This window comes from Gorilla gorilla, chromosome 19 (genome assembly GCF_029281585.2).
Source record: "Gorilla gorilla gorilla isolate KB3781 chromosome 19, NHGRI_mGorGor1-v2.1_pri, whole genome shotgun sequence".
Lineage (NCBI taxonomy): Eukaryota > Metazoa > Chordata > Mammalia > Primates > Hominidae > Gorilla > Gorilla gorilla.
Genome location: NC_073243.2, coordinates 81968470 through 82112648, shown reverse-complemented (window position 1 = coordinate 82112648; position 144179 = coordinate 81968470). Strand labels below are relative to the sequence as shown.

The following is a 144179-nucleotide window of genomic DNA, read 5'->3' as shown; positions in this document are numbered from 1 at the left end:
TTTAACCCAAGGGACATGAAGTTGCGGGAGTGGCAGGTCTACTCTCACATTCTCTGTTCCCACTATCTTCTCCCCCTTCACTTCAAGCTCTTCTGTTGCTAGTGAGGGGGAAATTGGGGCAGACATCACTTTGTTCAGCTGGGCACATGACTGATGCTCTGTTGGAAGTTGAAGGCTTCTATGTGGCCAGTGCCCAGAGGCTGGTTCTCTTGGTCCAGGAGGAAGGGTGCATGTATGTTTCTTGGTGGGCTCTGTAGAAGCCTCTGTATATTCTGTGACTCAAATGTCCACTTTTGGTGCAATTTCACTTGTCTTGGGTACCAGAAGCTCCCATGGGGAGAGGAAGGAAAAGCCACAGAACCCCTCATTGGAGGATCTCAACCATTTCTTTAAATTATCCTTTCCTAGTTGTCTGCTTATATGGATTGGGGGAAAGGAGAGAAATGGGGTAGAGATAATGTGTTTGCAGAACTCTTTCATCCTTCTCTTAAGACACCAAGCAGATGTCTTGCCTCTAGTTGTATTCAGCTGTCTTTAGTATGTCGGGTGCTTAACATCCTTAGTTTGGGGTCCTAATTGCTAAATCCATTGCAATGGGAAAAGTCCTGCTCAATATCATATTATTTAAGTGTTTTGAGTTGGTTTCCTCAAAAGTAGATCCTGAGACAAGGAGTTTGAAAAGTGATTCCAGGAAACATAGTGGGTAAATGAGGCAAGGAGGGGAGGAGAACCAGTAAAGGGTGTATGGGGGAGAGCAATAGCACAGAGGACAATTGGGACCCAGTCCCTCTGGGAGCCCGTTGAAAGACTGTATAATGCAAGTCAGAATTATCCTATTACAGTGTCACAAGGGGAGAGAAAAGTCGACGATTTACTGACTCCCATTCTTCACTGGCTTTGGGTCTGGGGCATTCGCTCCCTGGCATTTCTGGCCTGACTCTCCTGTGGAGACAAGCAGAGGGTCTTCACATAGGGGGGCCATCAGTGAGCGTAGAAGGAACCACTGAAGCTCAGTGATTTCCAGGGTAAGCTGAGGGCCTGTGCCAGTGGACTGAGAGCATGTGCTACAGAAGGACAAAAGACAGGATGGCAGGGTCTTCTGTCAGGTTGTTTTCTCTTTCAAATTCACTTGGTGTTTCTTACTCTCAGCCCACTGGTTACAAGCATGGGCTCTGGAGTCAAAGTCTCTAAATCCTGGCCCTGTACTTGAGCCCATTAGCTCTGCGTGATCATGGGAAAATGACCGAACTTCTGTCATTTGTTCCTCATCTGTATCATGGGGGTAGTGACAGCACCTCCCTCTAAGGGTTAGTGTAAAGACTAGTCAGTGTAAAAAGCTAGGATTGTGCCTGGCATGTGGTGAGTACTCAATAAATATTAGCTGTGGTTATTATAGTGGACGGGGAAGCGTTATTGAACTAGAAGTTCTTGCCTTTTAGAAACTTTCATTTTATTTTATTTTATTTATTTTTTTAATTTTATTATTATTATACTTTTAAGTTTTAGGGTACATGTGCACAATGTGCAGGCTTGTTACATATGTATACATGTGCCATGTTGGTGTGCTGCACCCATCGACTCGTCATTTAGCATTAGGTATATCTCCCAATGCTATCCCTCCCCCCTCCCCGCACCCCACAACAGTCCCCGGTGTGTGATGTTCCCCTTCCTGTGTCCATGTGTTCTCATTGTTCAATTCCCACCTGTGAGTGAGAACATGCGGTGTTTGGTTTTTTGTCCTTGTGATAGTTTACTGAGAATGATGGTTTCCAGTTTCATCCACGTCCCTACAAAGGACATGAACTCATCATTTTTTATGGCTGCATAGTATTCCATGGTGTATATGTGCCACATTTTCTTAATCCAGTCTATCATTGTTGGACATTTGGGTTGGTTCCAAGTCTTTGCTATTGTGAATAGTGCCGCAGTAAACATACGTGTGCATGTGTCTTTATAGCAGCATGATTTATAATCCTTTGGGTATATAGCCAGTAATGGGATGGCTGGGTCAAATGGTATTTCTAGTTCTAGATTCCTGAGGAAATCGCCACACTGACTTCCACAATGGTTGAACTAGTTTACAATCCCACCAACAGTGCAAAAATGTTCCTATTTCTCCACATCCTCTCCAGCACCTGTTGTTTCCTGACTTTTTAATGATCGCCATTCTAACTGGTATGAGATGGCATCTCATTGTGGTTTTGATTTGCATTTCTCTGATGGCCAGTGATGATGAGCATTTTTTCATGTGTTTTTTGGGTGCATAAATGTCTTCTTTTGAGAAGTGTCTGTTCATATCCTTCACCCACTTTTTGATGGGGTTGTTTGTTTTTTTCTTGTAAATTTGTTTGAGTTCATTGTAGGTTCTGGATATTAGCCCTTTGTCGGATGCAAAAATTTTCTCCCATTCTGTAGGTTGCCTATTCACTCTGATGGTGAAACTTTTATTTTAAAAATAGCAATTATATTCTAGATTGGGTTCTCAACCTTTTGTTCTGCTTTTTTACTGTTCACATTCAAAAGTGACAGTTCTCATTCACTAAACATTGTTAAACGCATGTCCTTCCCCACTCCCTCCTGCAACCCTTTCCCTCTAGAATCCTTGTTTGCCTTCCATTGTCTTACCAGCCCTGTTTGTCTCCAGCAAGGATAAAGCATGAGGGAACACTTCAAATTGTGTGTTAAATATTGTTGGAAATAGCATGTACAGGTAGTAATGTCATAGTGTGACAGAGTGATAATCTCTTCTTGGTTATGTCCTCAAGCACCAATTCAATTTGGCTCAACTCAAAATATTCATTGAGCACCTGCTGTTCTCCATGATCTGTCTTAGGCATTTGGGACATAACAGAGACAAAGAACAGAAAAAAAATGCCTGCAATGTTTTGTTAACCTTAGCCCCTTTAGATGGAACAAATGAATTTTAAAAATTGTAATCATCCTTCTGATAGGGTGAGATGAGGGATGCTCCACCTTGCTTTTCACTGGTACTCACTATGTACAACTCACATGATTAAGTGCCTAGGTAAGGAACCTTGAGTACTTGACAGAATAAATTGAAGCGATTCCAGGCCATTGAGTGAAGGCTCAGTTTGAAAATGTTTAGCTTGCAGATCAATAACTCATGAGAAAGAAACAGCTTTGAAAAAGTTACAGTCTGTGATCTATGAGGGCATTGTGCCCTGGGAGGACTTAATGGACATGTAGGAGGTATGTTGGGTTATTCTGACTGGGAAGACTTCACAGGATTCTTTAAGTAGCTCTGCTGGGCCTCTCTGGGCTTCTAGAACCATCATGTTCAAATGGGAGCCATGTACCTATAATGAATACGTACGTAATGTTTTAAAAGACATGTGAAATGGACTCTTGGTTATTGGTAATATATTTTAATTTTGGAACAGATATATGCTGGTTTGGTCTAAAACACAAAATTCTTTCCAGGAGAATGCGTTGTAATGGGCTGTAGCTATTGATTCAATAAATATTGATCCCTACTGTGTCAGAATATATATTCTGTCTCTATATACTTATAGACATATATGTATATGTATGAATCTGTATATAGAGAGAATACATAAAAAATTGGTGGTAGATACTTAATACAGTGAATTTACTAAACATGCAGCACATACTGTTTACGTTGCTTCTATGATAGTCATTTCTGCCTTGTGTATTCTTACCTTGTAGAGTTACATCATTCTTCTTGTTTGGATTTGGGTTCCCCATCTAGTCTCTGAGCTTTCCTGGGTTGGACTGTATAGTCCTGCTGGCTGTGCCTCTCCCCACTCTACCCCTTAGCAGTAATTAGCAGAGAGCTACTACTAAGCATCAAACGGGGCAGACATTTAGCTGAGAGCAGTTACAGTTCTCTAAAAGCCACTGCCTGTTCTGCAATTTTCTAAGGTAGTGTGTTGACACGATGGGAAATTGATAGAAAGACGTTAGAAGAAAGTATAATATGTTATAAGGCAGTCAGTGCTTCCTAAACTTTAACGTGTCTGCAGATCACCTGAGGATCTTGTTAAAGGGCAGATTCTGCCTCACTGGGTCTCGGTCAGGGCCCGTGAATCTGCATGTAACAAGTTCCCCAGTGAAGCCACGGACTAAACTCGGCAGGAGCAAGGGTATGTATAAGGGCAGCATCGGAAATCAGACCTTTCAAAGGTAAAGAACTCAGGACGCACCCCTGCCCCAACCCCGGCTGCCCACCCCAAGCTGGGCCACCTGGGATGGCACCTGGCTGGCCCCTGAGTACTATGTGCGGGACCCACAAGGGCCCGGCCCCTCTCCCTTCCCCCATTGCCCCAGAACCTGCCGGCTGAGCCTGAGTCGGAGCGCAGCCAGGTGAGGTGGGACGTCTCCACCCGCTCCCCCTGAGACCTGGCAGACCGGTTTTACCTGTCCTGGTCCGGAGGAGGCTCCCGACTCCACTGCAGACAATCCCTCCTCCTCCTCCCCGCCGCCGTTCTAGTCGACTACTCTCTTCGTTTTGCTACCTGACACTCCCAAAGCCGCAGAAAGCAAATCTCCAGCACAGCAGCTGGTCGAGCACGGGCTCCAGCGACGTGTGTGAAACTGTTCAACCCAAAACACAAACACCAGCCACTGACATGTTTTAAGAAACGCTACAGTTGGATGACTGCGGAACCAAAACAGACCAAATGGGAGGCAAGAAGGGAAAGCAATTGGCCCAGTTCGGTTGTAGCAGCGGCTCGTGTTACACTCCCTTTGCCAGTTAGCGTCGTGGGCGTTTGTTGCTGTGTTAATTACAGTTCCTCCCGGAGTCGGAGGCGAGAACAGCCCTTGTGGAACAGTTTCAAGTGGAACGTTCCACCAGGAAGGAAACAACTGCCTTCCTCCCCAGCTGGGGAGGGATTCCGCCAGCCGCACTCGGGCAGCCCTGCGGTGCGCGCGGACACCTGCGAGCCGGGCACCCTCGCGCCCCTGCAGCGCGGCTGGAACGGGGACGCCGGGCTGGGGGCCGTGCCCAGGGGCCAGCTGCCGGGACGAAATAAAGCCTTGTTGGCTCCCCCTGAGGGACATGCCTGGCACAGCAGGCGGAGCGCACTTTTCAGTTTTCCTGTTTTCTCTAGAGTTCCTGGGAGCTAGCTCCCGGGAAGCAGCGGGCACGGGAGGAAGATTGTTTTATCTTCGGATGGGCGGGATGAGAATGGGCGCCAGGGATTCAGAACCAATCAGGGACAAACTTGAGACGGCGCAGCAGGGTGGAAAGTCCATGGTTGGACTTGATCCGGTTCCATATCCTACCTCTGCCTCTGATCAAGTGTGTGACTTTGGGCAAGTTGTTCCCAAGTTGCCCAAAGTCGTTCCACTTTTCTGAGAACCGTAGTCTCACGCCTACCTCAAAAGATAGGGAAGAGGTCATACACCTATGTGGCATTGGCTACGTTACCGGGACCCTTCTAAACATATGATCCTCGCAACAACTTTATAAAGAAGTACTTTTTAAATTGCCATTTCACTGGATCCGTTCTGGGTGATAGTTAGTCGTCATCAGAAATGTGATACTGTGGACGGAAGCATCAGGTTGTCCTCCCCCAGTAACAGTGATCTGTATCTCAGGAGGCTCCCTGTGGTGGGGAGTCTGGTGTCCAGAGCAGGGCTTGTGGGAGAAGGAGATGGAAGGGCTGAGTCCTAGAGATGTTAATGAATGTGCCCACGGTCACACAAACTGATGAGTGGTAGGGCCAGGATTGGAAACAAAGTGGTCTAGTTCCAAAGTCCATGCTGTAAGCACAGCACTAAACTGCACGTTAAATGATAATGTGTATGTAAAGCACCTGAAGAATAGCAGGGAGGTTGGTGGTTTTTATTGTTTCCATTATTACAGACACATAAACATCAAACTAATCCGAACTAGCAAGGAAAGTGGCAGAGCTGTGAGGGTCCAGGTGATTAAGGAAAATCCATCAAAGATAGCTGGACAGGAAATGAGAAACAGGAATGTGGATCTCAGCTCTAACTCCATCAATGTAGTCATGCCACCATGCAAGGTGTATCCACAGCCTAGACGTGGTTAAAGATCCTAGAAAATCAATTAGGCCAAGCCACAGGGTGAGGATGGCTCAGCAAGAAGGGTATGAGTCTGAGTCTACACCAGTCTCCTGTTACCAACCTGTTCTCTATCAGCTACTTAGTCCAAAAATTCTGAACTGTTAGTTTTTCTACTATTTCAAAAAATACATTTGTCTGCCATGTTATTTGGGCTTCTTAAGAGTAAAATTCTTGGAATCAACTCAAAAACTGCAATCTAAAAACCATGGTGTGCACTAGAAACTGCCATTTATGCACACTTATGGGCTGGCACAGACACCTAAAATAATATATGGGAAGTGCTTCAGAATGAAAGCTCTGGGTAATGATATTTTAAAAGGATACCATACATGTTTTGATTGGAATGATAATCTTCCTGGGAGAATTTTGTCATGAATGTGTGACTTTTGCTCACAGTTTCATGTCCTTCTTGGTAAAGCTATTTTCAGAATAGCACAGGGACAGGGTAGAAAAGGATCAGCCCAGGAAACAGGTGAGAGTGGTACGGTTTCTGCCTATGAAGAATTGCCATGGAGGTGGAAGGCAGGTATTTGGGTTCTACAGAGAGCTGCCTACTGATTTTTCACCAGGGCAATGCCCATTCATCAGGATAATCCAGGGCTAGCTGTGAATTTTTGCACATGGAATTAGCTTCCTATTGCTGCTGTAACAGATGACCACAAATCTGGTGGCTTAAAACAACCAAATTTATCATCTTACACTTCAGTATGGTAGAAATCTGACAAAAATATGTCTCGCTGGGTGGTAATGAACGTGTCAGGCTGCAGGACTGTGCCCCTTTCTGCAGGATCCAGGGGCAAATCCATTTCCTTTCTTCTCCAGCTTCCAGAGGCTTCCAGATTCTTCGGCTTATGGACTCTTCCTCCATCTTTGAAGTCAGCAAGGCAGGGGCAGGCATTGCATCACTCCTGAGTCTCTCTTATGCTTCCCTCATCTTCTTTTAAGGACCCTTATGATTATGTTGGGCCCTCCCAGAGACTGCAATATAACCTCCCTATTTTAAGGTCCTCTGATTAGCAAACTTAATTCCATCTGCAACCTTAATTCCCCTGTGCAATGTAATGTAATAGATTCACAGGCTCTGAGAATCAGGATGTGGACATCTTTGGGGGCCATTGTTCTGCCTGCCACACACCCCAAATGCTCTGGTAACAGGGACAGCCTTAATTCACAAACATATGCTCACCACTTAGTCTCTGAAAGGCACTTACTCTGTGAAAGGTACTATTAGGAGGGGCTTCTGGGTCATGCAGACCTGTGTTTGAATCCTAGCTCTGTCATTTACTAGTTATGTCATTTTAGGAGAGTTATTTAGCCTTTCCAACCTACAATCTCCTCATCTGTATAATGGAGATAATAATAGTACTTACCTTATTGAATTGTTGTTTGCATTAAATGAAATAATGCTGGAAAACACTTAACACAGTGCCTGGCATGTGATCAATATTCAGTGAGTGTTTTGGTTATTATTAAGTATCACGGGTTTTGCATTGTGTCTGCCCTTGAGGAGCCTGGGGAGGAAGGCGTACTCACACACGTAGTTGCGGGGTAAGATGACACACAGAAATAGATATGAAAAAAATATAAGAAAAATATCACACTGAAGTGCTAAATGGGTAAGTCCTGTTGAGAGAAGTAGGAAAAGATATTTTTAACAATCAAGAAAGGTCAGGAATGGAGGAGGCACTATTGATGGGATGGGAACTAGAAGACAGGTTGAATTTAGAAAGGCAGAGGAGAATATGTCGGGCACATGAGCATCTACGTGGCATATTACAAGGAGGCCGTAAATAAGAAGATTTACTTCTTCTTTTGTGGAATGGAAGGTTTGTGTAGGGGTTTTGTTCATTCATTTGTTTCTACTTTTCCCCAGAATGTTTAGGGGAAGAGTAGGCTGTCAGACTAGAAGGGACCAGACTGATAGAGGCCTAGAATACTAGGTTGTATTGTTAAAAGTTTTTCCAGTAATAATGGGGAGACATGGAAGGTTTTAGAGCAGAGGTAGGTTCATATTAAAAGCAGTGTTTAGAAAGATTACTCCAGGAGTAGTAGATGTAGATGAATGGTGGTGAAAGAGCCTGGAGGCATGAGGACTGTTAGGAGATATTTTCAGTGGTCTGGATAATAATGACCAGAGGAGATGTAGTAACCATCAGCCTGGGGAAAGGAGATGGATCAAGAGACACAAGAAAGCAAGAGCAAGGGGCCTTGGTGATATTTTAGATTTGCAGGGAGAGGGAAGGAATGAAAAATTCCTGGAAGGTTAGTGATGACAATAATAGAAATCAGAAATGAGTTCTATTTGCATTTTCCTGTGTTTGTTTAAAATGTTGGCAGGACATACCGGTGGCGCGTGTCCAGTAGCCCATTGGAAACGTGGAACTGGAATACAAGGGAGCAGTCATAGTTGAATAATTAGGTTTGAAAGTCATCAGTGGAGAGGTGGCAGCTGTGACCCTTCATCTCTGCCCTGCAGCCTTCCATATGATCAAACTCCTGTGAGTGCCTGCACTGGTGGATTCCTAGCAGCGTCCCTCCTTTTTCATCCCATGTTTCCCATCCCACTCCTTCTTATGGGCTGACTTGTGTCCCAAGTTGAAATTCTATCTCTCAGTATCGCAGAATATGACTGTATTTGGAGATGGGGCCTTTAAAGAGGTGTTAATAATTAAGGTTAAATAATTAAGCCCTAATCCAATGTCACTGGTGTCCTTATAAGAAGAAGAAATTAGGACGAGGACACACACAGAGGAAAGGCCATATGAAGACACAGGGAGAACCTGGCCACCTGCAAGCCAAGGAGAGGGGCCTCAGAAGAGACCAACCCCATCTCAGGCTTCTAGCCTCTAGAATTGTGAGAGAGTAAGTTTCTGTTATTTACACCGCCCAGTCTATGGTATTTGTTAGGCAGCCCTAGCGAGCTAACACACTCCTCCAGGGACCTTTGCCCTTGGATCACCACCCCGTTTGAGCTGAGGGCACTCCATGCTGCCAGCTTATTCCATTGCTTACATTTTACCAGGTCTGTCTCCCAGCCCCTCATTATCTGGATCTGTTCTGGGTGGTAGTTAGTCGTCATCAGAAATGTGATACTGTGGACGGAAGCATAAGTTTATCCTCCCCCAATAACAGTGCTCTGTATCTCAGGAGGCTCCCTGTGGTAGGGACTCTGGTGTCCAGAGCAGGGCTTGTGGGAGAGGGAGGTGGTCAAAGATGCCTTTCTGAGCACCCGGCTCACAGCTGTTCGAGGACTGTTCTGCCACCTGTTCTTAAGACTGTCTCTGGCAGTGGATTCCTCCATGTGCCTCCCTCTGAAAGCATGCTCAGAACAGAAAGAAATGTGTTCCTCCTCATTAGCAACACAGAAAAAAAATGAGATTTTATTGCACTTATAATTCATGCTTCTCTCTCTCTCTTTGCATTTAGTAATGATTCTGAATTTCAGTTGGGTCCTGTTTTTCAGGACATAAAATAAAGTGCCATGAAGGTTGAAGACCAAGTCAGTGCTCAAAGTAGCCCTCACAAGAAACAAATAGAATGATGTGTTCTCACCACCACCCACAAAGAGCTTATCTGTGAAAGGGTGGAATAGCTAGTGCTTGGAAATCCCCCATTAGCTCAACCGGTCAGATTCCAAGTCTTATCTTTTATAGACTTCTGTGACAGTGAGATATTCAGACAGGGTCCGTGAACTTGGTGACTTCTGTGTTCCTTAGGACTGGCCTTTATGATGGATTGAGGCAGTTATTATCAGGAAGATACTGATGAACTGTTCTCCATCTTCACAGGAGACAGAATGAGAGCAAGTGGGTGGAAGATGTGGCAACAAGTCTTGTTAGAGCCTACTGGTAGGGGCCATTTTAGGATCTGACTAGGTTGTTCTGTAGCTCCCTCCTCTGGGAGCCTGCGGTACTACCCAGCGTTCCATTGTCAGTCCATTTACTATGCAGGTTATTTTTTTACGTGCCTGTTCCTTCCAATAGACTGGGAACTCCCAAAGGAAGTTCTCTATTTTTGTCTCTATCTTGTCTCTATCTTAGTCTTTCTGCCTCAGCATCTAGCTCGCATCAGGTGAGTCCGCAGTGGATGGGGAATGAATTCATCTTTGGGATAACTCACTGTCCCTTGAAAACTTTCTAGTATCCTGGAGATTGTGTGTATCAGAGAGAGAGAGAGAGGCTCATGAATAAACGACTCTTGGAAATGACTCTCTGATGGTTCTGTGCAAGATTTTCTTATTCTGGATATCGAAGAACTCTGTAAATACTGTAGTTGAATATCTATCATATGTCGATGATTTCGACATAATTATTGGCTGATTGACTAACAAAGGACTCGGAAACACAGGTAGTCGCCAGAGGGAGAAGTGTGGCATCTTCTCTAGAGATTTTTAGGGCAAGAGTTATATTTCTGAGATGGGATGTGGACAAAATGCTAAATGCATATTTTCCCTAGGACTTAAAGGGTGATTGGAACCATGCATGTAGGCTGAATGGATGAACGGACGGTAGAGCTGCCGTTTATTGACTTCTGCTATGTATCAGGGGCTTTGTACATGCTCATTTAATTCTCACATACGTATTTCTCGAGATGAATATTGTTTTACACCATTTTACAGATGGGGAAACTGAGGTGTAGAGAGGTTTATTTATTCATTTAGGCAACCATATTCATTAAGTTTGTGCTGTATGCTAGCCCAGCCTATATGCTAGGCTCTGGGGATACAAAAATGGCAAGACACATGTAGTCTTTGGCCACGTGGAGCTTACAATCTAGCAGGAAAGAGAAACATAAAAGAGGTAAGAGCGATAGTTTAATAGGGTGCTGCTAAAGGTTGTCCTCTTCCCATTAGGAGCACACAGTATAGTGATACACTGAGCAGCAGACAGACTATTACAATGCGCTTGTTTATAAGTGCACATCACAGCTACATTACAATGTAGCTTTACAATGTAGGGTTATAAATGTTCCGTAAGAGTAAGTATTTGGTGCTATAAGAGCACAGAGGAGACAGGCAGGGAGGCTCCTTGGAGGAAGTGACATTCACTGAGACCTGAAAGGTGAGTAGGTTGGATCAGTTTAAAAAAAAAAGGGGGGCAGGAAGTGTTCCAGGCAGAAGGAACAGAATGAGCAAGGTCCAGAGGTGAGAACTAGAATGGCCCCTGGAATATAGATATGGGGTGAGAAATGAGGCTGAAGAGGTAAGCAGGTGCCTGAACCTGTGGATTATAAAAAGCTTAGTTCAGAGGCTGTTTAGACTGGGTGCAGTGACTCACGCCTGTAATCACAGCACTTTGGGAGGCTGAGGCACAAGGATCACTTGAGCCCAGGAGTTTGAGACCAGCCTGGACAACATGGTGAAACGCCATCTCTCCAAAAAAAAAAAAAAAAAAAAAGAAAGAAAGAAAGAAAAAAAAAAATTAGCTGGGTGCGGTGGCACATGCCTGTGGTCCCAGCTACTTGGGCTGAGGTTGGCAGGATGGTTTGAGCCCAGGGGATTGAGGCTGCAGTGAGCTGTGTTTGCGCGACTGTACTCCAGCCTGGGTGACAGAGTGAGACCCTGTCTCAAAAAAATAAATAAGATAAAATAAAATAAAATAAAAAGCGTAGACTTGATCTCAAGGCAACCAGGAAGAGGATGAAGGTAGTGGTGAACAAAGTAGAAGGAGGTTAAATGACTTTTGCAAGGTCTCATAGCCAGAAAGTGGCACACCTGGAATTTGATCCGAGGTTCAGTCTAACACTAAAGCTCATCCCATGGCCACTGGCCTGTGCTACCAGGAACCATCCTAAGATGTGGAGAAGGAGAGGTGGAGGCTTACTCGCCTACTCACTTTTTCTGCCAATTCCTCCTGGACTTACTGTTTTCTATTGCCCTGGGCCTCCAGCAGCACTAGAAGAGGGCGTGTCCCCAGCCTCTTCTTCCTGGGTGGGAGATGCTGATGCCAAAGAGCAGTTTGTGACAGCACCCCTGCCTCCCGGCCACTCCCGCACCCTTTACCTGGGACTGACATTTCTGTTCACTGTAGATCTGTGCCAAGAAACTGCCTGGCTGCCTCCAAGTGGTGGGGGAGCTGCTGGCTCCACCTGGATCTGGGGGCCTTCTATCACCTTCCGGGAACAGGAAGCAGGTTACCATCTGGGAAGAGGAACAGGTGTTGGGTAGGGAAGAGAAGAGGCTCACGTTCTCTTCCCTGCCGTTTGTGTTCTTGCCGGGTGGATTCGAGGTGCATATGCTTGTGTTTTGTTTTGCATTGTTTTCCCGTATACCTCCTCAGCACAGGGCTGCCATCGTGCCAATGTTTAACTCAATCTATATGCCGTTATTTCATAGTTTGGAACCCCAAAATGTTAAAACTCTTTCATAGTAAACAAAACATTTTCAATAATTGCTCAAGAGAATTTGGAAAAATAAGCTTGTTTGTTCCATCTTTCTATTTTCAGTAGGATGGTTGTCTTTGTTCATATTTTTCTTTTCATATAATATAGTGGCTAAGGGTGCAGTCTCTCCCAGACTTCTGGAGTTCATATGCTGACTGTAGCACTTTCTAGCTGGGTGACACTGGGCATATTACTTAACATTTCTGTGCCTCTGTCTCCTTAATTGTGAGAAAGAGATGATAACAGTATCTATTTAATAATCATAGGATAAGTATAAGGATTAAATGAGTTGATAGAGGTAATGCCTGTAGAATGACGGCTGGCACTTAGTACGTGCTTCATAAGTGGCAGGCTACTGCTAGTATTCATGATTTATCATGGGTAATTTTTAATTTTAATTTTTTGAATTCTAGCTGTCAGTCCAAGTGGACTTTTAGAAAATGTTTTGAAGCGAGCAGCGGTGCTGCCCTTCAGCCTCAGCACTCCGTCCATGTGAAGTCCATCTCCATACAAGGAGATGAGTATGGTGGAGAGGGCTCCCCTGAGGATCAACGGAGGAAGATCCAATTCTGCTTTCTTCAAGTTTTTGGGGGTGTTCAGAAATATTTGCAAAGGACAGAATAATATCCTGTATGTTAGCATGTGTTATGTCAATCATCTCCAACAACCTTTTGGGGCAGCATAGTAGCCCACAGCCGCCTGATAAATTATTTTTTTAAATGCAGATAATGTATATCACATGAGCAAAAGTTCCAATTTTGCTAAGTCACAGGTTAGTGTACCTTTGGTGAGTGCTTCTACTGCTATGTGGCTGGCTTTCTTTTGCAACCAAGTGAACGCCTATTGTTTTGAAGTAAGTTTTCTTTTCGTGGTCAGTTCATTCTATAGCTCTGAACATGTAGGTGACTTTTATTTTCTTCTGAAACAGCTTTAACCAGAAGGTGCATGCACCAGTGGAAGGAGAAGGCTGCTTTTTGATTCTCCTAGACAGAGGCTGTGATAAGCAAGGTCTGGACAGTCTGTGCTGCCTGGGAATGTGCAGGTGACTATGGAGACAGCGTGGAGGGACAAGAATGGGCATATGGTCCTCATTGGCACAGCATAACAAAGTAATTAAAAATGTCTTAAAATGCAGAAACCCCCCAAACTGTAAAGTATATCATGGTAGATGTCAAATTAGCATTTTCTGTCTCTTTTTAACAATGCCATAATCTCATTAATCTACAGAAGGAACTAAATGCATGGACTCCAACCAGTTGGCTGGACATATGTTGCACATTGGACTGGCCATTTGGCTGGATCAGATTAAAGTGGAGAAATTGCATATTTTTTGGGCACTGAACATAAATCTGGGCCTGCTTATTACTTTTTGAGCTTCCTTTTTGGAGTGATAGATCTGTAAGTGCCAAAAATTCAGCACCAACTTGAGTTTATAAAAAAAAAAAAAGCTTATAAAGAAGCTCCACGGAGAAAAGGGACAAAGGATTGGAGATGGAGACCACATGTAAGGCTGGCTTCAGACCGCTGAGCTATATTTACTAGCAGCATTCACAAGGTCACACGTTTGAATTGTCAAATCTGCAGGATTGGCTCACTTACGGGCAAGGTGGATCCATTGATTAAATATTTTATTTTGAATGATATCATATACTATTAAACCTTTTAGCACAGTGCTATCTCTTAAAATTCTTTTCTTTGCAAATGTAAAAATTAAAAATCCAATTTTTTGAAAGCAAAATGAAGGTGTATTGTTTGAATGAATGCACACACTAATGTTTCCTGATTATTTGGTATGTGCTTAGAGCATTGTCCTAAACATTGGAGGAAAGCGAATTTGAATGTGACCCTGTAAGGTGCTTGTGGTTAGGGCAAGTTCACTACCAGCTCTAATACTGTCTAGAGGATGACATCTTTAGAAATGTGCAGAGTGCAAAGGGGGTTCAGAGAGGACCAGGTCATCTTTGTGTGTTTGTTTGGTGAGAGGAATGGGTGGAGTGAGGTGAGGAAAACCTTCATGAAGAAGGTAGCATTTGAAAAGATGAGGGTAGAATTCTCACAGGCAGAGATGGAAACAGGAGGGTGATTTGACATCTCTGGACTCAAGGGGGAAAGATAGGAAGTCACAGGGAGACATGTGAAGGAGACACTGGAGGATGAGTTTGCAAACGCGGATGTTGGGTACCATTTGGTGGACAGGAGTCAATGGCAGATCAAGGAGTATGAAGGGCTGTAGGAGCTACTGAAGGCTTCTAAGCAGAGGAATGACAAAAACCGGACCTGTGCTTTCAGGCAGATGATAAGGCATGGTGTAATGTATGACATGGGCTGGCGAGAACATCAGTTAGGAGACGATGATGGTAGACCTGGCAAGAGAGGATGAAGTCCTTATCTAAGGACAGGCTGTGAAAAACAGGGGTTGTACAGCCAGAGGGACTTTGGAAACAGAAGCCACAGGACCTGTTCACTGAGGATCAGGATCAGAGGAGCTAAAAAATGATAATTGTAAATAATAATAATCATTATGCATTTGTAGACAGGCCAGTTACTATAAAGTTATCTGATTGATAGAAAGCTCAATAAACAAATTTTGCTCTATCAAAGATGCCTTTTTAAAGGCAAAGTCTTTTAGTCCTTTGAACTAAGGTAAACTATGTCAGGAGCAGAATGGGTGTGGGCGAGATGGGGACCAGGGCTAATGTTCTGTTTTAAGTTGTCCAACACTGCACCCCAGAGGTTAGTCTCTCCTGTTAGCTCGTTAGATGTGGAAACCTGACATGAGGACCGGAAGCTGGAACTATCTCTCGGACTTAATAACGCTGCACCCATTTTTCCATGACAAGCCTTAATGTGCTCACAAAGTCTTAGCACCAATTTACATCATCAGTTTTCCAAGAACTTCTGCCAAGGTGGTAGATGGGATGAAGAAATGTGTTTGTAAGAATTTTAAGTACTGCAGTTCCAATAGCCCAGCAATATCTCTATATAGAATTGAAAAATTAAAGGATACTACTGCTGGTGGGTGTGTGCTCAAGGTGGTGGAGGAAGGGGGGCTTCCCGGTAGATAGGGTGCTCTTTTGATCTATGCCCTAAATCCAGGGTTCAAGTACCAGCAAGTCTCAGTCTTAGGGAAGATAGCCATTTGATTTCATCAATTCTTCTTTTCGTGGCAGTAGCATTTTCTAAATGGAAATGAGACCTCAGAGACTCTTGGCCTAGAAATGATGAATTAGAAATCTTTCTATGAAGACTTCTCTGCATTTAACTAAATAGGAATCTTTGGGGATTTAGCAGTATTTGGAGTAATAAACCCATTGCACAGAACAGTTAAATATTAATATGTGGACCTTAGCTTACATTTGTTATAATCATAATGAGATTCTAATGATATATGAAAACATTCAGAAATAATTAATTTGGAAGTAATATTTGCTAGCATTTTCTTTTCTTGACATTGTGACTCTGAGGCAGGCAAATATGAATTAAAATGTGTTTCCTGAGTTCAAGTGAAGGTATTAAATTAACACAAACCTTTTGGTTCTTTCTACTGGGGGAGAGACTGCCGAGGAGAAAGAGCCCTTTTTTTTTGAGACAGAGTCTCGTTGTCTTGCCCAGGCTGGAGTGCAGTGGCATGAACACGACTCACTACAGCCTCCAACTCCTGGGCTCAAGTGATCCTCCCAACCCAGCCTTCCAAGTAGCTGGGACTACATGCATGTGCCACCACACCAGGCTAATTTAAAAATGGTTTTTGTAGAGATGAGGTCTCAGTATGTTGCCCAGGCTGGTCTTGATCTCCTGGCCTCAAGCCACCCTCCCATCTTGGCTTCCCAAAGCACTGGGATTACAGGCATGAGCCACCGCGCCCAGCCTGAAACAACTTTTAAATTGTGCTCTATATAGAAAAAGTTACGTTGTTAGCAGAGTATGCTTCTGGTGCCCTGTCACTGCCTGCCTTGTTCATCCAGGTGTGGCTACCTGCTGGGTGCTTGACTCATGACTAATGACTATGTTGGAAGTACTCAACAAAGCAGTGAGATTTGTTCTCAGTCCTGTTGAATCTTTTAGAGATTTCCCCAGGAACTCCCTGATTCTTTGGGGACAAAAACAGCGTATGGAGAGTAGAGGAATTACAACATGTTATACATACCTTGGAACTTAACTTCACACTACCCGGTTCACACAGATCTGACCACTTCCTTGCAGGGAGAAATCTCCATTAATTATAGGGTAGTGAAGGTGTGTATGTGTGTGTGTGTGTGTGTGTGTGTGGTGTGTAACTAGTATATTTTCATGAAAAGTGATACGATTCCATTTCATGTTTTTTGGGTTTAATTGATTACAATAAACAATGGAGAGGCCTGGTGCAGTGGCTTATGCCTGTAATCCCAGCACTTTGGGAGGCCGAGGTGGGAGGATCACCTGAGGTCAGGAGTTTGAGATCAGCTTGGCCAAAATGGCAAAACCCTGTCTCTACTAAAAATACAAAAAAATTAGCCGAACATGGTGGTGTGCACCTGTAATCCCAGCTACTGGGGAAGCTGAGGCAGGAGAATCACTTGAATCCAGGAGGTGGAGGTTGCAGTGAGCTGAGATCAAGCCACTGCACTCCAGCCAGTGACAGTGTGAGACTCTGTTTTAAAAATAAACAAACAATGGAAATGTATCTTTTTTGATGCTGTGTTGAAGCTGTGGCTGTCTTCTTTAAAGGTCCTGCCTCTTTCCTGTAACAGGAGTATCATTTATTTAGTGACAGCTTGGAAAACTTTAATACCTGTGGGATATATATATATATATATATTTTTAAAGAACTGCCTTCATACATTCCCTCCCTATTAAAAGAAGAGAAACTTATGAACTCCTTTTGTAGATGAAGAAGTCTAATTAACTGAGGCATTACATTAGCTCATGACCATGGGGTCATGGTGACATAAGTGGCAGAAAGAACCCAGCCTGGGTGCTCTAGAGTGAGATCCAGATCTGGGTGCTGGCTTTGTGCCTTTCCTGCTGGAGTCACCTTTGGGCAGGTCTTCCAGGCCCCTGAGCCTCAGTTGGCTTGTATGTAAAATAGAGATACAATAGATAAGAAAGTCATGTAGAGACTTAGAACAGTGTCTGGTACCTAGTTAATGCTCAGTAAATATTAGTAGTCATTAACATCGTTATTATCAGTAACTGAAGTCTGCTCCAAGTGCCCATGCTTGGATGGAATCTCGCTGCCTCTGTTCAGGATGGGGGTGCTTGGTTGCTGATTTGAGTGACCTGCTTTAACTTCTAGCCTCATCCTTCCCTTCTTATTCCAGTCTCCTTCTACCTCCATGTGCCTTCAGTCTTTCGAAAGCTTGTTTTAACTGCCCATAGGTCAGAGCAACCTGTGCCGATATGCTTGGACTTAAAGAACAATTGCTGCCCTTCAGACAAAAGCTTCATTTGGAGAATTGTATAATGTTGAGCCAGAAGGATTACAGGCTTTGAAGCCACACAGACTGGGTTTGAATCTTAGTTTCACTCCTTATGCTCTAATGAAATTCCAGCCCAGGGAGCCCCATAGTATAGTGATTTCAGGCTAGAGTGCTGGGGTAAGACTGTGTCAAAATCTTTAATCCCTAGAAAAATTACTTAATCTTCCTAAGCCTCAGTTTCCTCATCTGTAAAATAAGGATACCGATTCACACCTCACAAGGTTGTTGTGAAGGCTGAAATGACAAAAGCCATGGAGCATTGTACCTGCCTTAAATGTTAGCTATTATTATCATCATAGGAACCTTGGCTCTGCCATATCGTAGCTGTTTGTGACCTTGGACAAGTTACTCAACCACCCCCCCAAGCCTCAGTTTCCTCATCTGGAAAATGGAGTTAATAATAATCCTTACCTCATAGGATTCCTATGAGTACTAAATGGTATTATATGTAGTGCTCAGATCAGAATTATTGCAAACACCCTGAAAATATTTGTTACTGTTACTACCATTACAGTCTGACCTTGGGAAAGTTATTTAACCTGGTCCTTGCTTAAGAAACTCAATTTTTTTTTACCTGTAAAATTGCAATAATTATAGCTGTCTCACAAAGATGGGATAAATAAATGTAATCATGTACATAAAGGACCTGATACATAGTGGGTATTTGGTGAAGGGGGCTGTTATTATTTCCACAAATTAGTCTTCCTGCAGGAGAGCCGTCACTGGCTAAGAGCCTTCATGGACAGCTTCATGCCTTTCATTTTCTGCCCAGGTTGAACCACATTCCCCACAGAACTGACATCTTTCCAGAGTGGATAATGTTCCAGGTATCACCATGCAACCCAACCCCTGCCTGGTTGCAGGCCTGTGTAATTGCTCTGCACACAGACCTCACTCCCAGGGCGTCAGTGGTGGCCTGGCCCGTGAGGCCTCTATATTTGATTTCTGGAGGTCAACAAACAAACACTTGAATTAAATAAGCATGTTAGTCATGGCAAGTTCAGGTTGCTGTAATTAGCTTCTGTCTGGCCTGCTGTAAGCAGCAGCAGGCCTGTGCTTCTTACTGCCTGTGTAGCCAGAAAACACTGGTCTCAGAGCTCTGAGGGTGCTGGAGCCGAAAGCACTTGACATTGATGCTTTAGGACAGATGCTGGTAAGGCCTCCTTCTGGTGTGGTGGTGGAGAGCGTAGGGCCCTTCATTTTTCAGGCTGTAGAGAGTTACTGAGCAAGCTATTAGGCTTGGCATTGGGGATACCAAGACAGGCTAGACACAGTCCCTGATAGCAAGGAACTATGATGGGGACAGGAACAGGGATGGATGCAGAGGCCAGGAAACCAACAATGATTACATCTCCCTGCTGGCTCCAGGACTGAAGCCACGTCAAGTTCAGACTGTTCTTTGGGGCTGGCTGGGGAAAGATATTCCCCTATAGATATGCCACACTGTTAGCACAATATGCTTCTGGTGCCCTATTACTGCATGCCCTTCTTCATCCAGGTGTGGCTACCTGTTGGACCCTCGACCAGTTCACCTGCAAGGTGCCCAGTGCCCCCTTTGGTCCTTCTCCCTGCACAGGCCCAGCTCCTCTCTTGCCTCAGAAATTCTGAGCTCCCTGGGCCTCATCTCAGCTCCCCTTTCTTTCCCTTTCCTGGGAAGGTATCACCTTTTAGGCTAAATGACACTCTCTGCATATCATTATCCTGCAATCTGCCAAACTGGTGATGCATTTAATCATCGTGATAATGATAATAATAATGATGATAACAATACCGTGCTTTGGTAAAGCCCTTTTGATCTTTCAGAGCAATTGTATCTACTCCCCCCTCCTTTTTTTTTCAGAATCTGCCACATATGCATATTCATCATCTTCACCGTGCATTCATTGAAAACCTATCATGTGTGTCATCCCTGCAGGTGCAAAGAAGCTTAACATACAATGTCCGCCCACCCATCATCTACCCTTCGAGGGCAAGCAGTGTGGAAAGTCAAAGTAACATGAGCTTTGTAACTCTCCCTGCTCACTACTAGTTCTGTGACCATTGGGATATTACTTAACCTCAGTTTCTGTGTCTGTCATGCGGGAATAATAATAGTACTTCTTTCTTAGCATCTTCATGTACAGGAATCCCACATATAATCCCATGAAATGTCAGCATTGAATTAGGCACCCAGAATGTTCTAGGGACTTTGTAACCATAATCTCTTACACCTTACCACAGCTCTGCCAGCTCTAACTGCTTCCATTGTACAGGTGGGGAAACTGAGGCACAGAGACCTTCTCCAGGTCACAAAACTATTATGTGGAAAAGCTGGGATTCAAATCCAAATCTGGTCTAGCTACTCTGTTCTTTGCAGTACAGCCTCACTGGAGCTTATTAAATGCAAAACCCAAAGGAGTGGTACAGACAGTGAGAACTAGAGAACTCAGAGAAACAAGTCCAAGAGATGAGGGCATGGTTATTCTGAAGATGTTCTCAGTTCACCCTATTTTTAATTTTATAAACTGCTACTTTTAAAAAGAAAACAACTTATGTATAGTATTCCCGAATAATATGCTTTTATATTAATGATTGCATGTGGTAAGACATTTTGCTTTCAGTCAGTGCTAATGTGAGGCATTTGTATTCAAAGTTTTGCTTAAATAAAAGGGGAGCATTTTATTTAAAAAGAAGCATTTCTGTGACAGCGAGGCCAAATACACTGTACGCGACTTTGTGACTCAGTTTTGCATTAGTGCCCTCTGGTGGTAAATCCTAGAAATCATTCATGTCTTTCAGAGTGTTAAGAAGAACTGAAGAGGAAAAAAACCTGAATTTACTCAAGATCTTTCTGACATTTCTTGCCAAAATATTAACCAGTAAATGTTGGAATCCTTTTTACCACATAAAATATCTTTATAAAGGTCTAAAACTGTAAGAAATAGGTGACTTTTAAACAAACATTGGCTAAAGGTGCCTTTAATCGTTTTGGGTGAGGAATATTTTGAAATCAAGTATTTTATGTTACGTGAATTAATGTCAAGGAAAGAAACATTACCTAAAGATTTTTCCTTGCTATCTTTTCCAAAGGGTCATTTTAGAGAATGGTGTATCTGAATAAACTTTTAATTTATTTGTGTCTTTTTCTCCATAAAATATGCTCAGCAAAAGAAAGGACATCTAAATTGGGGTTTGCTTGGAATTGTATGGAGACATTCTTGCAAAGTCTTTGGTTGAGGGCTGAATATCCCACTTTCCCTTGGATGTTCAGGAGTCTAAGAGTGGAGTTGAAAGTAAATCTTATGTTTCTGAGGAGATTATCATTGACATTTTCATATTTTCCCTCAGTTTCTCAAATGTGCCATCTAATTCTGCAGCCCACAGAGTATTCTGAATGATGTTCTCCCAAAAGGGCTTATCTGAGTAGGTGCTATGGGCCAGCCTGTTTCATCTTCATGACAATCCTTTGAGGTATGATTTTAGCCACATTTTTCTACAAGAAGGGGACTCTGAGAATTTAAGGTAACTTGCCATCCAGCTGTTCCGTGGCAGAATTGGGATTCAACCTCGAGTCTCTGACCTCACGGTTAAAGACCTTGACTTCTTGCTGTGGACGACTGCAAATGCTGGGTCACGTTCACGTTCAGCTTGAATCTCAAACAGAAACGATGAGATGGGCTGTGTTACGTTCCCTCAAGTGAGAGTCGCAGTGGGGCTAATGTGTTTGTGTGAATAAGGATTCTTCACTGACGTGTGGCAATATCACTCTACAAAGCCATGGGAAACAAAGCTCTGCTTTCCCCCTACGTTGGCACTGGTGGCCTGTACTTATGGCAGTGAGATTTGCATAGAGCCACATCTGTCCAGCCTGGCACAGAGCCCTTAAACAACAGGAGCCCGTCCTCTGGCACAAGTTCAGATTCCCAAGGAGACTGCCCTCATACCACTAGACCCAACCCAAACCTGCGCCTCACTAGGTATTGCCCTTGGCCCCTGACTTTTTTTTTTTTTTGTGACGGAGTCTCGCTCTGTCGCCCAGGCTGGAGTGCAGTGGCGTGATTTCGGCTCACTGCAAGCTCCGCCTCGCGGGTTCCCGCCATTCTCCTGCCTCAGCCTCTCCGAATAGCTGGGACTACAGGCGCCCTCCATCACTCCCGGCTAATTTTTTTTGGTATTTTTAATAGAGATGGGGTTTCACCGTGTTAGCCAGAATGGTCTCAATCTCCTGACCTCGTGATCCGCCCGCCTCATCCTCCCAAAGTGCTGGGATTACAGGCGTGAGCCACCGCCCCCGGCCAAGGCCCCTGACTTCTTACTCATTTGCTCATTATGTGCTAGCCTGTCCCTAAGATTTGGTACATTTTGCTACTTTTCTGATTAATGACGTTAGCTCCCAGTGGAAATTCAGCCTCCCTTACTTGGATAAAATACTTTGTAAAAAAATTTTGCGAAACCAATTTTTTCACTCACTGATACGCTGTTCTTAGGAGGGTAAGTAGACTCTGGAGGGCACTTTCTCAGGGAAGGGATGAGGGTCTCAGGCTCTGTGGGGAAGAAAGTCATGCAGAGGTGGCAGCTGCAGATGGCCTGATGGGTGGGAAATTTTGCCTCTTCTGGTTTCTGGTCACCCCAGCTTCTTGAAAGACTGAATTGAGGAGTGTGGGTGTTGGAGTGGGGTGAATGGGATAGGAATAGCTCTATGAGCAGCTGAAGCTACTCCGTTGGTACCATCAGGACCATACTGTTCTTTTCATTTGGAATCCTGAAAATGGTGCATATATAAAGACCTGGAGGGCTTAGCAGGTGTTGGGGAAACCACCACATTACTGATCCTTCAAGAGACCAAGACATAAAAATCGTGCCTCTTATTTCTGGCCTTTTGGCTACTGTTACTTCTGTGTCATCGTCTCTTATTACCCTCACTTCTAGCCACACCACTCTTATCACTGTTCCTTGGATGGGCCTCAGGGCCTTTGCACTGGCTGTTCTCTCAGCTTGGACCACTCTTCCTCAAGATAGCCACATGCCTCACTCCCTCACCTCCTGCACTCTGCTCAAAAGTCAACTTCGTAGGGAGTCCTAACTTGACCACCCTAATTTAAATTGCACTTCTGACTTCACTTACTTTGCTTTTTCTCTCCATAGTGATCACCTCTTAACATATTACAAAATTTTCTTAATTTTTTAATGTTTATTGCCTGTCTCCTGTTTCACCCTCCTTCTTGCATCCCTGAATGTTAACTCTGAGAATAGTGAGGTATTTTTTGTCCTTTTTGTTCAATAACAAACACTCGGTGCCTAGAATAATGCCTTACAGGAGTGCTTTATAAGCATTTGTTGAATGAATGAATGAACTAATGAATGAACTGTAATACAAGGGGCAAAGGATTTGGCATCCTTTGGTCATGGAATGCTGCTCAGATATGTACTATAGAAACCATTCTGAAGCATTTCAAAAGACATCCGGTTTCTCCTCTGTATACTGCAAAATCTTGGGCTTAGGTTCTGGCATTTAGTCTATGACAAATGATTGCTGGCAAAAGTTGAATGAAGCAGTTAAGAGTATGGGTTTGCAGTAAGATCCAGGTTCAAATTTACAGCTTTCCATGTACTACCTGTGTGACTTTGGTGAAATTATCTTCTCCAGGCCTTAGGGTGAAATGTATGTGAGAATGCATGAAGCCTGCCACGTGGTTAATATTAAGAGTGATAACTCATATTATCATTGATGGAGGTGAATGAAAGAAATGGAGTAACACGCTTTTAAAACACAGTTTCCCCTCCATTATCATTTCAACCACCTTAGATGAAAATATTGAGGGAAACATCCACAATTTCTAGTTAATTAAAAAACATCAGGAGGTCTTAGTAGATTCTAGATTTTTCCTTCAATGAAATGAGTTGTTAAATAAAAGGCCTCCATAAGTACAGGGTCTTGTCGTTGGGCTCTATCTTATGAGCGGTGGATCTGCCTCCCAGGAAGGTAGGCAGACACCAGTGAGGCATCTGGTGCTTGGGATGCAGCGAGTGGAGCCAAGCAGAGAATGATCAGATCCGTTTGCCTGGAATTTCTGTATTTGTTGCCCCAAACATCTGGAGCCAGGCTACCCAGTGCAGATGGAAAATAGCAAAATGCAAATTCCCTGGGTTCAGCTGAGGGAAGCCAAGGCAGACAGAGTATGAGAAGGCGGATGAAAGGTGAGCCAAAACAAAAGCCCTGGAGGGTGGTGGGGCAGCGTTTTATCTAGAGCCTATGGCCCCGGGTAAGGACAGGAGATGAGAGAAGGGACCTTAGAGCTACTTGGGCCACCTTCATGTTCGTACGCATCCCCCTCCTTAACAGCCTGAAAGGGAGCCTGCTGGGCTTACGGCAGCCTCCCTGTCCTCTTCCTGATGCCATGCCTGCTCCATTGCTTTGCTTCTTCTGGATCCTGTTTCGCCCTCTCCCTTAAGAAGGAGATCCTGAAATAGATCCTGAGTCAATGACTCAGGTGCAAGTGCTTTATTAAAGAAAGGCTCCCAGAAGAAATCTACTTGCACCCGAATCATTGACTCAGGATCTCCTTCTGGGAGAATCCAAGCCAAGCCAAGACAGACAACCCAACCAACTGAGCTGCTCACAGCTTCAACTGCTACAACCCTGGAAAGGATTCTGATTGGCTAGCTAAGGGTCACATGCCCAAATGGGCCTTTGATTGGCAGCTGTTGCTTCCTTCCTACTCCCTCCCACACACCCAGGAGCTCCAGCCTGTTATGGGATGGGCATCCTACCAGGCACCAAGGATGCTAAGGTAAGCAGTCCTTGCCCTCATAGGTTTACTTATACTTAGGGGGAGAGAACCGTTAGTCAAATCACCCCACATACAGATCTTTACACACTATGGAGAGTGCCGTGAAGGACAAGCACAGGGTGCAGTCAGTGGGAGGGGCCCGGAACAGGAAGTGCCATGCTGGCTGCTGCTGTGTGGAATGGGCTGTAGGGAGAGCAAGAGTGAAAGCCACAGCAGGGGAGCTGGTCAGAGATGGCAGTGGCTTTATTAGAGTGGTGGCCCTGGAGTTGGAGACAGGTGGGAAAAACTCAAGAGCCCTCTAAGGAACTGACCCATGGCAGTCCGTCGCCACCAAGTCCCTCTTACCACTCTAGGTTTAAAGAAACCCAAAAAACAAAACTACATTGCAACTGCACTGCTACACCAGGAAACCTAAGGGGGAACAAAAGAAAACTGAGTAGTGCCCTCTAGGCTGAAGATTTGACCTATTATTTACTAACCTTTCCCTCCCTCTTCCTTATTTTCAACAAACTCATCCATCTCCTGCCATCCATTTTGAATTCTTCTCTAAATAGAGAAAGCTTTCTTTCTCAGCTTCATTTAAATGTCCACCATGGTATTTACCCATATTTTCTTGATTTTTATTTCTTTTTGGGGCGGGTATCTAAAAGATAATCTGATCCCTGTTCCTGATTCTGTAGGTGACAGAGAGAAGTGGTTTTCTCATTTTTTTTGTGTGTGAAATTATTCGCACATGAGGAAAAGATAGCTCAAAAATAGAAGCTCTTTCATTATCTCTCCACAATGTAGTGTGGCCCCAAGTGACTATTTTGTGGAGACACGGTAATTTGGGGTGGCTAAGTCATTACCCCGAGGTGTGTCAGATGCTGCCAAGACCTCCTTCATTCATGTGGCCAAGATTGTGGGCTTCCTGGCTGGGGAGGCAGAGGCCCTGCTCTTCTCCTGCTAACCTTGGGGTCAGCGAGCCCTGATCCACACTTCCTCTGGGCAACATCAATGGGGCTGCTGAACATATTGAGCCAGACTTGTTTCCAAGAGATAGAAGGAACTAGAGCACTGGGGAAAGTCCCAAGTAACTCTAGCCCTCAGCCACCTGCTGTGGCTGAAGGTGAGGTCTCTGCAGCTTCAAGAATCCAACTGGCTGGTGCACATTGTTCTCATTGGCTAGATCATTCCTCCATGTAGCACTTCACTAAACTCATTAACAAATATTTACAAATGACGTTGCTTTTTGGGGTCATGTATATTTCAGTCTTCAGAATCCATCAGGCACTCAAATCCCTTGGCAGTTCTAGTTCTCTCCCCTAGACATGCTTCTGCCCCCTACTATTCAGTTCCTTTTATTTCTACCATTCGTTTTTATTTTCTATTTCATTTCTTCATTTTTTTAGAGACAAGGTCTCTGTCACCCAGGTCGGAGTGCAGTGGCATGATCATAGCTCACTGCAGCCTCAAACCCTTGGACTCAAGTGATCCTCCTGCCTCGGCCTCCTGAGTAGCTGAGACTACAGGTGTGTTCCACCACATCTGGCTAACTTTTGTATTTTTTGTCAAGATGGGGGTCTTGCTATGTTGCCCAGGCTGATTTCAAACTCCTGACCTCAAGCTGTCCTCCAGCCATGGCCTCCCAAAGTGCTGCCTACTATTATAGGCTACCATGCCTGGCCCTTATTTTTTTAAAAAAATGATCTTCCCCCTTCTATGTAATTCCTATTCTACCTGTATTATTCTTCTTTCCCTGTATTATGCTCATCCCTTGCTCTTTTTCTCCTCTCCCTTTCATTTTAACCACTCTTCCATCTCCTGCTACTGCATATGAATCAGATTTGCCCTCCAAATACCATGTGTATCACCATCAGTTCAGTGGCAGAGGCTGTTCTTGCGCTGGCTTAGAAGATGACAGTTCCCAAAGTATTCCCCATAGAGACTGATCGGTCTGACCCAGCTAATGCTACCAGTTAAAATAATCCTGGCTCAGGGCCCATGAGACTCACCAGTCCTTATGTGGTATTGGAAAGTGAAACTGATTTGGCAGCCTCATTAGATTATAATCAACTTGAATCTTCCCTTCTGGCTTCTCAGAGCGTCACATGTGTCCCCAGGAACAGCAGAGGGGAAAAACCACCTCTCCTCGCCCGCTTTCTCTATTTCTTCTAAGGTTCTTAGTTCAAATTAAATCTTTACTCTGTGAGAGCAGAGAATGACTCATTTGCCACCATGACTATCACCTTAAGTGGGCTTCTAATTTGTTTTAGAAGCTACTAGCGACCCCTAGGATAGCATCTACAATTTCAAGAGTGTAGTTTCAGAGTACTGACTGTATGCACCAATAGATGCTGGGCTGAGAAGTTGGGACCACATTCGGTAACAAGAGTGATAATAGCTACCAGTTCCTGGTTGCTTAGACACTTCTGTATTAGCTTGTTTAATCCTCGGATCAATCCTATGGGGTATTTACTATCTTATCTTATTTTAGGAGGTGGACGCTGAAGCACAGAGAGGTTAAGTAACTTGCCTAAAGTAACAGACTTAATAAGTGGCAGAACCAGGATTGGAGCTCCAGGAGACTGGCTCCAGAATCTGTGCTATTAATAGTTCCTTGCGTCGTAATCTGTAGGTTATGAGAACTACAGAAGGTTGGTACGTAAGCTTGGCACAAAGACAATGATACTTAGGGATAGTCATTTGGAAGGAGAGAGATAGAATAATTGATGGGAAAGTCAAGGAATCCAGTAACAGAGTCTCTGGTAATAATCTTGGTATGTGAATTAGGGTGGAATCTGCAAATGTGGAAAGCTATAGACATGAGAGATGACGTGAAGGAAACATTTGGACTAATCTGGGACATAGAGGGGGAGAGCATGGTGGGAGCGTTCCACCTGAGAGAATGGTGGGACCAGGGTCAGAAGGAGGGGTGACAGAAAGTGCCTCTGACTTGTGTGTAACCCTGAGATTTTAGGCTGATAAGGTTTCAAAGACTCTGGCTCCCCTACACTTCCTTACCCAACACTCTGTCCAGAAGGAGGGATGCTGCTGTGGATTAGTTACACTCCATGAGGCCAGCAGGCTTGAGGGCTAGAGGGTGGGGCTTTTGCTGGAAGAAGCAGGGAGGTTGGAAAGAAACACCCTGTATCCCTTGTCTTCTCCATGTGTACTTTCTTAGCATCTTCCTTTGCATATGCTAGATCATGGGACGTCTGGTCCAGGGCACCTCTGGGCCTGATTATCCCCCAACTTCCTTGGATGACCTTTTGGCTGGGGCAAGGGGAAGGAAGCGTGGAAAGGTATCTTAGGGGACACACATGCTCACATTTTCACACAACCTCATACTTCGTCTTCTGGAGAGAAAATAGCAAGATGAGCCCATCAGGAACATGGTGGGGGCTGGGAGTAATTAGCCAGGTAACAGGATATTTCACCTGCCTTCACTCTAGCTCTGGTGCTCAGAGGAAAAGGGGGCCTCCCGAGCTCCCCAGGGTGGGGCTAAAAGTTTGGGACTGAAACTCCAGCATGTGCTGACCATGCATTTTCCCTTAAGTCATGTCCTCCTCTGTGCCTGGAGCAGAGGTCATCAATGGGGTGAGATTTAGGAACCCAGAATCCACCTTTCTCAACCATGATAATATTTCTTTTGTCTACCCAAACTTAAATTCCCTTCTCTAGTTCTTTAGTGTCCTAATCTGCTTATGTTTTCTCATTTCAAAAAGATACTCAGCGGTGATAAATATCCTTGAAGTATTTGGTGCACAAAGCTAAAAGGAGCTATAAAAATAAAGACACCTCCTCCCTCAGGTATTTTGGTGCCGATAAAATGATGATATCTGAAGCCCTGGTTATGAAGAGCTCTTATTTCCGATAAACAAATAAAAACCAAGGGCTATATGAATATTAATAATTTAGAGATGCAGGTGGAGGTATTGCTATTCTTGAACAACATATGTTCATACTTCATCACTTTAATTAACAAAGTCCCTTTTCTTGTAATTTCAGCAGGAGGTATCCCAGGGTAAGAGAACAAGACCTGGATTTATGTGAATAGGATTTTTTATTTCATCACTGAATCCAAATAGCATTTTCCCAGTGTGAAAACAGATGGCAGAGACTTTATTTGTGGTCAAAAACATTATGTCTGAGAGTGAACCTTTCTTTGGCAGGCGGATTTGCATAAATTCAGGAAGTGATTTAAGACATGATATGTCTCCTAGAACCAAATCCATAGCAAGTACTTTTATTAACAAAATTTATACACTCAAACACAGTGACTCAGAGAAGCTAATTTTCATTTTGGCAAATCATGATTTTTTTTTTTTTTTTTTTTTGCTGTCAACTATATATGTGAAGATTAGAAGTATCTCACAAAACTGTCTGTGAGTCAGCATTTGCATGTTTCTCACGCCCTCGCTGAAGAATTTCTTCTGATTTGGTTTTTAAGACCTCTGTGTGTTTGACAGAAATTACTTGGGGGAAGTAATCAAATCTTGGCTTGCTGTTTACCTTAGTAGATACCAAATTATAATTTTGGTATCTTCAACAATGAAAAGTTTAAATAAGACACTGTCCTTAAATGATGTTTGAAACCATAAATTACTTTGCAAACATAAGGAGGTATTATTATTTATACAACATACAGCTTTTATACGAGGCCAAATTTCTCCTACATTCTCAATGGAAATTAGAAAATTAGGTTAACTCTTCCTTGCTTCCAGAGTAAAATTGGATAACCGTGGTTTTGGAACCAAAATGGGGTACCTGCTGGGAAGTTTCTGAGAGCCAAACACAGATGTGGAAAATAGCTGGAAGGCATGATGTGTTTACAGTGACTTACTGTCATAGTCTACTTTTGGGTCAATTTCCTTCTCATAGTCCATCAGTGAATTTTCTGGATTGTGATTTCTTGAATATTTCTTCTTCATTTCTTTTCACCTCCACCAATACATTGACAAATTCATATAATGAAGAAGGATTAGCTGACACAGTGCCAGAGCTGGGTGAGAGTTCTGAAGTGGACAAGGTAGAGGCGATGTGCACCAATGAAATCTTTGCTTGGCCACATAGGGCCTTGCAGGTCTCCATAGACCTAGGGAGTCTCAAGCTTTACTGTGACAAGAATCACTGGGTTAGCAGTTAATTGGCTTGTAAACAACAAAACCGAACAAAATTCTGAACTAATAATCAGGGATGGAGGCTAGGAATCTGTATTTTTCACAACATTCCAGGAAATTCAGATGCAGCTGGTTGAAGGGCCACAGTTTAGGAAACACTGCATAGAGTCCCAACTCCATGGCAACCTAGTGCTCAATAAAATTGATATCAGTTATTAAAGTCCCTACTTTTCATTGCATACAAATCAGGTAGTTCTATCTCAGCAAATGCAAATGAACACATGGATGTGGCATGTCCACTGCAGAAGGCTTAAATGTTTCTGATTCTTTCTTCTCCAAGGTTGGGAGATGCAAAGTGAGGGTAGATGGTCCCAGAGATGTGACATGGTCACTGTGACCAAAGAAAACAGTGTGAGAATGTATATCTAGGCTTTCAATACCCTGCACTTGAATTGTTTTTTCTGTGTTGACTTGTAAGTCAATAAGAAACAACTGGAATCAGCCAATTTGTAAATAAACACAGAATCAGGAAAAGTACAGAGGATGATGACATGAGGCAGCAGGGATCCAGCTCGTTGTGCAGGAGCAAGATAGAGTGACAACTCAAAAAGCTGTGAGTTATAATGCTCCAGGAGCTATGTGAGCACAAGAGGATTCTCAGACTCAAGATGCTATTGTGTGGCTTTAATAAATGTATTTAGGTCCTTACTATTCTGGGGGTCCACATGTAAAAGGTATGAATGGCGCACAGCATAGACAGCATAGAAATGTGTTTTGTGAGCTACAACACAAAGAAAATGGAGCTGTGGCTCTCAGAGCTTTTAGATGATTTGGCAAATGTTTCTTGTGCACTTACTGTGTGCTCAGCATTGAGCCCAGGGCTATGATAGGCATGACACATGTTCTGTGTTATACACCAGCCAGACAGCTGCCCTGTATTTCTCAGAGCCAAGCTGAAGCTGGCTTTCAGTTTCTCGGTGTAGCAGGCAGATATAAGCAGCTTTCTAGCGTTCTGGGCGTTCACGCTCTTTTAAGGGGCCAACTTTATCCCTCAACCTGGAGAGATTAAAATGCCAACTAATTGCTGCAGATCACTGATTTCTAGTTCAACACTTGAAAAAAATTACTGAAGACCATTGACACACTTGAGAGATGTGCCTAACCCCGCAAATGAATAGTGTGTGGGAGACAGCATCAGGGAAATGAGCCAGATGTGGGCTCTGGAGTCCCTAGACCTGATTTCAGAGTGTAATTTTTGTCACTTCTTGCCCCCTCTGAGCCATAGTTTTCTCCTCTCCAAAAGAGAGATCATTCTACTTACCTAATTAGGTTTACATTATCATTAATAAAATACAAATACATATGGCACAGTACTGGCCCATCATAGGGACTTAGGAAATAGAAAATGCTCCTTTCTGCTCCTTGTCCTCATATCCTGAGCCTTCCTAAAATATAATCTCATTTCTGGTTAAACCTCTAAGTCAAGCATATAGTACATTTTGGTTTACACGTTCCTAGAGGGCAAACTGCTTGGGGAGAAGCCCTGTGTCAGAGTTCACTGCAAACTGAGAAAATATTCGAGTTCTAAAAAACAGAACTCATCATCTTCCCAGGGGCTTGTCATAGCCCCTGAAGTCCTTCCAGGAAGCAGAGCCTGACACAAGGGTTTGTGTGCAAGTAGCTTATTTTCGGAAGTGATTTCAGGGAACTGGAGTAGGGGACTGGGAAGGGGGAAAGAAAGAAAGAAGGGAAATCAATACCTACAGAGTTGTGTGATCAAATTTGGTGGCAGTTGTGGGAAACTGGAGCCTGATCCTCCTGGGACTCTCTGACAGCCTTGAAGAATGAATCTCATGATTGCCTACTCAAGGGACACGATGGGGACAGGCATCCACAAGCTCCCATCCTTGGCTGGTCAAGGATCAACTCCAGGTGTTAACTCCCTCACACTGCCAGGTTCGCACAAGTGCTGGGTGATTCTCATAGATGTCCCAGGCCAGGCGTCTGAGAAGCCCCTGGCAATCATGCAGCAGAAGTGAGGTGTACTCAGGAAAACTGGAATAAAATGTGAGGTCCAGAGAACATGAAATGGACATAAGCCACATCCAGCACAGGGCTCTGTCAGCAGAAAAGTGAGCAAGTCTGCTTCTCCTTTCAAACCTTTTACAAAAGTAGCCACTGGAATATTCTTCAATTGCTTCCATGTGGCTTTGGGAAGCCTCACTGTTCTCTTGGTTTTCTGAACTCTAATTGCATGTACAGGCTCAGTAACTTGGCACTTCGTGACATATCTCTTCCTTGTCCTTCAATGTGTTTCTGTGTTTTAATTGTGTCCCACTTCCCCATGAAAGACATCAGTTTCTTTGGGTAGCTGGGGATGGAGTCTTTAAATTCCATTTTATCCTATCAACCCCTAACAGTGCTCTGCAAAAACCTGTTGACTTGAGCTCACTTGGTAGATGATAAATCCTTTCTCTCTATGCACAATTATCTTTTCAAAGGCCTGTGGAGTCTTCCTACTCCCTAACTACATTGAGACCCTCCCAATTAATGGGGCTTGGAAAGCAGTATTTTTAATGAGGGGCAGGGAGCAGGGAGCACAATGCCAGTGCCTCAGGGTGTTGTAAGATTTTCAGCAGCGATTCATTCTGCACTCTTTGTATTTGGTTTCATTCCGATTGCTTCACAGCCAGTAGCACTCAGAAGGGACATATATTTAGACTAAACTCTAAGCCTCTTATTGAAACTTTCTGTATATAATGAAACACAAATGTGCTGGTCCTTTCTCTGCCTAACCTTTTCCCTTTCTACTGAAGTCCTTGCCAGCTGTAGATACTGTATGGTTATGAGTGGTGACTAGGGCCTGCAATGGGTCAGCGGGGGACTAGTATTCACCAAATTCTTTTATTATTTATTTATTTATTTTATTTTATTTTTTTGAGACAAGGTCTCACTCTGTCGCCCAGGCTGGAGTGCAATGACATGATCTTGGCTCACTGCAACCTCCGCCTCCAGGATTCAAGCGATTCTTGTGCCTCAGCCTCCCAAGCAGCTGGGACTACAGGTGCCTGCCACCACGCCCAGCTAAATTTTTGTATTTTTAGTAGAGACGAGGTTTCACCGTGTTGGCTAGGCTGGTCTCGAATTCCTGACCTCAAGTGATCTGCCTGCCTCGGCCTCTCAAAGTTCTGGGATTACAGGCATGAGCCACCATGCCTGACCCCGAATTCTTTTAGATGACAGGGTATCCAGATTACCTTCATTCTTTCTTACTGTGAGCCTGGAGCCACTTATATGAGTTACTCCTGGCTGCCACATTCAGTGGGGCAGCTTGTGTACTGCACGACTCCCAGGAGGCGTTCACATCACAGTCAGTATGAATGTGCTTCCTGGAGGAGCGCAGTGAGTAAGTTGTGTAGCCACAAATAGTGACCCTATCTGAGGCCCCATCCCAGTTCTCCTGAATCAGAATCTCTAGCAGGAGCACCCAGGAATCTACATCTTCACAAATCTCACAGGTTCCTATTAACACTAAAGTTTGAAAATCACTGCTTAGAGATAGGTTTTGAGAAAAAGATGCATCAGAAGAAAAGAAATGTGGGAAATTATCTCAGCATCTATGCTGTCCCTGGATCCTTTGCTTTCCAGGCTTAAGTGTACACAATGGGTTTCATGGATAACTCAGTGAATCATTGCCATTCAGAGTGTGATGGCCCTGCTAGTGATCTGGTCATCTTTTCATCTCTTTCCAAGCAGGCCTCTCTTGTTTTATTTTCTGAGAGCTTTTATATTCAAAAATTTTAAGAGAGAAGTTCTATCAGGGCACTCCATATTGAATGGTGGCCCCCATTGGGTAGCATCTAAAGCAGAGTTATCTCCTTGGCAACTGGCCTTACTCATTTTCTGTTTACTTGTATGTGGCTCCCTTTGGCTTGGGTCCTCACCTTTAATTCAATGAACATTAGCTATGGCATCTTAAGAAAGGACTACCTATGATCGCTTTTCTCTGAAGGGAGCTATGGGCATGGTCAGCACACACCATCGCAGATACCATGTCCCATAATAATAAGAGCTAGTATGTGTTGCACCAGGCATTTTTTCTAAGTACCTCAAAAACAACTCTTTGTAATAGATGTTTTGTTATCCTCATTTTAGAGATTAAAAAATTGAGGCATGGCCGGGCGCAGTGGCTCATGCCTGTAATCCCAGCACTTTGCGAGGCTGAGATGGGCAGATCATGAGGTCAGGAGATCGAGACCATCCTGGCTAACATGGTGAAACCCCATCTCTACTAAAAATACAAAAAAATTAGCTGGGCGTGGTGGCGGGTGCCTGTAGTCCCAGCTACTCAGGAGGTTGAGGCAGGAGAATGGCGTGAACCTGGGAGGTGGAGGTTGCAGTGAGCTGAGATAGCGCCACTGCACTCCAGCCTGGGTGACAGAGTGAGACTCTGTCTCAAAAAAAAAAAAAAAAAAAAAAAAAAAATTGAGGCATAGAGCTTGACCAATAGTTGAGAAATGGTCCCACAACTGGAACCCATACAAGCTCCAAGCTGCTGTTATTTATGACCACTGGGGTCATGGCAAAAGATCAGTGTGTGGGGTGTGTGCGTGGGGGTGGGAGCAAAAGATTGTGTGCGTATGCATGCATGTGTGTGCATGTGTGTATGTGTGCTGGGGTAGGACAGGGATAAGAGGGAGAGTGCAAGGCACAATTTAGGTCAGAAAGGCAAGAACATGCGGAAGCCTTCATTGGTGCATGTTGGGGGAAGGAGTTGGGAGACAATGACGGGTGCCACAAAGCCTCAAGACAGAGCTGAGATTGCCTTGAGGGCCAGACAGGATTCTAGCAAGAGATTCTGGGGAGTTGTTCTTACTCCTTTGCTGACTTCTTATAAAGGATTAAAAATGGCATCTGACTGTCCATGGTTCCATTGAAAAATAATGCCACACTAAACACCTTCCTATGGAGCCATAACCTCTGTTCTAGCCAATACCCTCCATGGCCTGGTTCTAACTGATGGACAAGCCCTGAGAATTTAGGGTTAAACAGGAGTGGATATGAGTGTGTTTAAGGAAAGAAAATGGGGAGGGTTGTACTCACATTGCCAAGGAGCATAAAGTTTGCAATAGCAGTGGAGGACTGGAAGACTACCCTACCCTGAAGACCACGGTTAGGATCCAGGCCTAGAGCTGCTAATAAGCATACAATCCAGTCTCCACTAAAGATGGGGCAATTATTCCAGTAATTCAGGAGGGGAGCTGTTGAATTACTAAAATAATTACCTCCACTTTATTTCTTTTCTTTTTTGTATTTAGAGAGAGATTTGGTCGCTTCCTTCAATGTGTGCCACATCACCAGCCTTGTGCTGCCTCCTAAGTCCTTAGATTTTTTTGAGCAAGACACAATAGTCAGTGAAATATCCTTTACCTGGGCTTGTGAGGGCATTGGCAAGATCTCCTTGGGGATTCTGAAACTAAACTTTTTCACCTTCCTTAGCTAGTTTTCTTCAATCAATGGTTTAGAAACTAACAAGGGGCCAGGTGTGGTGGCTCACGTATTTAATCCCAGCACTTTTGTAGGCCAAGGCAGGCAGATCACCTGAGGTCAGGAATTCAAGACCAGCCTGGGCAACATGGTGGAACCCCATCTCTACTAAAAATACAAAAATTAGCTGGGCGTGGTGGCACATACCTGTAATCCCAGCTCCTAGGGAGGCCGAGGCAGGAGAACTGCTTGAACCTCAGGGGGTGGCGGTTGCAGTGAGCCAAGATTGCACCACTGCACTCCAGCCTGGGCGACAGAGTGAGACTCTGTCTCAAAAAAAAAAAAAAAAAAAAAAAAAAAAAGGAAAGAGAAGAAAAGAAAAGAAAGAAACTAACAAGGGCTACTTGGTTTAAGGAGAAGAAAATGGCTATTTAGTGTCTCATGTTATCCCCAAGTCACAATTGGTTTCTTGTTGACTAGAAATGATTTGGCATAGTCCTGACTGAAGGCAGGGGGATGAACAGGATGACCTTTGATCTCCCAAATTCTGAGCAGGCAGCTGGGCTGTGCAAGGTGTAGATTCTGCCCAATACTTGGCACACTGTGTGAATTGGATACTTAAATAATCCAAATAGATTTTGGTGCTCAGAGCAGACTTTGAAGGAGGGGGCCATAGTTCTCTGGGTCAGTTGTTCCTCTAGGAAATACTCACAAAGATGTTCTCTGTCTTAGGCTGAGTGATTACTCCAGAGACCTTAGGAGTTTCAAGACAGCCGAATGCAAGATAAGAAAGGGTATCTTGGAGAAGATAGACTGTTCATCCCCACTGGGACTCTTGGGTATAGCACATTATTGACTTCAAGGCAAGAGGCCATGAAAGTGCCTTTCCTTAAGACAGTAAACTCTCTGTTTTCTGAAGTGAATGGAAAAAAGGGATGTTTTTGTTCCCTACATCAGTTTCCAGAAATGAGTATATTGCACAGTGTACTTCAAACTGTGATGCTACCAAATATAATTTACTGTTACTTAGATGATTCGGAAGCCGCTCTGGGATCCTGTCAATAGTCAGAAAAAAAAGGCTTTCTTGTTATAACATATTCTAAACCAATCATGCAATCAATTGGAACTTACAATTTACATGTAACTGTCAAGGGATTATACCAGTCATGTGGGGAATATGAAGAGATATAAGCTGTGGACACATTGATTGCAAACAGAGTTACATCTACATGGGTTCTTTGTCAGAGCTTAAGACTAGAACTCAGTATTTGGCGCTTGTGATGGGTTTAGTAGATCTGCCCCCAGTGTCCACTTCACTTGCCTTCTAATATGCCTTCCTGCACTGCCGAGGCTGGAGAACCAAACACCACATTTCCTGCACACCCCCGCCCTCAGGATTCTGGATGTGATTTAAATCCAGCCATTATGTTGCACTGGTGCAAGGTGAGGAAGGCAAAAATGAGGTAGAGGCCATGCTTTTGCTGTGTCTGCTTTTTCTTTTGGAATTGCTTGTGGAGGCATTTGCATTTTCTATGGCAGTGTTAGCAGAAGTTTGTTCGTGTCAAGAGGTGAGTCACAGAGATCTCCTTCTGCAGGTGAGGATTAAAGCATGTCTGCTATGACGTGGAGACAGTTTCTGTCCATGAAAGCTTCCACACTATGGTGGCTTCCTGACTTTGGCAGTCTATGGTTTAGGACGTGGTGGTTTCCTAATCTTGGGTGACCCAAGAGCTTCCTTGTGACCCAATTCTACAACGTGACATTGGGAGCCATTTCTGAAATCTCAAACTTAGTCTGTTTTCTTGGCTCTCCCAATAATTCAGTGAGCTTTTTAATGCTCTATAATCCCTTCATGCTTAAACTTGCTAGAATGGCTTAAGTTCTCTGCAATAGGACCCTGACTATGACTGTTACTGGTGCCAGGAGGGTTACAGACAACATACTCTAAAGAAACTGGAAACCTGGATTTGTGTTTTCTGACCTGATTGGGTTTGAAAGGAACAATGATGAGGTTAGCATTAGAATATGGAATGCTTGCAGTGCTTGACATGCAGTGGCAAAATAGTTACTTAAAATATCACCCACTGGTCACTTGGAATGAAGTGCCCAGTGAAGACAAGGCTTTAGTGGACTGAGTGCCTGCCAATCATTATGGAGAAAATAAGGAAAACAAGGACTGTGGATTTGGATGGCTGTCTCTGCCTGCACTGGAGAGCTTTAAGAAAGAAAACTATATGCTAAGAATTTTAAAGTTTTTAGTATGAGGCATGATCTGAGGACCAAGGAGCTTCTATGACTTTCTAGAAGAATCATTTATTTCATGTAGCCACAGGGCTGATGCATTCTATCATCACATGCAGTTTGATCCTGTGGGCTGATGATAAAAGATGGTCTGAACTCACAGCATCACTAGGTCACTTACATGAAAGTTTGGGTATTGATTGGGAAGGGGTGAGACCCTAAGAAGTGAAATGGAGCCATTTGGGCGAGTTCAACTGAACCTGAGTATACAAGTCCTCCGAATTCCATCAAACTTCCCTTGTCAGTAGACACATCTTCTCCTCCTCTGTGTGATGAGGCTGGTCTATCCTTCCTTAGAGACTCTGGAATGGTCTTGCTGAAGTGGTTTCCATGCAAGGGGCTGCAAGATTTCTTCCTGTTCTCATCTCCCACCATTCATTGCTCTAGACTTATAATTAGAGTCAAACCCCAGCACACTCCAAAAGGACAATGCCTATCTTAAGAAGCAAAAGTTTACACACTCAAAGAACTGCAAGATTTTGCCCATTTTATATCAGCAAAAACCTGGGGAATAGGTGTGGGAGTGGATTAGAAGAATCTAGGCCACAGAGGAAGACGCAAACTTTCAAATCTGGCTTGATTTATTGGTATAAGTTCATTGTTCTCGTTGATAAAGATGAGAATGGTTGTAACTTGGTCTGTCTGATTGACTGGAAACAGGACCCCAAGGTGGCATACTTGCAAGGAAATTGAGGTGTCAGAAATTCATGATATAGCATAGGGGAAGAGATCCAAACATTTAGGAGGAAGAACTATTGGAATGGATATTTTGTGTATGACCCAGTCACTTGCCAAGGATGCTCTTTTCACCAAGGCATTGAGAACACAATTGTGAGAAACAAATTCTTGAAAAGTATTGCAGTGAAGTCGTCTGTAGGCCAGGAGTGAAGGTAGAAAATGCTGCTATTGAAATGGGCATTTTGATATTAAAGGGCGTGTTGAGATGCTGGAGTGGCAGAGGCCAAGTAGAAATTCCTGAATGCCAGAAGCAGGGTGGAAACAGCTACTGGCAACAGGATGGGAGTGGCAAGCTGACCTTTGTTGTAAGTTAACTGGTCATTGAGTTTCTAGGAATGAGTAGATGGCCAGTCTATCAGGATCAATTTAATAAAAAATACTGTAGATCTGGAAAACATAGGCCCAACCTCACCCAATTTCTAGACTAAGGAGTTTATAAACCTAGGGCCATTGAATGAAGAGGAAGCCAGGATCCTGAGATCCTGCTAAGAGAATGTACTGTAAATCTTCCTCCTAACCTTTCTCAAAGAAACTTGTAGCAATTTAACAACTCAACTGTGCATTGGGAAAAGGGAAAAACCGAGACTTTTGAGGGCTTATTGAATTCTAATTTTTATTAACATTAATCCCCTGAGACCAAACATATCATTGTGGTTCTCTAGAGGTTACGAGTAGAATTCTTTTCTGATTTTATCTCTCAGTGATGTGATCCTAGAGGGTTTGTGAAGTCATCTTGTGATTATTTTCTCAACTCCTGAATGCACAGTTGGAGTACACATTTCAGCACCTGGAGAATGGTTTTGGGGAGTAAAGGTTACTAACTGTCAAGGGTCCAGTGGAAGCTGCAACTACCTCACCTATCAAAATGGTAACACCACCCCCTCCTAGAAAAAATACAACAACCTCAAGGAAATAACAGAAAGGCAGGGATGACGATTCTTCTCGTATCTGTATTAAACTCACATATTTGGTCCTCACAGAAAAACTATGGGTCTTGGAGATTGACAGTAGATTACTGAAAACTTTCTCAGACAGTGGCTCCAATTTTGCTGTTTCACATGTCAGATTAATATATAGTTTCTGGAACCTGGTATGGAGCCATAAATTTGGCAAATACTATTTTTCCTGTTCTAGTTAGTACAGATACGAGAATCAGTTGTCTTTTACTTCACAGAGATGTAGTGCATTATCCCTATCTTATCTCTGAGCTGTGTCAGCTGTCAGGTTCTCAGTCACATTTTAGTTTGCAGGGACATTGATCATCACACCATGCTATAGAACATCATGCTGGTTCACTACATTAATGACATCATTCTATTGGGCCTGGTGAAAGAAGCAGCTTGTGCTCTTGGTAAGATGCATACATGACAGAGGATATTTAAAAAATCATAGGAACATAAGGACCCATCACCTCAGTAAAGTTGATAGAGGACCAGTGGCCTGGAGCATTTTGGGATACCCCATCCAAAGTGAAAGACTAGGGTGAAACCCCGTTTCTACTAAAAATACAAAAATTAGCTGGGCATGGTGGTGCGCACGTGTAGTCCCAGCTACTTGGGAGTCTGAGGCAGAAGAACTGCAGTAAACCGAGATTGCACCACTGCACTCCAGCCTGGTGACAGAGCGAGACTGCCCCCCCGCCAAAAAAACAAAAAACAAAAAACAAAAAACTAGTTCCTGCACCTTCCACTGTGAAAGAGGCACAAGCTTGGCAGATCTCTTTTGGCTTTTGGAGACATACCACATTTGGATGTGCTGCTAGGACCTATTTACTGAGCTACCTGTATGGCTACCAACTTGGAGTAGGGCCCAGAGTATTAAAAGGATTTTCACATGGTCCAGACTGCAGAGCAAGCAGTGCTACCACTTGGCCCTAATAACCCAGCTGATCTAATAGTGGCTGAAGTGTCTGTATCAGATGAGGATGGTGCATGGAACCTGTAGCAAGCCCCTCTAGGAGAATTACAGTGTGGTTCCTTGGGGTTGTGGAGCAAAGCTATGCCCTATTTGTCAGTTGACTATTCTCCCTTTGAGAAACAGTCCTGGTTTCCTTTTCATGAGCTGGGTGTTAGTTGATTAACTATGCTGTAAGAATAGGTCTTCTCATTCTTCATTTTTCACTGTTACATGGTCTTGAAGACACAGTGTATTGTCTGAGCCGGGAGGGGAGGCTCACGCTGTTAGGGCATCACCTGCTGCATCACCCTCTCCCTCAATCAACAACTATAGATTCCTCGGAGGGCCCAATGAATAAGTTATCTGAAAAAGAAAAAAAAATCGATCCTGGTTTGTGGATGCACTTGCGTGACATTCTTGTGTCAGTTGGAAGTCAACTGATGTAGCATTATAGCACCACTCAGTGGTGATCTTGAAGTGGGGGAAAGAAAACCTCTCAATGGGCAGAACTTGTCAATGTTGCTTGAACATAAAGATGTTCAGAGGTCCAGGTCAACACAGATTCATTGGTAATGGCTAATGGGCACTGGATTAGCTGGTAATCAGAAATTTGGAAGGCAAAAGATTGGAATATTGGTGTCAAGAAAGAGTGCAGAAGTCGTATGTGACTAGAACTTACAGGATGGGCACAGAATATAAGGATATGCATGACCTATATGTTTGTTCACAATAACCATGTATTGATGAGAAATTGCTGAAAAGTAAATTGGACACATTGACCTGTTTTGTGAATGTCTGTAAGCCTCTTTCCCCAGTCTGATGGGTTGTTTCCTCACAATTAGATTCAGGGGATGCACTTTTGGCAGGAATACCACCCAACCAATGTTGTGTTTTTCTCAATGGAAAACATCAGGATGCACATGATGCCAGTTTGTCTCATTGGATTGGAATTTGAGATTGCCATTGAACATTTTGGAGAAATTGTGTTGATGAACCAACAGGCAAAAGAGGGGTCACTACTCTGTCAGCAGGGTGATTAATCCCAATTATCAAGGGGAAATAGGATTGCTGTTATATAACAGGACTAAGAAAGAGTATTTTTGGAACCCAAGGGATCTTGTGGGGCACCTCAAACTAATGTCATGCCCACTGGTAAAAGTTACCTTATATAAGTATTATATATTTAATTTACATATTTAATATTAACTTTTAATGGAAGACTACTGAAATCTGGTATAATCAGGATTACCAGGGGCTCAGAGCCACTAGGAATCAAGATTTGGGTGACTCCACCAGACAAGTAGCCTGGCCCAGCTATGGGGCTGACTGAGACAAAAGTAACTTATAATGGGTTGTGGAGGAAAAAAATTATAAGTGCCAACTACAGCCTTGTGACAGTAACTAGAACTATCATAAACATCAATATTTTCTTCCTTTCTCTGTTATGTATATTTTTAATATATTGACCATTTTCCTGTTCTCCTTTCCCTCATCCTCACAATTTTATAAATGGCCTACTGATGTTGGTTAACTTTATGAGGTAATTTATATCTTACAGAATATCATATAAATGGGATTTATGGTGGGGTTGTGACTGAGCTAGAGAAGAAATGAGTATCACCCAAAGATAGATGCAGAGACTTAGAGGACTTTGGGTCTCTCCTTTTGAAGGGAAGTGAGTGCTTTTTTTTTTTTTTTTTTTGGTACAAGGGACAGTTAGGAACTTTGAATACAGGCAGAAAGTAAGCATGTATGTTGAAAAGCCAGAGGAACAGTCTATGGAATTTATTGTGGATTGGTGCTCAATATCCACTCAAGCTTTCTTCTAGAGAATTTTCTTCAACTACAAAAGTTAGAGAGTAAAAAAAATTATTTTTCCCAGACTCTCTTGCAGCTAAGGTTTTGAATGCCATTTAAGTTGAGCCAGTTAAACATATTTTTACAAGATCTGGACAGCAGAAGTGAGGTGGAGGCTGTACTTTTGCTGCTCTGGCTTTTTTTTTCTGGAAAGCACAGTCATGGAGGGATTTTTTTTTTTCAGCATTAACACAGATACCAGTGTCTGATAACTGAGTTGATGAGCGCTAAGAAGCTGGCCATGGGCATTCTTTCTGCTAGTGTGTGTCACGGCAGGCAGGTGTGACTTTCTGATATGGCAGCTTTTGCATTGTTGCAGCTTCCCCATTGTAGTGGGGGTAGTATGATTCCAGAGCCAGCTGCTTCCTGATCACACCACACAAGAGGTAGAAGCTCCAAGGTAACCATTTGTACCTTGTGGCTTTTGTTCCTGAAAGCATGGCTTGGAGGCTATTTCTTTAACTCTCTCAATGATTCAGTAAGCCATTTAATATCCTATAATAAATATTTTTCCTGCTTAAACTAGCTACAGTGGATTCAGTTCTTTGCAAGTAAACTCTGATCAATATAGAGCTTTCGGGACCCAATGTCCTGTGCCAACATTTTATATGAGAAACAAACAAGATTCAAGTACGGTTTCTCCACTGTCGATCATGGTTATGCCCTCATTGTTATGGAGAGAAATCTGTCAACAATTATATGTCAGTTTATATCTTTTATTGTTCTTTCATCAGCCTTTGATAGGAAACAGTTATGGCCTGAAGAGCATGAGACTAAAAACTGTCGAGACACTGAGGAGTTAATGACAGTGCTCAAACTCACCTGCACGTTAGAATTGTCAGGGGAGCTTTTAAAATTCCCAATTTTGGGGCAGTCTCCAGAACAATTAAGCCAGACTTTCTGGATATGGGCCCCAGGATTCAGTGTTTTGAAAGATTCCCAAGGGATTCCAATGTGCAGCCAAGGTTGGAGAACCACTGCCATCTGGGAAGAGAGAGGTGAACTCTCCAGTTATGTATGAGTTGCAATTCGGGAGAAATAGCATACTAGTAAGGTAGTAATTTACTATTTTACAGTGAGAAATTAGAAATTGGGCTAAAATCAGCACTGTGTTGGCAGAGCTGAGTACCTTTCTGGAGACTCTATGGGAGAATCTGTTTTCTTGCCTTTTCTGATTGCTAGAGGCTCCCTGCCATCATCAAAGCCAGCAAAGGCAGCAAAGGCTAGTTGAGTCTTTCTGGCAATGCCATCTCTCTGGTTCTGACTTTCCTGCCTCCTTCTTCCACTTTTAAGGACCCTGTCATTACATTGGGCCCACTGAGAAAACCCCAGATAATGTCCCATTTCAAAATCCGTTGATTACCAACTTAATTTCACTTGCACCTTGAATTCCCTCTGGCCATGTAACCTAACATATGCATATGTTCCAGGGGTTAGGATGTGGATATGTTTGGGGGGCCATTATTCTACTTATCCTGAGATAATGAAGGACAAGGACACTGGGGAAGAGGTACCCTAGTGGATTCCTCCCACACAGTTTTTTAATCAGAAGAGGCAATTGGAAGGTTCATAGCACTCAAAAATCATTATGCTATTAATTTAGATGTGATAGGAAGCCTGGTAAATTCATAGTTCTGTAAGAAGTAGGGTTAGCCAAGCCAGAATAGATTGCTAAGAAATTGGATAAATTTGTGATTTGTGCCTTGCCACGGTCACCTATTTGCAAAGTCATATTTTAATGATTAGAAACTTCTTTGCAGTCACCCGGATGCCTGGTTACAGATGATGGGAGAATGCAAACATGCAAACCTTCCAGTTTGCTGATCTGTAGCCTCATGGCAGGGACCAGGAGGGGCCTACAGCACATAGGTGGTCCTGCTAGCTAATTGTTTTTCTTTTTTAAAGAGTGATTCAATATTAACCATCCTAAATTGAAAATTATTCTTTTGGCAGACATCCTCCAAAATGGATTGCCTCATATCTAGTACCCGCCTGCTGCAGGCTTCTTCATCTAGTTCCTCTGGGGGCACGTTGTGCAGCTAATTCATCCAGGCAGATTCACTGGGAAGCTGTTGCTCATGAGGGTATTTCTGAGACTTTTTTTTGTGACCTTGCTGTATGACTGGTAAGACACAACTTAGTATTTTCCATGCCAAGAATATCAGAGCCATGACCCATGGTATAGAATGCCGCAAGCTTAGCCTTCATTTGTTGCCATGCTAGAGCAGACTCTGTTTCTCCAGGAAATTCCTGGTTTTGCTCATGGGAGACCCTGCAGATGCTCACTTTGCCACTTGCTGATCTGATCTCAGGAGCATCTGGATCTGCCTTAACCAGCATCTCAGGCTCCCTATGCACTGAGTTCTTGACTGGAAACTAGTAATCTGTATTTCCCTGGGGCCACACTAAAGGGGGATGAGGGGCGGAGTTAAGTTGCAATAACAAGACCAAAGTTGGGTATCTCTGGCTCACTGGCTGTCTCTGTCTAGACTCTCAGGCTTTTCAACCTCCCCTCTGTGTGCTCCACCCTGCAGTCCTCCTGATGATTCCAGAGGCTCCTGCTGTTTCCTTCTCTCCAATCCCCAGGTTGGCCTCCTGGGCCCTGGCTCCCAGGTTGCTGCTCAGGCTGCCTGGATACTTCTCTCTCCTGCTAAATTTCAGTCACAGTGGGCTTTTCTCAGTCTCAACTTTCTATTTTTATTTATTTTGCCCCTGTTGCTGCTGATTCTTTATTCTAACTTACAATAGTATTGTATGTGTTCTTGTTGAAAAGCTCTTCAAATTCTCCGTGGACCAATACAGGACACAAATAAGCAAACAAGAATATTAATGCTGATATCCCTCTCTACAGCAAAAGATTGGTGATGAGCGTCATCAATTTATTTTAATACAGCACATTGAAAGGGCAGGCATGGTGGTGCAGATTTCACTCATTTCACTATGGCAATCAAGGGAGGTCTTGGTTGCTGACCAGGAAAGGAAAGCTATACACAATCAGGCACACTTTCCAGATATTCCAGATAGGTAAATGGTCCATGAAACCATAAAACCAGAAATGAATCTCAGGGATGAAGAGTGGAAAAAAATCATCACCTGGGTCTTTCATTTTTGTAAAGAAAAGAAAATAAATAGAGCTAACTGCATTTCCACAGTTGGAAAATGTTTTCTGACATAGATAAAAAGCATAACAATTTTAGGTCAATTGGAGGCATTAACAATCAGATAAATGGTCATTTTGGATTATGCATCCAGGGTAGAAGTGATCCTGCTGGAAACTCGTGACACTTGTCTGTCTGATTGTTGGTCTCTCTTTTTCTTCTTCTCTTTCTCTCCCTCCTCACCTCTTACTGTGCATTCTTTCTCATATCTTTTCCTCCCTTTGCCTACTACTGGGTGGTGTTTCCATGTGGGCCCCACTGTTGTGCTAAGAATAGCACTAGCTGCTATTTATCAAGCCTTTACCACTTGCCAGGCACTGTGCAGAGCACCCTAGATACATTACCTCACTTATTCCGCCCAACAGCCCTCCAGGAGGATGGGCATATTTGTGTAATGAACCCGGTCTGACATGGTGTTTAATTGCTTTATTATGTTCTTTGTCAGCACTCCAAATAATAAAGTTTATTGGTATTCTCAACTTTTTCATGCTTGACTTAAAATATATTGTAGATATTATGTTGGCCACTTGAACTAGCAGGCAGATTATGGGGAATTGGAGTTATGCTTTATTATTATTATTATTATTATTATTATTATTATTATTTATCCTTTCCCTGAGCAGTAATTACTGGCGGTAATGAAAGTTCTGGGAGCTGTTGTTTCATATTGAAATTTAACTGCTTCCTTCCCCAAAGTAAAATTGATACTGGTGAGATGGAGCCAGGATGAGTAAGGGCATAAGATGTAGGAAGGTGTTAAGTTTTGAACTCAACTTCTCCTTATCGGCTCAATATTAAGCTTCATTTTCAATGCATAATTACATGAGAAAATGAAAGTGCCAAGTCTCTACACTGTACATTCCCCAGGCAAGAACTTCCAGGTTGTCTCTGGAAAATCCAGCCTTTTCAGTGGGAAATCAGGAGAGGAAGGTTGGTCAGTGGAGGCTGGGGTTTCTGTTTTGGTTTTTTCTTCCTCCTGGAGTGTACATTACCTCTACTTTGCTCACCGTCCTAGTGAACTCACCTGTGTACAGAGTTCTCCAGAATTCTTCTGCTTCCCAGGTAAAGCCCTGAAGATTGCTTTCAAAGTCAGAATCTTTGGGGCTCCTGGGACTGGCACATGGTTCACTGCCAGGCAGCCCAGTTTCCACATGGGGGCACGGAGCCAACTGGAGCGCACTGAGGGAGCACAGCCTTGCATCAGATGCTAATGATCTTTCATCACGTGCTCTGACAATGAGGCTAGAACAACTATAGTTGAAACTGATGCAACAGGATGGAAGGGGCTGGGAGCACTGGGAGTTAAGTTACCCTTGTGAAAGGGAAGACAGAAAGGAAGGTTAAAAACAATATCTTGAGGCACTGAATTTAAATTACCAGCTGCATATTTACCTGAGAACATCCCACTTTTTTCAGACGACCTTAAAGGGAGTATAATTAAGTAGAGGAAAGTGGTGAGGGATGTTAGAGATTCATCAGAATATTAACTTTTCCCAGTTGTAGTAACATGAACATGATCTCGACAGCAGTTTTGTTATTATTATTGTCATTAATTTTTGAAGGAAGGCTTCACTGTTTTTTCAAAAAACAAAACAAATTACTGGAGTGGGCTGAATAATAGCCCCTGAAGATACCAGATTCAAATCTCTGGAACCTGTAAATGTTATGACATACTGAAAAAGTGTCATTGCAGGTGTAATGAAGAATCTCCAGGTGGAGAAATGATCCTGAATTATCCAGTGGGCCCTACATGTCACCACATTGCGATCCTTCTAAGTAGGAAGCAGAAGATCTGACACATGCAGGAGAGGGGAAGGCAATGTGACCATGGAGGCAGAGAGGGGAGTGATGTGGCCACAAGCCAAGGATTGTCGGCAGCTGCCAGTGGCCGAAGGGGCAATGAACGGATTCTCCTTTGGAGCCTCTGGAGGGAGAATGGCCCTGCTAACACCTTGATTTTGGCCCAGTGATACTGATTTTGGACTTCTCCCCTCTAGAACTGTGAGGGAATACTTTTCTGTTGCTTTAAGCCATTGAATTTATGATGATTTGCTACAGCACCCACAGGAAACTAATGCATGGATCTAACTTGAACCTAGTGAGTTAGATTACTTCAGGGAAACAAAATAAATAGTTAACAGGGCTTGTCAGGGGGGTGGGAGTGAGATGAAAGTGTGAAGGCAACTTCTATGGTTTACTTTTATATTTCCCTATTTTTCAAATCTTTTGCAAGAAAATGAATTCATATACTATTTTAAAAAACATATAAAATATGAGCAAAAAGATTTATTGTATCTCTTTAAAATAATTTAGAACAACTAATGGCTGCAGAACCTTAAAGGGTTTTTCTAGCATGTTTCCAAGATACAGTCTTGATTATTTGAGATTGACATGAAGATGGCCCAGACTGTGCCACAACACAGCATTGACACCAAATGTTAGACTGTAATGGACCGTGTGAGTCTTACCCAGTATGGCCATTTTATTATCAAATATCTATTTATTTCAGATTTCAAACACGAATACAAGCTTCTCCTTTCTTTCCTTCCTTTCTCTTTTTCTCCTTTCTACAGCAAGTTCGGGACTGTGCTAGGTATGACCTGGGATAGAAAGAGCATATACTCAGCTTTTGCCTTCAAGAAAATTGGATATTGGCTTGGGAGATAAGATAAATGAAAAGGAAGCAGATGATCTGTTATAGAAGAGATAACACTGTAAGCCCAGATGTATGTGATTAAGTTCTAAAAGTGTAAACCAACAGGGAGTGCTGTGAGGTGTCACCATGGGCGCAGATTGCAGCAGATCTGACCATATAAGTGTAAATAAAACCCTATTGAATGCCCCCTCTCCCTCCCCAATTGTTCTGAGTGGTTGCTTCAAGATTTCTTCTCATTGTTCTCAAATTGTTACTGTGAGATTAACTGGCAAACATTTCTCCTTAACATAAGAAGTGTGAATGGAATCCCACCAAGTGATTTTGCCAATAGTTCCTATTCCTGCTGCAAACAGTGGTGTGCTCAGGCTTAAGCTGTAACATGTCCACACTCACCTGTCACTTGGGAATGCCTCTGTTGGAATGCAACATGCCCACTTATCACACAGCTGGCATGAGAGGCAGAGTGGAGTTTAACCAAGCATTCTGCCCCCAAAGTCTGCAGATGTAGCCAGTGCCTTCAGAAAAGGGAAGGGAAACTAACCCTGTTGAGTATCTACTATGTGCTAGGCATTCTGTTAAGCACTTTTACACACATCATTTAATCCTCGTGACAGTATTTAGAAATAGCTATCATTTCCCAGTTCTGTAGATGAGGAAGAAAAGGTAGGCTCAGAGAGGGTAGGTAAGTTGTCTAAGGTCACATAGCTGGTACACAGTAGTAGAGCTAGGGTGCAAACCCAAGATTTTCTGAGTCCAAAGCACATGCCTATTCCATCATTTCGGTAATAAGAATAAATGTCTTTCAAATGTAGTGGTGAGAGATGAATAAAAAGCCGTCCTTGGTGATCCTGGGGAGTCTACACCCTCTGCCTGCCTGGCTCCACATCAAGCTTGTGTTTGCCAGCACTTACACCCCTGCATTTCCCTCCAAGCCCTGTCATCTCCCTTGTGGAGTCCTCTCCTCCTCTCCTACCCCTTGGTCCCCTTTTTCACCCATCCTTCAGCCATTTAATGATCTCATCTTTAATTCCTGTTTATAACTCCATGAGCTCCTCGATCACTGTCTCCTGAGATGTCCTTTTTGTCACTGGAACTTGTATTAAAGTGGTTTTGTAATGGGTATTTCTGTTTCTTTTGTCCTACTCTGAATTTCCTGAGGGCAGGGACTACATCTCTTTTATTCTTCTATGTTTCCCTCAGGTTCTGTGGTTATGCATTGGCAATGAGCAATTCTTTCTTTTTTTTTTTTATACGGGATCTTGCTGTATTGCCCAGGCTGGTGTGCCTTGGCACAATCTTGGCTCACTGCAGCCTCCACCTCTTGGGTTCAAGTGATCCTCACCACTCAGTCTCTTGAGTAGCTGCTGGGACTACAGGCACGTGCTACCATGCCTGGCTAATTTTTTGTATTTTTTGGTAGAGACAGGGTTTCATCATGTTGGCCAGGCTATTCAAACTCGTGGGCTCCAGTGATTGGCCTGCCTCGGCTCCCAAAATGCTGGGATTACAGGCATGAACCACCATGCCTGGGCTAGCAATTATTTCTTGACTTGAATTACTTTCTGGTTGCTCACAGAAGTCTGCTGCAACCTTTTCTCCCCAGCTTATTCCTTTTGTGCCACTTCACTCCCAATTCCCACCCTTCACTATCCATGACTCTGTCCTGAGCTCAGAGATAACTCAGTGAATAAAACCTTCCACCATGATGGCAATGTTCTGTATCCACGCTGTCCAACGTGGTAGCCACTAGCCACATGTGGATTTTGAGCCCTTGAAACATGGCTAGTGTGACTGAAGAACCGACTTTTTAGTTGCATGTTAAATATAATCAACCAATTAATGTAAGTAATTTATTTAAATAATACAGGTAAATTAATTTACATTTTAATAGCTCCTGCCATATTGGATCACATAGCTGTCCAAACATGGAAAAAACAAGCTCCTCCATCTGAAGCCCAAACTTGAGTACAGGCTTTTGCAAAATTCTGCAGAAGTATATTCTTAAGTTTACAGAAATGAAGTCTGAAGGAAAGCTGTACAATTCATTTCCAAGCGCGTCGTGGCTCCCGTTTGTTCTCAAGTTCTCTTGAGCAAGTCATCATACAGTCAGTCTGTGGACTCATGTGTAGATACCACCTGTTGTCTATAGGGTGGCAGCTCCATTAAAATAACATTCACATCTATAGGGGAACATGGGGGAGATGCCTAAGTGGTCTGTTATTGAATTGCCCTAAAATCCCTCCAAAGACATTGAGACGCTAACTAGAAAAAATTCCTTCTTTTTTCCCCCTCTTCATTTCTGTCAAATTTAATTTTCTTGTTTTCTTTTCCTGAAACTCTAGTAGCTGTCAAGAATGTATTGCTGGAAGCCAAATCTGTCATTTTGTCTTCGGCAGTTGAAGAACTTTCATTTTTCTTTCTAGGAGTAATGCATTTCTACTTAGAGAACAGCTAAGTGAAAATGTACTCCTGAAACAAGATTTGTTCTGCAGGCTTCCTTGAATTTGTCAAAAAGACAAAAATCTTACCAGCTTCACTTTGTAATAATGCCCCAAAATTACTTGGAATCATCTTCCACCTACTTTTGTTATCTCTATTATTTAATATGTGTAGTAGGGAAGAAGAAAATGAACACATTTACAATTTAAGGTTCTGCTTATACATGTATTGTCAAAGCTAATTGTTTTAAACAAGGTGTTTTATCTTTGATTAAAGTGATCAATGCCTATAAGTATAAAAGAAATGATAGTAGAGTTTCATGGTCTTTTTCATAACACAGTCCCATACTTAACACTTTGATGTGCTGACACTGATAATGAAGATACAAGGCCTGACTTAAGCAATAGTTAGCCTTCAAAATAGAAAGGTGAATGGTACATTCATTTCTGAAATTCCTGAGGTTTTTCCTTGCTCTACTCAGTTAGACAGAGAAGCATTAAAAAAAAAAAAATCCCCATTGCAGAGAAGGAAACTGAGACCACCAGTCAATCAAAGGAAGGATTTTTACTTTCCCAAAACAACTGGGTATCAGCAATGTCAAATATTCAACATAACTTGTAAGCCCTCCTAGCACTACCTTCAAAGCACATAAGGCATCTCTTCAGGTCAGCCATTTGCTCCTGACACAGACCTGATGTCTACTGCTTGTGTGATTGATGTTAACAATGGATACTGAGAATTCCCCAAGAGAATTTTACTGTTTTCATTAAGTTGGTCAAGTAGAAAAGGTGAATACTATTGTCATCCCTGCCCTAACAATGTGATTAACATTTTATCTCTCTGGGTTCCTCTCCCCTCCTTACCCTTTATCCCTATCATGGGCAGACTCATATCATGATAATGTCATTGCTACACAGCTCAAGTTCACTGTTACCCAAGAGGGTCTCCTGGAGCTTACACATGACAGGCAATGGTATTAGAGGTGAAATATACAGAAGCAATGGCATTAGAAATATACAGAATGTATAAATAAATATACAGAAGCATTGGCATTAGAGATGAAATGTAAACTTTCCATAAACATTGTGAATGCCCGATTCAAGGAAAATATGTTCTGTCCGAATCGGAAACACCTTTTAGCTACAGCGGTTCTGAGGAAGGTACCTCTGCGAGGATGTTAAAAAATATGTAAAGGTGTATTTTTCATTGTCACAGCAACAAGGATGAAAAGGTGGAAAATGGGAAAGGGTGATGGGGATGGTAGAGGGGTGGGGACCTACCAGCATCTGGTGTCCAGGACTCGGGGATGTCAAATGCCTGCAATTCTCAGGGCATTCCCACCTTATGAATTGTCTCACCAAAAATGTCAGTAACACCTGTACTGGGAAAGAATGGAAGGGGAAGTGCGCAGCACTCAAATAGTTGCTAACAATGGTCATTTGAAATTCACCATTTTACATACATATATATATACAATTTAAATTTATATATATATACTTAAATTTATTTTTTTACTCTGTGCCAGGCACTGGGGTACAATGGTTTTTTTAAAAACCCACTTTTTGCCCTAAAGAAGCATATAGTTGGTGGGAGACAGACCACATTCTGCCATGATATCAGTAACCTGGGAGGCCAAGGGGAACAAAGAGGGGTCTGGAAAGGCTTCCTGAAACACCTGCTGCCTCCACTGAAGTAGGAGTTGGAGTCAACAAGGTGGGCTGAGTGGTTTGGGGTGCGAGGGGACAGTTGGGGTAGGGAGGTGATGTTTCCAGATGAGGACCAGCATGTGTAACTAAGGCCTGGAGTTATGAGAGCACAGTGCCATGGGGGGCAAGTTTGTTCTGTGGCTATTTCCTTCCAACAGAGGCGAGGACTGCAAATCAAGATGGAGAGGGAAGCAGGGGTTCAGTAATCAGAGACCCTGACACTCCGTGCAGGAATTTATACTTTATCCTGGAGCCATGAGAAGCCACTGCAGAGTTTAAATTAAGGGAATGACAAGAACCCATGTCAGGGATGGCACATTGAATTGAGAGCTCCCTTAGTGTCAGTATTATTGTCCCTTGCCTTTAGACACTGGACAGGAAATCTGCTGAGAGTCACCTGAGAGTCATTGAGGCCTTTCTATTGACCTCTCCTTGAAGCTGCACTACTGTGCAGCCACAAAGTCAGGACTGGCCTCACTAGCGTAGCCAGATCACTATCACTGTCATCAACCATCTGGCAAGGAAGTGCCTTCTACCAGCAGAGACTGCTCTGCCTTCGAGATCACAGGCTCACTGGGAGGCTGGAACTACGTAACTCCAGCATCCCCTCCAGGAGAAGGATGGTTAAGGCCAAAGACTACAGAATCCAACTATCCAAGTTGGAATTCCAATTTCACCATTTGTTGACTTCGTGACCTCGGGCGGATCATTTAACCTCAGTTTTTTTCATCTGTAGAATGAAGATAATGATACTAATGATCTCATAGCTTTTTGTAAAGATTAGATGAGATAATATATATAAGAACCCAGCACTTAATAATCACTCAGTAAGCATTAGCTATTATTACAACAGAAGGCAAAGAGTCAAATTCAGCTCAAAAGTTAAGAGTGTGCCTTCTGGAGCTACAGTGTTGGGTTTAAAAATTTAGTCCCAAGACTTGTGGCCTTAGGCAACCTGCTTAAACTCACCCCACCTCATTTTCTTCATCAATGAAACAGAGGGAAGATGATAGTCTTGACTTCAGAGGGCTGACATAGCTCGATTTTAACAGTGTACATCTCAGAACAACACCTGGCTCATAGTAAGCACTCCATAAATATTAGCTATTATTTCAATGGAGTAAGCCAGACAAAAAATGATAGAAAGGAAGTGGGACTCAAGACTTTGAAGGAATAGAGCATGCCTTAAATAAAATGACAGAAGGAAGAAGGGAATCAACATTTGGATGCTTAATAGGTATGTGGAACTTAACATCAAAGAAGTTGTTTTGAGAGTTAAATAAGATACCCCAATGCCCAATGTAGATTGTTTTCTTATCCCAATTTTGCAGCTGAGTCTTACAGAGTTTAGATAGTTTACCCGGGATCACGTGTTAGGCTGTGGACCCTGGCTGCATCCGACTCTAAATCCTTGATCTTTCCCTCCAGCTTGCTGAGTCCAGCTGCATGGAGAAGGTAGGTGGTCCAGGAGAGGAGGGGGACGAGGAATCAATTCTGCTGGAGTCGTCGGGGTTGGTGCCTGGTTCCCAGGTGCATACTTTTAAGTTCAAGATGCTGGGGTGCTGGCCTCTCAGTGACCACCAGATGTCAGTGCTAACAAGAGATTCCTCTACTTGGTTGTTTCCAGAGCTAGGTGCCAGGGCACGCTTATTCATTTGGAAAGCAGCACCAGCAGGTACTGTCTAAGAGAAGCTTAACTTGGTCTTGGTGCCCATCTTCACATTCATCAGTGTGGGGTGATTTTGGAAGGCTAGGTCAGAAGAACATATATTACAGAACCCAGAACTGAATTTGGAAATGTGTGGTGGTAGAACACTTGGCTCTTTAATATGAAAGTCCACAGCATCACTTCCTAAGAAACAGTTTGTATTTGGAAGATAAAAGCTCCTTGAAGGTGATCAGTTCTGGAAACAGCAAGGCAGTCAAACTCTTGAATTCAAGGGGTGGAAAAATTATTGATTGGTGATGGATTATTGATCAGAAAAAGCTTGGAACTGTGGCTTTACACTTATTAATCATGAAATGGAAGTTACTCAAGTTACAAGCCTATACACACATGCGCACAATTATAATAAAAATTTCCTGAAACAATACTTTAATACATGTGATATTTTCTGTTCTATTCTGCTCTATTCTTTCACTAAAAAATACTAATTGGGACCCTCTAAACTGACAACCTACAGTTTGAAAAACACTGGCCTAGGCCGGGTGCAGTGGCTCACGCCTCTAATCCTAGCACTTTGGGAGGCCGAGGCGGGTGGATCACGAGGTCAGGAGATCGAGACCATCCTGGCTAACACGGTGAAACCCCGCCTCTACTAAAAATACAAAAAAATTAGCCGGGCGTGGTGGCGGGCGCCTGTAGTCCCAGCTACTCGGGAGGCTGAGGCAGGAGAATGGTGTGAACCCAGGAGGCAGAGGTTGCAGTGAGCCAAGAGAGTGCCACTGCACTCCAGCCTGAGCGACAGAGCAGTACTCCGTCTCAAAGAAAAAAAAAAAAAGAGAAACACTGGCCTAGGAGATATTACCACAGTATGTTTCAGATGAAGTTCTTGGTTTGCAGTGCTTGACCAGACATAATTTCCATGGTTAAAACAGTCTAAGGGGAAAAACACCTGCTTTGGATTTGGAGAGAGACTCAAATTGGGATTTTTACCTGGAGTAAGCTACTTATTTTCTGAACCTCAACATTTTCATGTGTAAAATGAAGAGAATTATGTCTATTCACAGGATCATTGTGAGGTACCTGCTACACAACAGCCTTCCTTCCTCCCTCCTTCCCTCCCTCCCTTTTTTCATTCCTTCCTTCCTGTCTCTCACTCTCTTTTTTAGAGACAAGGTCTCGCTTTGTGGTCCAGGTTGGAGTACAATGTCACGATCATAGCTCACTGTGGCTTCAAACTCCTTGGCTCAGGCAGTCCTCCTGCCTTGGCCTCCCGAGTTGCTGGGATTATAGGTGTGAGCCACCGTGCCCAGCCCAGGCTATATATGCCTTTCCCTTCTGTACTTGAAGGTTTTTATATTATATGTGCTAAGAGAACTTTACAATTTCACTAAAGGAGGGCATTTCTAATGTGGAAGGGGGATTAAGTTCTAAAACCAGCAACTGGGAATCTTTAAGAATAGAGTAATCCTGCTTGTGTAGTTCAGCCACATCGATGCTCAAAAGCAGCGTGCTGGATGAACTGCCTCGCAGAGGTGTGGGGAGAGAAAGATACATCAGTTTACGGTGTTGCTTTCCCTGGGATGCCTCTATCTGACCCTCTGACCCTCTAAGCATGACTTATTTCTGGTAGGGCCCTCTTCTTGGCTTGCAGACAGCTGCCTTCTCACTGTGTCCTCACATGGCCTTTGCTTGGTGTGTGCTTGTGGAAAGAGATCTCTCTCTCTCTCCTTGTACTTGGAAAGCCACCAATCCTATTGGATTTGGACCCCATCTTTGTGACCTCATTTAACCCTAATTACCTCGTATAAGCCCCATCTCCAAATATAGTCACATTGGGGGTTAGGGCTTTGAGATATGAATGTTGGTGAAGGGTGGGAGAACACAAGTCAGTCCATAGCACCCTATATTACACAGATATTAAAATGTACCTCCCTGGAGGGAGGGGCTTTATCAACATTGCCCATTACAGTAGGCATCCCATAAATACCTGCTAAATAAATGAAAAGAGGAATTGTGTTTTCTCTGTACATTCTAGTGTTAATGCGGGCACATTTATGACCCCATTATAATAACACCCGAAGCAAGCACCTTTTATCAAGCACGAATATATGTCAGTGACTTCACCTTTCTTTCTGATCTAATCCTCAACAATCCTGGAAATTAGGAATGATTTTCATCATGATAGGAATCAGAGGAGGCAAGGAGAGGTTAAGAAACTTGCCCAAGGTCACACAGCTCATAGGCAAAGCCAGGATTAGCATCCTGCTCTGTCACCTCTGACGTCCGTTTCTTTTTAGAGTCTAGACCAGTGGTTCTCAAACTTGGGTGTGCATCAGAATCCCCTGGTCGGCTTGTTAAGACAGATGGCTGGGCCGGGCAAGGTGGCATGCACCTGTAGTCCCAGCTACTTGGGAGGCTTTAGCAGGACGATCACTTGAGCCCCAGGACTTCCAGGCTGTAGTGCGCTATGATTGTGCCGGCAAATAACTACTGCACTTCAGCCAGGGCAGCACAGCAAGATCCATCTCTAAAAACTCCCCCAAACCAAAAAACAGATTGCTGGGGTCTACCCTCTGAGTTTATGATTCAGTAGGTCTAGGGTGGTGTCTGAGAATTTGTATTTCTAAGTTCCCAGGGAATGCTGATACTGGTTGTGGGACCACACTTTCAGAATCAGTGCTGTGGCCACAGAGCATGAGTTCCTTTTTCCTTCAGCCATCGGAACTGTTTCCTGGCTCTCCAGCCTTCCTTGAGCCCCTCAGGGAGGAGTTTGCTGTAAGCGCTCCTGTTTGCACGTTGTCTGGTCTGGGCTGCTCTGGGCCAACGGGGCCTAGAGAAAGGTCTTGGCCGCAGGGTGGCAGCAGCGGCCCAGGCACAGAAAGTTTGTCCCCGCGCTCAGGACAACTAATAAGCGCACCATCAACTGGGTTCCCACCGGGCCAGGGCCGGCTGGCTCTCCGTCCCCGCTTGGCAGGGCAGGGAGGAGGCCAGTGGGAGGGGGTCTGGCAGAAGGGGAGGTCTCTGGCACACGAAGGGGCGGTTTTGTTCTCTGGTAGACTCTGGGAGAGGAAGCTGGGTGGTCTCCTCAGAACATCGGATTGTGCCCTTCACAAAACCGCCACGCAGCGAGGGGCCGCTGGGAGAGCCCGCGGGACAAAAGGCCGCTGCGGAGGCGAGCAGGGGTTGCCGGGCCGCCCCGGGCGCAGAGGCCCGGGCCCCTCCGTGAAGAGGCCTGGCAGTGTCTCATGATGCCGGTTTCCAGGGGTGACGACCTCCGCAAAGCGTCCCCCCCGGGCAATGTAGGTCTGTGGCCTCCTCGGGGAGTTCCTTCCAGCTCACAGCAGGTCCAGATGGCGCCGGGAGCCACTCTCCCTTCCTCCAGCGTCACCCCGTGCCTCTTCCTCCCTACTGAGCCAGTGTTGTTCTGAACATCTTAAGAATCTCCCTGAGTGCCAGGAACTGTGCTGAGAATTTGATATCTAGTTATTATCTATTTAATTCTCATTACACCATAATAAAGAAGGTATTATGATACTCATTTACTATGGGGAAGTTGAAGTTTAACCTATCATATGCTAAGGGCAGTTGACCATTTAACTAAGCGTTTTAACTCTAGCATCCCCTCCAATACACAGACACTTGATATGAAAGTTGGTTTGGAGACGGTAGGTTTCATGCAATCCCCACATCTACAGATGAGGATGCTGAGGTGCAGGGAATGGACCAGCCAGGGTCTCTGAACTGCTTAAGAATTCAGGTGTAACAAGTGTGGATTCAACCCATCCCCGTGTAGAAGTTTGAGTTCAACACCACTCTGAAGCGGAAGGCCTTTAAGTTTTAGGAAGCATAAAGCTATTTTTAGTCTAGCCATGTGAGTTTTCTAACATGCCTGCTGACTTTCTCATGTTTGTTTTCCACTTCTTTAGCTAACAGCTCCTCATGGGCTTAAATGAAAGAAAGCCTCACTGAGGCACTGGAGTGCCAAGGGCAGGGGAATTTGGTTATAGCGTTCAGAGGTTTGTGTTGCCGACAAAAATCTTTGCGTGCTGAGTTCTCCCCAGGGCAGGCCAGTCATCAGTTCATTGTGCAGGGCTGAGCTGACTTCCAAATGGTCTTTATTTTCCCCTGTGACAGCTATGTCTGGAAGCTCCTGGCTGGCTGCTTCCAGGACTTATGATCCTCTGAAGCTAAAGAGTTGGAAAAGAAATAAAAAAGTTGTCATCTGACACCATCTTCTAGGACACTCACTACCATCTTTACATGATTTTGCATATGTCATTATTGGAAAGAGTTTATGATTTGATTTTGTTCCCCTTGTGCGGTGTCAGTTGGGTCCTGTTTTTTCATATCCTTCAGACTTGGCTTAAAAAGGGGGTTTTTTTGGGAATGATTCCCATTCATGGAGGCTGGAGTTCCCTGAAGAGACTGAAAAATGCCTCATTCTCAACTTTACAGAGACTGGAAAATAATCAACTTTGAATAGCACAATATGAAAAAAAATGGGTGCTTTTCTAATAGGTGCCCCCCAAATGAAAAAAGTGTGTCCGTCTTTGGAGAACAATATGTGAACCTCAAAATTTTCAGCCCTGTAATGGATTACAGAAAATATTTTATGTTGGGGCAGTGGGGAGGGTAGAAGTAAGGAGTGAGAGAAGGAAAGAAGAAAATAGGAGACGGAAGAAAACAAAAGCAGATGTCAGTCTTAAATATCTCAACTATGGATAACTGAGGTATTGCTTAATTTATTCAAGACAGTTTTGTGAAATCCTAAAGGTGATTCATCAAGCTTTTTAACTATGGCCACAAGATTTACAAGCACATAATAAGTGATAATGTCACCAGAACAATTAATAGTAGGAAATGTTAGATCTAAATTGCTTTTTAAAGCATGTTTTTGCTTTCAGAGAAAAATTCAAAATGGGGGTGATTATTTTATAATGAAGATCCCCCACTCCAAGCAACCTCTTTCACCTATAATATCAGCTTCATTGAAGCAAATACAAATTGTTCTGAGTTCCACATTTCAAGTGTCTAGAGGGTTGCCAGATTAACACATAAAATTACAGGATGCCCCATGCAGTATTTTGCATACTTATACCACCACATTATTTGTTATTTAATGCTCATACTAAAACATTGTTATTTACCCGAAATTCAAATTTAACTGTGTGTCTTGTATTTTATCTGACAACCCTACTTATATGTGGAATTCAGCATGCTGTGAATGTTTCAAAATTGAAGGTTGAGACAGCAGTTTTGTGGGCACGATGAGGCATGACCTGCAGGAAAACGTTACCATGCCACCTTCTGAGTACCTGTCTGTAGCTGCAAAACATGTAAGTGACAGAATAGGGAGATGAGAATCCGGAAGAGGAGATGGGAGAGAAGAGAGATGAGGCACAAGGGAGACAAAACAGGATACCCAGAAAGGAAGGGGGTCCTCTGGGGAGGCTATTGAAGAAGCAGGGTGAACAGAGGGAAAAGTGACATGGGGGCACTGAGGAATTTTAAACCTGACTTGATGGCTTTCACAGATTGCTCCCTCTAGGCACTGCAGACTTGGAATTCGATGTTACCCAAGTGAGATCTCTAAGAGGAAATGCCCCAGCTCCCTTTAGAGCTCCCCGCGGAAGCGGCCCAAGGTGAGCCCCGGACTCCCCCTGGTGGCCACTATGAGGCTCGCTCCCCGGACGCCGCCTCGCGGATCTCGTAGATTTCTCATCTCCCGCTTTCCCTCTAGGACGCTGCCCATCACTTCCCTAGCTCTCCCTTCCTTCTTATTGTCAGCGTATTCATTCGGAGCCCTCCCTCGGCGTGACACGTCCCGACTGCTTTGGCCCCAGGACGCGGCCACACAGAGCCGGCCATTGTTGCTCCAGTTCTGGGACCACCCGGGTGGGAGAAGGGGAAGCGCGGCCGCTGCGGAGGCCGCTCGACTGACGGCAGCCTGGGGTCGGGGCCCGCGGCCACCCGGAAGGAGGGCGTGCGCCCGGCCCTGCCCGGCCCGCAGGCAGCCACAGCCCCGCAGCCCCTGCGGCGGGGATCCAGCCTTCCCGCCACGCTTCCTCCAGGCCCGTTCAGCTAACAGAACTCACACTTCTGTTTTCAACACGGTGTAGATGAGTCAAGGATTTTACTTTTTTTTTCTATGCCTTTACTTACAGGTATAGTGAGGTAAAGTGAGATTTTTTCTCTCGAAAAGGAGAATTTTGCTTGGGTGGGACAGTGGTGGTACCAGGATGAATGTGGATACAGGAGGACATAGACCCCTAACTTCTGAGGGTAGAATTTAAACATTTTGTTAAATGTAATGACTTATAAGAAACATTTTTAAAAACGTCAGCCAGAGGCTGGGTGCAGCGGCTCACTCCTGTAATCCCAGCACTTTGGGAGGCTGAGGCAGAAGGATCGCTTGAGGCCAGGAGTTTGAGACCAGCCTGAGCAACATAGCGAGATCCTGTCTCTACAAAAAATAAAAATAAAAATTAGCCTGGGCGTGGTGGTGTGAGCCTATGGTCCTAGATACTCGGGAGGCTGAGGATCGCTTGAGCCCAGGAGTTCGAGGTTGCAGTGAGCCGTAATCACAGAGTGAGACCCTGTATCTTTAAAAAAAAAAAAAAATGTGAACCTGAATATTTTTCATAGTTCCATTTGTGAGCACATGTGTGACTACCACATGTAGGGATCTAAGGCCCGCTTCTCCACCCTCTTTGTCGTACTCTGGCTGAGAGGCACTTCCCTTAACCATAAGGGCCTTTCCACAGACCTCCCACAGGCGGATGACCTGCTTCTTATGTCTGCATTGTGGAGGTGGCCAAAACCCAGCGTGGGCTGCAGAAGGGAAGAAAATGGTCCCGGCAGAAGGGAGCACTTCCTAGCAGTGGATTGATTTTATGTGACGTTATGCCCCCAGAACGTCTCACAGGGGGCAAATATTGATCTGCTCAGGGTGGCCAGGCTTGGTTCCCTCAGTTTGTGAGCAGCCTTTCTTTTCCCAAACTGGTCATGTAAATACCATATATGCCTTCACAAAAGTTAGGATGTATGGTTCAAACATAGCGATTTGTAATTTTTTTTTTTTTTTAGTCGTAAGATCCGTTAGAGAAACCGATTGAAATTAAGAATTTTACCCCCAGAAAAAGGCAAATGCATAAAACTTTCCCCACAACTTCAAGGGCGATGAACCTATTGAACTCTCATGTGGATGACCTAGGGGTCCATGGATCCTATTTAAGAGCCTTTCCTCTAGGTGGCTGCCACCTGCTGGTAGAGAGGGTTAGATTATAGGCTCCAGACAGTACTTCAGTCTGGAGATTTCATGATATTGCCTGCCAATTCTTTACTAAAAAGCATGATGAAAAGTAGTCATCCGTAAGCTGTTCTTAATGAATAGAGCACTAGCACAATGGCTGTTTCTGGAAATCCCTTGAGATCTTAGTTAGATCTTTTCACAAATGGTGGTAATAATCACAGAGATAAATGTACCTAATTTGGAGGTCAGACAGGAAGTTACTTTTTTGGAAGGGCCCGTGGTGGTATCACACTTTTCTAATTCCGACATGGAAATGATCCAATTCATCTGAGAAATTTGAATCTGACATGGACAAGGAAGTACGGCCTGCTACAGCAAAGTGCTCTGCTCACCTCCTCCTCCTGTTTCCAGCTCCAGTTCTTGGAGTTGAGCAGGACAGCATGTCCTTACTTATTTTCTTGTGGCTGGCTCACCCAGCTGGCTCTGCCAAGATTTTACCTTGCTGCACGGGATCCTTCCAGAGACTGCCCTGAGCTTATTGTTATATTTCCATGAATGGAAAATGTATTTTTCTTTGAGGAGAAGAATAACAACAACGTGCAAAGATGTTAATGTAAAACTATTTTTTTCTTTATTGAAAATACATCTACAAAGTAATGCTTCCCAGTCCACACTGAGTACATGTGTATGCAGAGCCTGTGATGGCTTGGCGAGAGGATGGGCTCCCCACAGGACCTTTCCATAAGAAATGGTTAGTATATTAAAAAACACATATTGTGTAACAGAATTAAGTTGATATGATTAAGTCTTTGCTCTACTAGTGTCTTAAGAGGACAGTCACGTACTTTAACATTTGTAGTGTATTTCCGAAATAGAGCCTCGACATTAAATGGTTACTGCACCACAGCCTAATGTTAACTTTTATACACAGAATGCTTGGGGTCTATATAAAAATATCTCTAATTGTATATCAGAGGATCTATGTCTAGATTTTTCAGTTTGTTAGCATAATTAAGTCCATTCTTCACCATTTTCAGCCAGAAACTCAAACACAGCTGCTACTGCCTGACAGCTCCCACTCAGCGTCTTTGACTGGATATTCCTTAGGGGGTAAAAATTAATCCCTAAACCTGGGAGCTGCCTTGCCTGAAACTAATGCCCCTGCTGTTTTTTCTCATAACCTCATTGACAGTTTCTTCATACTGATTCATCTTCTACCATTTCTCTTATGGACACAAACAAAACAAAAGCAAACCCCACTCCAGCTGAAAGTTTTGAATGATTTGATAAGTGGGATTCCAAAACAAATAAATATTTTGTTTCCCTCATTCTAAGGACTTTTGATTAAAGAAAAACACTTTCAAATAAGAAATACCCACTCAACTCATGGACTTCTATTAGAGAGCTCATTCATTTGACTTCTTTCAAATATATAAGTCATCTTATGTTTTGGTAAGCAGACTTCATGGGGGAATGATTTTGGACTCGAGAAAAAGTGTTTCAGGTGAAAAAAAAAGCCAGAAAAATGAACCTCTTCTTTTTTATTCTTCCTTAAAGAAGACCTGTACTCTTGGTGTTTTCAAATCCTTTGTTTGTAATGTTGCCTGTGCTCAACTCTTTCCTGGCTCTTTAGTGTTCCACAGTGTGACCACAAGCACCCTTGCTAGCTGCTAGTCTTCTCATCTGTTTTCGAAGTCTATCATCAGTTGAGGAGTGGCAGGAGACATTCTTCCCAGAGTAGGAAAGAAGGGAATACTTCCCCCATTCGGATGAACTGGACAAAGAGTTTGATGAATAATCCCACTCCTGGAATGGCCTCCTGCCTGGCGACTTGCATAACCTGCACTTTGCTCACAGGACCTGGTGACCACCACACACAGCCATCCTGTCCTTAGTTAGAAATGTTCACTCCCATTGAAGTGTCTTTTCTGAAGGCCTCGTGCTCCATGGATGGTACAGGGTGTTCTGAGGGGAAACAGAGGGCAGGTGCTTTCATGACATCACAGGATGTCTGGGCTGGAAGAGACCATGAAGACTTCTAGGGAAGTCCCTCATTTTATAGATGAGGACACTGAGGCCTAGAGGTGAGATGGGACTTACTCAAGGCCACATGGAAACTTTGCCTTCTGTCTGTCCTCACAGCTGTGCTAGATGTATATGTGCACCTAGCTACTAATGAAATAGGTATACCAGTCAGAACAGAAAGGGATAAAATCTTGCTGTCCAACTGATAACCGGTTGTAATTCAAGTTGTTAACATTTTGAAACTAAAACTGAATTGTATTCTGAAAGATTTTTAAATTTCAAAAGTTGATTTTAAAATGTTTTTAGCCTACTATTTGTCTCTTTAACTTATATAAAAAATCACATTTATAGGATTGTGTGCCACATAAACTTGTAAGATCTGATCAACACTATTTGTGATCTTGGTACCTTATTAGGTAAGACTAACATGAAATGATTTAAAAATTTCAATTGTGGGATGAAAATTGTACACTTTGGCCACCCAAAATCCTCCCTTGTGTTTTGGAGGACTACTTTCCAGTCTTATCAGAAGGGAGGAAAGGGAAGATAACGGGCTTGCTGGAGCGAATGAGCTGTAATGAGATGGAAAGATTTTATAATGGTTTTTAACACCTGGTGCTCAAGAAAGTGTTTCTTTATGTTAGTCTACATCTTGGTTTCACTGTCGATGGGTTTCTCAGTTTCATTGTCCTGTGCAATCAGTTGATATGGTTTCTTCATTTCATTCTCTTCAATCACTGAGTTACCCATTTCAACATCTCTGTTCTTCAGTTCATGTCGTGACAAGTGCTCCACAATCCCAGCTCCCAGGGAGTCTCCCAGTACGTTGGTGGTGGTCCGGAGGCGATCCCTGCAGGCAGGGTGGGGAGGAGGGAAAAACGAGGCTCCCGTGAGCATCACAAGATTTCAACTTACATTAGGAACTGGCCAGCGAAGCACCTCTTAACATTCAGTTCGCCGTATCTACCAACTGCAAGATTACGTAATAGACACATAATATTCATAATAGTAGCTATTAAAGGTTATAAGGCCATATAGATGATGAATGTTCAGTTATTAGTTTGACTGAAGTGAGAGTCCCAACAGTGGGGAATGAGCCTTCTCTTTAAGCCATTCTCATAATTATACTAAGATGTCATTTGTCCCTCTCAGTCTCATTTTCTCATGAATGTATAGTGGAGTTTTGCAAAGACTACATGATGTGTGATGTCACAACTCACTGAAGCAGTTGTGAAACTGCAGAAACAGGAAACTCCAACTGTCTTGTATTAAGCCAGACATTAAGGAAACTTGCAAAACATAAAATAGTACCATTCTTTTCACTAAATATTGGGGTCGAGGCCGGGCACCGTGGCTCACACCTGTAATCCCAGCACGTTGGGAGGCCAAGGCAGGTGGATCACCTGAGGTCCGGAGTTCGAGACCAGCCTGGCCAACATGGTGAAACCTGTCTCTACTAAAAATACAAAAATTAGCCAGGCGTGGTGGCAGGCGCCTCTAATCCCAGCTACTCAGGAGGCTGAGGCAGGAGAATCACTTGAACCCAGGAGGCGGAGGTTGCAGTGATCCAACACTGTGCCATTGCACTGTAGCCTGGGCAACAGGAATGGAACTCCATCTCAAAACAAGTAAATAAATAAAATAAATTTTGGGGTCGAAATGGTTATTTTTTGCAAAAAAATGCTATTTATGTTAGCATATATAACCTTTTTGTTTAAAGATGATAATAAATTCATTCCATTAATTTATTTTATGAATTATTGTCACCTTTAAATAAAACATGTAATAAATTAAAAAGTGGAAATTTATAAGTGTGTCTAATATGATAAATATGAATAGATACAACCCATATAGATCAAATGCTGTTTCAGTTCTCAATAATTTTGAAGTGTAAAGATCAAAGACTGTGGAGAACTGTAGCTTTATATGAGAGTGCTCATGTTAACTGATGCTGACTGTGGGCCAGACAGTAGGCTGCATGCTTTCTAGGCATCATTGCACTGAATCTTGCAGTACCCCTAGGAGGTAGAGGACACGGGCACCCTCACTTTACAGAGGTAGAAACTAGGGTGGTTGGGTAATCTGCCCGGTCTCACACAAGGTCAGGACACAAACACAGGTCCAAGTAACTGGGGAGTGAATCCTCTCGCCCAATCTGGGGTTTCACGCACACTGTCAAGCTCTTTTCATGTTGCAGTTCTAGTGAACATATGTTGTGTTAACTCCAGCACGTACTCTGTTCTAGGCTTTGCTTTGGGCATCCTGGGGAAAGATTTTCAAAAGTGGAAGGAAATTTTTAAGAGAAAAGGCACAGAGAATGCCAGCTGGAAGAGCGACGGAAGGGGGCGAAGGGATGGGCCTGTAGAGGTTAGAGTTTGAGAATGTGGAGGGCACATTTCTTGTATCTTTCCCTAGATCCGAAACTCAATTCCACTTAATGACACTAGCTCTCTTCCCAGTGTTGGCATAGCTCAGCCTCACCCTGTTGGGCTAGGATGGGAAAATCATTCCCACTGGAATGGGAAGCACACAGAGGCAGGGCCTAAGCTGGCATGTGGGGCCTGCAGCTTTGTTCCAGCTGCTGTGGTGTCATGTTGTGCAACTCAGAAACAGCCTTGCTGATTTATGTTGCCTTTGCAGACAGTGGGTTTCCTAATTCCTGAATGGCTTTATGGAGTGAGATGTGTGGCAGCCAGATGTGCCCCTTAGGCTGACAGGGGAGTGAGTGCACATGGCATCTGGGGCTCGGTCTCCAGATAAGGACCAGGGGTCAGACAATAAGGACAATTTAACTATGGGCCGAGAGGCCCCTCTCCTCAGAGTTCTTTCTGTAGATGTGCCAGGCTGCCTGGTGCCCTAGAGTGACAGAGGGGGACCCTGTGACAGTGAGCTGGAATGCAGGCCAAGCATACTCACAGGAACCAGTCCACCGCGATGATGAGCGTGATGTCGTCAGTGGGCAGGCCGACAGATGTCAGCACAATGACCATAGTGACCAGGCCCGCCTGAGGAATTCCAGCTGCCCCAATACTGGCAGCTGTGGCTGTGATGCTGTTAACAGAAGTACCAGAACAGAAAACACTTTTACAAAGCTCCCCACGTAGAGCATATACGCTGCAAGATACGCACGGTGCCAATGCCTGACTTGCCATGTAACACAAGAGGACGCGCTTCAGAAAAAACGTAAATGAGATTTTTTTTTTTTTTTTTGAAACAGTATCTCACTCTGTTGCCCAGGCTGGAGTGCAGTGGTGCAAACTAGGCTCACTGAAACCTCTTCCTCCTGGGTTCAAGTGATTCTCGTGCCTTAGTCTCCTGAGTAGCTGGGAATACAGGTGCATGCCCCCACACTCGACTAATTTTCGTGTTTTTAGTAGAGCAGGATTTCACCATGTTAGTCAGGTTAGTCTCGAACTCTTGACCTCAAGTGATCCACCCACCTTGGCCTCCCAAAGTGCTGGGATTACCGGCATGAGCCATCATGCCCGGCCCATAAATGAGATTAAAAAAAAAAAATTGAACTAATCATCATGCTAACTAATATTTATCATGTGCTTACTATGTGTCTTCTGATATACTAAGCATGGTTTATCTCATTTGGTCCTCGTACAATGACCCTTGTGAAGTTGGACCTATTATTCTAGTCGTTTTTAAATAAACTGGCAGCTATACACTTTTTAACATCGCTGAAAGTATTTTGTAAGGCAAAGTCTAAAATGCTGTAGAGTTACAATAATAATTTGTTTCTAATAATTCCCCTATCCAAGTGGAGGGTTGTAAAGTTACTGAACATTCATGATTAATGTTGTCAAAAGAATCACATTTGGTTTCTTAGTTTGGTTTGCTTAGTTAATTCAAAAGCAAAATGATTTATGAACAAAGTTTTATAGTATTAGAAATACTTTTTATGAAGGCAGTGTAGACCTGGCTTGCAAAGCAAATGTTTTATAAATAGTAAAGTATTATCTGGTTATAAGTGGTATTAATAAAGTATTAAGTCTGTCACAGAAAGTATTCATGGTCCCCATACTGGTCCCCTTCTAAGATACTGGGACTTTTAGCTGGTATATGGCTCCCCAGAATGAAGACTACACTTCCCAACCTCCCTTGAAGCTTAGATTAAGTTCTGGCCAGTCAGACATGCATGGAGGTGACTGAGCAACTTGCAGGGTATACCATTTCCCCACTTCCCACTGGCTAAAATCTGGGGGTGGTGAGTCATCTTGGACCACTTGGATAATGATAATACCCTAGAGACTTAGTCTCTTATACCACAGAACACCTATCAATCAGCCTTGAAGGCTTTGTGGAGCAGAGCTGTGCTGCATGAAAGAGAAATATATTTCTATCTTGCTTGTCACTGTTACTGTTATTTTTAACTCTGCCACCTTTTTTTTTTAATAACCCAGAGCCTTTCAATCAATATGCCAAAGTATAGGTTACAGGTGAGCTGAGATAATGATCTCCTAAGTCCCATTATAACTACTTTGGGCCTGAGGTTCCCAGAACCCCCAGGTCAGTCATTGACCTCTGGCCCTGATCAGCCTTTTCCTTTTTACTCCAATGCATCCTACTACAACTATTATCATTTTCTGCTAACACAAAACATATACACAGAGTCTAACAACTTATTTCTAAATAAACATAACAACAAATGTGTGGTGACTGATTAGATGAAAAGAAACTAAGACACCAAATGTAGGCCATAAATGTGGATTTGAACTTGGTCTGGAAGTAAAAGCTGTAAAAGACATGTTTTGGGGGACAACTGTGGAAATTTGAATATAGATTGGATATTCTGGAAGTATGTTTAAGATTCTTACTATTGTGGTTATGTAGAAAAATATCCTTATTCTTAGGAGATGCATGCTGAATTATGTACAGGTGAAATGTCATAATGGCAGAGAAAGACAGAGAAAGAAGAAGCAAAAATGGCAAAACGTTTGCAATTTTTCCATCTGGTAGAGGATGGTTGCTATAATATTGTTTCAATTTCCCTATATGTAGGGCATTTCACAACAAAATGTTGAGTGATAAAAATCCCCCCAAATCTGACTTATTTTGCTCTCCAAAATGTATTTTTAATAACAATTTAAAAAAAAACCCCACAACAATGAAGAGCAGAGGCTGATCTGGATAGTGAGGCTTAAAGTGTCCCGTTGCCATTAGACTCATGGGTCCCTTGTGCAAAATAACTTTTAATAAGCAAAAAGGAGGGATTATATTTGCATATGCACATGCGTATGCCTGGCGTATCTCTGGAAGGATGCAGAAGAAACTTGCAGGTAACACTGGTTGCCTCTGCAGAAGGAAACTAAGAGATGGGGGGAAGGTATGGAAAGGAAAATAACTTTTCACTGAACACCTCAAATATAATAGTTAAAAAAAATTCTCCACAAAAATCAGATTCTTGAACTACTTGTCAGTGTGGTCTGTCATCTATCTTACACTGTCTAAAAATTCACCCAAGAGAAAAAGTTCATCTAACTTTTTATTTTCTAGTAGTATCTATACAAGCTAACATATTTTAATGCTTTTAAAAATTGAAGTATAATCTAACACTTTTAAAAAGGAGAAATATCCATACTATGTATTTTACAGACATTAAAAAGAGTGAAGTAGACATATTTATTGGTCTATTAATAAGCAAACCAATCAAAGGCAAACACATATGTATAGTATAATTTCACTAACTACAAAAAAGAAGTGTGTGCATGTCTATGCATAGGAAAAGTCTTTCCAAACCAAACATGAACAATGGTCACTTACAGAAGGATGTGGAGCGATGTGATGGCAGGCAAGTTTCCCTTTTTACTTTATACATATTTATATTTTTTGAACCTTGTTATTAATGAGTGTATACATCTATAATCTAAAAAAACCAATTAAAATACCTACATATAGAATGATTACCCCAAATCCCCACCTCTTGATTATGTGGGATCCCCTTCCCAACCCTGGTCATCCTCTTGTCTTTTAAAGGCATTCTTTTTTTTTTTTTTGAGATGGAGTCTTGCTGTGTCCCCCAGGCTGGAGTGCAGTGGCATGATCTCAGCTCCCTGCAATCTCTGCCTGCGGGTTCAAGCAATTCTCCTGCTTCAGCCTCCCAAGTAGCTGGGACCACAGGCCCGTGCCACCAGGCCTGGCTAATTTTTGTATTTTTAGTGGAGACAGGGTTTCACTATGTTGCCAGGCTAGTCTTGAACTCCTGGCCTCAGGAGATCCACCCGCCTTGGCCTCCCAAAGTGTTAGGATTACAGGCGTGAGCCACCATGCCCAGCCTTAAAGTCATTCTTAAGAAAGGATGTATAGAACTCTTTCCTTGTACCTGATTGTAATAATTTGTCCGAAGTTCAGTTCAAAGTTGTTAACTTGAGCAATGAAAATGGCAGCCAAAGCCTCATAGAGGGCAGTCCCATCCATGTTAATGGTGGCTCCTACGGGAAGCACAAATCTGGTGACGCGCTTGTCCACGCCATTGTTCTCTTCCAGGCACTTGAAGGTGATGGGTAGGGTGGCAGAACTGAGAACAGTGAAATAGGGCACATCAGCTGAGTGTCCTGGTAGTTCTGACTGTCTGTGCGTTTGGTCTTTGGGACAGACAGTTCCTTCCTCTCCCATGTTCTAACTTAAAGGGAACTAAGTCAGCAATTGTATAAATAGGGGAGCGGGTTAAGAACAGTGTGGTCCCCTCACGGGGTCATTTGGCAGATCTCCTGCTTCTGGGTTCCTCTGTGAGACATCACTTGTGATCATGCCCTCATCACGACAGCCTGTGCCAAGTCACTCTGCCTCTTCTCCCTCAGGCGAATGTCAACTAAAGAGAGATGAAGTGAGTGGGAAAGGATAGTTGATTTCCAATTTGTCCCCACAAAAAATATGTAGCCAGGCATTCCCTGAATCCCAAACAGGTGTGATTGACATCAGAAGTGAGAAAGCTAACTCATCATTCTTGGAAGTTTAAAACTCAGAATAAAATGGCTTCTCCTACACCCTACTTGAGGGGCCCTGGTTCAAGGTAACATTTCAGACTCATTTTCCACACATGCATACGTACCTTGAAGAGGTCCCCAGAGCGGTGATGAGTGCTTGCAGCAACCCTCCAATAAAAACCCAAGGGTTTTTCCGTGTTACCAAGAAGTAGAGGAGTGGCAGGACGATGACTGCGTGAATGAGTAAGCCAACAATGACAGTGACGGTGTACATGGCAAGCTGCCCCCCAATCACACCCATGTCTTCCATCTCCACAATCTTCCCAGCAATCAGGAAGAGAATACCCACGGGGGCATACCTGGGGAGAAGCAACACCAGCACGGTTGGAGTCTGGTTTCCACCAAGCTAGTCCACAGAAATTTCCAAGTGATAAGAAAAAGGGAAAAGAGAGTTGACTGCCAAACTTTCCTGCCCAGGATACCATTAGGACTTACAGAAACTGTGGACTTCTTTTTTTTCTTTTGTAAATATAAATTTCCCCTGATTCTTGCAGAATCGGGCTTTCCCCTCACTGAGAATTGCTCTAGGACACAATGTTTTTCTCTTAAACCCGGGGGAAAAGGCAGATACAGAGCTTTTGATACCCACCTCTGTCTTCCTAGCCAGCCCTCCTTTCACTACACGGGGGTCACTTTTCTGGTCCTCAGATGCCACTCACTCCCTCTGCCTCCTGCTCCCTTGCTAAGTGTCCTGAACAGCCGGAATCCACTGTACCAATATCCAGACTTTTGGCAGCATTTTCCACATCAGAGCCTAATTCCCAAGTTAAAGCAAGAGGCACACGATGCTACACCAGTGTCTCAGGTTTGCAGTCAGTTCTCTTATTCAAGGGCCACTTTTATTATTGCCTTTCCATATCTTCATACCACTTACAAGATTACTTAGTATTATTCTTCAGATCACCTTTTTTACTTAAGTAAATTTACTTTAAGAGAAAATTCTATGTTATAGTACAAATGGAAATCTAGTACCACTTGCCATAAATAGAAGATGTCCATAAAATAAATTCATTATTAAACTTAATAATGTGCATGTATGTACTACTGCAATCAGGTTATAGGTGTTCTAATGAAGTCATTATCCCCACAGGCTGCTACTGCCATTTATGAGCTTTCCTCCTGCAGACAATAAACTGAGACTCAAAATGATTTCTACATGTTGAAATAACCTAGAGTTTGCTTAAAGGCCTCGCTGCCTGGATTTCCCTTCTGTTTGTTTCATATGTGCAGCAAACTACAACCAAACTCACATTACCAAACACAGAGAAGCCAATCACACTTAAGAAGAAGGGTCTCCTGGGAACTATGGAGGACTTGTTTCAAATCGAAAAATACAATGCTTCTTTCAAAAGTCCTTTAAGAACCCAGGCCAGGAAATCATAGGAATACCTGTTTTCAGAAATATAATAACTCAGCGTTGAATGTGCAGGCGAATGTACAGCTAGACAAGCTGCACATGAGGTTCATTCAGTGGCCTTGAATGGGCTTCTTTCATAAAAGAGGCGAAAGGTGGAGGCATTTAATAATATGAAGATAAATGTCCACTTTCATTCCTGCCAGGATTTCAAAGGAGCCTTCCAAGTGGGGGCTCCTGTGGAGACCACATTCTGATCTGTCTTTGTGCCCAAGTTCATATCCATCTTGTACAAATTCCTGAAAAATGGATTTCTCTGGGCTTTATTGGCATTAAAGACAAGGGCATTTTTAATCATGTTGGTGACTGAGTGCTTTTCTTAGGAATGGATGCTTTCCTGCCTCAGGTGCCACAGAGGAGACTGGATTAAAAATAAAGAATGAAAGAGAGGCAACCTCCACACAAAGCCTAAGTCAATCAAAGCGTTCTCTCCCCGTTGGGTAAAGTTTACTTTCCAAGGTCAATGTTCCTCTTGGATTTATAGTCTCTTCCTTTGTCTCCTGCTGTCAACTTTATTAAAGCAAATTTTGTTATAAATTGTGGCTTGGCATTTTGTAATACTTCCTGTGAATCCTTTAGATATTGCAGCAGAACTGCCATTTACATTTCTTTCTTAGGGCTGAAACAGATGAGGAGCCCTCAGTTTTCCTGATGGCCTAGGGGGCCTCTCCGTTTGCTTTTCCCTTTACTGGAAACACCCTTCTTCTGGCACTTTGGTATGACTGCTTCCTCTGTTCATTCAGGTCTTAAAAAAGTACGTCACCTCCTCAGAGGCCTTTCTGCACCATCCAAGGCAAACTTTGTGCCTTCTCCTAGTTACCTGCAATTTTATTTTATTTTTCCACAGCACCTGTGACTAAAGCATATGGTTGATTGATTTGTTTGTTTATTGCCTGTCTCCCTTAAAACAGTGTAAGATCTGGAATATCCTTGTATGTTTTCTTTATTGCTATATCCACAGTGCCTGGCACTATATGCTTAGCATATAGTAAACACTCAATAATTATGTCTTAAATGAAAAACTAGATAAAAAATGGAGAAATGAGGAATGAGATTCCATCAGCACTGGGGTAAAAGGAGGTGACAGCTTTTGAAAACAAGGAAGCAAACTTATTAGAAGATGCTTGCAGATAGGTTCAAGGCCTCTAGAGGCCCAGAGATTCATTGATTTTCCTGGGCTTACCAGAGTGAGATAACTGCAATTGGCCATCCTGCCTCGTGGCACCTTCCTCAGTACAGAACACATGTTGATGGCAATAACCATCTCATATATAACATATACAGAAAATGGAAATACATACCACATTATTACTGCTACCAGTCTCATGATGGCTTCGTTAAGAGAATCAAAGAACTCTCTCAGGGCCTGCCCCTGTTCCTTCATGTTTCCAATCACAAAACCGAAGCACATGGAGAAGACAACTAGACCCAGGGCATTGACTCCATTCACAGATCCTGGAACTGGGACCAGCTCCTCTGTGATTCGGGTAAGAGTCTCCATGGCCTCAGACACATTGTTTATCACAGCAACCACAAGCGTTTCGTTGGCCTGGATGGGCACTTTAAAGCTTCTCTTCTCATAGTTGGTTTTAAACTTAAAAATAAAAAGCACAATGAGGATTAAAGGTGATTTTTATTTTTTTCTTTATATTTTCCTATTGTCAAATTTTCTAAAATGATTACTGTTACTCTGTTACTTTGTATTCAGAGATGAGTGTTAAAGAAAGTCTCTCTCTCTCTTTAATCTGTGGCAAACCCCTACTAGTTTCTCAACATAGACAGACAGAAACACATACTGAAATACATACAAATCATGACACACACACACACACATACACACACTCAAATACATAACAAATGATAACAGGAAAGAGATATCCAGCTAAAGATGCTGGACTAAACACATGCATGTGCTTTTGCTTTCTTCTGAAACCCTAATAAAATGACTATAATGGGATTTTTTTAAAACCATAAACCCAAATATTCACAATAGTCCTTTTCCTTTCTGTGGGGATCATGCTATGGTATAATAGATAAATCACCTGGTATCCTTTCTCTCATATTCTACAGCTGTGAAACAAGAACAGCTGTGCTGGTTCTACCTCACAGTGTTGTTGTGATAATCAAATTAAACAGAATATAGGAGAACATCTCGCGAATTTTAAAGTATTGTACTAATTGCTGCTAATGGTGCTCAATGACAAAGCCCTTCAGGTATTAGACCTGTTTAGAGATTTCAGTGGGTATTACAAATTAAAAATCCCTAAACAAGCTGTTTCCAAGCCATTCTTGATGTTATTAGTTCTTAAGAATAGGTGCCTGATCGCACCACTGCACTCCAGCCTGGGCAACGGCGAGACTCCGTCTCAAAAAAAAAAAAAAAAAGAATAGGTGCCTGATTAATAGTTGGTGATGACAACTCATCTTCTCCAAGTCTATAGTGGGGTTTCTCTTCTAACTCAAGAGATGGTCTTTTTCCCATCATCTATTCAGTTTCTGCATACATGCCCCATCAGGAGATGCTGGCCACATGAAACAAGTAAGCTCATCCCTCTGTGATTTTAATGAGAATAGAATTCCTGATCTTGATGGCGATTGTAGGGAAAGCACCAGTGAGAGTAATAATGGTGAGTGATGGTGAGTGAATCTAGAGTCTAGGGGAAGAAAGTGCTGCTCTATATGAAGTGCTTGGTCATTTCTTTACCAAGGGTTAATGGAAAACTTTCTTATCCACTGGGAAACAACTACTCCCAAACAAAGTCATGGCCAGCTGTCAATACTATGGACACATTCATCAACAGTTAGTAGCACTGGTAATTTCAAGCAACAAAAAAATTGGCCCCATTCATCTATTCCAACCAACTCTCAAATTTCTTTATTCCATTGGGTCCTTATGCATTTTATGGATTGTCCAGGGTAGATTTTCAATCCTGATCAGCCTTTCTTATGCCTCTAACTCATTCCCCTTAGACTCTGTTTGCAGCATGCTCAGAAACTGCAACCTTGTTTGCATCCTGGTCTAAGCCAACTAGACCTGGGGAGAAACATTTTCTTTCCCTTCAAAATCCTGTAAATGCAAATCCAAATCAAACACAATCAATCTGTACAAGTCAGCACTTTTTCCATCTGAAGGATCTGGAAATCAGCATTTTTGATATCACACAGGGCCAGCTGACTTACTGGAATCGTCAGCCCCATGGTGCTAGAGTTGGCTGGTTGGATTGAAAGGCGCTTATTATTTATAGTTATAGTTGTTTTTGAACAAAGAAAGTTAGATTTTGGCCTCAGGCTTATTTTTTTTTTTAAAGAAAGAATTTGGTTTGAATGTTTCAATGTGTGCATGCATTACATATTAAAAACAGTCTTAAAAATTATTACAAGGGGAAAAAAACAAAGGGAGACTTATATGTGTAAAATCCAGTCTTCTACTAGGTTGGGGTTTTGTTTGGTTTGTTTTACAGATCCTAAGCAGAAGCGTTAGGGAATTACAACAGGAGTGAATTGACACCATCTGGAGAAATGTTTGGGAAATATTATTTAACCCAGAGTGTCTGTTTCCCTTGTAATATTTTAGGCAACAAAGCTCTTATATTCAAGTGAGGTTAAAGTGAGCTTTATTGATTATTAGTGATTAAAGTGAGCTTTATTAGATCTTCTAATGGTAAAAGGTATTTGTATCTGCAACACAGAACCAAGAGTTGCTTGTATATGAGCTAAAAGGAGCTGGACCTCAGTATAGCCTCCAGGTCGGTGTCTCATCGCCCTGAATATTCCTTTCTTGGAAGCAGAATGGAGTAGCAGAAAGCAGACAGAATTTGGAGTCAACACAATGAATTTGAATTCTGAGTCTTCCCACTTACTACTTGTGAGAATTTGTGCATGATACATAATTGCTTTGAGTCTTATAGTTGAGCTGCCCCATTAGTGAAATGAAGACAATGATATTTATAGTATTTATGTGAGGACTAAAAATAATGTTAGTGCTTGGCATATAGCAGGATTTCCATGAATGATGATGCCATTCCTTTCTGCTTTGGCTCTCCTTTAGAGTCCATTAGGTGCTTGGTAGACTTGAAAAAAAAACAGTCCATTGATATTTAAATCAAACCCAGAAATCTAAATAATCTCTCTAATCTTCTTTAAGGCAAGTTATAAATATATTTTATATTGGTGTTTGTTTGGTTGGTGGGCTTTTGCCAGTGGGGAGTTGGGTGATAGGAAGGGGGGGTCTTTTGATTAGCCTTCTTAACACTAGCAGACTCAATGAGATATTTGTATGCAAGACACACTGTGTCTGACAACTACTAAGCTTTCAATACAAGGTAAGAACCATCCTTTCCCCCCAAAATTCCTAGAAAACACTAGTGTTTTTAACCTGGTTGACAAGAGAAGTGTTTCTTATAGCAGAGAAATGAGCAGGGAAAAGAGGGTCCCACTTGGTTTGGTATAGAAAAGAGGAATTTAAAAGGCAAGTTAATGTCTGTAGAGTGTTTACCTGTTTAAAGCAGGCTTCTACCAGATTTGGAGGGAACATGTTCCTGCAAAGAAAGTAATAGTCACTTGCAAAATTTTCCAAGTAATAAGTTTGCTCCTTAAATTCTGTTTCATTGTGTGTAAGGTAAAGATTGCATTGAACCAAGCAACAAATGGAAAAACAAAAATGTTAGTGGATTTTACAGCTTGAAAAGGAATATATGGTCCTCCCTAAGTGTGGCCCATGTAGTTCATATTTTCAGGGGAGTCCAAACTTGACTCATTTATCCTCTTGTCAGCCAATGGGGTTCTTCATTCAGCCATTATATTATTAAAAACCCTGCTACTAGGAATAATCAAAGTAAGACTGGAAATGACTTTTATCATTAGCTTTCTGGCTAGCTAAGGTATTGTTTAGCAGTGGTCATTTTGGTTATTGTGCCATGTGTCTAGGAACCAAATGTTCTGAATCAAAAGCCATGGTCAGCCTATGGAATTTTGTTCTCCAGAAAAGCCTCCCAAAGGCGTTCTGGGGAATGGGGTTTTGGCACTGAATAGCTAAAGCTTCTGCAACTCTTTGGTAGCCAATGGAGAGATGACCTGCAAAATTTGAACTTGAAGCCCATGTGGCAGGACTTGTTACTTCTTCAGAGACTTTGTCAAAGCACTGTTTGTGTTTGTAGGGGGTAGAGTGAGGGACAACACTCTGGCTGGGAAGTCTGTCATCAGCTGTGTGACACTGGCCAAGTCATGGCACCCATTTATGTCTCATTTGACTCATCTCTTAAAGAGGAGATTGGATTAAACTATCATTAGAGCTCCAAGATGAAAGACTATGGGAGAAGGAGAGATGATCCAGCAGTTATCACAGGCTCAAGAATCCAGCAGTTGCACGTTATCAAAGTTATATTTTAGTATTATAAATGCTTGTCCCTTTCTTCCTACTAGACCATCCTGTTTTCTTTTCCTTCCTATCTATGCTCTATGAGGTTGTTGCTATCAACCTTGATAGAAATATGCATTCAGGAGATTCCAGGATAAATGTTCAAACCAAGTGATTGGTTGTAGGCAGGATACATTTTTCCCTGGAGCAAGGCAGGGCAGAAACACAGTCTTCTGATAGATCAACCAGACTGGGGATGACAAGATTCCAATTCTTCAAACAAGGAAGAAAAATTACAGGGAAAGAAAATGTAATATAATAAAATACTTCTAATCTAAACTATCTGAGGGTAAAGTTCATGCAGAAATGGTGAAAAGCCTTAATTAATTGTATGAACTAAATAAAAACATAGCTATTGAATGTCAACTTGGTATGAAATAGTGTTAGAGGGTGGCTTGATACCTGCAGATCATTGTGATTAACTCCCTGAAAAAGGACTTTAAGAAGAGGCCCCTTGGGTAGTGTTTACATACATAGAGATGGTGCAAAGTCACCCATGGTGGGAATTGAGAGGTGCTGCTGAAGGTACCCTCTGCTCCCCAAATCTCTCTTGGCTTTACCTGCCACAGCCCCATTCCTTGAGATGGCATAGAGGAATTTCCTTCAGATGATCAGTGGGGAATGGGCCCTTTAGACAGGTATCTGTAATTGGCAACCCAATCACTCTGCAGGTAAGTTAGCTGAAAAGCTGGGAGGAAAGAGCTAGTCTTTGGGAAGACAGGCTGGGAGGGACTAAACAGTGGGGGAATGCTGAGCAGATGGGGGATCTAGAGCCTATGCTGAGATATCTTTCCTTTGTCATTCTAGATTCACTCTCCATTCTGTCTATGCCCTGGGATCCTGGCCTCTATGGACCACAACACATGGGTTCTCTTGCCCTCTGGCTTCCTACTCCTATTAGGTTTGTCTAGTGACATGCACTGACAGATCACAGGGCAGAGGGAGTCTATATTCTCCCAGAGCTCTCTTTGACAGATTTTGTGGCAGCTCCCTTCCTCCATTTAGGGCTCCTGAGGCCCTTCCCTCCCGAGGTTATAGCTCTTTCTGGGTTCCAGTAACACCTCCTTTCCTTTGCTCCTTCATAGCTAAGGGTGTTAACAAAATAGTTTCTTACTGTTAGGGCTTTGAGGCCTTACCATCGTTTGTAGGTTCCTTTAAGACTGCCCGCACCTTGGCAAACCTTCTTCAAGGTTCCTTTAGAGTATGTGGTATGCTTCCTGCCAGGACCTGACTGAGCAAGGGCAGGTGTGTAGGGGAGAGGAAGCAGGAAGGTGCTGGGATTGGATTTTGGCTTACTTCACAGTTCTACATAAGGCTGACTCTATTACCAAGTCTGCTTCAAGTAGTAGATAAAACTCATTTGTAATCAATGTATGGTTTGTATGTAAAACAATGCTAAAGAAGCCATCTTTATTCTTTTATTACAGACCTGCCAAATTCTTTCTCCATAAACATTATGAAAGGAAAACCTTGGGACAGGTTTGACAAGATGATCTCTAAAGTCCCTCTGGAATCAAATTGTGTATAATGCGTTGTGGTTTGACAAGATGATCTCTAAAGTCCCTCTGGAACCAAATTGTGTATAATGCGTTGTGCATAGTGGGCAATGATACTGATCACAAGTTCAAAATCAGAAGGGTCCAAAGAATAGGGCATACTTGAATAAAAATTAGCCTTAAAGAACAGCACTTAAGAAAAATAGGTTAAGAATTATTAAAATTCCAAGGTGAGCTGCATAGTTGAGAGAGGTCAGTGACCAGATTCTGAATCCGAAAAGCAAGGCTCTCAAAATCCATATCCTCTCCTTGCTCTTTTCGCCTCTCTCATACAAGATCAGAAAATGGATCCTTTCTTCAATTTCTATAAGAAAGAAGTAAAGATATATGACCTTCATTTCAAGCCTGGCAAGGCTGGTTCAGTCACACACCCTTTCCAGGGTTTGATTAGCTTCCCAGTAAGAGGATCTGGATGGCGAAAATACACCCCAAAGGACGGGCTTGCAAGGACATACCTGATCAAGTCCAGGAAGGCATCTGCAGCTGTCACTTGTACAATTTTGCCTTCTCTGTGCATGTTTTCCTTTGTGCCCTTCCCAGGATGGATGATGATGACAATGATTATGCCAATCACCACAGCAATGATGGTGGTAGTCATATAATAGACTACAGCTCGCATTCCCATCTTCCCTGATGCCTTACTATCTAGCGCCGCCATTCCTGGTGGAGGCAAACAGAAGATTTTCAGGAAGTCAGTCCAGGGAATTCTCCAGTGGAAAACAATGGGAACAGCATTTCCTTTATACTCCCCTACCCTCATCCCACCCAGCAATGGGATTTTGTACATGTTGTGAGAACCTGGCCCCAAATCTCACAAGGTGAAGGGAAAAGCCTGAGGCTAGAATGGTGAGGCATCAGCGGTGTCAGGGAACATGCAGTCACTCATTTTCTGCCCCAAGAGTTTATTTCACATGGCCAAATCAATACTGTTCTCTAATGGTCCAAAAGTGCAATCAGATTGTTTCCTAGGTTACTACTAGTTGGGGAAGCTATGAGTGTGAGTAGTGCGTGTGTGAGTGTGCCTGTGTGCATGTGTGTGTAAATAAATACTTAAAACATTTTTCTGGCAGGATAATCTAAGTTTACCTCAAGTTCAAGCACTCTGGTGATTCACACACAGATTAACTGCCATTAAATTCTTTCAAAAGAATTATTTTATATATGTATTTGGGATTCTTTTTTGATGTCTTAATGTACAATTTAAGCTATTATTCTGATCACCTGCTGATCTATCTTCAATTTGCATTTAAAGTAGACTTTGGCTTATAAGGTTCTCAAATAGTTTCTCTGCTATTATTTCATCTCATCCAATCAAAGAATTTTTAAAAATTATCATGGCACAGTTCTCATTCTTGTACCCTGTCTTCCTCTACTTTGTCCCACAGGTCTGAGATGCCTCATCTCATGCTAAATATCCCTCTCTCCCTCATTTTCAGAACATCTTCAAAGTCTGCCTCAGGCAAGGTGTCATCCTAGAGAAAAAAGGAGGCATGACTTTTAAGGTTTTCCTAAAGGCTGTAGCTAATGGAACACAGTTCAATGCTTTTTGGGCTGAAAAACTATTGGAAAAGACAAAAAACTCTCAAAAGATTAAATTATCTATATTAATATGAGCTCTTCTGTTTTATTAGCTGTATCTTCACTTTTCTTCATTCTTTATCCTCCCCAATCCCACTAAAATCCAATTATAGTGTAATCCAATTATAGTTAATTGAGTTTTTTTTTTTTTTTTACAATTTAAAATGGTGTTTCCATAAATGTATTAAAAGGTTATACTGTATTTCAATGACGAGTATCAGATTCTAATGGTGGTTTAATATTCAGGTAGTGGCCCTGTTCACATGAACATATTTAGAGTTTGTGTGAACTCTAAATATTTGCATATTTAGAAGGTAAAGTACGATTAAAATGGTGTCTACGATTGCCAGATAACTGGTTGGGTTTGCTCAAAAATCTTAATACAAAGGTAATTAGCTTAAGTGGAAATTGAAGCCATGACCTTCAATTTATAATTTCATTTGTATTTGAATCGTATCACTTATAATTTTCATTATAAGCCCTTAGTATTTCATATGTTCTTATTTTTAACAACCTATAATGCAGATTATAAAGCAGTTAAGTAACAGTCTAAAGGATTTAACACCAAGTGGAATGGAGTGGGAACTTGAACTCGGGTCTTATGTAACTAGGTTCAGTGTACTTTCTGCCTCTGAGAAAACCAACTGCAGCTCCCACAGATAAGGAGGCCAGCTTTGGCTTTGATGCCATGCACTTAGCCCCTTTTATCCTTGGCCACTTTCTCGAAACCCGGGGCTAAGTATTCATTTGTTAGGATGGCACCACTTCAACACTTCAACTATGTTAAAAATGGGCTAATCTGTTCCCAACCGAAGTATCCCATCCCCCCGCAGTTTCATTCTCAGGTCTCAATCACATCTCAAAATATCTTGGCTTGGCTGTGCTCAAAATGATTTCTCTCAGAAGGGGCCCACTCTCTTTCCCATGAGTGCCTGAACTTGTCACCACCAAAGCCTGCAATTCTTCCGGCTCTCTCCCTGTGGAACCGGCGAGTAGTGTAAGCACAATACGCCGGATATCTCTGGGTACCAGGGAGTACCAGGCGGCAGTATTTTCTTCCTCCGAGATGCTTTTTTCCCTCTCGCCTTCTATTTTGTGGTGCTGTTCCGTTCTCACGCCAACTCTTCTCTGATGCTCCTGCCCACTATTCTCGACCTACAGCTATTCGGAGAGAGTGCTAAGTGGTCAAGGCAGAGCACTGGAAACCAAAGTGGCAAACAAAGGATGAGGTTTAATGTCCCTTCTCACACCATGGGGAGAGGGATAGGGAAAGTTATCCCAATACCCATGGCTACAGGGCTGTCGACTCTAGAAAATAAAGTTCATAGGTTTTTAAAAAATGTTTAAAGTAAAAACCAATATGAAAACATTTTCTTCATACTTTCTAATTCTAAATAGCTGAAGACAACCATCAAGGCATTTTTTCCCAAAAAGCACAGAAGGAGATTCAATCATCAAATGAGAGGCCTCACTCACCTCTGCATATTGGCCCTTATACTTTGAAAGAGAATAAAGTAACAGCTGCTATTGTTTCAGCCAAGAAAGGTAATGGAGGTATATTCATTAATCACATCTCCATGTAGGTCCTTCCCTTAAAGGAGGATCGAAGTCCCACACAGAGTTACTTGACCACCTCTGTTCCAGGTACCCTGGCTTGTAAAACAAATGAGACCACCAGGAACAAGGCGGTACACTGTCATCAGGGCAACAGCAGGACAGTTGTGTACAATCTGTTCACACACAATGGCCTTAATACTGGTGGCATCAGGAAAATGGAGGAAGAACTCTGGAAGACAAAACCCCAAATGAGCAGGGCATCGCTTTCCCCACCCTCACCTAAACTCTGTGACCATTTCCTTTCCCCACCCTCAAGAAATATGAGAGACAAACCTTTTTACACCAGAGACTAAACAGAGATGTCAGAGTGTCTGGAGCAAGGTTAAAGTACTAAATCACTTTGTAGAATGGGGCACTTTGGCAGGAACTGCCCTAAACATTTGGGAAGGAGGAAGTTTACATTGAGCCTTATCACTTTAAAATATATGGGAGAAAAGGGCACTGGGGTGATGGGGAGACAGAAAGTTACTTTGGTATGTAGGTAATTGTGGGAGTGTGTTACGACAGCCATGCATTCATCTAAATACATATTTGAGAAACACATTCCAGAGCAAGTGGTAAAGATAATGATCTTGACTAGTTTCTTTTTCTTCATTTGATCTGGGCTTAGCTAAACTAGCCCAATTCAAGACATCATGACATCTTTATTATGAAAACAACCTGCCTTCAGAATCAAGATCCCCCTGAAATCCAAAGAAATACTGTATTGTACTATTGTTATAAGTACCATGATGGCTCTTTCCCTTACAATGACACATTTGTGTGTGTGTTTTGTACATTTTGAGTTAACTTTTATCTGGTCCAAAGACTCACTCGCTAAGTCCTATCTTTGATTGATGGTAATGGTCATTTAATTCCATGACAATTGTATAATGCAGGTATTGTTGATACTATATTATAGGTGAAGAAACAAGAGACCAGAGAAGTTAAATAACTTGCCCAGCATTGCACAGCTAATAAATGGCAGTGGCAGGATTTGAACCCACATTTCCAAGAGAGTATTCTTACTGCTATACCTCTCTTTTTATGGACAAGCCAGGAGTCACCCATGTTTCATTTGCTTGTTATCCATGCTGACTTTCTCTAACTTTATTGCATTTGAGTTACTTGCTAAGATGAGCCACTTGGCTTGAAGATAATTCTATGGAGGAATATAATTGTGAAAAATCTCTGTCCCATTACTCAGTATTCTCTAAACCTACTTTAAGATCAAGCTGATTAACACTGGTCACCAGAAGGACTAGCTAGAGAGCTGATAATATCAGTGCAAATTCTTCACCATTCCTAGAAAAACAGCCCAGAGCATGTTTAATGGAGGGTGGAGAGCCGTGGATATTTGCTGGCTGCTGTGAGCACTTGAGTCTTATTTTCTATTCTACAAGTCTACCCATAAATAACCACTTATCAAGCAAGCAATCATTTCTCCAAACCTATTTCTGTTCAACAATGAGTTAAGCATCAGAAGGAGACTGAATAATATGCTTTCTAGAAAGTAAAAGATTAAAACTTTGCTTCAAACACCTGAGTATTTTAGGCAGTAATCACATGGAAGAGAGAGGAAAGGAAGGGAGTTTCTTGAGCAAATAGGTAATTATAAAGATAGTCTTTTGGCAATTGATTTGTCACAACAAATATGCACCAAATTCATGGGATTTTAGGAGGCAGAGAGGGAATGTTTTGGAAATGTGTATGTGGTACTCTGTAAGTCTATATGGTAAATTAGATCTCTTATGGTATAATAATTAATATGACTTCTTGGATAAATAAAATATACATTCAGTCAAGTATTAAAGGACAACATAAAATGTGCCAAGTTCCCAAGTTTCCATCATTGGCATGGATTTTATTCTCCTGTCTGCTGAAAATCTGTGACTTGGACATTAACATGTATCAGTGTACTCCCCTCAACAATTCCCATCTCTGGTTTTGAAACACGAAATCTAGAGAAGTAGTCTTCTGTTTTGAATTGTCTTCCCACGTATCCCCATGATGTTTCATTGTTCTTCCAGGGCCACTGGAACAGGTCCAGAAGGAAAGAAAAGAGTGATGGCAACTGCTGATTCAAGAAGATTGTTCTGTTTCAGTTTTTATTTTATTTTAGATGTACTCCTTCTCCACAATGAGTTTCTCATACACGCATCTAATGAAAGACGCCTGTTCTCAACACTCCTAGAATTTCAAGATGGGCAAACTTACAAGGAAAGCAAGGATGAGCGCTAATATGTACCATATTCATGTGAATATAAGTTTTTTTAATAAGAAAATCAAACTCTAAAAATACAATATACTTCATAATTACAGATTGAAAAATGGGCCCGTGTGTCCTAGGCAGCTGCCCACTGCTGAGTCCAGGGTACACTGCCATCCTAGGAAGAGAGTGAGGAGGAGGGTGAAAAAACTCACCCAGGAAAGGCAGTGAGGGGTGGGGAGGGAGCACAAAGAAAGTCACTTCAATCTCTCTCTAGAACTGTATTGTTTTTCTGTGCAAAAATATTTTCTTCTGGCCCCTTTATAGACTAGCTTGTAAAAACACTGCAAAGTGCTATGATTCTAAGGGTTCTGGAACTGAAGACAAATCATTAAAAGTTAGATTCCAAATTGTTGGTAAAGAATGATTATGTCACAATTTTGCATCACAGTTAGTAAGCCAGTGATAGCCTCGGAATGTAATCTAAGAGACAGTGGCACAGTGGTTAAGAGTTCAGACTCTGACGTTAGAATACCTGGATTCTACTTTTGGCTCTGGTACCATGTGGCTTCTCCAAGCCTCAGTTTCCTCCTCTGTGGAATGTGAAAAATAGAAGCTCCCTCATAGGGTTTTCACTGGCATTAAAGGGGCTTCCATATAGAAAGCACTTAAAGTAGTGTTCAGCACGTGGTAAGCATTCAACAAATGTTAGGTGTTATTATTACTTATTAAACAGGTACATAATAAACAAGCTGTTCACAAAGCATTATTTCACCTCTAAGCCTTACTTCTGATGTAGAAAATACACTAACAATACCTACATTGCAAGATTAGAGAAAACATATCTACAGGGTACAAAGTAGGTCCTTGATAAAGGACAGTTTTGTTCATTCTGTGTCTCCTGCTACCAGAATTTTAGTGCCAAGAGAGCGGGACCATCTGTTTTATTCATTGCAGTGGCCTCAGTGCCTAGCATAGTGTCTCCACATAGAGGGGCTCAATAATCATTTTTTTGAATAACCAGCCATTCTTATTAGTGTTTTTGTTGCTATGCTGGATAGAGGCCACATGCTTTTTTTTTTTCTAACACTTAGATTGGGTTACTATATGAATTACAAATTCTAAAGTTGCTTTTGTTTAAAACACTCTTTAATTCTGACTCACTAATTTTGGTTGATCTTCCCCCAATTAATCCAAAATAATGAGGTTCATTCTGTCTGGAACAACAAGAGACAAACCTTGAGGGGAAAGAGTGTCAATGCAAACCCAGCGGCACCCGGAGTTTCATTTCCAGAGCTGGGAATGAGTTCCCGGCAAGGTGGCCCTAAGCTGCTCAGGAAGGCCAGGAGGCTGGAAAACTTCCACTTATTACTCACCACCATGGAATGGGCACCCTATTGCTTTCCCTTCCTTTGCCTTCTCTCTGGCACTCCTGTATTATCTTCCCTGTTTTGCTAACATATTTCCCTCTTGCAGATGAGCCTATAGAAGTAACTGCTATAGCTCTATCTGTCCATATGTTAACAGGTGAATGAATGAGTAAATGAAAATAGAAATGCAGAGAAGGGAATGAAAGAGAGGCCTGTGGTCTAAATGTGTGCCTTCATGAAGTCAATTTAGTAGGTCATAACTAGTATTTTCATCAATTAATCAAAGTGAATAGAAAATATCACAGTGTGTCACATGTGGTAAAGGTAAGTATTGTTTTGTGAGAATTTTTTTTCAGCTCTCTGTGTGTATGTGTGTGAGTGCCAGGTTGCAATACAAAATATATTATTGTAGTTTCTGGTAAAAAAAAATGTTTGTAAACACTGGCATAAACCCCCATTTGGTTAATAGTAGAGGCTTTAAAAAGGAGCCATGGGCCGGGCGTGGTGGCTCAAACCTGTAATTCCAGCACTTTGGGAGGCCGAGGAGGGTGGATCACTGGAGGTCAGGAGTTCGAGACCAGCCTGGCCAACATAGTGAAACCCTGTCTCTACTAAAAATACAAAATTAGCTAGGTGTGGTGGTGCACGCCTGTAATCCCAGCTAGTTGGGAGGCTGAGGCAGGAGAATCCCTCGAACCTGGGAGGCAGAGGTTGCAGTGAGCTGAGATCATGCCATTGCACTCCAGCCTGGGCAAAAAAGAGCGAAACTCTGTCTAAAAACAACAACAACAACAGCAACAAAAAGGAACCATGAACTATGTATTGTCTTCCCTTCCTACCATCTTTGTTTCCTATGATCTTGGGCTGTCCACCATACCCAAGAACTTGCTTCATCTCACTAGTGGAGACCACAGAATGAGGATAGTGACCTCTGGTATTGGGTCATTTCACTTGAACAGAAATTTTATGGACATCGTAACAAGGGAATACATTTTAGAAAGGTTCACTTCATGGAATTTTGAGCAAAGAAGGCAATTTACTTTTATCAGTGATTCTTGGTGAAGAGAATGAAACCATCTCCATGAAGAGCGGAGAACGATTTTGCAGAATTCACAGTCACAAGCATTTTCACACGGGTTTTCACCCTGGTCAAAGGTTCCTTCTCATTATGGCTGTTTATAATATCACAAATGACATTTTATTAGCCTATAACACGGCTTAGCCTTATAAGATTACATTACATGAAAACACCAAGTGTTCCTTACAGATTTGCCACGTGTGATGGCACATACTTTATCAGGGAAACTGATTTTTAAATTTGACCCTTAAAACTTGTCAACACGTCTTTTTCCTCAAGCTCTAGTGTTCTTAAGAAAATGAAGTGCAGGGCCGGGCGCGGTGGCTCACGCCTATAATCCCAGTACTTTGGGAGGCTGAGGCAGGTGGATCACCTGAGGTCAGGAGTTCGGGACCAGCCTGGCCAACATGGGGAACCCGTCTCTACTAAAAATACAAAAAAAAAAAAAAAAAAAAAAATGCCGGGCGTGGTGGAGCACACCTGTAATCCCAGCTACCCGAGAGGCTGAGGCAGGAGAATTGCTCGAACCTGGGAAGCGGAGGTTGCAGGGAGCAGAGATCACGCTACTGCACTCCAGCCTTGGGGACAGAGCGAGACTCTGTCTCAAAAAACAAAAACAAAAGCAAACAAACAAAAAAAGAAAATGAAGTGTAGAAAAGCAAAAGAGAAACATTCTCTTTTGAAAGATTGTTAAGTAGAAAAAAAATCAGTGGCGAAGACAGTATTATTAGTGGCAGAAAAAGTCAACTAAATCACTGTATCCTCGGTCTGATAGGACTAAGCAGACAATCCCTTTTCTCTGGCTACAGTCGTCCTTTGAGGATGAACTTTAATTCGGAAGCAATGAGAGGAAACTGAGGCACAACTTCCACCACTGCTACTTCTAACATCAAAGAACTTCTAGCGCCCTTTGGCTTAACCTTTGGGGTGGAGACTGCCTCTCCCGGGTAAGCAGCCCATGGCGGCCTCTGAGTGGTCAAGCTTTATTTCTGTCTACGCTGGTCTTGACCATTCAATTGACTCTCATGACAGCTTAACACAGTCCCGCGATCTTTCCAGTAACGTGGTTTGCCAGAGGGCCCACCGCAGGGACTTCCTCTCACTCTCAGCGAGGTCGCCGGAAACTCTCAGAAGGGGCAGCTCCGAAATTCACTTCTCAGAGGCCCACAGCTGCCGGCGCGAGCCCCGCTGCGAGGTGATTTGGATACCCATTTACCCTTCACATGAGCCCATCCTTCGCTCACTGTATTGGAATGTGCCGCACAATATGCTTTTTTGAAGAGGAACCAGAGAGTAATTCATCTTCTTTATGTGTGCTAAGCAGAGCAAGAGGGAGAGGCGAGCGGGACCCACCATGGGCCGGGGAGTCGTGATTAGTAACAGCTGACAGCCTCAGACCAAGACCCTTTCTCTGGCTACCTCATTGTAACAGCCGAGCACAAAGGAATGACTGTCCTCTTGCCAAGATTTAGAAACCCAGGACCGCAGAAAATAGCAGCAAAAAGCAAAGTGTGTGTTGGCCAGTGGGGGCAACAGGCTGACGAAAGCCACCCTTGGATCTACCTGTAAAGCCTGGGTTTGGAAAGAAACCTCTATCACGTGGAAAGCCCTGTCTCCCCATGATGCCCATTCACCAGCAGCACCAGGACCACTGATGGTGGCAGGAAAAGTAGGTGAATTTACGCACAGAAAGAGCCTGGGGAGAGCAGCAAATTGCTTTGGTTTAATGAGAGGAAGTTCTTTGAGGGCCAGAGCCCCAGCCTGTCTCCCTTTCTTTCCAAAAGAATCATGATTTACAACTGACCGCTGGATGAGTAGTTTGCAATTTCCACAAAAGCTGTCTTTACTTTGGATTGTGTTTCTTGTTAGGGAAAAGACCTTCCCGCATGACTGTCTTGGGAAGATGATCGAGATAGCACGTTTCCTAGCTGGCAGAATGCTAAATGGGACCGAATTCCACAACCAGGCTTGACTTGTCCAAAATTAACCAAAAGGCTTCTCAAATTGACTGCAGAGCATGTCAGACTCAAGGGGTGACCTTTCTTCCCAAGGAAGGCCTGTCCCTCACAGAAGAAAAGGAATTGAAATGAAAGCCTCATAGAAGTTGAAAGCAATATATGAATGTTAAAGACCAATTCATTCTGGCCCTGCTTTGCCAAAGAACAGCCGAAGCAGGAGTGTGACTCCAGGCCCAGTCATGAGGCTGGGAAGCAGCAGATTCTTATGGCCAAAGGAGCCACATGCACCTGTGCCCACCCACACTCTGCAAAGATTCTGGAACCAGATTCCAACGTTAGCACTCTGAAATGGACTGAAGTTAAGTTTGTTGCTTGAAACTGAAATTAAGATTTTTCAAACAGATGTATTTCTTTAAAGAAAAAAAAGCAACTAGTGAATAAAACATGTTCACCTTGTTTATTTTCTTTTCTTTTTCTTTGAGATGGAGTCTCGTTCTGTTGCCCAGGCTGGAGTGCAGTGGCATGATCTCAGCTTACTGCAACCTCTGCCTCCCAGGTTCAAGTGATTCTCCTGCCTGAGCCTCCCAAGTAGCTGGGATTACAGGTGCCCACCACCATGCTTGGCTAATTTTTGTATTTTTAGTAGAGACGGGGTTTCGCCACGTTGGCCTGTCTGGTCTCGCACTCCTGACCTCAGGTGATCCGCCCACCTGGGCCTCCCAAAGTGCTGAGATTACAGGCATGAGCCACCACTTTGTCTATTTTTTAAATTAAATCCAGAGATGTGAATCTTATCTACTATATAAGAAAATACATTTAAAAAATTCAGGTCCACACTTTGGCCAGTAAAAAGAGTGTGCAAAATGAAATCTTTGGTGATAGAGCTGGGGCTGAGGAGAGGAGAAAGGGAAGATTGTGGAGATAGAGCTGAGAGAATGACAAGAGGAGAAAGAGAAAAGAGAAAACGTAGAGAAAAGGAAGGGAGATGAGAAATCAAAGGAAGATGGAATGGAGAAAAACTCAAAGGGGCTTTTATCTTAGTCAGCATATTTCTTGGGCTGTGGCCAACGGCACCCCCTTTCAATTCTGATTAGTTTTCTCAGCATTTAAAAGCTCATTGGTTGTTTTATCTAAAAGAATAGTTCCTATAAAAGAATAGTCTCACCTAGGGAGTGGGAGATTGTTCTCTCAGCTACCACAGCCAAACAATAAAGCAGTGTTACTGCATAGAGTGAAAACACTGTTGGAGTAAACTCTAGAATTGGTCGGCTTCCCTGTTTCTGGTTACCATTGTAACAGAACATTCTTCCCTTGGAACAGGAAAAGCTACATTTTTGCCCCCAGGTCCAAGGGCAGCAATGGAATTGAATAATTGCTGATATATTCCACAAGTAGTGGCATAACACTTTTGTAGCTTTCTTCCTTCTCTAGGAGGGAGTTGTTTCTGCACATTCTACTTTAGTTTTGTAATACTTATATGCATAGTTTCTTCTCAGCTTCATATTCCAATGTTTGTTTTCAAGGGGTATTTAGGAATCCCAAAAATTATACAAGAAAATTGTGGACAGTCCCTTATAGCAAACTTCACTTATCCTGAATAGATTTCAGGGGTCTAGGAAGGCGTATAGAGAAAGGATGTGGAAGTAACATTTGGTTGACTTGAGTTGCATGAGACGGGTTGGTAAAATAATTCTTTAATCTGGAATTTAGGAATAGAGTGAGTGATGAAGATACAGTCACCAGGGTTTGGAACAAACACAATTGGTAGATGGATATATTTGAGTAAAATATAGTCACACTAAATGATTTAAAAAGACAGCGAGTGATAGAACTGGGGACATTGTTGTTAAAGAGAAGTATGGAATAGAAGAACTATACATAAGGTAAAGAGAAGCCAGGTACAAAACAATGATTTTTAAATGAAGGATTCAAAGGACTATGGCTCATCACAAATAATGGAATGAATTGGTAAGGTAGTGAAGTTACATTCAGGATAACATGCTTCTTCTAAAAGTGACTATAAATTACTCCTACAATTAAAACTTTTTCACTTATTCGTGCACTCTTTCAACATTTATTAAGGACCTTCTTGATACTCTGGCAAAGGACATAAACATTAAGCCTTTGATGTATTTATTACAGTCAACAGGACTTAAAAAAATATTGTGAAACTGGCCTAAACAAATAAAACACATCAGATTATCTAGCGGAGTGATTTGGAATGGAATTGGAGGAAAACAGAAACGTGTTGGTACGAACTGGAAGGAAATGGTTGTCATCAACATGAACTCCAGGGCTGCTTGGCTTGAATCCTGGCTCCCCCCACTTAACAGCTTGTGACTGGTCAAGGTATGTAATCCCTCACTCTCTTGGCAAATGGATGTTTTTGAGAATTCAATAAATTAACATACATGATGACTTAATAATATGTGGCATATGATGACAGTGATGTTTTTATTTTTGCTTTTTAAAAAGGATTTTTAGCTCTGAAGGGCTCTTTGGAACACCACTGTAAACCATAAGAACTCAGTCAAATTAAAGCCTACTGCCAGGCACTGTGCTGAGTGCTTCACCTCCTTTATCCTCCTAACAACCCTTCAAGGTGGAGGCTAACAATGGTCACTCTGCATTTATGGATTAGGAAACAGGGAGGTTAAGTCCCTCACTGAGGATCACACAGCTAATAAGTGGCATTGCTGGCATCTGAAGTCTCTCCAACTCCAGAGCCCACTGTTTGATCACTATGCCTACTGTCTTGGAGATTTTCTGTAAAATAAATTCTTCTTCACACTAGACTGGTATCAATCATTGATGTGCATTTGATCTATCCAATGTGGAATTGTGACAGTAATCTGCTTAAAGTCATGTTTGAAAGGAAGCCATGTATCACAGTTAAAAAAAAAAATGGGTAAGTTGTAAAGTGCCACAGTCATAGTGAGTGGCTACTGTCACAGCCCTGGGACCTGCACTGGAGTTAGTTTGACATCTCTCATTGAACTGGAGAGTCATAACATAGTGGCTTTATTCAGAAAATGACATACTAATGGATGTCTTAAGTCAAAGAAGAAAGAAAAAAACCTCAACCATGGATAATTACACATTGCAAAGGCCATGGGTAATCCCTAGAATGCCCAGGCCACTTGGTGAAGCTGCAGCATTTCTCCCCCAACTCTGTTTAGAGTGTCAGTTACCAAACTTTCTCTGAGTCCCACCACAATGGTGCTCACAATCTTCTAGGGTAAGTCTTCACCATGGGCAGCTTTGATTAAACAAACAAACAAACAAAACTGCTTAGAAATCTAAAATCTCATTCCTTTTAGCCCTTTCCCTTTGAGATAAATTTTTGCTTCTGGAGGAACCCAAAGCAAGTCTGATACATGTTTATCAGGGGACTGCGGTGTTCTTTTCTATAGACTCAATATGCATCATTTCTCCAACAGATCCTCATATATCATTATTTTTTTCAGATGCTCACCAACCTGTAATGCCTCCCACTGCCTACCAGTCAATGTCCTCATGCTCTGGCCCAAACCTTCTTTTTTCAGCTTCATTTCCTACGCAGGCCTACCCTATTCTGCCAGGCAACCCAGACTTCTCAGCATTCCCTAGACATGCCTTGGGTTTTCCTGTCTCTGTCTCTTTGCTCTTAAGGCTTCCTCTGCTCTCGTCCTCATTTCCTGTGGAAATCTGACCACTAGCCCAGCCCCTGAATTCCCACAACCCTTTCTTTGTGCTTCTTGGTTTCGTGGGGCGCTTTGTTTTATAGTCATGCGTGTACCTGTCTGACTCTCTATTTAAATTTTCAACTCCTTGAGCCTAGAGACTGGCAAAGTCTCTTTGTATCTTTATTTCCTGCCCTGGTTAGCACATTGCCTGCCCAAAACAGGAGTCTAATAAATGTGTCTTGGATTGGATTCAACACCCTCTTAGTAGCTACTCTGCTTTGTCAAAGCCTCTCCTGAATGTGCTCAGAACCAAACAAATTATTCCCAATGCAGTGCGGTCAGTGCAAAGTACAGTGACTATTAATATTTCTACTGAGGAAGCACACGGCTATATTCATTCTTTTTTAGCCACCACTTCCTACTGTTGCTTCACATTAAGCCTTTAGTCACATGAACTGGTGCCAAGCTCAGTTGTTCCCCATCCTGTAATTGCGCAATTGCCTTTTGAATCTAAAAGCAGAAATGTACACTTATTCCTTGCTCAACTTCATCATGTTGGTTTCCATCCAGCATTGCAGCCTATTGAAATCATTATGAATCATGATCACAGGCATATGTAGTGGAAGCCATACTTTTTGGGCTTATGTCATATGAAAACACTATGTAGATGACTTCTATGTTGTTGAGTCGTTGATTAAAGTATGGAACAGGGCAGGGTTTTTTTTAGAAAAGTACACAAGGGTGCTTCACCAGGTATCTTTGCAGGTTGACATGGAGCCTTAAACACTCACTAAGTCTAGATATTCAGCCAGATTCAAAGACACTTCGTGATTTTTATCAGGTCCTATTTTATTACTAAAGGTATTAGGGAAGATTCAGAATTTTTCAGAATAACCAAACAAATTGTTTCAGGAATTCCACAACCAAAAAGTGATTATAGAAAGGGAGCACTTTTTAAACAAAAAAATTCCCTATAGCACATGAAGCTATTACAAGATGTTTTGTGGGAATACTGTTAGCCTGACTTTGTAACTTCAGGAATTACTGTTTTCCTAAAAGAATCAGTAGTATCAATCTAGAGAAGAATAAGCTAATAGATATCCTTCCCCTCTAGATAGGAATGTCATATCATTTGGGCAGAGATGTAAATGCATCAAGGATCAATACAAACAGAAGTTATTCATATGCAAAAGAAATAACAGCATAATTATTTTAGGCTTCAGAAAAGTTAATTGGATAATTCATTAGCAAAAATTTCTGGTTGTGCTACAATGATTATTAAAAAGTCCATTCTTTTAAAGTATATGCCTTAAGTTCAACTTCACTTTTATTCGTTCTGGAATAACATATCAGTGATTTTCCAGGTCACAGCCCTTCAAGTATAGTAATACACGATAGTTTACATTGATTACCATATGCCCAGTGACTAACACTGCAGGAACTCAGTATAGCTTTGTTGAATGAATGATGAATGACAAATTCTGCAAATTCAGCAGGTGAGAATAATTAAGCAACTATACTCAATCTACAAATCAATGACATATTTTTGTAACATACTATAGCAAGAGTTCATCACTGCAACCAGGGCTGCAATGCAAATGTACAAATAGTAGCTCCTCTTCTCAAGGAGTTCTTTTGTTGCGTAGACAAGTCAGATTCTCACTGAACAATTAGACAGTCATAGTCTCACCAAATAATAGAATGTTCAACCACACATGATGTAAAGGGCTAAGTACACGAGTACAGAAAAATTATGAAAAATATTTAGCTCATGTGGAGAAAAGACTTAAGGGAACAAATGCACTTTAAAATTATAAACTGATCCAGTACTAATCTAGAGGCCACATACCACATCAGGGGTTACATGGTTCTAGAGAGAGGGGGCTTTAGTGACACGTAGATTTGAGTTTGAATTCAAGCTCAGCCCCTTGCTAGCAGGGAGACCCTGAGACGTTATGTAACCTCTCTGAGACCTAGTTTCTTGATCTATAAAATGGGAATAATAACAATGACCTTTCAGAAGGAATAACAAGTACATATGTTTAATAACCAGCATATTTTTTATACCCAGTAGTTGCTAGCAATTATTATGACAGGTAAAATTAAAAAGTCACTGACCAATTATAGAATTAACCTGTAATCAAGATTAGGATTTTAGTACTTTAAGGTAGAATAAGTATAATCTTTACTGCAACACCAATATTCTCAGTCATTTACAGCTTCTGATGTAAATCACATCTTATTTATCTAATTACTGAGGAGTAACCATGCGTCCAGCTCTGTTCCAGGCTAAGTAAACCCTGTGATGTGTTTCCTCTAACTTGCACTCATCTTAATGCAATGGAAACTTGATTGTAGTGAACATAATCCCACAGGGAATCTCAAACACCCTTGGAAACCATTCTGTCATCAAAAAGTCAAAATTAAATGCCTAAAACTGGCCGGGGCCCTCCAGGTCTGGTGAGTGAGGTCAAGGAACCCAAAAGGCTTGATGATGTACAAAATGACACCACTAGTTAGTGGTGAGGCTAGGACAGAATGAAAGTTTCATGGCCTTTTGATAAGGCAAAGTGGCTTAAAGCTTTGCTTTAGTGCATGAGTTGGAAACTGGTTAAGTTTATGACAAGTGGAGTTTTCCCAATCTTTACAAGGTCACAAGCTTTCTTGGCAAGGTAGATTTTTTAATTCTAACATAGAAAATACAGTGACTTTTAATTGTTTACTCAGGGTCACCCATAAGCAGTTTTCAGAAACATCTATGAACTGCAGTAAGCAGCACTCAGGAGGCAGCCAGTCAGCAGAAAGGGGGTGAAGTAACATGCAACACGATCTCTGAAACTGCCTAACAATTAGTGACAAAGCCAGGGCACAGCCAGTGAGAATGCCATCATTTGACCAAGCCGAGGCTGAGGAAATGATCCTCTCTAGGCAGACACTAGATGCAAGTGCAAAGAGAGACCTTACACCTGATACTCTCCGGCAAAGAAGCCAAAAGGGCTTTTGAAGTTGGTGTTTATAATATTAAAGCAGAATCTCAGAGTGTAGTAGTCACTGACATTAGCCAATGCCTATACATTCATATAGACCACGCTCACAGCCATGATTCCCCGTGAGCTCACCTCCAGGTCCCCCAGGAGGCACATACAACAAACATTTTTATTACTGTCACTACTATTATTTCCACTCCATAAACAAGCCGTGAATGCCAAAGTGACTTCTCCCACAGCTAGTCAATGCTGCAAGTGGTAGCTCCAGAAGTTTGTGTTCTTAACAACCAAACAGGAATTACTACAAATAAATGCAGCCAGAGCGAATGTCCCCTGCACCACTCAGCTGGCCCCTGTTCACCTTTTCAGATGCAAACATCTCCTCACTCTGCAGAGGAAGGAGATGTAGGACCTGGAGTCTATGGTTAACAGTGCTGTGACTTCCTTCTTAGGCACCTAGCACAGCTAACTGGAGGGCCTCAATACTGAATGAATTAACAACCTCAGCTAGACAATAGCAGCCCTGCATGACGCAGAGCACACATGCAATGGGGACAAGGAAGGGAATGTAGCATGAAGACATATGGCAGATGCTCGGTCAAGACTGTTTTCTGTGTATCCAGTGAGGAGACAGGGCTATACAAGGCTTGCTAGGGGAAAGGAAATGGTGCCTCTTAAGAAGTGTATCGGCATCCACAGTCTTACGGAGTCTCTGCCCCTTTAGAAGTGTTATCAGCATCCAGTCTTAGGGAGGCTGCAGCATTTGTGAAATGCTTCATGAATGTGTATGGAATAACTTTCGAATGGGGGGCAAGGTAAAACATTTCAAGTAGGGAGATAAACTGTGTTAAGAAGTCAAGTGATTGGGATATCGATGAGCAGGGACTCAGTCATTAAGATACACAAACCACCCTTCATCTACCACTGAGTGTTCTGCAGCACGAGAACATTTCCATTGGCTCATCCCACTCACAGAGTGTTTTCTGTACGCCCAAACCATTTTCACTGTGTTTCCTAACAGCCCCTGGAGGGGTGTAAGAACCCCACAGATGTGGATTTTGAGTCTTCTGACATTAAAGCTGATTAAGAAGAAAACATTAGGCTGGGCGCAGTGGTTCACACCTGTAATCCCAGCACTTTTGGAGGCTGAGGAGGGTGGATCACGAGGTCAGGAGTTCGAGACCAGCCTGACCAACATGGCAAAACCCTGTCTCTACTAAAAATACAAAAATTAGCTGGATGTGGTGGCACATGCCTGTAATCCCAGCTACTCAGGAGGCTGAGGCAGGAGAATCACCTGAACTCGGGAGGCGAAGGTTGCAGTGAGCCAAGATCGCACCACTGCACTCCAGTCTGGGCGACAGAGCGAGGCTCTCTCAAAAACAAAACAAACAAACAAAAGCATCAATATTTTCCTTATTTTTAGCTAATTATACTCAGCTCATGTGGGATGCATTTATTGAGCACTTATTGTATGCCACTCTCAGGAGCTCTAGAAAGACCTAGTGTTTGCTCTCAAAGCTCACAAATCCAGGGCATCACAGCATTCCATGAGACAGAACAGTGCATCAGGTTGAGAAAGAAGAGATCTGTGTGTGTCAGAAGCGAGGGGCCCAGGAGAGAGGCACTTGGGAAACTCTACTAAACTATACATTGGAGTTCTGGCAACACTTGACTACTGTCAGGAACAACTGTAAAAGCTCATCTAGAAAGAAGGAGCAATTTTAGTGCCAAGTCAGATCTGCCCATGCGTGTTTACCATATTCGACTTTGAGAGCCAAGAATTTAGTAGTGGTGTTGTCAGAACCAATAAATAGGTTAGGGGAACTTGGGAGGGGTAAATGTGGAGTCAGAGGTTAAGTATTTATGTGAACACCGCCACACATTAAAGGCCTAAAAGCTGTTGAAATTGTAATTATCTGACATGAAATAACCTAAATTTTGAAAATCAGTGTCGCTCACAATGCTGCCAAACACCTAGCATCTGTTCAGTTCTGTTATGCACCATTTCCTTGGGGAGGGAACGTGAAAGAATTGTAAGCAGCTGCTGAGAAGTGTGATGGCAGGGAATGCAGTTTCCACATTGCAAATTTACATGCTAACTTATTCATTAAGTAATACCATTAATGATCACAGATGTGCAGCAAGATGGGCAAAGCATTCAATCACAAGGCAAATATGAGGTCAGTGCTTCTAAGAGGTCATAAAACAAGAAGAAACATCTTAGAAAATGCATAAAAAGCAAACTAGCAAATCAATCTGACTTCTCACACTAGGTTTACGAAGCTAGACCTGCATTCTCCAGTGGAAGCATTTGAATGTTCAGTATTGTACCCTCACCCAAAGCATTTCCAAGCTTGCTATTTACAGCAGTCACGCCAATTTCTGTAGTTCAATTTTTAGAGGTATTAACTTTATTTTGTTTTGGAGAAAGTGTGGGTATGTAATGTCGCTAAGAATTGTTCTTGGTAAAATTTTCTTCCACTGTGCATTTACATCTGGGGATCACTATGGGAGGAGAAGAATAAAGCCATGTGAGACAGCAGTGTTAGTAATACATAGATATATTGGGTTACTTTCTTTTTACTAAATATTTTAGGCCCAGTTCTTGCTCCATGGGTAACTCTGGGAATTCTCTGGAGGCTTCAGAAGACGTGAATCTAGCTCTTTGTGTCTGTAACTGTACACCTGTTATTGATGCAGAGGATGAAAAGAACACACCAAACACACATTGTTCTATTTTTAAGCTGTTGTACTCAGCTGCAGGGGAGGGAGAGATGCCCTTTCTCCCTTTAAAAGTTACCAACAGCCAGCTGTTCTGCTGTAGTGTAAACTCAATTTACCAACTTTGAAGGCAGAGGATGATGATCCTAAGCACTGAAGGAGAGTGAATGTTGTGTGTGTGTGTGTGTATGTGTGTGTGCGCTCACGCCACTTGGAGCTGGGAGTGCCAGAATAAATCTTTCCTCACATCTGGAAATGCCTGTCAGGGAAGCAAACTAGCTGGCAATCAGAAAACTCTCATGTAACACTCACTGCTTTCAACAGCAGGCACACACGACTTCATGTCCTACGGCAGAATTGCATGCCATGGCTTTAGGAGGCATTCCACCAAATATTAGCTGAAGGATTGAATCAGTGAATCTTTCCAGGAAAAGCATGGCAAAGCTCTCTTTGCCTGTTTAAAAAGACAAAAAAAGCCAACCACATAAATTGGCAGTAGGGTGCAATATTTCCCTAAGTTAAGAGTCCGGTGTTGGTTTTTCTGGTCTGACACTGCTCAGGGAAGCAGTGTAATACTTTCAGGACCTTGGAACTTTGACCCTCGGCCCTTCCATAATAACCCTTTCTGAAAAATGTTATGCAGCGTATAGTACTTTTTAACATGAAAGTGGAGACTTTCACAACACTTTATAAAATAACTTAAGACTCTCTGGAATCTCAAAAGATGATTTCTGTCTGTCCCCAGGGATGGAGAGCTGAACAAAATGGTCCCTGTTTTCATGACACAGTTGGCTGGAGGAGATGGAGACTGGCGATGGGGCTGCCTAACTGTACTGTGTGTGTAGGAGATGTTTCCTGGAGAAAGTGACATGCAAGGTAAGACCTGAGGGTAAGGAGGGGTTTCAGGTGAAGAGGCTGGGGAAAAGAGTCCAGGCAGACACTAGGGTGGGAGTGGGGTTGGGCTGGGGGTGGGAGAGTGGGGAGGAGGAGTGAGAAATAAGACAGAAAGGCACAAGCTGGAGCCATGTGAGAAGTTTGATCTTTATTCCAAAAGCAATGTAGGGAATAAGCCCAGAGTTGAGTTTTAGGAAGAACATGCTACCTTTGTGCAAAAAAAGTAGGTAAGAAAAGAGCAAGACCCTGGATCGTGGGGTAGGCGGATGGCAGGGAGACTAGAAAGGAAGTTAGTGTAGATTAGGATCAATATGGTGTTGCCCAGACTAGGGTGCAGATGGTGGCCATAGTAGAGGTCAGTGGAGTTACGGAGGAAGAATCAACAAGCCTGGTGTGGGGAAGGAACCCAAGGAGGGGCCAAGTTACTAGTTTAGCCCCTAGTTTCTATATTTCCTTTGTTTTTTTTGTTTTTAAAAAAAACTTAGTTTCCCTACTCTTATATATCACATCTAGAATAGCTGCATTCCCCATCATGTTAATGTTCTTTTACCAGGAATACATTTGTTCTGCATGCACTCACCATCTTCATAATGATGAAGTAACTCTGCAAATCTTGGTAACTTGAAAGGGAACCTGGGACACAGGCTTAGAATCATGAGGCCTTTACCATGTGTATAAGCTTATTTTGCAGACAATTCTAGTTATGCTTATGCCTTATGACTTATTCTGTAGCTTTTTCCCATTTTCAAAGAAAACAAATAATTTTTGTTGAGTCTGAGGAAGCAGCAATTGCATTGCCAAAGGCTGGCCCTGCCTAACTCAGTATCCTTTGGCCAATTGACTTGTACCAGCTTTTAAAAGCTGTGGGTTACAAAGGGTCTTCAAGGCCATTTCAGCTATAGAGTTTTAATGCTTATATCTATCTCTCATGACTGAAAACCAATGGTTTGGGGGAAAGAGAAAGATGTTAAACAATACCATGGTGACATAATCATCAAAATCCAGATTGTGGAAGACTAATTTTACCTGACAACCTGATCTCTTTAACAAACAAATTACAAATAAGAAGGGTGGGAAAGGAAGACAGAGATAAAGCTGGTGATAGAGAATGTGAGAGCTAGCCTTCAAACTTAACAGATTCAGAGACTCTGTCAAACAAATTCAGTGTATGAATATGGCTTGATTCAAACAAACTGTGAAAAGAGAAAGAAAAGAAATGGGGATTTTTGAAAACTGACTAATGGCATTATTAAAGGATTATTATTTATGTTTTAACAAGTGATAATGGGTATTATGATTATATTTAAGGGGAGAAAAATCCTCTTTTACAGATGGATAAATGACCCCAGTAGGAAGCAGCCTTTCCCTCAGACTATAGACAATCCCTATCCTGTATTCAGGAGACAGGACTTCCACCCTCACCTGAGAGTTAGAGGTCAAGGTAGAAACAGTAGACAAGTTCACCCAACATTTAATCTAGTTTCCCCACCCGCCTCTACACTAAGATTTGGATGTCCCCAAAACAGTAAGGTAGACTGATACTCCCATAGGAAAATTTCACATCTGCCCACAAACGTATTTCTGAAAGTAAAATCAATGTTTGTAAAATTTTGAGTCAAATTTTAAGTGCACTAAAGTAATCCATGATGGAACGTATTATAATTAATTGTTTTTGGAAAACTCACACAATGATTCTCAATGGGGAAGGCCCATCTCACTCAAGGGTTGAGGACTGGGGGAAATGAATATTGGGATATCAGAATAATCTTTAGTTTTTAAAAGCCATACAAATTAACATAGCTCCTTCTGCTCTCTCTACACCAACAATAAACACAAAAGCAAAGGGTTATATTAGCTACTATTAATTACTGAGAAGAATGACTTTTTATCCCGTAAGTATATTGAGACTGGAAAAATTTTGAGAATCATTGATCAGGACTTTTCTTTAGGGTATTTTCTCAAAGTGAACTGTACCTCATTATTTCAACACAGTCAGGAATTGTTTTAGAATAAATCTGTTGGAGTGAAGTTCGTAAAAGAAATACAAATATCTTCCTTTTTAGGAGACAAATAATAAACTATAGAAAGGCTGCAGCCCTACGCTTTATGTCACTTTTTAATCTTAGTCTTGTCAGCCAACAGAACATAGGATTGTGTTTTTCTTTGGGAAGCCTAAAAATAGGAATTTATGCTAATTGTCCCTTTTTGTGTGTGTGGATAGAGATACGGAATAGAGATAGAGAATCTTTTTTTTTTTTTTTTTTGAGATGGAGTTTTGCTTTTGTTGCCCAGGCTGGAGTGCAATGGCACAATCTCAGTTCACTGCAAACTCCACCTCCCAGGTTCAAGTGATTCTCCTGCCTCAGCCTCTGGAGTAGCTGGGATTACAAGCATGGGCCACCAAACCTGGCTAATTTTGTATTTTTTTTTTAGTAGAGATGGGGTTTCTCCATGTTGGTCCAGCTGGTCTCGAACTCCTAATCTCAGGTGATCCACCCACCTTGGCCTCCCAAAGTACTGGGATTACAGGCATGAGCCACCAGGCCTGGTCAAGATAAATAATCTTTTACCAATGAGTCAATCAGATACATTCATTCAAGTAGGGTAGATGTGTGACTTTTACAATTAAACATACATAAGGACTATAATAACTAACAGCACTGTACAGTCGGGAATGTTCATTATGTGCAGTATAAAAGTATGTATTTGTGGTAGTTTCTTGGGAAATTTTTTTGCTTTTATATTTTTTTTCTTCTATTGCAATCTTAGTAACCCTTGAACCACAGGCCATTAACGCAGTTAGGATCAGGAGAGATCAAAATCTTACACCTTCCCCCATTAAGTCTTCACAATGTATGTAGTTGAAGGGAAAAATGGTGAGATGTGCTATCTTTAATGACCTGTTGATGCCTAAAAAAGCCTTTTCAAGTCTGTCTTGATGACGCTGCACTTTTTGAATGTGGATTTGGATTATCTGTACACGTGAGAAGTTGTTATCAGTAGCTCAGTGTCACAAGAAGGCCAGGGGGGTTATCCTACAAGAACACAGTGATTATGAACAAAGCCCATCCAAGCCATAAATACCTTCCAAGGGCAACCAAAGGTTATAAAAGCTGAACTCCCAGACTATTCTGAGGAAGGGACAGCATGAGACGTGGGACAGAATGCATTTCTAAGTTGTACAAGGTCTGACTTATTATGGAGGCAAAAATGATAGATTTTGCAGGTTCACATTAACTTAAGAACCGTATTCCAAATTTTACATTAATTGTTAATAAAAAGGTTTCTTGACACAAATCTCAAATTTCCTTGAAAAGTTCCTAAGTTAAATTTCTGAAACTTAAGTTTGTTGCCCAGAGTGGTACAGTCTTGCCTATAGGTAAAAAAATTGAAATGCAAATCTTTAAAAATTTTTCTTTCAACATTGAGACAGTATAATCATTAAAAAACTCTTAATAATGGCAAGGTATTTAGAATAATAAAACACTATTCCTCGCATATTTATATGCTTGGTCCTCAAAAAAAGAGATAAGCAGACACCAAATAGTAAGCTTCATGATAATTAATGCATTAATTAAATAAAAATCTCAGTGATGAAAGAAATGCAGAATGGCTTACACATTAACCCTAACTCCAAAATGTTCACCATACACTTACAGCTGATTTTAGTCTCCTCCCAATAAATATTGGAATAAATTAAAAACAATAAACAAACAAGAAGCCACGAAGTTAGTGTGGCAAATTGTGATAAAAGAAACTGCTGTCTTTTAAAACCTAATAATTTTGACTTTTGCCTTTTCTCAAAAACAGTTTTCAATGGCAAAAATAAAACAAACTGGATCCCTGGAGTCTGGATGTTTGCTAAGGAAATGGTCCTTCAGTCAAAATTTGACCCAAATCTCCCTTTTTCCAATGCTGACAAAAAGCTCGTTCCATGAAAGATTAAAATTCTATCTTAATGTTTATAAGTGCTCTTCGGTTGTGAGAAGACTGATAGGTGGAATGGCAAAACAAAATGTGCCAAAGTAAAATTGGTTAAATGTGCTTTAATACATGTGGTCTCTCTCCCCACTTCTCTCTTCCAAGCAATGTTTGGGATCATTTTGAATGCCAAAGGAAATATTCTTCTTAACAAAAAATACAGTTGAATTTGAGTGTTTCTTGATTGAACGTCAAAAATGGAAACATTTACTTGGATGGACTGAGGATGCTTTACTCCAGAGAAATTCATGGCAGATAATTTTGCCTCTTGTACATTGAAAATAATTAAATTATTTCATTCAAATCCTCTAAGTAGGTTTCATTATGAACAGTATGTGGCTGGAAATAGAAATTGGTCAACAGTGAGTGTTTGTTGAGTACTCACAGGACTTGAAGAGTATTTTAAGAGGAAAATGACCAAATTAGACTCAACTGAAACTACAAAAGAACCACACATTTCCAATAGACTAGATAAACAAAAACAAATGAAAATTTGTATTTTGTAATGTGGTGTCATATGAGACCTATATTTTATTAGAATAGATACATCTTGGCTAGTGACACCAAGGCTTTGGAATAGAGGTGGTTTCAATGAGAAACATCCCACAGGACCAGTTCTATCCCTGACCTTTATACCCCAGAAGCACAGTTAATGTGGGACAAATATAGTATACTTTTAAAATTCCTGCCAGCAGCTCTGCTTCCCTCACATCACTCTTTGTACTCCACTGAGGCAGGAATGACTTACACCTGCAAAAATGTGAGGAATCCTTTCCTCAAAAATAGCTCTTTGAACATTATTTGTGGGTACTATTGCAAAAGAGAATTTTCCAAGGCTTAGGAACCACTTACGGAATTGTCTCTCTAGAGAGACCACAAATATGACACCGCAAACTATTTTCCTTGGGAAAATCCTGTCTTTCCACTAGGGAGGTCAATTATTGTTATAGACATGAACTTACCCTTGCAGAGCTCTATGCCTCTCTAACACACACTGAGGAGCTTGACTGCAAGCCTTCATCAAAATGGAGACGCACTGTCTGCCTTCATGGAGCTTGCCCTTGGAGAGGTGGCCCTGAGCCACCAAAAGCAAATCACAGGGCTGAGGGACAAAGCTGACACATAGACCTGAATGTGGTTTTGTCCAACTACAGTGGGCAGACATTACTGAATAATACTTAACATTTAAATTTCCAAAAGGTTTGGATATTGTGTTTATATTTTTTGAGGGTTATTTTATGTCCCTTGTGTGGATTTCAACACAGAAAAGATAAATCTGAAAAAGCAAAACACACAGAGGAAACCAAGTGTTAGTGAAAAATACCAGCCCTTGTTATCTAAACTTGTCCATGCAATATTCTATCAGCGTTCTTTACAATTCCAGATTGTCCTTCGTCAGACCAATAATCTGTCCTGTCTTTGGCAGTTGCACCAGCCAAGCAATGCTGCCCTCCTTGATGTCAACTTCAAAAAACTTACGTATCTTTAGCTTTCCCTTAATGACATAGGTTTGCTTCTTTAAAGAGTATTCAGTGGCTTACCCATAGCTTACTCCAAAGAGTCTCCTGGGGGTTTTCTTTAATGAACAAAAGGAATGTCTTGTAATCACTACATATATTACTTACTTATGTGAAAGAAGACATCAATATCAACGCAAGAAGTTGCTTGGCCTGTAGCTCTATTCAAGAATAAAAATGAGCAATAATCTGCACCATGATAAACTGGTATATGAAGTAGAAGTAAATTTTGTGTAGCCTCTGCTGGGAATTCAAGACACGAGATAGAAGAAAACATTAACCCTAACTCTCCAATTACATAGGAAATAATGGATAATTCAAATAACAGGACTCCAAAATGCTCAGTACAAATGTGCAACTGATTTTAACCTCGTCCAAATAAAGACGAATGAAACAACCCCAAAATTACTGAGAATGGTTGGCTTAGAAAGCCTTTCCAGCAAGCTTCACTTTGGCCTTTTTTGTTGATGGTCAAAAGGCAATGGAGGGCCGGGCGCGGTGGCTCACATCTGTAATCCCAGCACTTTGGGAGGCCGAGGGGGGGTAGATCACAAGGTCAGGAGTTCAAGACCAGCCTGGCCAAGATGGTGAAACCTGTGTATACTAAAAATGTAAAAATTAACTGGGCGTGATGGTAGGCACCTGTAATTCCAGCTACTTGGGCAGCTGGGGAAGAGAATTGCTTGAACCTGGGAGGCGGAGGTTACAGTGAGCCGAGAACACGCCACTGCACTCTGGCCTGGGTGAGAGTGAGACTCTATCAAAAAAAAAAAAAAAAAAAAGGCAGTGGAAGTCAGTTCTCAAAGATAAAATCTGGTTTTGAGGTCCGATTAGTGCTTTCAAAAGGGGAGGATCCCCAAAAACAGAACTTGAGGGGCTCTCCTTGCAGATACTCAAGTGCAGTTACCTCCAGAAAGCAAATATTTACTTTCTTTCTGAATTATAAATAACTAACTTGGAATTAGAGCTCATAATAAAAAGCATTATAATGAATGTAAAATTCAATACTATTGTAAAAGACCTACACAGAACTTTCAGCAATGACGCCGCCCCATAAATTGAGATATAGCCTGAGACTGAAGCAGCTTGTAAAATCTACTTCATACCAGTGAGATTTGTTATCAGCACTTCACTTTTAGCATCCACATTCCTGAGAGGGAACTTGGGTATGTAATCCAGAGGTCCTCCTGTTGCAGTCGTCTCCCCCCAGGCCCACCCTCACCACCAACCACCTCACAGGACAACCACAGGGGCGGCTGAGGAATGTCTTGACTTGGAGATACCTGATCACTGACCCACGGACTAACATCCTGGTTAACTTGAGTATCTGTATTACTCATCTTAGAAAGTAAAATTTAGGATAGGGAGCAGCTATCTAACTCAAAGCAGTGTAAAAGTGATTAACTGTGCTTAAGTTAGACTGATAAGCAAATAATCATTTAGAATAGTCCACTCAAAAGAATTGACATTAAAATATTTATATCTGCCTTATTTTTGAAAATTTTAATTATGGTATAAAACACATAATAAAATGTGCCGTCTTAACTATTTTTAGAGGTACAGTTCAATAGTGTTAAGCATATTCAAATAGTTGTGTTACCTGCTTTACTTTTGTAATTAACTTTATTTTTATTCACTACAACTAAAGAAATAAACTCATATTTTAATGCAACAAAAAGTTATAACTGATGAGTTTACCATCTACATTTTAAGGGATTTCAACAATTATTTTAGTGTAGCCAAAGACTTAACATTTGAATTTTACAATTTTTGAAATATGAAATGCACAATTACAATACCTAGACTACATATCTTATGACTTCAAAGCTTTAGCCAACGCATGTATCACACAGATAAGAGCAAGAATCCTCTCACACCTAAGACAAACAAAAGGTATTACTAATGACATCCCACTGTATTTCCTTTTTGGTTTTGGCTATTATATCTCTTTGCTATGGGGGGGTGGGGGGAGATGTTTTACTTCAAAAGTGCATAATAATATAAAACTACTTATTTTCACTGATGTTTCATTATTCACATTGCAATTTATTTATTTATTTATTTTTTGAGACGGAGTCTTGCCCTGTTGCCCAGGCTGGAGTGCAATGGCTTAACGGAATGCAGTGGCCCAATCTTGGCTCACTGCAACCTCCACCTCCCAGGTTCAAGCAATTCTCCTGCCTCAGCCTCTCGAGTAGCTGGGATTACAGGCACATGCCACCACGCCCAGCTATTTTTTGGTATCTTTAGTAGAGACTCGGTTTTACCATGTTGGCCAGGCTGGTCTTGAACTCTTGACCTCATGATCCACCCGCCTCGGCCTCCCAAAGTGGTGGAATTACAGGTGTGAGCCACCGTGCCTGGCCCACATTACACTTTGTAACAAGCACTTCAGAGTGCTTATTTAGAGCAGGTGTTAACTACAGTAAGAAATTCTTCTCAAGGAGGACCATAGCTATGATTTATGACAAGTGGTACAGTAATCCCTGTATAGTCTAGTGCCCAGCGTTTTTACAAGATGTAAGTTTAATATATAAAGAACGATTACAATTCAATAACAAAAAGCCACCCCCATTAAAAAATGGGCAAAGGATCTGAATAGACATTTCTCTAAAGAAGATGTATGCATGACTAATAGGCACACAAAAATATACTTGACATTATTAGCCTTCAGAGAAGTGCAAATCAAACCACAGTGAGACAGCATTTAATACACACCCTGATAAAAAGATGAATAATAACAAAAAGACAGATAATAAGAAGTGTTGGTAAGAAAGTGGAGAAATTAGAACCCTCATACACTGCTGCTGGGAATGTAAAATAGTGCAGCCACTTTGGAAAATGGCATGGTAATTCTTTAAAAGGCTAAGAAGAGTTATCATATGACCCAGCAATTCTATTCCTAAGTAAATACACAAGAGAAATGAAAATGTATGTCCATGAATGTTCAAAGCAGCCTTATTTATAATAGCAAAAACCAAACCAAACCAAAAAATAGGAAAAACCCAAATATCTAACTAATGAATGGATAATATTCCATTATATGGACATGTCATATATGGAATATGGACATGTGATATGTTCATTATATGAATGGGTAATATTCCATTATATGGACATATCACATGTCCATGTATATGCAATATGTATGTATCATATTATTATTCAGCTATAAAAAGGAATGAAGTACTGATATATACAACACCATGGATGAATCTTGAAAACATTGTGCTGAGTGAAAAAAGCCAGTCACAAAGGACCATATATTGAATGATATCACTTACATGACATGTTCATAATAGGTAGATCTATAGAGAAACAAAGTAGACTAGAGTTTGCCTGGGGCTGAGGGCTTGGGGGAATTGGGGGATGATGGCCAACGAATGCAGGCTTTATTTCTGGGGTGATAAAAATGTCCTAAAATTGATTGTGATGATGGATGCACAACTCTGTAAATATACTAGAAGCCATTAAATTGTACACTTTAAATGGGTAAATTGCATGTATGTGAGTTATATCTCAATAAACCTCTTAAAAAATAAGGCAAACTTGAAATAAGATAAACCTAGGTCTATCAATACCAAGAAATAATTTTAGGGACATCATACAAATAAAATAATCTCTTTTTCTATTGTAAAATAAGTTTCTACCTTCTAAGGATCAAATGGACGTTAGTGGTGGGTGGCAAAGTTTGGCAGCAAGTATGTTCTGAGTACTTGAAAGTCTGATACACATTGCTAGAAATGCATCCTTCACATAAGGAAAACGTGCTTATGTGGTGTACACAGCACTTTCAGACACTTGACCTCACTTGGTAGCTGTCAAGTTACAGTTCAGATGTTTATTTAGCGGGAAGTTATACGGTGACTTCAAGTCATGTTCCCACCGGACATCTGCCTTCCATAAGCTAAACCCAAATGTTTGCTGCTAAAATCAAATAATGATGCCAATGTACCCAATTCGGAGAAAAAAGGTTTATAGATTAAAGTTAATAGATTGAATTCTCTCAATTTTAAGATTTTTTCACGGTAAGCTTTTCTTCATCCTTTCTTGTCCTCTACTTTTCTGAATGCTAGCAGAAAAAGGGCTTGAAATCTTTGAAGTATTATGCCTAAATGATATTGGAACATTTGAAATTGTCAATCATGCTTAGATTCAATAGCTTTTACTGTTTATGGAAATATGCTTGTAATTTTACTTTTATATTGCATAGGAGTTATATTTCACATAGTAAGTGTGCTCCTACTTTATATTATAGAATTCATAGAATTCAATATGTAAACATTTTTTATTATACCCATAAGAATGTTATGAATTTTCAGTATCTTGAGAACTACTACACTGATGTCTGGCTCTAAAACTATCTTCCAGATCCATGCCAAAAGAATGCTTTCAGATATGTCATGAAGCATAGAGTCCCAAGATAAGACAACCAAATTCTATTCTAAATTGAAAAAGAAATGGCAAGATTCCAGTATAAAAGCTACTAATGTTTCCACTTTTTTTTTCTTAAATATTTAGTGTGTAGTTTAGGTATGCTGATAATAGGGATTTTTTTGTGTGTGAATCACTATATTACAATTGTAGAACATTTGTAATATACTTTCAGGGAGGTAGCTTTAAAATAATGAAACTTCAGCACTTAGCACAAACACTCTGGAGAACTATACACTGAAATTACAGCTCAACTAGAAATAATCTAGTTAAGAAACCTTAAAGTGCAGAAACAAACTCGGGAAAAGTTATAAACTTAAAAAGAATTACCAATATTAGAGGCACTGTCAGATTACAGTACATTTTAGAATTGGAAGGACTTCTGAAAAAAGAATAAACATACAAAGCTATGTGTGCCCATACATGCACATTATGCCATGATGAAAAATTTTGTCCCCAAATTTCACAGCATAAGCATTTTATTGCATCATCCTGTACTAAAGATGTATCATGCTCTGTCTGCAGGAGGGTTTTGGTAATTAATATAAAGCACTGGTACAGAAGCTTATACCAGAAATGGGAAGCAAGTCAATTGGTTAATGATTTGTTCAAGTGATCAGCTCTTGGTGTGTGTGTATGTGTGTGTGTGTGTGTGTGTGTGTATGTGTGTGTGTGTTGGGGCATTAAAGAAACATGAAATATGTTAATATAATCTTAAAATAGTACACCTGTCTTATGTTTCCTTTGCTTTCAAAAATGTAATAAAATATCTGCTATAAAATGATCAAGTGGTGGGTGTAGGTGGGGGTGGCAGTGTAGATGAAGGAGGGGGACCAGGGGTATTATAGATGAAACAAGATTGTGTTTTTATATATAGGGGTTCCCCTCTTTTTTCCCTTAACAGTACTGACAAGTCTTGGTAATATGGAAGTCATTTTAACAGCCTGGATCTAGGAAGCTTACAATCATCTTACTCTTCTTTTAGAATCCTTCTAAAGGATAAGCCAACAGCTCTTTTTGACTTATTACTTATCCTCAGAATCACAAAGCTCAGCTACTGGCCACTCTTAATCCAATGCCTTATGAGAGGAAACTGGCTTGGTAATTTAGGGGAAATTTCTTCCCTTTGAAGAAAACCTGGATGGAAACTCAAACAATTGTTTTAAAAAATAAACACAAAGATGGCAAGCCTATATCCCCAAATGAGGCAGTCCGGTTGAGGAGTGTTACACTGGTAGTATAGAAGTTGATGGGTTAGTGAAAGAAGTACATCATGGGGTAATGCACCGGCTTCCAGCCTGAGGATCTGAGATTATTGCAAGGATCTTCACCATGAAGAAGCAAAAAGAAGTCTATCTTGCCTGGTAAAATGAATTTGCAGACACTTAAGACTTAGGACCCTAGATTCTACCCAGACTCAAAATTGGAAGATCATTCAGGTAAATCAGTCCTTCAGCAGAGAATAGCACTATCCCAAAGTTTTCTTTCTGCTTATCATGAAATGACCACCAAATACCAAACAGAGGGAAAAAACAGAACTGTCCTCTGGAGGCATACAATTCATGACATGGCCACAGAAATCCTTATCTGGATATAGACCCTTCCCCCAGCTGCCCCCACCTCTTCCTCTCTCTCTCTGTCTATTTCTGCTAACAGAAACTCCAGCATCTTTTTACTTGGCTTTATGGTGCACAGAGTCTTTTTATAACGGAATGCGGGTTCCCAGTCATTTCCAGGGTAATCCGTTTAGAAGTCTATTCAAATTAGAGTCAATGTAGTGGGGGGTCTTCGTGTTTGTGAGTGTGTGTGCGTGCGTGCGCGCGCAGTGTACTTTCATGTTTTCCCTTATATATAGCATTTTCTATTTTACTTACACAAATAGTAAGCATTCATGCACCACCCGAGTAATAAAAATGACTTTAAATAAAACTGTATGGAATTTATAGTGGAGAATATCTTCTGAAGGAGTAGGAGAAAACAGCATCCTTTTGGGAGAATAATTTTGGGAGGTAATTTAGTAACATCTCTCTGGATTTTACATGCACATGCTTGATGCTCTAACAGCTCTGCTTTTAGTCATCAATCATTCAGAAATAGACTACAAAGATACACACATGCTGAAGTTTACTGCAGAATTATTTGAAAGAGCAGAATATTAGAGATACCCTGATCATTCAGTGATAAGACATATCTGCATAGGAGAATACTATCCAAATAAAGCATATTATAGAACAATACATATGATTCCGTTTTCATAAAAACAATGGTATATTTGTGTGTAAGCTTTTAACAAATCATGTGAAAGATTAATAGTGCCGATGTTTTAGCAGCGATTGTGTGTCAGGCAGTATGTTTAATGTGTATTAACTTGCATATTCACAACAATCCAATGAGGTAGATACTACTATTATCCCCATTGTGTAGATAAAGAAACTGAGGCCGAGAGAGATAAAGTAGCCCATCGAAGGTCACTGAGCTGGGAAGTGGCCACGCTGGGCTTCCAACTCAGTCCTTCTAGCCTGAACACTTATTCCCTACCACACACTGCTTCTCCAGCAACAGGTCTAGCACTGCTAACGGTTGTTACCTTTGCAGAGTAGCATTTCACTTTTTACTTTATGCTAATCAATATTTGTATGTGTCATTTCTAATAGAGAATGCATTGCTTTTGTGATTAAAAATAACTAGCCAGGCGCGGTGACTCATGCCTATAATCCCAGCACTTTGGGAGGCCGAGGCGGGTGGATCACAAGGTCAGGAGTTCGAGACCAGCCTGGCCAATATGGTGAAACCCCGTCTCTACTAAAAATACAAAAATTAGCTGGGCGTGGTGGCGGGCCCCTGTAGTCCCGGCTACTCAGGAGGTTGAGGCAGGAGAATCCCTTGAACACGGGATGCAGAGGTTGCAGTGAGCTGAGGTCGCGTCACTGCACTCCAGCCTGGGCGACAGAGCGAGACTCCATCTCAAAAACAAACAAACAAAAAACCATTAAAAATGGTACACTTCTCAGGCAGGATGAACTTTGCTCCAGATGCCACAAAAATACATCAAACATGGTCCTAGTGGAACCCTCCAGTTTAGTTTGGAGCATGACAGCATGTGCTGGTAATGTATGAGTGACAGTGACAGGTACTCCAGGGAGGGATCAACAGGGCTAACTTTACGGAAAGATTGAAAGCTAAGCTTTCAATTTACTTTGAAGTAGGTAAAGAATTCTGATGGAGCTAGGGAAGAGGGAAACATACTAAGGATGAAGTGCTGAGGGCATTAGGACGTTGAGAGAGGGACAGGGTTTCTGCCAGGAGAGCAGCAGGCAATAAAGCTGGTAGAGGGGCTTGCAAAGGCTGCTAAGGCTCTTATTTGTCCTGCCAAGAATGCAGACTCTGTCCTCTAGGCAATGCAAAGAATGTGCCAGATAAAGACACAGTACCTTCAAGAAGCCTCTATGAGGAAGATAGACATGTTAACAGTGCATTCCATTGTGATGCAGTAACTGTGATAAGGTGGAAATGTATCTACACCTCTGCGACCCTGTATTAGCAGGGGAAAGCCAGGGAAGGCTTCCTAGAAGAGGGGGTATCTGAACTAATAAAGGTATCAACTAAAGTAGTAACAGTGGGGGACTGTGGCACCAGAAAACAACAATTCTAGAAAAACTGTAAAGTGGTAGTTTTCAACCATGGGTGCACAATAGAATCATCTAGAGAACTACAAATAAATGTCAACTCCCAAGCTCCATTTCAGATCAATTAATTAAAGAACTCTGGGGTGGGGGGCAGGGATTGGAGGCTGGGCACTACCTCTATGTAGTGCAATTAATCTGATTGGACAGTGCATCCTCTCAGAATGTGAGCTCTAGAAATTAGAAGAGCCTAAGACAGTGTCTCACTTCGGAAGTATTCCCCACCTCCAACCCCAACCTGCCACCTCCAATCCTTAGGCACAAACCTCCAAGTCAGAATTAACCAGGTAACTCACTCTCTTGGAAACCATGATATCAGCAGAAGAAACCTGCAGTTCCACAGCATTCTGAAGGAGATTTATTAAGTTGATAATTTAAGGGTGGAAAATCTTATTTTTCCTAGAGATAGAGGAAGCTTTAAATTTTCCTTTCTTATTTACATTTTCTTTAAATTTTTCAAAAATTTCTTCCAAACCAGAACTGATCAAAATCTCTGGCTCACTTGAAGCTGCTGAAATTAGCAAATAAGAATTTCTAACTCACACAGGCTCAAGCCTTCTGGAAAGCAGCATCTCACAACAAAGCCGTATGCCTTTTATTACTGATCTTTTAATTGAAGAACAATTCCATTTTTGCCACAAAAATCTTTCCACACTCAGTTCTGCAGGATTTAGTTGACCACAAGCTTAACTCCTCTAAGCCAATGGTTTGTCGTGGCTGGTAAAGCAGAGGACCCAACCTTGGCCTGCATTAATAGAGGATTGGATCTAGACCACTGTCCCTACCCAGTCACATGACATCTGGAGCACCAGGATCAGCTCTGGGAGCACAGTGGATGGTGGAGAGGCAATCAGGATGGTGGAAGTCCTGGAGAACAGGCACAGAAGAAGCACTGGGACACTTTGCTTATGCTTAGGTGCCCAAGAGACTGCTAGGTGCTCCCCTGAGACCATCTTAAAGACTGCCATCCTAATTGTGCCAAATAACACAATTAGGACCAATAGGTGGACCTCACAGAAGACAGACTTCGTAGTTGAGACCACCTAAGAATGGACCATTTAGGGGAGCTCCATGACCACCTTCCAGGGGCTGGAGAGGGGATTCCTGCTCTGGGAGCAAGGTTGCATGAGCCCAGAGATCCTCAGGTCTCCTGGCTCCCTTCCTGCGAGCTCCCTTCGAAAGGGAAGGTTTCTGTCGTTGAAAGCCTGTCAAGCACCTTTTCTCCTTTACTTCCCATTTGTGAGGCCATGTTCTTCAGGTTGACTTTTCTTGGGAATTTCACAGGGCCCCACCTCTGGTTCTTTCTGCATTTAATGGTGAAAGACTCAGGTGAGAGGAAAACAATTCAGGGCAAAAAAAAAAATAGAAAGAAGAAAAGAAGAAAAAGAAAGGAAGGAAGGAAGGGGAGAAAGAAAGAAAGGAAAGAGAGAGAGAAAGAAAAGGAAAGAGAGAGAAAGAAAGAAAGAAAGAAAGAAAAGAAAGAAAGAAAGAAAGAAAAAGAAAAGAGCCCCTTCTTCTCTGCTAATAGAGTTATTTCCCAGCAAGGAAGCCCGAATACTGGAGAGGCAGGGCAAGAGACGGGTGCATCGTTCCTTCCCTAAGTTGTTCCTTCATTGAGATGATACTACCCATGTCACTGATACCATGAATACTGCAATCATGAGTCCATCTCCCAACCAGACGTTGAACGCCTTGAGGGCAGAAATCTTGTCTTCTCCATTTTGGTATCCTCAGCTCCTAGAGAAGCACCTGGCACATAAAGATCCTCAACAAATGCTTACTGAATGAATCATCTGTAATGGAAAGGTAAATTCTTTTTGGTATAGCTAGACTTAAATGGCTTTATACCTCACCAAAACCTAAATACACACACACACACACACACACACACACACAGACACACATTTAATTACCCAGATTTGCTTTCTACATGATGCAAAAAAAGTTTACCCCACAGATAGGTTCTTCCCACTACATTATACAACCTCCCTTTCTAGACATGCATTCCTTAGCTTCCCTTCCCACATGTTTGTGATTAGCCCCTAGAGAGACAATGAAGCAGGCCCAATACGTTGGTTTCAGAAGAACTGGGCTGAAGCTTTATAATGATTGCCTTGTTTCCAGGCCGCCATGAAGTGTGTTTGAGTGTTAAGATGGAGACTCAGTTCGCCTCAAGTTTTGGTCAGCCCGAAAATCTCCGCTCACAACATGGTTGCAGTGTGTGGAATTTGCTGCCCCGTGGAATCCAGGGTGTTACACATTGGGGCTGAGTTTCTCAGAAAAGACAGAGCAGTTGTATAACCAATGAAAATATTTACAATTATGCAGCTGTGATAAGGTAATCGAATTCCATGCCGCAGGGCAGAAACCTATCCCTTCCAGTAATGAGGTAGGAATTCTCGCTGGCTCCCATGTTGTTACCGGATTAATTTTATGGTTTCTTCAATTTACCTTAATAGGAAAGTGGTTGCTTCAGGGATCACAGACAAATGAGACTTGTGAAATCTGGAGCCTTAGTTCCGTGTCCCTGACTTGAAGCTCTGTATTCTTGCTCTAGAATTTTCATTTATACAATGGGAACCGCCGGAAGACAGCTCTTGCTGCTACTCTTACCGCCAACAGCTACCATTAATTGAGCACACACTATGTGCCAGGCATAAATCCTCACAACAACCTTGTGACACAGGTATCTTATCACTTACATTTTATAGAGAATGAAAGGGAAGCCTAAAGAAACTCCTCCCTGCGTTAGATACTGGTTTTTTTTTTTTTTCAATACAACGTACGGGTAGGTGTTGAAGGGGGCAGGTGGTGAAATCTACAGCTCCTTTTCTTGTCCATAAATGCTCAGAGTATTCAAACAGGCCTCAGACATACACCAGAGCCATGGCAATGCATAGTTTAAGATATTAAATTTCTCTTAAGTGATTTCGACTCATTTTGCAAGCCCTTGACAAACCCTTCAGATGCTGAAGATTTAAGAATTGTCTAGCCCTTTTGTGTTACATGAAATGACAAAACTTTAGTTCACTCTTACTGTAACTGTCGTTTCTCTGAAGCCAAAGGACCATACTTTGAGGTACAACATTTATTATTTTTAATTAAGAAAGCCCTTTGCTGGTGATTCTAGCTCATTGCCTTCAACAGTCATTGAGTCCCACATTTGACTGAAGTTGTTGGTCTATAGATTTGAAAAGAAGCTGCCCAAATAATATGTGACACATCATAGAGCTTGTCACATGGAGAGGAGAGGACCAGAGAGGCAGGTGTTGTGTTTTGTTTTTCTGGTTTTTAAATTTATGTGTTTTATTTTGGATAAAAAAAAAAAGTATTGTTAGAGTTTTCTAAGGACAAATGGGTTCCAAAGAGCTCTTGTCTTTAGAAATGTTCAGGAAGAAGCTGGACAGTCATTTGGAAGGGACACTGCAGGAATGTCTGGACCACCAGATCAGTGCTTTCCAAAGTGGGATAGGTGTTCTGGTGGTGTGGAAACCCTACCTTAATTAATATTAAATCACAGTGAGAAAGTCATTCTTTTCAATTCTCTTTTGATTCTTTGGATTACAGGAAAGGCAAAGTCTTATTTTGGTACTAATGTGTATTTAACACCTTGTTAACATTTGCTAATCCCCTCTATTTATTTATTTATTAATTTATTTATATTTCTTTTTTTGAGACAGAGCCTCACTCTGTTACCCAGGCTGGACTACAGTGGCGCGATCTTGGCTCACTGCAACCTCAGCCTCCTGGGTTCAAGTGATTCTCCTGCCTCAGATTCCCAAGTAGCTGGGATTACAGGCACATGCCACCACTCCTGGCTAATTTTTGTATTTTTAGTAGAGATGGGGTTTCACCATGTTGGCCAGGCTGGTCTCGAACGTGTGACCTCAAGTGATCTGCCAGTTTTAGTCTCCCAAAGTGCTGGGATTACAGGCATGAGCCACGACGCCCAGCCATTTAAAAATACTACAAGAGTGGGGGAGTCAGGTCTCAGGCTCCCAGAGCCTTTGTTAGGCAATTGTATCAATTTACAATTTCATAACATTGTTACTTATCTCCTTCACATGACAAGTAATAGGAGGTTTCCATTTTGGGTAATGATTGTAGGCTGTGGAAGAAGAGTATGTTGGTTTAAAGAAAATATTAAGTAAATGAGACTGAGATGGTACCTATGATGGAAAATTCTGGGCTAGTTGACTTTAGGATGGAGATGCTGTGTCATGAAAATCAGATTTGAAATCATGTTCTTAAAAATCAACTTGTCACTTTCTTGTTGGGAGTACAGAGAACGAGTCTTATCTCCTTTTAGTTGGAACTGGAATATTATGTGAATTAAGGGATGCAGGGAAACTCTCTCCTCAGCACCCAACATACATCTTCTTGGGGACTGTATCTTTGTGTTCATGTATCCCCAGTGTCTGACATAGTAGGAGCGCAATAAACAGCTGTTAAAGAATGAATGAATGTTAAATGAGAAATTTCATCTACTTGATAATCCTGCCTCCAGGGTGCCCTACCATATGTCCCAGACACTGTTGCTTTTACTCTTGTGTTGACACTCCTCTCTCACCTCTTTTACTTACATCATGCCCAACTCCACAGAGATTGCATGTCAAAAGTTGTGCTCCCCACTTCCAGAAAACTGGGGTGACACCAAAGATTTCTTCTGAGGTAAGTGATTGAGGGGGAATGCACACTTAGAATGAGAAAAGAAGAAAGCACTAGTTTCTGAAAAGATTCAGAAGTGAGAAGGTAATAGTTATGTCTACCCTGCACAACCAGATGTGACATTTAATTATTATCCAGTGAATTTAATCAGGCTAAGTCAGCCAAACCAACTCATATTTCTGGCATGAAATTTCTAGTTTGGCTGCCCATCCTGACCAAATCAATAGAAACTGGCACCAAACCCCTATTTTATTTTGTGGTGTGTTGGCACAGACATAGTCTTCTTGTCCAAAAAATAGGTACTTGAGTACAAATCTAGCCATTAGGCTTCCTCCCAGCTTCTTTCTGGCAGCCTTTGGAATGCTAATACACACCAGGGATGTTTGGAAAGATTGGAGTTTCAAATTCAGGGAAAAGGGAACATGGCTTACAAGGGCTATAGAGCCACAACTCATAAACATGGATGTTTCAAGTAAAAAATATAACTTAGATGTCTCAGAATTTAAATGTGGCTTTAGTACAATTAAACTTATAGCATGTTTTCTAGAATCTTCCACAATAAAAAGCTTAGTCCAAGAAACACAATAATAGTTTTATGCATTTCAGTTTCTGTCTACAGACCCTGGGACAACTGAACTGAGGAGAAACAAGTCTATAAAGTATTTCCCCACTGAGAAATATTTCCTATGGGAGCATGACCTCTGAGTTCTTACTCCAGTGTTCCTTCTGGTGCAGAAAAGACCAGAATGGCTACTACACAATGCAGTTATACCCAGAAGATGGAGAGAAGAGGCTTTCCAATAGCAATTTGTTTAGTCAGCAGTAAACATGATGTTCAGTAGTGAATTCCACATTATCAGTTAAGCTTTGGCACAGGACTGCCAATGATTGGATTCTGACACCTGAGTTCAAATATTGGTAGTCTGAGGGTTGGAATGGGCCTGCAGGTGTACTGTGTTTGCTTTGCACTGGTTTGTTTCGTGAATTGTATCAAAGGATCTGCAGGTTCTTAAAAAATTTGAGATTTCTGGATACTCTTGAAAAACAGGAAGATCTGGCCCTTGTCTCAATAGTCTCTTTGCCTGCCTTTTGCCATATTATTCTGTAGTTGGGTCCCTCTCCGTTTATCATCATACTTGTCCCTCTTAGTTCTCTTGTTGAAGAGAAATATTTCTCTGTATCCATGACTCTATCAAAATAGGAAAACAAAAAATAGCCTGAAAGGGCAGCTTCATGTACATGCATCACCCACGTGGCCACTGGAGGCATTTGAGGTTGCCTTTCCACTCTAAAGCAATGGAGCCTGCCTTTGTTTCTTCCCTAGGCAACACATTCTCCAGTAACATTTCCCAATATACACAGGGATCCTCCAGGGGTCTGTGTAATTTGTAGAAGTTCCTCCCTTCCCATTATAGCTGGGTCATACCCTCATTTGGGTTAGAATTATTGTATTCAAAACCATAAAGGACATTCTTACTGAATCCATCATTCATTCCATTTGATCATAAATATCTAAATTACTATGTAGTTTGGAAATTACTCACTTCAGACTAACACCTTAAAAAGATCTTTGGCGAACTAAATTCTGCCCCTCAGACTCCTTGCCTTAGCACAGTCCTGGACAAGAGCTAAAACTCTCTTAATGGTCCAATTTGGCAACACTCCCAACTTGCAATTAGGTTACAGTTTTAAAAGTTCATTTTATATTAGTTGTTTGCAGCTTATAATTCTTTTCTCTTTAACAATATTATAAATGTTAACAATTTTTCCAAGTTTTGACCAAAAATTTCTCTTTAGCCATGCAAAGGGATTGCATCATAGTATTTTTTTTTCTGAAAAATTACACAACCAAAGTTCTTATTTCTTCAATAAAGTTGTTTGTTATTAGGTATTAAGAAAAATCAGGAAATTCCACTTCAAGGTGGTGATCAACTGGGACTGCTACTAAGGGGAAGTAACACTTCTCTAATTGTATCATATAAGGGCTTTTCTCTTTTAAAGAGTAACACATTGGATTTTCAGCACAGTTAAGAGAAAGCAGAGACCTCTAAACATTGGTTCCAGCCTTGAAGAGAAAGTATAAAAGATCCAGAACCCCTCGGTTTGTGTACAGGAAAACTGCAGGCACTCAATCCAGATGCCCTGCCAGCAGGGATGGTAAGGAGAGACTCTGCTCTACCACAGAAAATGTCAGATGTGGGTTCTGTCTTACAAGTGCTTTCTGTGAATAATTTGTTTCCCAGAAAAATATCAGCATATGGATAATAAAATAAGCATGTGCCCTCATGTCAGCATGAATATAGCTTTGGTGGTAAGAATTGTAGCTGCTGTGATTACCCCTGGTCAGCAATGGACCATCCCAGCTTCACAAACAAGTACATCAAATCAACTCCAGGACTGTTTTATGGGCAATTCATTCTCCAGTGAAAGCATATGTACATGCAATCACTTGTTTAAGGCCCTGGACAAGTGGAAACCAGCAGAGATCTGCAAGGCATTGAGGGAAAATCTGACATAGTTCCTGTCTAAGTAATAGCCAGCCCTCCAAGGCATGTAATAGAATGTTCCTCCATGACTTTTATGTTGTACTATGAAGTTCTCATTACACAGAGATCTTGAAGGATAGTATAAACATCCTTGAGAACTCCCTGGGATGGGAAGGATTCTCAGTGCCAGCTCACATAGAGGTAGAGTGGTATATGCCCAACAGGGGAACAGTGAGCCGAGGGTGGAAAAGAGAATAGGGTCAGTAATACCTGAGTTCTGAGCTTTACCTACAAACCCAGAAATCATCCCGCTCGGGCAGTGTCTATGGAAATTCCTTCTCCAAGTCAGAGATGTGCTGTGGGGAAAGAGAAGAGTGGGCAGGAAGGAATGTACAGTAACATTTTTCTGCAACTTCTTGGCTCCACCTGATTCACCAATCACATAGACAAATGACTCTTTCACCTTTTCCCATGCAGGAATAAATGGTTATCTCATTGTCATAGAACATAGAATCCTATCCTGCAAAGCTTCCACTTGTTAAAAATCCAAGTGTCCACTGATAAAATATTCAGATGGGAAAATCTCCCGCCCCCTCCCCCTTCTCCCACCAGCATAAAAGGTAACGGGGGTGGGAGGCAACTGGAGAAGGAAATGAAATCATGCGGGTACACCAGGAAAAGATAAGTGTTGGTGGCAGCAGAGTTGGTGAGTGTTGTGGGCATTACCTCTTGATGAGGCTTCCAAGAAGGCTCCCGCTCAAGTCCTGGTGGTTCTGAGAACAAGCATTCTTGCATCAATAGCTAATAGGCTGTCCAACCAGATGTTATCTGGGTGGGATAAGAGGGTGAGAAAACAGACCTGTTGTACGCTGTTGTCAACTACATCACTGTGGTCAGAGAAGGCTGATGGTGTGGTGTTTAGCAGGGCACCTCGTTCACTGTGAGGCGAACCAGATTACATGGCTGTTTAAATTCGTTTCCTCTTGTGATTGGTAAAATACGAGAGTTATAATCATTCATGCATTACTAAAGCCTCCTTTCCATCATTTTGAAGGGACTTTTTTTTTTTTCTAGAACAGAGCATGCATCCAGCAGAAACCTAAAGCACTGGCTTTTCTAAGCAATCTGTTGCAATAAACACACTTAAAAAAAAACCAAACAAACCAACAACTGCTTATGGTACCTGTGACAAGACTGGAGATGATAAGTGGTAAGACCAGCATCTGTAACATCCTCATCAGAAGTTCCCCAGGAAAGGAGAAGTACTTGACTTCCCGGTAGCTCATTCTGTATGGTCGGAGGGTAAATCCAAGGATTGTACCTGAAGGAAAAAAAGAAAAAGAAAAAGAAAAATTGAGTCTTTTTTGAAACAGAAGGAACAGCCCTAGCAAAATGAGTAAGTATTTGGCTGGTGGTTGTATTTATTTAAGCAGCAAATATCTGTGCTGCTTTGGGAGCAAGAGATGTATCTATCTTTGCAGTCATTATCTGTGAGGGTCTGGCTGAATCCGTGGTTCAGTAGAACTTATAGAAAAAAACTCTTTCTAGTTTCAACAAGTAAAAAAATCCCTTTGTCTAACTTGAATGCAGTGGAACTCATTCTGACCTGGCTCAATACAGAGTTACAAAGATTGGGGCATAATTAGGAAACAAATAAGCATTCATGAACAGGTGATATAGAAAAAAAGGCTTTATTTTAATTAAGTTCCTTTATAACAACAGATGTTAGAATTGCTAACATAACCACTTTTAAAGGATAGTGTGATTTTATTTTTTTTTTTCCAGTTAGAAAAACCCCTCATGTTCACATTGTTAATCCATTTTCATCATCTCCCTGTCTTCACACCACATTTTCTCCCTCTGTCTACATGGTTTTGACATTGCCTTGGTAACTGTATTGTACAGACTTGTTAGTTGCTGGCAAGAGAAGACTCCAAAATGAGCAGAGATTTTCTCCCCAAAATTTTCCCTGAAAACGTGGGAGAATATAGGGGAAAGAGAAAGCAATTTTCCCCTTAATTTTCCCTCTACAACTGAAACTTTAAAATCTTTTTAGAATGAGAAATTTGCATTTAAATCAAATTATGCATGATAACTACTGAAATGTTCAGAAATTAATAAAGGTATTGGTGTCAATAAAAGTGTAAATTTACTCCCTCTCCCCTTTACCTAATTTACTTTCCTTGCCAAAGAAAATTTACTTATGCCAGTGTTGTAAATGTTTTCAAAGTTTTTGCCTTGCTATTATTACTGAAACATGTGATTCCATTTTTTAAAAAAGTCCATGTAAGTTATAGAGAAAGCTGCATGCCCAGCACTGAGTTAACTAGGAGCTAAAGGCTGGGGGTGGTGGGGTGGTGGGGAGAAGCGGGAATAATACCAGATTGGCACAAACTTTTCTAGAGGAGGCAAGCAGTCTTTTACGGAAACTGAACTGTCTTAACTTCTTATGAAATGGGACACAAAGTTCATTTGAATTGTCACTGCAACTCCAATTTCAATTCTTGGGTCTTAGCAACCATAAAGTATCCATTCTTTGTCTCTAAACTGTGATATTCTAATAAGAATCTTAATCTACGTGGCTAAAAAAAATCCAGCTGACCCAGCTCTCAGGGCCTTCAGGTAAATATTTATTGCTTTTTTCCAATGTAACAGTAATATGGTCAAGGAGAAAAGTTGAATTGGAAAACGCAGAAAGGTGGGGCAAAAGCCTGCCCATATTGGTTGTATCACTGAAATAAATAGCAAATAACTAATGCTTACTGAGCTCTTGCTATATGCTGGGTGTTACCTAGGTTAGCAGCAAATTTAATCCTTGCAACAACCCCAGGAGGAGGGTACTATTTTACCACTAACTTACTGAGGGAGAAACCTAATCACGATGAACTTAAAACTTGCTTAAAGTCAAATATACTCAAGTGGCAGAGCTAGGATTTAAAAACAGACAATTTGGACTCAGATCCCAGGTTCTTAACCCCTTTATGTGTTTCCTCTTCTCCTGTAGAGCAAAGGCAGCCACTTTGTGTGTCTCTTTGCAGAATGTTCCAATACATAGTTAAACACATGGGAATCATACAGAATATACTTTTCCATATACGGTCACCATAAACATCACTTTTAGGTCTCCTGATATCAGATTCGTTCACTGTATCAGGCTTTACTTTGTCCTCACTCTATCGTTGAACATTTAGGTTGTTCGGCATTTTTCACTTTTATGAAGAATATCATGATGAATATATGAAGGCTATTTTACATCTGGGATTTTTTTTTTTAGTGTAGTTTTAGAGAAAGGGAACTGCTACCTCAGAGGATACGACTACCTGAATCCATGTTACGAAATTGCTTTCTGCGTGGGTTGGCCGGGTAGCTTAATGCTCTATTAGTGAATGAGGCTTTATTTCCTCTACCCCCAGGAGCAGAGTATTATCATAAGAAGATTGTTAAAACAAGCAAAATTTGATAATGTGATGAGTAAATAGTATATATTTTGTTTTATTTTGTATTTACTTAACATCTAATGATGTTGACTATTTTTCCTAATTGTATTTTCTCCAAGCGTCTATTCAATCCTAATCGTTTAAGAGTCTAGGTACATACGTGTGTGTGTGTGTATATGTTGGGTAGATTATTTTTATATAATAAAGATAATTACCCTTTGCCTATGTATAAAATACTTGCTATAACTGTTTTTCTGGTTTGTTTGCCTTACATTATATTAAACATGTACAGGTGTTTTGCATTTTTATAACAATGTTTGCACACCTTTTTTATTAGGTGATTTCTTCTTGAGTTTATACATTTTAATTTCCCTCCCCCCTCACAAGTTTGATAGATCTTAAATTCATGTTTCTTTCTTTGTTTACTTGTTTTGTTTTAAAATATTTAACTTTCAATCTTCCTGGAACTCAATCTGGTGTAAGGCATTTAATTCTGATTTACAATGTGCATTATTTAACACAGCAGCCTCCATAACTTATAGGAATTAATAAAAGACTTTGGTTATATCTCTCTTTTTCCTGCTTGCTCACATAAAAGCCAAGTCACACAAAGATAAGTGCTTTATCACATATAAATAAACAGACAAACATTTTGCTTTACTTCCAATCAAATTAATGTTACTGGAATTGATGATGTGTTTTTCTGATCTTCATTTAAATGGATTTAAACACTTGACATTCAATTATAACAAAACATGTGCATGGTAAACACAAGGGGCTCATTTTGGTCATCTGGAATTTGAACGTATCAAGCTGTCAGGAGTTTTAGATATTCTGCAAACAACAGTTGAAGACCAGACTTGGTTTTACAAATTCATATCCAAGTTGGCTGTTTGTTATTAGAAATACACTTAATTACATACAGTAATATTTCCAAGGGTAGGCAGGATCCTATCTAGTCCATAAAATTTATCTTATTTATAAGTAATTGATAGAATAGCTGTTCTGCTAATGATATAGGTTCTAGGAGCAAAAGTCAAACAAGGGCTGATGAAGGAAGCAATTATTCTAAATACTAGGTGCACTTGATCTCATCTTCCAGAGTCTTATCTGACCCTACACTAACTCTACTCCCATTGATACAACAACACTGGTTGTGTATACAGCCTCTTCCTCTCCTTGGGTGTTCTACTACCTTCTCTCCTCTTCCCCACTCAAGCCCTGCACTTACTCAGTGCAACCAATTTTTATTTAGGTGTTAGGAGGGAAAGTAAGCCAGCTCCATGAATGAATTCTGGGTAATGTGTGAATGACACAGTCTCTTACCTGCCAAACAGATATCTAACAGAACAATGCAAGACAGTAAGGGAAGCAAAGTCTCAAGAGGTGGTGATATTTTGTGTGTGTCTCTCCTTATAGTCAACAAGCTGGTCTTGCTGGGAAGTGCAGTCCTACTCTAGGATGTGTCTCTATTTCTTTACATTCCTTAAGACAACACCTACATTGTCTAAAAGTTCTCTATAGTAGGAGGACATCATTTCTCTAAAGTAGGACATCTCTTCTCTATAGAGAGGAGACATCATTTATTTATAAGGGATAGTTTTAGGTCAAAAGTTTTGAAGAGAGGTGTTGTTTAGAGTGATAGTAGATTCAGACACATTTTGAATCATTTTTATCCCTGACTATGCTTTGGTTGGTTTACTATTTCTGGGTTTACCAGGTGAGCTATTTCTACTCTTGAAAAAGATGAGATTACACTGGGAAAGGGGAAAATTTATTGAGCCCTTACTATGTGTTAATGGTGGTGTTTAACACTCATCACAACTTTATGAGGTAGATATTATTGTATCTATTTTATTTTCTTTTTATTTTTTTGAGACAGAGTCTTACTCTGTCTCCCAAGCTGGAGTGCAGTGGCACAATCTCGGCTCACTGCAACCTCCGCCTCCTGGTTCAAGCAATTCTCATGCCTCAGTCTCCTGAGTAGCTGTGATTACAGGCATGAACCAACAGGCCCAGCTAATTTTTGTATTTTTAGTAGAGATGGGGTTCTGCCATGTTGGCCAGGCTGGTCTCAAACTCCTGATGTCACGTGATCTGCCTGCCTTGGCTTCCTGAAGTGCTAGGATTACAGGCGTGAGCCACTGTACCAGGCCTTGTGTCTATTTTAAAGATTAATAAACTGATGCTCAGAAGTCAGTTAACTTGCTCAGGCTTATAGATCTCATAAGTGGTTGAGTGGAGGGATTCTACACAAAGCCCAGTGCTCTTTCCATTACTCTTTTAATGCCTCTCAAACACAAACGTGCTCTTGTAGCCTAGGCCTGAGTATAGGTCTCAAAAGAGCCTGGTTCCTGGGTCTTTAGCATCTTGAACTCCCACGTGGTGAACGCCCTGGAGGAATAACCTTGGATCTCCTACACATGTCCTGTAAGCACCAGCACATCTTGGAACCCTTTACAGGTCTTCTTACTTGCTGAAGATCTCAAAGGTGGTATAGCCATTTTCAAAAATGGCTATACCAAATCCTTTTTCATGATTTAATAAAACTTACATAAAGCTTATTAATTAAAATAGTCTGCCTTTCCCTCCACTGCACACATTTTCAGTCACTAGAAACCATCGGTAGTAACGTGAAAAGGACATTTAATTAAGAATTTAATGAAGACGTGTGTCAACGTTTGCATCCTTAACAGCAACAGCTCCTAGTCATTGACCACGTGGCAGATACCAAGTCCTCACAAGCACATTGCCTCACACATTGTATCGAGGCCAGGACTATTATTGTTATCCACATCTCACAGATGAGGAATCAGAGTCATTGAGAGGGCAGGTAAATTGCCAAAACCACACAGCTGGCAGGCTGGCGCCACAGTAGGCTTAAAGAGGGGTTACGTGCTCACCTAAGTCCATGGAGTGGCTGAGGTGGACCTGATACCCACACTGTCCAGCTCCAGGGTCCAGACTCACCCACTCTACTGTCCTCGCAGCCTCTCAACAACCATGGTACTGACTGAAGGAGTCTAAATGGGTACACAATATTTTGCCTACTTTTTCATCTATTTTGAATGACATTAACTAAATCTAGAGCTTAAGCTGAGGAAAAGTTTTGTTAATTTTACTTAACGAAGTCAACAGCTAGCTTTTCTCAACTCACTGCTGAATGAATCAACAAAAGTCATTTTTCATCAGCTTTCTGCTCCTACAAGCCACGTTAGAGCTGAAGCCAGAGGTAGGGTCGGCCAGCTATCAGCATCAAATCAAGAGAAAATGCGGTGAATACGAAGGCTGCTTATCTTGGTAGGCAGTTCTGGTTTCCTATTACATTCTAGCCCAGCAATGAAAAAAGCCTTCATGGAAACACAGCCTGATACATAGACTTCTCAGAGCCCTCTTTGCTCTGTCTTTCCGACCAAGGAGACGTAGCATGACCAGTCTTTCTTTTTTTTTTTTTTTTTTGAGACGGTGTCTTGCTCTGTCGCCCAGGCTGGAGTGCAGTGGCGCAATCTCGGCTCACTGCAACCTCTGCCTCTGGGTTCAAGCGATTCTCCTGCCTCAGCCTCGCAAGTAGCTGGGATTACAGGCATGAGCCACCATGCATGGCTAATTTTTTTTTTTTTTTGTATTTTTAGTAGAGATGGGATTTCACAGTGTTGGTCACGGTAGTCTCAATCTTCTGACCTCGTGATCCACCCACCTCGGCCTCCCAAAGTGCTGGGATTACAGGCGTGAACCACCTCACCCTGCCACAACCAGTCTTTCTCTGTGGTAAAGCAGCTCACCCTTTGCAAAACTGAGCTTCATTAGTGGTCACTTATTTGGAACACATTGATTGATAGTCCCAAAGCTGACAAAAAGCTTTATGGCCACCAGATCCTCAGTGCAAAAGAACGAATCCTTTATTATAGATTACTCTGCAAAAATAGCAATGAAAATCAAAATAACTTCCTAGCAGAATTTGTTAGAGCTGAAACAAATTTTGCAAAGTTTGCATCTAGGTGATGTTGTTATACAATATATGGATGTCATGAGCAATATTCAGATCATGCACCGTTGGTTATCAATATTAGTTAAGATTTCTGTTTTACTCCAGTGTTAGTATTTTAACAAGATTTCTAGAATCTAGAAAATATATTGACTAGAATGTTTAAAGTGATCAAAATAACTGTGCTGGATGAATGCTATAAACAAAGTTGCATTTTTGCTTAAATAGTTTCTCTTTGCTAATGTAGAAAGTTCAAGAAAGGAGTCCTTCAGGGGTTCCTTGTTTTCCTAACAACAAACACTTCTTTTTTTTTTTTTTTTTTTTTTTTTTTTTTGAGATGGAGTCTCCCTCTGTAGCCCAGGCTGCAGTGCAGTGGTGCAATCTCGGCTCACTGCAAGCTCCGCCTCCCAGGTTCATGCCATTCTCCTGCCTCAGCCTCCCGAGTAGTTGGGACTACATGCGCCTGCCACCACACCCGGCTAATTTTTTGTATTTTTTTTTAGTGACGGGGTTTCACCGTGTTAGACAAGATGGTCTCGATCTCCTGACCTCGTGATCTGCCCACCTCAGCCTCCCAAAGTGTTGGGATTACAGGCATGAGCCACTGCGCTCTGCCAACAACAAATACTTCTTTGGAAAATTAAATATCGTCTCATTTTCTAAACTAAGACACAATGTGCACACTGGAGCCTCAGAAAGAAGATATCATAGGTTTACTCTTTAAGGCCAAACACACACAATAAGTTAAAAGCTAAAGACCAACTTTAAGAATTTGGTCCACATTTAATATGATAAAACTATTGAAAATATTAAGATGCCAGAAAATATTTAAGAGTAAAAGAATGAGGCATGATTTGAAGTAAACTTCAGACCAAATCATACTACTTAACTTTTGGTAAATGTTGGAGTCTGAAATAGTAAAATTTTACTAAAGTACCTCCTCTATCTGCGAACTTTGTCATGAAAAATTTGGCAGACCAAAGTCTTCTAAGAGTTATTACTACACCAAATCTTCCAGAAAACGAGGTAGTGCCCCAAAGGAGCTCAGACGTCAAAAGGAAATCTCAAAGCAATAGAGACAATGATCTTGACAGAAAGACCTTGCATTCTGAGGCCAACCACGAGAAAACTAAGTGCCTGACCAAGATGAGCCAGCCAGCTGTTTGAGCATTAGTGCTACAGGAATGCCAGGAGGCATTCATACCCATTGCCCAGAAAAACCTCAGCCTGCATATCTAGCCAGAAAGGGGACCAGGATGTCCATTTTCGTGGCTCAAGGAAAATCATAGTGTTGATAGCACACAACTCACTGGTTTTACGTGACACAAATGCTGCCATTTCACAGTTAGGATATTTCCATTTAGGTAGTAAAACCAAAACCAAACTAGCACTAATTTGTCTCAAGGTTACAAGAATTTGCCGTATAATTGTAATATAATCACAGGAGTGTCATCCCATCACCTCTGCCATATTCTGTTGGTTAGAAGTCACAAGTCCCACCCACGCTTGACAATTGAGCTATACATGGCAGTTAGAGGTCCATCTAACATGCAGAGGTCTCTGGGCCTCCTTACCAGGCTGCTTCTATCTTCATAGAGAAGATGCTCTACAAATGTTTAAGGAATTAATGATGTCGAGATTCTAGTCCTAGCCCTTAACTCCCCGTGTGAGCCTGGATAACTCTATTGCCTTCTACGCTTCAAATTTTTTTTCTAATTTGTAAATGAAGAAGGCTCCAAGATTAAAAAGTCACCCTCCTTATTGGCTGGACTATTGCAGTAGTCTTCTAACTGGTTTCTCTGCCTCTACTTCACCTCTCTCCAGCCTATTCCCAAAAGAACACTGAGACCTAGGTCAGGATCTCTCTCCCCTACTCCCTCCACTGACTCCTCCTCTCATGTAGTCAAAGCCCAAGACCATGCAATCAATGGGTGCTCCTGGCAAGCCCCCCTAGATCCACCTTGCCTCAGAACCCATCTCCTACTCTGCTCCCTCTCACCTGTTTCCACACTTGCCTCCTTGTCATTTCTCCATCATCTTAGACAGGATCCCCCTTTATGGTCCTTGCACTGGCTCTTCCTTCTGCCTAAAACATCATTCCCACATATCCACAACACTTACCTCCTTTAAGATTTAGTTCGGCCAGGCGTGGTGGCTCACACCTGTAACTCCAGCACTTTGGGAGGCCGAGGGGGGTGGATCACCTGAGGTCAGGAGTTGGAGACCTGCCAGGCCAAGATGGTGAAATCCCCTCTCTACTAAAACTACAAAAATTAGCCAGGTGTGGTGGTGCACGCCTGTTGTCCCAGCTACTCAGGAGGCTGAGGCAGGAGAATCGCTTGAACCTGGGAGGTGGAGGTTGTAGTGAGCCAAGATTGCACCACTGCACTCCAGCCTAGGTGACAGAGAGAGACCCTGCCTAAAAAAAAAAAGACCTAGCTCAAATGTCACTTTCTGAATGAGGTCTACCTTGAACTTTCTTATCCCTTAGCTGGTTTTATTTGTTCTAATAGTTCCTATCACCCTCCAAAATACAATATAATTTTCTATTTATTATGCTTGTTTATTATTTTCTCTGCCTGCTAAATGTAAGCTCCACAAGGTTAGAACTTTTTTTGTTTTTTTTGGACAGTTTTGTTCACTGACCTATATCAAGCCCCTCAAACAGTTCCTGGCACACAGTAGGTGCTTAATATATTGTTGAACGAATGAACAAACATGTCTTATTTTCTTTCAGATGAGCAGGATCCAACAGTGCCTGGGCCCCAGCTGGTGCTGAGCACACTTTCTGAATGCAGGAATCTCTCTGTTCTGTGCTCCCCAGTAAATCTGATTCCCTACTGCAATCCCTGAACATAGTAGCCTACCCTAAGGAATGTCCCCTCTGTACAAAACCGTGTGATTTTGCTCTCATGGTCTGTGGGACTGGATCTTGACTGAATTATGATTTCTCATAGGCTTAGCTTTCTAAATTCACAAATGAGGAATGATAGCTATGGATCCCGAATTTGCTCCTAAGGTAGGTTTTTTTGAGTAGAAGGGAGAGCAAGTGTGATGCTGTAGAAAGACAGTTCTGGGCCTGATCCTGTCAGTAACTTAGGGTAGGTGATGCTTTATCTAAATGATTTAATCTTCACATCAAACCTGTAGCGTTTAATATCAGTATCTCATAAATGAAAAGATTGAGGCCTAGAAAGAATAAGCCACTTGCCCAAGGCACATTGCAGTAAGTGATATGAGAGGATGGGATGGCAAACTTAGGTCCGCCTGTTTCCGTATCTTCAAATCACACAATCTCTTCAGGCCTCTTTTTTCTTTTTTAAAAAAAATCTGCAAAATGAGAGAGATCAATTGGAATGGGTGGTGTCTAAGATCCTCCTGAACTTTAAGTTCTGAGTTTAAAAGAACCATGTTCATCAAAAGCATTATAAATCTTAGCTGCTTTATACTAATTCATCTTGTTTCTGTTAATGAATTCTAAACTCCTTGATAATGCATATGAGAGCATTTAATGAGTCAAAAAAGGTTTTAGCAATTTAGCCATTATAATTATTATGGCAGGCATGCAATAATTATTTGAGAAATCAAATAAAAATTTCTATTTCAGGAACTGGCCCAATTTGGAGAAATCATAAGCCTGTCTCACACTTATGATTTTTATGTTTGCTTACAAACTACAGTTTGATGCAGCCGTTGGACATAAATTTCCACTCGCTTATTTTCATTATTTTTAGAGCTAGGGTCTTACTCTGTTGCCCAGGCTGGTCTCGAACTCCTGGCCTCAAGTGATCTTCCCGCCTCAGCCTTCTGAGTAGCAAGGACTACAGGTGCGCACCACAACGCCTGGCTAATTTTAGAAATTTTTTTAGAGACAGGGTCTCACTATGTTGCCCAGGCTGGTCTCAAACTCCTGGTCTCAAGGGATCCTCCTGCCTTAACCCCCTGAGTTGCTGGTATTACAGGAGTGAGTCACTGTGCCAGGCTGTATTAGCTTATTTTTACAAAGAAAGCAAAGCCATAATGGTGAATCTACCTGGGTAAGAGTTCTGCTGGTCCCTGGTCTTTTGTTTCTGTCAAACTTTCAGGCGTTTCCTGGTGAGAAGCTACTCAGTGTTGGAGGCAACCTCTCAACCCTCCCCCACTCCTCTGTTTCCACATCCTTGGGAGATTTGGGCCTTGGCCTGGCTCATTCTTTTGTCCTTTGGTATTTCCTGTTGAAGGTGGGAAATACCTGCCCCAGCCTTGTTCCACCAGGGGTGCCCAGATGAGCGAGCCCTGGGTGACTGATGACCAAGTAGAGCGGAGACACGCACTTATGTGCACACGGTGTGTGACTCTTAGAGACAACTGCATCAGAAGAACCTTGGAGTTTTAAGAAAGGCCTGGTGCTTTCTTCCAAAAACTGCACCAAAAAAGGCTATGTGAAGTGGTAATTTAATTTACAAATAATCCTACAGGTATTCTAAATGTCCAATCCATTGTTATTTTTAAAAATCTTCTATTCCAGAAATAGCAATTAAAAGCAGGACTTGTTGCCTTCCTTTCTGGAAAAAAGAAATTATTATGAGCAAGTAGAAACTGGGAATGAAATATGTTTAAAATTTCCCAAGTTCCCCTGGTGCCTTTTGTGTGTTATATGCTGGTGCACAGCAAGGGTGTTCCCATTTCCATCTATTCCCTTTTCTGTTCTTTCAGAGCCTCCGTTCTACTAACTGATATGTCTCTGTGCGGTATGAAGAGTAAAGTTTGCTCTAGTTTCCTGATTTTATATTCTGCTCTAGAGCCCAGCCGAGACCCATTTGTGCTCAGACTGTTAGCACCAGTATTCTGGGGAATTATTTGTGGACAGGTTGCATCCCCTAAGACTGTAACTAAAGCAGCCAGGGCTGGCCTGGGAACGGGGTGATCCTAGCTTCTATAGACTTATTTCTGGCAGTCTCTTATTTCTAAGTGCCCTTGACACATCGCTCAATGTTTCACTTTCTAAACTTCTGTTAAATTGGTGGTAGGGGGTGAAGGCTTAGAGGGAGGGATAAAAACTGAAACCCTGGTTCATCTCTTTTACAGTTTATTGTGAGGATGATAGATGGTAAGAGATGTGAAAGGGCTTCAAAAGTTGAATGTAACATACAAATTAAAGCTTTGGGTGTTGTATATGGATTAAATTTGGGCTTTAGAAGCAGGGAGATACCTGCATCTACCTGATTCTATCCTGAAATTGCAGTTTTCCAATGCACTGATTTCCTTAGTTTCTTCAGTCTGTCTGCGGAACCCGCACAAACTGCAAAGTCCACGCATGCTTACCTTTGGCAGAGGCAGTACAGTACCGAGGCTAACTCTTTTTTAAATCCCACAATTTGGGAGAGCAAATGACTACAAATTCTATGGGGCACAAATTAGCAATACTTATCAACATTATGAATGAGTATACCTTTAGACCCAGCAATTTCACTTCTAGGTATATCCAGATACATGGGTGAAAGATCATTCATTACAACGTTTTTAAATAAAAATGTCTAAAGACTGGAAACAACCGAAGTGTCCATCAATTGGTAATTGCTTAAATAAGTTATAGTATACCCATACAATGTAGCCCTAAGAATGAGGGGCCTTTCTACGTGCTAAGGAATAATATCCCAGGTATATTGTAAAGTGAAAAAAGCAAGGTGAAAAGTGGGCTATGTATACTATGCTATTATTTGTATACAAAGAGTCAAAAAAGGAATAAATACATATTTATTTTTATAGTCATAACATTTCTCCAAAGGCATATGAGAAATGAATAACAAGATAAACGGGAACCCTGGGGGACAGGGGTCAATGAGATGTTTTCTTTTTATAAGCTTTTCTATTTTTCTATTTTGGACTATGTAAATTTATTTACTACATAAGTAAAATAAAATAGGCCAAAAAAAAAAAAAAAAAAAGCCCACAACCTTTTCTCCCTCTTTCTTTTTTAATCTTATTGGATTCTTTTCTGCAATATTTTTGCTGGATGCCTGCATCTTTCTAAAATGTCGCTTTGAGTCTGGGTTGATTTCTCCTCAATCCTGCTTTAATTTGCTTTAACGAGGAGTTTACTTAGTTTAGGCCATGGAGAGGAAAGTCACTAATTGTGTTCAGATTTATAGTGAGTAGATCACTTTCTGACCAAACCGCTTTCTTTTTTTTTGGAGACAAGGAAGCGAATCTGAAAAAACTTTGAACTCAATCATTATAGGCTCATGTGCTGCTTCAACCAATTAGCCCTTGGAGTTACAAGTATGAGAAAACTGAAACCGCTCTGCAAAGATGACAAACTCCTCTTCACCCATCGTCTCGTGGAAAGCATTGCAAAGTCAGAACTTACAAGGCCCTGAAAAGTTTGTTGAATCTCAGGTTTGCTTACAAACTACTTCATTTGCCCTAAAAGAGCAAATCTAAGAAAACAAAAATAAGTAAATAACTAAATAAAAGCATGACTACTTTTTTCACAGGGAGTTTCTCCATAGACTGATAATTTCCTTCTTGATGTTTCTCTTCACATTCCTCAAGTAGCTGAAGATACCAGCAAGCTTCTAGACAAGCACAAGAAACCCGGGCTTTTGTTTTATTTGCTTGAAAGATGATATTTCAAGTAATGCAATGTGTATAAAAGAAGGGACCATGTTTGCAGGGTATATTTTTCTCCCTACTCTCATTAGGGATAAACGAGCCTCATCATACAAGGTTCTGAATAAGAAGTCTCTCGCTAACAGCCGGCTGTCTTCTCTGTGTGAAGCAGCAGCAGTTTGTAGCCTGGAAACATTGTTGGAGAACTGGAGAAGTCTGAGGACAAGAAGAATGGAGTTGCCCTCTCTGGAGACAGAAACCCCGTCTTGAAATTCAAAACTTGGTTGTGCCTTTCAATTTGCTGCGCCTAAATTTACCCGCCGATCTTTGATAAGTTATACAAAGGGAAAAAGGGAGCGCCCTCCCTTAACTTATCCAGGGTATATCTTCCTTTATCAAAACTTTTTTGGGCCTTTTATCTTTCTCTTTTTGGTTTCAAACTCTCTTGAGCACATCTCTTGATAGGGCATAGTGATGTGAATATTCTTGGCCTAGGGAATAAGCTCTAGGCAATCTTGATAGCACTGAAGCTTGACATAAAACTCATCTTTTTTTTTAGACGGAGTCTCGATCTGTCACCTAGGCTGGAGTGCAGTGGCGCGATCTCAGTTCACTGCAACCTCCGCCTTCCGGGTTCAAGCAATTCTCTGCCTCAGCCTCCCAAGTAGCTGGGATTACAGGCAGCCGCCACCGCGCCTGGCTAATTTTTGTATTTTTAGTAGAGACCGGGTTTCACCATCTTGGCCAGGCTGGTCTTGAACTCCTGACCTAGTAATCCACCCGCCTCGGCCTCCCAAAGTGCTGGGATTACAGGCGTGAGCCACTGCACGCAGACAAAATTCATCATTTTTATACTCAGTGAGTATAGTCGCTAAACTCTGTGCACTGAAGTGCTCTGTGTGTTTTCTCAGCTCCCAGCAATGATGCAGCTCACCTAGCTGCCAGCAAATACTTGATGAATGATAGTATCCTAGTGTTCCATAAATATCAAGTACCTGGAATGTACAGCTTGGAAAAGACAGTGCTCAAACTCTGGTTGCCTCCTCTAAACAGGTTAGGCTCTTCACAATCTTATTTATTCCATAGCAAAAACAAAAGCCCGTGGTTTTCTTCCCCTAATTTATGAGAGACGGGCAGAGACTGAAGGGCAGAAGGGGCTTCTGCAAAGCGTGTCCTCACTGTGTTCTCAAACACTGGCTAGGAAACACTGATTATCAGACCCAGAGCCAGGGGCCCTCAAGAGGTCAAAGGGAGAGAAGGGGGCTATTTGTTAGACTGGAGAGACCAGCCAGAATGGGTTATCTAGGAAAAAGATTCTAGCAATGGTACAGTGTCATGCCCTGGAAACAAAACAAAGCAAAACAAAATAAAACAAAGCAAAACACCTCTGTTTATTATTCTATATATTCAGATATTTTAGAGGAAGATAAACTAGACTTAAAATGATAGAATTTTGGAGTTGGAAGCAGACATTAGTCCAAACTTACTTTGCTGATGAGAAAATGAGACCCAGAGATTTGTCTTACATCATAAATCGAGTTAGTTGATGGTAGAGCCGGGCCTGTACCCAGGATTTTTAGACTCTCAATGCTTTCTTAGCTGCGTCCCAGACATTTGCAGATACAAATCAGAAGGAGGGTGGCCTGGTCATAGCTTACGTGCTACAGAGAGTGCAACAGAAAGTGCTTTGTAAACTGTAACACCACAAAAATGAAAGGTATTATTACTGCAGGTTAATTGTTCTGAACATACTTGCTTATTTGATTACCTACTTGAAAGAGAAATTTGAAATTGCCTGCTCTGTTTCCTCAATATCTGAATTGACAAGAAGAAAAAGAGCAAAATAGAATCCAGAGATACACTTAGAACAACATTAAGACTTCTACCCACTGCTTCAAAACAACCTTTCCCAACTCTCTTGGAAACCAGCCACATTTCTCTCAGGGTTCCAGCCAGCCCCCACTCTGACCAGAGTGGCAGTTAATGGGCAGTAGGCACCAAAGGGCTGGAGGAAAGAAGAAACCAGGGAGGTGGTGAACACTCAGATTGGCCCTGAGAGGTATGAACAAAAAATTCACTATTGAGTGTATTACAACACTTATTAAAACATTTCTTAGCACCTCCCTGTTTTCCTGAGAGAGGCGTCTACTGTCAGGCGCCCCCTCCACTAAGTAGTCTACTGTGATAACGGCTGCCTGGGGATTACTTTCTGGTTCTGCTCAGGAGGCCAGATCGGTAAGGGACAGATAATGATGGTATCACTTACTCTGAGGCTTTCATTTCTGAATTTAAAAGCCCGTTACAACTATTAAGGCTCTTCCTACAACTCTCTTGGCTCTCTTCTCTAGCTAAGGAAATAGAAGCCACTTCTAAACCAAAACCAGGTGAGTATCTTCTGCCCCCCAGCCTCCCCAAATGCCAGGGTCCTATAGCTCTCTGGAAGATCAGCATCATCAAATCAGTGCATATGACAGCTTGAAGCCATATCAGAGATGTAAATAAAAGATGTGGGGTTTACAATGTCTATGGACACTTTACCTGGCAAGCACTTAGGGAAATCATTTAAGGTGATATGGCTTGTGCATAGCAGAACTGGGATATAAATCTTGGCAGACAGTTTTTATAATTATTCTATTTTATACATGAAGAAACAGAGGCTCAGTTCCAGAACTGGACATAAACCTAGGCTGTCTGGCTCCAGAGCACATAGCTCTGATCTCCACTATACCTTACTGGGCTACACCGTCACAGTAGGAGGCAGCTCCTGGAGTGCTTTTGGAGAAGGTGGGAGAGGGCTGGGAGGCATGTGTGCTGTGGGTACATGTGTTATCACTAGCCCTGACAATTTTTCTGTATTTTTTTTTTCCCAGGGGAGAAGATAAAGCACAGAGAAATCAGACCCTAGTTCTTATAACCTAACCCAGTGTGGCTTCTCCAGAGAAAAACTCTGCAAATCCATAGCTTCCTCCTCCTCCTCTCCCAGCCTCTGCTGAGTGAAAGCACAGCTGAGCTCTGGTAACACCAGGGAACTCAGGATCCCCCTACCCCCAGCTTCTTGAAGCTCCTCTCTCCCTGCTCATTTCCAAGAAGTGTTGAAGAAACCGTAAGTCTGAACCCAGTTATCTGTCCATCGTTGTTTGGATTGCTGTTGTTCAATCAGTGTGAAAATGCCCCGCTATCAGGGGTTCAGGAAGTTGAGAGGTGTGGGTGCCCGACTGTGCCTGCTCCACGAACTCAAGCAGTTGGCTATTGTGGTCCCACTACCAGGTCAGTTCAGTCCAGCAGCTGATAGCAAACCACATTGATTAACCTGCTTGGCTGACCTAACTGGCTTGGTCAGTTACATCCAGGCACAGAACACCACTACAGCATTTCTGAAAGATTAGTGCTTTTAAGCATGAAGGAGAGGGCCCTAGAGTTATGGAAACTGTTCTGAGAATAGACTCACTTACAGAGTAGACTCATTTATGCAGCAGGATAGCCCGATTCACTGATCCTTATTCACTTGAAATCCAAAGACAGAAGTGTCTTCGTTCAGTTTGGAGGTTGTAGGAATACCTTCTAAATCTTGATTTGCAGCAAGCTTCTTCCATTGTATATCCACCTTGGTAGCATCCCGCCCCACAAACTCAACAGGTCCAAACTGAACTTATCCTCGTGCAACCCCAAGGCCCCAGTCTTTCTCCTGTATCCTACCTTCAAATGTGGCATCATCAGCCACTCTGCCACCTAAGCCAGAAAGTGGGCCATCAGTCTGCAGTCCACCTTCTCTCATTGAATCAATTGCCAAGTCTCACCAGTGGTCTTTCAGTTCGACCTCTCTTTTCCATCTCTTCCATTGCTACCTCAGGCAGACCCTCAGCAAATTGCTGGAGTAAAGCCAGAATGGGTGTTATAGCACCCAGAACAGTGTGGTGCATGAGCACCTGGAGCCGGAATGGTGGATTTGAATCCCACTCAGTATTCATCAGCTGTGTGATAAGGATTTGGGCTTCAGTTTTTTCATCTGTACAATGAGAGTAATAAAATTACCTCCCTCTCTGGGTTGTTGTGAGAATTAAATAAAGTTAATATACTTAAACACAATAGTGCTTTCCATACATTGTCAGTGTTAGCTATTACCATTATTATTATTATTATTATTATTTTCTTATTTGGAGACAGGATCTCGCTATGTCATCCAGGCTGGAGTGCAATGGCATGAACATGGCTCACTGCAGCCTCAACCTCCTGGGCTTAGGTGATCCTCCTCCCACTTCAGCCCCCCAAGTAGCTGGGACTACAGACATATACCACTACACCCGGATACTTTTTAAAAAAATGTTTTTGGAGAGATGAGAACTTACTATGTTACCCAGATGGATCTTGAACTCCTGGCTCAAGTGATCCTCCCTCCACTGAATTTTAGTGCAATTTAAATTCATTGCCAGAGTATTAGAGAACAGAGGGAAATGCTTTATAAAAATTTAGCCAGGATAATTTCTTTCCGAGAAGTCACCGATTTCTTTCAAATCCATATAAAGGAGAACTCAAATATAAACTCTGTGAGTGTGTGTGCGTGTGTGTGTGTGTGAGAGAAGATCAATATCAGAGAAAGGAGAACTCAAATGTAAACTGTGCAAGAAGAACTGTGCAAGGAGACCATCAGAAAAAGGAGAACTCAAATGTAAACTGTGTGTGTGTGTGCGTGCATGTGTGTGTGCGCGAGCGCCAAGACCAACATCAGAGAAAGCGGCTAGTTTACTGTGTTTGTGAATGCCTTCAGGTAAAACTACCACTCAATTCTATGCATTCCTATTTATAAATATCCCCCAACCTTGCAGCTGATCTTATGACCCATTTCTTTATATTGTTTGGCCTGAGATTTCATTTTTATTGTGCAATTCATTCCCTAGCCATGGAAAGAGTCAGTGTTCTGTGACTTGAACATGACAAAGGACTTTTCCTTTCTTTCAGCTAGATGTCTGAGGTCACTCTAACACAACTTACCACAGTCTGAAGGGAGAAATTTCTTTCTGGAGGAAGAAAGACAATAACCACTCTTCCCAGTGTGGTTTTTGTCAGACGGATGTCCACAACAGCCCTGGCAGACCATTATCTAATGCTTTCATGATGGGCCCTCTAAGGGATGTGGAGCTTGGCACTGTGTTCTCTCAGATTGCTAACCGCTCTTGTTACATGAGCTTTTGTCATAGCGTGGCACATTCAGACTTTGACATTGCTTAGAAATGACAGTAGAAATGACATAAAATTGTACAAATGGTTCTATGCTTATGCTTGTAGATGAACTGATATCAAAATATTTATAATTTTCTGCTTTATTTTGAATGTATGGAATCACAGGTCTTTATCATAATATTTTTCTAGTTTCCACTTCTACACATTAAATCATATACATTTTATTCCAAAAAGGCAAAACAAAACAGTCTAAACAAAAGATTCAACCCAGTACATAGGTTTTCCCGGTGATTTTTTGTTTTTGTTTTTTTTTTTTACTAAAAGCAATAAAAACCTAGGAATTTGAAAACTAGGTAATAACTATAGCTCTTCTCATCTCTCATCTTGGGGGAAAATAATTATCTCCTTCTTCCTTGCTAGCATCTTTCTTGTTTTTTCTTATGCTACAGCAAATAAATTAAGAGTTGGTGTACAGACACATTCTTTTCCTGTCTCTTAGGACTGGTAGACATGGAACCCAGTGACAAGCTAAATAGAGCCTTTATATCCACTGGGTTCTTGATGGAAGACACACTAACAGATAACTGAAGGGTTCTTCCTTCTCTCCTAAATCTGTTTGCTCCTAAGTTGTCTATTTGCTATTCCAAGTCTTTGATGTAGACTCAGTGGTCTCTTTGACTGTCAATGAGCTCTTTTTATGTGTTTCTTTGTTAGTGCCTTCTTCTTGCTGCTTCTGCCTCCTCAGTTTCCATCAGTAAAGCCAACCATGAGGGCACCCGGCCAGCTTATCTACCCTAGCTCAGCCAACTCTTATTGCAATTCTCACATATCTTAGGAAAGCCCTCACTGGGTGAGGAATGATCCCAGAACTCCTAGAGAAAAATAGACTAGGGATGATCCCAGAACTCCTAGAGAAAAACAGACTACGGATGATCCCAGAACTCCTAGAGAAAAACAGACTTTTAAATCCTGGCATTATCTTCTTTTTATTAGAGATGTTATTGCTTTGTACTAATGACTTAGGAACTTCCTTCTCCATCAATCTGTCTTCCATGTTTAAGTTTTATGAATTTCCATTCCTCTATTCTTGAATGGAAACATTTCTGTCTTAGAAATTCAACTCTTCTGGTGTTTACAACACCATTTTGAATGGTGTTTCTCCATCTTTTTCAAATATACTCCAGTATTACTGAGCTCTATTTATTATATGTATAGGATCATGAATTATAAATGAGTATTTGTTAAATGAATGAGAAGGAAGTGGCTTAATGGTCTATAGGAGAACTGTAAGTTTTCTTTTGAGGTAACTGGGTAAATCATGCAGTTAAATGACAATGCTGTGTGAATGCATCTAGCACTGCTAGCTAACTGGCCTTCATCAACTCATGAGGGTATTTCTCTTCCTGGCATCTCTTAAAAGATGTCAACTAGCAGCAGAGCAGAGGAAGAATAGAGTGGTTAAGAGAATGGCTTCTGGTGCTAGATTGAATTTGACTTCCAGCTCTAGAGTTTACTAGTGTTGTCACTTTGGGCAAATTGCTTGATCTCTCCACTGTCAGTTTCATCTACAAAATGAGGAAGATCATAGTAATCATACCTTCTCACTCGCTTCATAGGCTTGTTTGAGGATTAAGTGAGCTAATATAAACAAAACTCCTACAGAGTAGCTGGAATAGTACTATATAAATGTTTGCAATTATTATTAAGCAGCTATTGCTTGGTTTGGCAATGACTTTGATTCAGAGTGAAAAATGAGGCAAGCAGACTGTATTTTGCATTGACTTCCAGGACAATGATGTGGGACTGAAATATTTCACCCAGGAATATATTCAAGCCTGGAAACCTACTGTGGAAAGCCATTACTTCTCTGGGTCAGTTAGGACATGTTCTCTTTGAATATCTCTAAATTAATTGAACCATCATTAATCACCAGTGATTACTAATGGAAGACAATGATGTTAAAATGGGATGTATCTAAAATCTTGTGACAAGCTCTCCTGCTATATTTCATTTGTCTACAATTTAAGAATTCAATTTTCTTGAAAAAAGTTATATTTACACACTACAGAATTTTCTTAATCTTTATTAAATCATTACCTCTTTAAAGTTGATGGAAATCTTGGCAAACTCCAAAGTAGAGATTAAAACGGTACTGAATGCCTCTTTTTTGGTGGCAAATTGGTAGGTTAAGTTAGAATATTTTTACAACCTGGCATTGGCGTATATGTTTGTCAATCTAAGGATTTCTGTATTGGTTTGATCAAAAATTCCAAATAAGTAGGTTTTTTCAGCTATATTTTAAAGTAGGATCAATGCCACCCATAAGTAATAAACTATAACTTTTAAGATCAATAAACAAAACAAAACAATAATATTTTATTAGTACAGATTGCTGTCAACCCTGCTAAATTAGTAAGAGATGGAAATGATTCAGAAAAAGGTATAGCTGGTTATGGCAGGCTCTGCAAAGCAATGAATGAAAGAGATCTGTGTTAACATTTTCCCCAATCTACCTTTCCCAGTTGCTGGGTGAGAGAGTGCAAACACATAAAAGATTCGGTCTTTGTGTCTAAGCGTTGATACTCAGCTTCAAGTCAGCACCAGTTAGAATATAATTACTATTTGGAACCAACATGTCATTTTAGGTGTACTAATTGTATAAATTAGTTTTAAGTGCAACTGACATTGTATATAATTACATTTTGGCCAAATCTAGCATGCTTGCTTTGTCATGCCTAATGATTAAATGATCATTTCCTTATCCTTACCTGAAATGGGAAAATATTTTATTTATTTTTCTTCCTCACACAATTGATTTGCATAATGCCTAATGATGCCTAATGATGTGTTTACTATATATTGCTCCAAACATGCCAAAACAGTCATTTTTATGGAGAAAAATCATCAAGTTCAGAGGAAAGCCTAGGCTATCATTTTGATACCTACAACTAGTTCATCTGATAATATTCCCTGGGCAGCCAGATGCCCCAGAGAAACAAGATACAGGTTTTTTTGTTTTTAATCAAATGACTCACCCACAATGACAGCGGTGACTGTGAGCAGCACAAAAGCATTCCGAAACAGGTAACTTTTAACATCCTCCTTTGTAATGTTCTGCACTTTCTTCTTGGCCAAAAGTGTGCGTTTACGGACTCCCTGCTGGAATCTCTCCATCCTGCCCCCCATCTTGGGCTCTTCTCCATTGCTTTTAGTCATATTTTACTTTTCTAGGAGGGTCTCTTCTTTGCACTTCAGTGTCTGGGAATCACCCACAGAAAGCCAAACCTCCTCTTTGGTATTAGAAAACACAACTAGAATGGGAGAAAAAGAGACATGAGTTATAGCCTCCAGGGGTGAGAAATCAGTGCTGCTCCACACCAGGCAAGCTCTTGGCAAATTGCATAATCTCAGCAGGAATCAAGGACTGGAGAGCCACAATACCAGACCTCAAGGTTGCAGTGTGCATATTTTAGTGGACCACGTGTGAGAAATGTGCATAAATTCGGAATATATTCTATTTTCTTTTTAAAAATCCGTCCTTCCCCTTCCAATGAGGCTATAAAAGGGTTCTTCAGAGCTAGATCTGACTGAGAACCCCTATTCCCACCCTCCCCCGCAGAACCCAGCTGATGCCTTGCACAACATACACACTCAGTAAATGTCCAATTGAACTGAATGCACAGAAAGTACTCAATCATTACTTGACAAATTATGCTGTATACATGGTTGAAAGCATAACCAGGTCAATAAAAATAATTAAGATATTGATAGGTGGGAGTTGTCTCTGTTACATGCAGTAAAGTAACCAGCTATTTTCTTCATTAAGAAAAAAATATAATAATATCTACTAGTAAATATGGTCATAAAAAGAACACAAGTGCCCACAGTACATGGGAAATACATGTGACTATTTTACAGGGTAATTTTTTCATTTTTTTTCCATGAAATAAGCAAAGTGCTCTGGGCACATCTATAAATCATCTGAAATCACAATTCAGCTTCGTTTTTATCACAAGTAGAAGTATGAAGTAGTGTTTTTCTTTGTGACACACATGCTGGAGTCTTCCGAGGAAACTATCGCTGACTTTTTAGCATTTTAAAATTTAGGATTTCTAGAACAGATGAGGAGATGAAACCAATTTTCATTCCAAACATTACAGCTTGTGGTTTCTGGTTTCTTTAAAGCACTCACGCTATTTAACTACATTTCAGTAAATCTCTTTCCTGGTGGAAATCAGCTGTTCTGAAAAATCAAGGGATTCCTCCTGGTGCTTTACAGGAGCTCTAATCCATAGCCCTTCCCATAATCAATCCGAGTGAAAACCAGCCGTACCATGGATGTGTGTCGCTGCCAACGCAAGCAGCCAGCGTGTGCGCCTGTGGGGGAGGTAACTGGAAACCAAAGGACTCCTCGCAAATGACTTCTCGCAATCCCAGTGCAGGAAAAAAAAAGACTTGTCTTAACAGTTTGCCTTTTAAATAAAATTGCAAGTTGGGGTCAGTGATACTAAGACTTCTAATTTGTTTAAGACTTCACACTGGATTAAATGCTTAGGGAGAAGTGAAGACCGGGAAATAGGAGAGACCAGATTTTTTTTTTTCTAAACTAATAGCTCTGATTCCTCTTACCAGTCACTTTTAAGCAGATCCGCTCAACCTTGATCCTTTTCTAGATCTCGCGCCACAATCTGCCCCCAATCCACCCCGAATGACTCAACTCCGAATTAACAGAGGCCCCGGCATAAACAGACACCACACTCTCACGACGTGAGATGACTAACACGGACTTTATCTACCAAAATGGCTAGCCTTGATTCAGGCTACTCCTCTGCTTGGAAGGCAAAATACATCGGCAGAGAAGTGAAAGGAGAAATTAAACCCAGCAGGAACACAGAATGTGACACTTACCTTTTCTGATTTTGTAAGGGGTGGAAGATATCAAGCAGTAACGAGGTGAATTCCCCAGCAGGTACAACGGAGCAACAATCCGCAGCGCGCGTAAGCAGGCAGGCTAGCCCTGACAGTGTGCATGTGCTCTGAAACTGCAAGTTACTATCAGGGCAACTTAAGAAAAGGGGAGGAGTCTGTGCCCGGGAAAGGAGGAGTGGGGAATGGAAACCGCCCAGGGAGGAGGGGGAAACCCCGAGGTTTCTGGAATATTGATTAATCTTGGCACACCAGAAGCAGGCTTGCTGGCTTTGTTTTGCTCCTTAGACCACTTTCACGCTTTGTCAGTTCACTGTCATTAGAAATGCAAAACCGGGACTAGGAAGAATTGAAAAATAAAGCGCACACAATCGGAAAGCTGAAAGTCTTGATTAGAACGTTTCAAAGACTTTTCTAAGTCTAAATTTAATTACCTCACATTATTGCATGTTTCCTCCCCTTCAGGGAAGACGAGGGTGTGCTCTTTAGCCTGGTTGTACAACTGTTACGAGAAAGTTCCTTTTTCGAATCGGGGAATTAACTGACGTTTCTTGGGAAGACACTGAATGCAGACAAGTATGTAGAAAAAAAATAATGCTTACTACGATTCTCTAAATTTGTCTAAAGTTAGGGACATGCCTCTATTTCAGCAGTTTAAACTTCAAAACTTCATTATAACAAACCTAATTTAGCTCACACTGCCTGTGTTGCAAAGACGGAAAAGGTAGCAAATGTAAAGAGACTGGAATTTTTGCCAAACTAGAAAATGAAAAGCATTTTAAGACCAAGAGTGCAAAGCACACTTGAGATTTGGTGATTCAAAAGATAAGTTGCTGTTCAGATGTCTCCATTTTAAAGGATGCTAAATGTTCTCCCTACCACACACAA

At 41.8% G+C, this 144179-nt stretch overlaps 1 protein-coding gene across 3 annotated transcripts; it reads right to left on the bottom strand.

The window, feature by feature from the left end:
- Positions 1-61551: 61551 nt before the first annotated feature.
- SLC1A3 (solute carrier family 1 member 3) lies at positions 61552-143739 on the bottom strand. 3 transcript variants are annotated; one of them, XM_055367727.2, is made up of 11 exons: positions 143274-143427; positions 142699-142786; positions 141401-141676; positions 120358-120495; positions 78802-79006; positions 75870-75912; positions 72676-72968; positions 70026-70259; positions 69297-69491; positions 65885-66019; positions 61552-63818 (listed from the first exon to the last, which is right to left on the bottom strand). In XM_055367727.2, exons 3-11 carry the CDS (start codon positions 141579-141581, stop codon positions 63614-63616), a joined length of 1629 nt encoding a protein of 542 aa, XP_055223702.1. In that variant the 5' UTR covers positions 141582-141676; positions 142699-142786; positions 143274-143427; the 3' UTR covers positions 61552-63613. The 3 variants fall into 3 exon arrangements, with proteins under 3 accessions (XP_055223702.1, XP_004058995.2, XP_055223703.1); XM_004058947.5 differs by lacking the exon at positions 142699-142786 and having other exon boundaries at positions 143274-143739; XM_055367728.2 differs by lacking the exons at positions 65885-66019; positions 142699-142786 and having other exon boundaries at positions 143274-143425.
- Positions 143740-144179: the final 440 nt, after the last annotated feature.

Bases quoted from the DNA above. Each gene is read 5' to 3' on its own strand.
- SLC1A3 (XM_004058947.5), bottom strand. From the start codon at position 141,581: ATGACTAAAAGCAATGGAGAAGAGCCCAAGATGGGGGGCAGGATGGAG. The intron at 120,496-141,400 runs GTGAGTCATTTG...TTTTTCCTTCAG, and splicing joins AGTCACCGCTGTCATTGTGG to GTACAATCCTTGGATTTACC. The intron at 72,969-75,869 runs GTAAACACTCTA...TTTATTTTTAAG, and splicing joins TAGAAGCCTGCTTTAAACAG to TTTAAAACCAACTATGAGAA.